Source organism: Desmodus rotundus, chromosome 10 (assembly GCF_022682495.2).
Source record: "Desmodus rotundus isolate HL8 chromosome 10, HLdesRot8A.1, whole genome shotgun sequence".
Lineage (NCBI taxonomy): Eukaryota > Metazoa > Chordata > Mammalia > Chiroptera > Phyllostomidae > Desmodus > Desmodus rotundus.
The window spans coordinates 110,675,899-110,785,814 of record NC_071396.1 but is presented as its reverse complement, the minus strand read 5'-3'; the positions used below and the strand labels follow the sequence as shown (position 1 = coordinate 110,785,814).

The window sequence follows — 109,916 nt, the reverse complement described above, 5'->3', positions numbered from 1 at the left end:
GAGAGACTCCTAGCGTTTGCCTTTCTGCTGTGAGGTTTGATGGCCCAGGGTGGTGCAGCGTTTGATATTCAGATGAGGAAGTTGTTCTCCTGTCACCGCTGCCCCTTCGAGACTAAAGGCTGCGTGCGTGGACCAGCGCCTTGCCCACTCTGCCCAATCTGCCTGGAACAGAAGGATGGCATATTGAACGCCAAGTGTGCTTGCTGTTACGGGTTGGCCTTAAGGACAGCGAAATCACTAAATTAATGAGCATGACTTATAATTTTGTATATGACACCACCAAAATATTGTAATTTCCTATCACATAGACTTCTCACCTGTTGCTATCAAGAATTGACTGAGATCTTTTTTGAAAAAAACGTGCAAGAAATCCCTTTTGGAAAACCTCTAAAATCATACAAGCTAGCGTGGTAACCGGGAACTGGATTTTTACCCACCACGTGTCTCCGGTCCAATAACGGCGTGAAACAGAAAGGCACCGGGTTGGGAGCTGGTGGCCGTGGGCTTCAGATTTGGGTTTTGCCTGTGACTGTGACCTTGGGCAACAAGGCTCCTAGCTTCTTTGGGTCCACATTTCTGCAATCGTGCAAGAGGCATTTCAAGAAAAACATGGTTGCCACGGATTCTGATCTGCAGAAGTGAGGTTACACAATACCTGGTGAGGGAACGGGGCGCTGCGGAGAAAGACCTGGCGTGGCGTGCGCATGCAATGGGGCCAGAGCGGGTGGTTAAGGAAGCTGAGCGCTGGGGCTCTGGGCAGCACGGGATGCGGCGTGTGTAAAATTGTGGTAATGTATGAAAACTAACCCAAAGCTGTGCACTTCATTCAGGGTGGCAGCCGCAGGTAAACCTCTTTGTTCACAGTGGGTTACTCCCGCCCTTGGGGCAGGCCAGTCTTGGGTTCAGCAATCGCTGTGTGTCTTGCCCAAGGCCCCCAAGTCCTAGGGGAAAGGTCATGGGACCGCTTGTGTACCTACTGAGTATCTTCCTGTCTTCACCGCTGGACTCTAGAATCATAAAATAAGGGAGTAGTTTCAAAGTGATTTTCAAATGAGTAACAGCTAAAACTAACCTTAAAGTATGGGTATATTTGTGTGGGGCTTTTTCACCTTAAAAGGATTTTTAAAAAAGATTTTATTTATTTATTGTTACAGAGGGGAGGGAGGGAGAAAGAGAGGAAGAGAAACATCACTGTGTGGTTGCCTCTCATGTGCCCCCTACTGGGGACCTGGTCTGCAACCCAGGCATGTGCCCTGACTGGGAATCCAACCAGCGACCCTTTGGTTCACAGGCTGGCACTCAATCCTCTGAGCCACACCAGCCAGGGCCACTTTAAAAGGACTTTTTAATGGTGCTAAAATATACCACAAAGTTTGCCATCTTCACCATTTTTAAGTGTGTCTAGTTCAGTCGTGTTCAGTACACATTTGCATCATTGTGCAACCCACCTTTGGAACTTTGTCAGCTCGCAAAACCCTGTACCCACTGAGCAACTCTTTCCCCTTTGCCCCGGGGCCTGGCCACCACCGTTCCACTCTGTCTCCGTGAAGTGCGGGTGTGCTGAGCTGAGTGGCATGTCCATTACAGAATTTGTTTGAAACACCCAAGCACATGGCCAAAAGCCTTCAACAGCCCCAAAGGGTATAAAACATGAGTTTCATCATCCTTAACTTCTAGTCCTTCTGTTACTCTCTGATCTTCTTCCAAAGACATTCTGTGTATTTGTAAATGTATTTTGTGTATCACCCTAAACACACACACCACAACTGTTAAAAATTATTAAATTTATTGGGCTGGCAGTTGGTTAGTTAATAAAATTACATAAGTTTGAAGTGTTAAGTGATTAAGTGATTAAGTACTTAAGTAATTAAGTACTATTCCTTAATGCACCCCCGTCTACTGCATTGCACACACCACTTTTGCTGGGCCATGCTGTTTTTACCTAATGTGTTTCAGGGCCCACAGTTTCGGTACATGTAGCTCTTTTTCCCTTTTGATGGTTACATAGTATTCTACCGAGGCCCCATAATTTACTTAACCAGCCCCCTAGTGTCGGAAGCCAGATCATTTCTAGTGTTTTGTTACTCCGTCTTTGCTGCAGGGAGTACGTATTCACCTGTCTGCACATATTTAAGTGTGTCTGTGTGATAAATTCCTGGGAGTGAGGTTGCTGGACCAAAGAACGTATGCACTGTAAATTTTGATAACTAGGATTAAGAGCCCTCCATAAAGGTCACACACCCAAAGGGTCAGAGGAGATTTCCTGTTCCAACATGTTGGCAAACAGTAAAATGTTTGGTAATAAAAACCTAGAGGAAAGAAATGGGAAACCCGTGAGAGTAGAAATGTGAGTCATGAGTGAGGGTGAGGATCTTTTATTTGGGAAAGCAGAAGTCCTCCAAAAAGAGCCCTCTGACCCCACGGGGCCTCTGAGAATACCCGGGAACATGCAGATGGCCACCTGGAGCGGGTGTCAGGGATGTATAACAGAGAGAGGCCGGGGATCCCGGTGTACACCCTACACCGCCCAGGGTGGCCCCAACAAAGAATTCTCTAGTCCAACATATCGACAGTGCAGAGGCGGAGAAGTTGAGTTTGCAGGCATCTTTGCATCGTTTTCTTTGGCCCCACAGATGAGGTCCGGTTGGTCTCCGGGTCTATTTTAAAAAATGTGTTCTATGGCATGATACATGTCATAAATACTTCCCTCAGTGTCTTCACTGCGTGTGGACTTTGGTGACACTATTTATCATGCAGACATGTGCTTTTTATTCACCCAGAGCTATCGGTCTTTTAAGGCATTTGTGTTTTCATGCAAACCTATCAGCCCATCTTAAATTGAGATTTTTTTTAATTGGTAATTACTCATCCAGTGGCTTTGTGTTTTGGGGTTTCCTTTGGCTCAGACCTTTTGTCCATGAGAGAGGAATGCTGTCTCGCACACCGCTTTTGGCGCAGGAAGTGAGGGGGGGGAGCCTGTGTCACTTAGGTCCTGGCAGCCAGCTGTACACTCCCCCGCACCAGTGACTGGACTTTGTATAAAGTGTTTTAGTATCTGGGAAAGCTAACTCCTGCCTCACTTGGATTCTCCTTCAGAATTTTCTTGGTTATTATTGGATGTTTATTTTTCCAAACGCACTTTAGAGTAGCTTGTAGGGTCTTATAAAAGTGATTTTCTTTTTAAAAATAGTTTAAAAATGTATCACCTTTATTCTGATTTTCAGGTACCAGGGAATTTTGGTAAATTGTATAGTTTAGGGCACCTCTGCATTAGCAAGTTTTAGCCATCTATTGACTGAGGAATCTGGGATCTGCCTTTTCCTTCCTCTCTCCCTTCCTTCCTTCCTTCCTCCCATCCTTCCTTCCATCTATGCACCTAGGATCTCCCCCCACCAACCCCCGCCTTCTAAAGCTTATGAGCAGGAGCAGTTGCTTAGTGGTACTGCCCCAGGGGTCTGGTGAGAGGAGAAGCTGCCTTCGCCTTTCGTTCAGCCACGCCTGCCCGAATGGGGAGGAAGGTGTCCTTTATCCCACTGGAAATCCATCCAGCTAGACCGGAGGCAAAGGGAGAGGGCTTTTTAAGCAATAGCTGGGACATGCGATAGCTGTAAACGTTGAATGTGGGTAGGTGCTGAAGGATACTGAGTGATTGTGTTCATTTTTTAGCCGCACCGATGATGTTGCCGTGTGAAAGCTGACGGTGCATAATGCCGGGTGCAGGGCCATGAGCTCTGAGATTTGCTTTCCGAGCACCACGCAGAAGTTCGATAATTGTGGAATTCTTCAATAAACACGGGAGCTTCTTATACTACTTTTCTATATTTTTGAATATATTTGAAAGTTGCATAATAAAAATGTAAAAAATGTTCCAAAAAAGAAAAGAAAAACATGGTTGACTGGTTGACTTTTAAATTTTTTTTTTTTTAAAGGAAAGAGATGGTAAGTCTCCAAAGTCGGGAACCGCGATGCTGTCTCTGCCGTTGGATGTAATATTTGTGATTTTGTCTCCGGAAGCCAGAGTGTGTGTTGACGGAGGCGGCTCACGAGCCTGGTTCCCCTTAAGGCCTCGTGCAGCTTTCAAAGTCCAGTGGCCACTGTGGCCACCTCAGGTTGTCGCTAGGGTTTAACGGGACATCTTTCGAAATACTAAAAAATGACGTGGACAGGTTTGCAGAAGGGATGTTTTACATCTGCGACCTGTGCTTGCCTTTGTGCAGCTGGAAACACACCTGTGAGCTGGGCGGCACCCCCGGAGCTGGGTGCACACGAAGGGGGGGAGAGGCTGCTGGCAGCCCCCAACAGCCTGTGCCCCTCTGTGCCCAGCTCGTCACGTGGGGATTGATGAACAGCTTATCTGACATAAATGTTTGCTTGTTCGATTGTTCCTGCATCAAGTTTCTTTCCCCCTGTTGTTTATTCACATCTGAAGTTCTATTTGCAAGTCACAGAGTTCATTCACAGGCATTGATCGCTCCGAGCGCTAAGGATCCGTGCAGCTCAGAGCTTGGCCTTGTGAGCACAACCTGCTCTCCCGTCCGAATTCCGCTCGTCCCCCGCCTGCCCTGTGGGGGGCTGGTTCTTGGCTGGCTTTGCTATGGGATTTATTCCTCATTTGTCCCTGGTAGGCTCTGGGTCACTTGATGGTGACCCTCACAGGCTCTATACTGGGTAGGCTTTCTGGCGTCCCCAGGCATCTGACTCTAGCCCAGCTTAGTTAGCAGGAGGTACCCCATAGGAAAGCAGGGGACAGGCAGTGCACGCTGTGTGACTCAACCTCAGGTGTGTCACCCGAGGTGATGACTGCTGGCCAGGCCTTCAGTGAGTTCAGGTAGGCCTGTAATTCCACTGTCCTTCCCTCTGTCCCTCTGTCCTTCCCTCTGTTGGCTTGTACACTCCGGTTTGCCTCCCTGACCCTTGAATCAATTCCAAGTCCCATTACCTGTGTGGCAAACTCCAACCCCCTCCCTTACCCCCCAGTGAGTTCGCTCTCTCCCAAATACTAGCGAGGCTTCTGTTCTCTGATGCGGCCCTGGCAACGCAGTGGGACTTGCAACTTCATTCTACTGTTGAGGAAACAGAGCCAGAGACCACGTCTCTCATTCAAGGTGCCGGGGGGGGGGCCAAACCTGGGTCTTCAGACCCCAATGTCAAGTCCAATACAACACTCACATTGTCACATAATATCAGGAGTCCAGATGGACTGGTTTAGACACAAAGCATGATTTTTAAAACATCAAATTGAGACAAATATGGAAAGCACATTATTTTAGATAGATTTTTGATACCCATCCCTCCTTACCAGTCAAGGCCAACTTGGAATGCATGTTTCTGAAAAGGTCATAGGAGCAATGAAATGACTCTGGGCTGGGAGGTACGACCACTTTCTGATGGGGAAATTGAGCTTCCCCAGCATTAGAGCATTTCATGTCATCACAGTCTCCAGGCCTGGGCCACGGCCATTTCTGCCCCCACCCACAGGCCACGGCAGCCACGTGTCCAGGCTGCCCCCATCTGGCTGCGGGTGTGAGAAACAGTCCCGCCTGGCTGCCCCTCTGCCGGCCCACCCTGTTTCCCTGTCGGGAACACAAACACTCCTCCCACGTCCTCCCTCCCAGTCCTGGCGGAAAACGCTTCTCTTGCCCTGGAGTTTCATCTCCTGTCTTTGAGAGTCAAAACTGTCGTGACCGCACGGGTGCTGCTGTACCTCCAATGAGGGAGCCGTGTAGCCGGGAGTCGAAAAGCCTGGATGACGTCTGAGGTCCCCGCCTGTCTTCCCCAGCCGGGCACCGCTCATCCACCAGGGAGACCTGGCCCTCCTCCAAACCACATTCACGGATTTTAAAAACTCTATTTTACCATTCTCTAATTCTGTAATCATATTAAAGTTCCCTCCCCCCTTTCCAGTAGGTATTTTACGCCTACATATTGATTTGGGAACGTCTATAGGGTTAGCTTTCAAGTCTTGCATGTAGGGTCCCGTTGGCTTACGAAAGTGTATTTTGAGTTCAAAACAAGTGTTTTGGTGCTTTATGAGGCTTACTTAGGTGAGCATTTCGTTTCCAAGGCTCTCGGATAATACTGTTTTCTACCAGCCGAGAACATGCTGTGACAGAACACGAGAGTGACCCATGGGTTCCGGATTTAGCCAATGAAAACACGGCACTCTCAGCTAAATTGCAACCACAGGTAAAGAATGAATCACTGTTTCGGGGCAAGTACATCCCAGACAATATCCGTATAGTATACAATATTTGGGACAATATTTGGGGCACACGTTTACTGAAATGTCACTTGCTGTCCATCTGCAATTCAAATCAAGGGGGCGTCCTATAGTTCACCCGTAATTTATTCAAACAAAGAATGATCTCCTGCTGTTTTCTTGTAAAAATTATTTCTTCCCTGAAGGGTTCTGCAGCAACATCACTGATAAGAACCACGTGGTCTTTGGAAGTTTCTCTTTTTATTTCGTTCGCCTGCTGTTTGGTAGAAACACTACAGTAGGCTAGTTTAATGGGCAAACAGTATCCGCAAGCCGAGCATTTCCATCTGCATCGCTCTTTACGTCAAAGAGCTTTACCAACATTTCAGAGCAAGGCATCAGGGAAAATCCAGAAGGAGAGCGAAGCTGTTCTCTCTGTTGTGTATGAGTGTGCACGTCAGTGTGAGTGTGCATCACTGTGTGAGTGCACATGTATATGAGCGTGTGCATGTGTGGGTGTGTTAAATGTCTGTGTACAGGAGTGTGTGTGAGTGCGTATGTATGTGAATGCAAGCTTGTGTGTGTGCATGTGTGTGAATGTGCAAGTGTGTGAATGTATGTGTGATTATGTGTGAGTGTGTGAATGTGTATGTGTAACTGTATGTATGAGTGTGAATGTATGTATGTGGGTATGTGTGAATGACTGTGTGTGGATGTATGTGAGTGTGTGAGAATGTGTGTGTGTGAGTGTACATGCAAGTGTGAATGTATGGAAGTGTGTGGGTGAGTGAGTGTGTATGCGTGTGGCTGTGAGTGCATGTGTGAGTGTGCATGTGTGTGCACATTGGGGGTCTCTCTTCCAGCTCAGCAAACAGCAGGGCACTAAGGGCCCAGCGAGGCCTCTAGAGAAACTCTTGGCCATCCCAGCAACAGGATGGTGTGGCTGAGCCCGGCCACTGCCTGGGAGAAGCACACAGGGATGACCCTGGAGTTCCCCCCGGGGGCCAGGAAAGGGGAGCAGGCCCCTCCACCCTCAGGCTCAGCCCCGGGAGCCCTGGCGTGGACAGTGTGGCTGCAGGTCCAGTGATGCGCCCACCTGTGGGAGGGCCAGTGGAGCATCCGGTCACCTGCCATTGAGGAGTCCTGCCCAGCAGCAGGTGCCTCCAGAGTCCCTAGTCCGCATGTGCCCCCTACAAGGGACTCTGACCCGCCTCAGCCCCTGGGGCAGGAAGCCCATGGTGCTCCCGGGGCTATGGTAGCACAGGGAGGGGTCCTGGCCGTCCTGGCGGCCGTCTCGGTGTTTCACAGCGACCTGATTGCAGGCCCCTTACTCCAATTCCAGTTGGGCACTTTCCGTGGCTGCGCTGTGTGGGGCACCGTGGTGTCCCCAGGTGGTCGCAGGCCCACCGGAGGCCTCCGGGTGGGGTCTGACTGGGTGACAGCGCGCTCGGCCCGTGTGTCTGGTTCAAGCTGCACCTGCCCGAGCGCGGATGCTGGCTCTCCTGCCCCCACCATCGCCTTTGTGTGGACGCTTGGCGTGTGAGTTTCCTCTTTCATGAAATAAAGAAGGTGACGGCTTCTACTTCCTCCAGTCCTGTGAGAACCAATGAGTCCGTTTGTGTAAAGGTCTGGGACACTTCGTGGTATTTTGCAAGTGTTCGATAAACGTTAGCTATTCTCAAAGTTCTGGTGGCAAGGTGAGGTTCAGGTTCAGGGTCTGTGCTGCACATTTAGCCTGATGAGACCTAAACAATGAGCCCTGACTTGGGGACCAGTCCTTGGCAGTGGAGCTGCTTTCCCTGCAGTTGCACGCGCTCGACTGTGTTTTTAAAACTTTTTTATTGAGGTATATTTCACACATCCATACCTGCTCTACTTTGAGAGCAGAAAGTATTCTAAATCCAGAATTCTGACCAACCCTGAATTAATGAGACCATTATTGGACATGCAAATCTAAAATTGGAATTTCAAATTTACATCCTTTATACATCATTTCTCACAGTTGGCACTGTGTCTGGTTATTTTGCATTTTCAAAAGTAGTATCAATTACACAGCAGGCACTAGCTCACCTGAAACGTTTCGTAGTAATTCTGTTATTTTGGCTTCTCTCTCTCCCATGAAGCTCTTTAACTCTGAGAGCATGCAGTGTAATTGAAGTATTCTACCGTACTATTGTCTAAGGGAACTAGGTGAAGTTGTTGTTAATAACTCACCATTTTTGTTAATAAACGTGGGTGCTTATTTTCTTAGGCTGCTTTTGCGTCCAGCACTGAGCTGCAGTGAGCTGGGCGAGCAGGAGCCGCACCTCTGCCCTGTGCTGCGGCCCGAGCGCCAACGGGCCTGTTCTCCCTGGGGTTTCTGATTTCCACCATCGCCGCCATCGGCACCATTGGCACGGCATGGCTCCCTCTTTGGGTTTCATGTTTTTAATTTTTTTAATAAGATTTTATTTATTTATTTTTAGAATGAGGGGAAGGGAGGGAGAAAGAGAGGGAGAGAAACATCAATGTGTGGTTGCCTGTCATGTGCCCCCTACTGGGGACCTGGCTCATACCCCAGGCATGTGCCTGGACTGGGAATCGAACCAGTGACCCTTTGGTTGGCAGGTGGGCACTCTGTCCACTGGGCCACACCAGCCAGGGCCCTCTCATTAGGTTTTGACTAAAAAATAACATGTCGACAAGGTCAAAGTCTGCTCCACTGCACCTCATGTAGAGTTTCTTATGCTCAAGTGACATTATTCACATTAGAAAACTTAAAAATATTAAATTTTTTTTAAAAACTCTCCTTTCTTTAATCCCATTTCCAAAGACAATTGGTCTCATCCTGCTGTTGTTACTGTAAGTCCGTTCAGCATAAAGGAGGCGCGGCATTTCTGGTTAACTACTGACCTGTTTAGTGAGATAACTGAAACTGTCCCGAACCATCAGTCACATCTCGAGTATTATTTGCATTTATAACAGTTGTTACAAATGGAATAGCGTGGAAAACTAAAGGTAAACAATACTTGTCATAATTGGATTTCCAAAATGAAAATATCAGAGTAATTCGTGTTTAACAGCAAAAAGTTAATAGAACACAACCAGTCTTGGACATGTCAGAGAGGGGTAGGGTGTGTGTCTCCTTAACACAGCGGGGACAGTGGGTGTTAGTCGTCTCAAATATTCTGCCAAAGAAACCAGGGTCTCGAGAGGCTAGTGCACCCAGGGACTTAGCCAGGGAGTTCAGAAGGCTCCTTAAGAAGGACCAGGTCTTTCTCATCACTGGGCCCTTGGCACTTGTCATAAAACCTGAGATATTCCTTCAGTCCGTGTGGAGAATGATGTTTCTGAGTGATGGTCTTAGCACGGACACTCTGGATTAAAAACAGAAAGTTCTGACTCCAGTAAGTTGTCATCAACAAATAAACTCCCCAAATCAGCTTGCTTGCTTGTCATTTGGATGCTGAATAAAAAACGGGCTTCTCCAACATGTTCCAGTTTGGGTCGTAACTTCCTGGGCAAGACGCAAAGCGGTTGTAGACTTATGATAAAGAGTCCTTGGTGTTTCCATTCCTATCCAGGGTTCGGACTTTCAGTACCTAAGGCCAGTGGCTTCACTAGTGGGCTTCCAGGGAGGTGAGCAGGCCTTGTGGAGTGACTCCTGCCACCTGCAGCCCTGGGATGGTTGTCTACGTGTTGCTTGGTGACAACCAGCGCCTGCTCCCCAACCCCCACCTCACCTGCCCCTGCTTTGGGGATGGGTCCTTGGGGCTCTGGCAGAGTTGTTGGATTTTCACTGAGAACAAGGTTGTGGTCCAGGGTGGTTATCTTGAAGGACTTCCTGGAGGAGGAGCCAGGCCCCGAGGCCAGAGCGCCCAGCTGTTTCCAGGCAGTGAAGGAACTAGCTGCACTGAGAGCAAAGGAAGACAAAGTGCTGAGAGAACATTCCTGCCCGTGTCAAGGGCTGGCCCCAAGTGTCCTTGAGGCCCAGCTGTGGCTGTGAGTTGCCTTGGCTGTGAGGTGTACTGTGGATTCCAGGGCCTGTTACATTTCCTTTATGCCTAGACTTGCTTGAGCTGGTTTCTGACACTTGAAGCTACCAAAGCCTGACTTGTATGAGATTCGTTGGTTAGACGCAATGTCAGTTTATTCCCGAGTAGCGCACGCGCGCGCGCACACACACACACACGTGTCTGCTGCGTTTGCCCCGGGATTGGAACCCGCAATTACTAGGTGAGCAGGTGTCCGTGAGAAGGGACCCGGGTGCCCCATGGTGTGTCTTCTAATAACTGTGGTCCTTGTGCTCCCAAGACACCAGCTGACAAATCGTCACCTTGCAATTCTCTTTGCTCTAGAATCTCTGCCCACCCTCCTACCCTCCTAAACGCATTCCTTAGAGTAACAGTTTCCTACTTCAATGAGACTTTGTGTAAACACACTTCTTACACTTCAGCCTTACTGAGGTCTAAGTGCACCTACACTGCAAGCTATTTCAAGTCACATGATGGTGGTGTGGTGCCCGTATACGCTGTGGAAGGGGCCCCCCCTCCACCCCCCATCGAGGGCATTAACCATATCTCACACAGCTGTCTTCTCTGGGTGTGAGCACATTTAAGTTCCCTCTTAGCAGATGTCAGTTGTGCAACACAGCGTTATCGACTATATTTGCCCTGATTAAGCGACGTGAGATCCTCGGACCTTATTTGTCCCAGGTCTCAGAGCTGAAAGCTGATACCCCTTTACCAGCCTCTCCCCACTTCCCGCATGCACCCCCGGCCCCTCACAACCTCTTTTCTGCTCTGTTTCTATCGCTTTGACTTTTATTTTTTAAAACCCACTTACGTAAGTGAGGTCACGCAGTGTTTGTCTTGTCTTCTTCCACTTAGCATGATGCCCTCCAGGCCCACCCATGCTGTCAGAGGAAGACAGTGAAAAGCTGCTCTAGCTCACTAGCAGTCAGGGAGATGCAAAGCAAAGCCCCAGGGAGACGTCCAGAAACACCGAGGACAGCAAGTGCTGGTGGGACTGGAGAGAAAGGAAGCCTGCCCCGTGGGTGGGGATGCAGACTGGAGCAGCCCCGTGGAAAACAGGGCGGAGGGTCCTCAAAAGATTAAAAATAGAACGAACACGTGAGCCGGCCATTCCACCTCTGGGTGTTCATCCAGAGGAAAGGAAAACAGGGTGAGGAAGAGATGTCTGCACTCCTGTGCTTACTGTAGCGTTATCCACAGTGGGCAAGATCGGGAAACAGCCTACGGGGCTGTCCCGGGATGAAGGGGTGAAGGAAATGTGACTTATTCAGCCAGAAGAAAGAAACCCTGCTACTGGCAAAAACCTATGTTTCTATATTCATCAACTATTAAATGACATTTTAAGATGAGTTCATTACTCTCTAAAGACACAGACGGCGCTGTCAGACTTACCTGACTGGGAGCATTTACGTTTAGACACGTTCTCAGAACATACTTGACCTTTTTCCTGTTACGTAGATTCCGGCTAACGTTCTCCTCAGGCTAATATTTGATTAAACCGTTTCAAAGTTTAAAGGGCTCGAAAACTCCAACTTAATTTGGGAGTATTCTTTCTTTTTGAATATAGTCTAGATGTAAGGACTCTCCCTTCAGCGCGGAGCTCACGAAGCTAAGCAGACCCCTCGGGACCTGCCTGGTGTCTTAATGCCAGTGCCGGAACCATCAGTTACTCTCAACTCTTGTTCTTCAGAGAAATCTTATTTGGCGGGCGGAGCCTTTCACTGTTACAACTTATTTAACTCCTCAGCCATAACAAGCTACACGTGCTTCCCTGGTACATTAATTTGCTTTCACTAGTACCTTTTATATTTGCATATATTTGCCCTTTAAAAGAAGTTGGATATTTTTGCCTCTCAATCTGGGGGACAATACAGACATTTTTGCGATGCTCTAGTTGGATAGCAAGACTTGTAAGGTGCCACCACCTTGGGGGCTGGTCTTTTGGGGGTTCCTGGACCCCCAAATCTTGGGCTCCCACTGCCATGGAAGCCAGAGATGGAAGGGAATTTGGAGATTACCTGGCCCTTGTCCCCCGTCTTGCAGCCTTGTCACTGGAGGCCTGAGAGGGGACTGGCCACCACAGATGAGGACAATTGGCTTCTTTCTGCTCTTCCCGAACTGCGCACGCCAAGCCCGCTGGGATTTGGGTCAATGGAAATCTCCAGGCACCTGCTCAGACCAAAACCTGTCCTGGGTGACCAGATGTCGGGAGGGGCAGGCTGGAGCTGCGTGTGCTTCCCCGCACGTTTTAAGTTGGATCCTGCAAAGTGCAGGAGCTGTCACCTTGGGGTGCTCAGGTAATAGCCAGGCCCTCACAGCCCCTCCTGAGTGTGTTTGTGCCCCCAGTCCCCAGGGAGGAGGAAGGAAAAGGGACACTTAGTGTTCACTTATGTAATCTCATTTAATCCTTCTAAGCAGCCTGTGAACGGCTTTGTTCCTGCCTAACAAAGCATCCAGACCAGGTGGCTCAGAGGGACAGAGCTTCATCTGCTCAGAGTTCTGGGGCCAGGAGTCTCAAGTCCAGGCGCGGCAGGGCCACCTCCCTCTGAAGGCTCTGGGGGAGGCTCCTTCTTGTCTCGAGCTCCTGGTGGTCCCTGGCTTCTAGACACCTCACTTCAATCTCTGCTCCTTCTCCCCGGAGGGTCTCTGTGTTTGCCATCCTCTTGGAAGCAGGAGTCCTTGGGTTCGAGGCCCTCCTTAATCCAGAATGACCTACCGCACTGTGCCTATTAATTCCAACTGCAAAGACTCTGTTTCCAAAGAAGGCCCAGCAGTTACCATCGTTTTACGGATGAGTGGGCCAAAGTTCAGAGCAGCGCGGCCACTTCTCAGGGTTTAGTTTGGAAGAGGTGCCGAGCCAGGATTTAAAGCCACGCCTGGCTCCTGTCCAGGTTGGAGCCAGGGCCCCTCCTGCTGGCCCACAGCCCTCCCACACCCTCTGCAGGCTTCCACACCCGCCAAGCAGGTGGCGATGTTTCTCCACAACCAGCCCAGGTGAGCATCCCCATGTCTTGCCCTAAGGAAGGTGCCAACACCAAGTGTTGGCACAGGTTGGTGAGAGCAGCCTCACCAAGGTGCCAGGCTGCCCACTGGCGGCCAAGGTGAAGAGGCTGCTGCCTCTTCCAGGAACTTAGCTGCAACAACATGGAGAAGAAATAGATGAAACTCAAAATTCAGGGGGAAAAAATATCCCAGGAACAAAGACCCCGTCTTTAGAGGAATAAGGATGCTATTTTTAACCTCAGAACACAAAATCAAAAAATTGCCATTTGCTCCTTTGGACTGCGAGTGCGGGGACCGCAGTGTGACTGTCAGGCAGCCCTGTGCGCTGCCTTTGCTGAGATGCTGTCAGTCATCAGACTGTCCTGTCTTGGCTCTTGTGAACTCGTGAGATGTGGGCCAGGGAAACCGAGCTTCCCTCAGTAGTTTCTCTGCTCGCCCGACAGACGGGTTAGTGGTGGGAATAGGCTTCGAAAGTGTCTCTAAACACTAAAGGGACAAACGGAACATGTTTAAGTGCCCCAAGTGTGCCAGAAACATAATTCACAATTGCTACGCCATTGGTTGGTCATTCTAATGAATTCATCAGCTTACCTCCCCGAAGACTCTACCAGGAACACGTCAAATTTTAGTTATTACAGTTGATAGTAATCACATTTGACATGTACTTGACGTCTATTATTTTGAGACTTTTGACTCGTTCACAGTAGCTTGTTTCTTAGTCCTTCGCATTCAGTATCTTTCAAACCAAACTCTTTGACGACTTGACCCTTGTCATTCAAGCTCAAAACCTCATTGACATTTTCAAATCTGTATTTACCTCCGCAGTCCAGGTCATTCAGAAACCAAGTCCTGTTGATTGCACTCCACAGCATATCTGGTCTTGGGGGCGGGTCTCTGCCCTGTGGCCCTCGCCCAGCCCCCGATGTCCCTGCGTCCCACCTCGTCTCCCGTCAGCTGAAGAATAGCATCACTCCTCCCCCTGCCCAAGTGCAGTGCCAGCCGCGGAGAGAGTCGAAGGGACACCAGATGAAAACACGTGCATCTCCCTGTGGAGGAGCCCACGGCTCCAGCTCAACCGTTGTGCTGTGGCCAGAGACACCTCCCTGCAGCCTCTGTCACCTGAGCCTCACGGCTGTCCTGGTGGGAAGGTGTGGTCTCCTAGACAGTTGTAGGAGCCCATGGTTGACTTTCCTTCTGCCTCTTTTCCTCCTGGCAGGGTCTGCTGGCCAAAAGTCACCTGAGTCTCCAGACCAGAAGCCACTTCCTGGCAGGCAGAGTCACCCCACTGGGCTGGGTCGGCTCTGTCAGAGTGGCCGCCTGGGCCCCCGGGCCGCAGCTGCACTGGGCTCAGTGCAGGGTGGGGAGGTGTCCATGAGTCTGTGCCACCGCTGTTGTCTGAGCACTGGCGCTGCACCGCTCCTCGGTCTGCGTGACACCCCTGGGCCCCAGGGCTTAGGGGGCAGCACTCGGGGCCCAGGTTTCTCTGCCGAGCTGGATGGAGTCATCCAGGCTGCCTCCCTTTGGGGGCGCCCGTTCTCCCTGTTGCTTCTTTCTGTCTGGTTGTTCTCCTCTGCTCAGAGTTCCAGGACAGCCCTCCTCTGACAGAGGGCCCTTCCTGCCTGGAAGCTTAGCTTCTGTGGTTCAGGAGCCTGGGCCGAAGGCTCTCTGGGTGGGGGCAGGTGCGCTTCCTGAGCATGCTGCCCGCCATCACCCCCTGGGCCTGGCTTCCCTCCTCTCCCTTTGCCTGCAGATCCCTGACGGCCCAGGTCAGTGGGTGGGGGTAGCCCTGTGGGGCCCGCCCCCTCAGCCCGCTGGCTCTGGGTGTCGAGAACAAGAAGTCGCTGGGTGTCTGACACCTGTTTTCCAGGTTGGTCTCCACATGCAGGGGACTAGTGCCTCCGGTTTGTAGCCCAGGGAGCTTCTGGGGACACAGGGGCTGAACTGAGGCCTCCAGCCCCACGGCGACTGCTGTCTGACCTCAGCTGCTCCCAGCCTGAGTCCAAGGAGCATGGGGGCCAGGGTGGCCTGCAGACTTTCGCACTGGCAGGGACGGAGCGGCTCCCGCTCTGCCCTTGTTTGCTGAAGGACCGGCCCCTTCAGCTTGTGGGTGCGAAACAGAACAGATGACAAGTCCCACGGCACCCAGAGGGGCCACAGCAACAGCCAGGCCCATTTCAGATGGCACTGGCTTCTCCATGTGGGCATGGAGATTAGTCCCTGGCCAGGCCACACGGCAGGGCTTTTAGAGAAAACGCATTTTGTTTTCACCTTTTCAAAAATGAAAAATATCTTTACAGGCTTATAAAAAGTTATGTTTCCAGCTTAAAAACATCGTGGAGCTTCACTGATCACCGTCTCAGCAGGCCTTGCTTTCCCCGTGCAGGGGCTGACACCGACCCTTCCATCCAGTCCCAGGGTGACTCCGCGTGCTTCTAACTCGTCTGTCCGCGAAGAGAAGAGCCGAGTCTTTCTCAGCCGTGTGGCCCCGCTGGCTCGACCGTTAGGGAACGCAGGCTGCAATGCATAAGTGTTTGCTGAATACATGGAGGGTATGTAAGAAGACCCTAAGTTTAATTGCAGTTACTGGGGGATCTTGAAGCTTAAGTGAGTAACATATAATATGGATACTAAAGAAAGAAATACCTTTAACAAAAGCTGTCCTAAAGACACAACTGACTTAAAAGAATGCCTCCATAGAGGGATTAATTACGAATTTCTGAAATTCCACGAATCTGATGCTCATTATCGTGGGTGCCAGAGCCCTCTAGTGGCCCCAGTGGGGCAGGCATTCGTTTGAGGCTCCGGAAGCACAGAAATTGCCTCAAGATGGCTGCTCTCTCCCAGAAATGGCCTGTGCTGAGCAAGCATGAAGCCGTTCAGAGACAGAAGAGAAAAATGGCAAAAGACGATTGCTTCCAGCTGCAAAAATGAAGACCCCGAAACCTTAGGTGCTGGGGAAACAGAAACAGAGCTCCCTCTCCTCGCCCGCACTGCGTGTTTGAGTATTAGAACAGTTTGGTTCCAGTTCTCATCTTCAGTCACATGGAATCACTCCATTACTTTAAGCAGCTTCTGAGTCTGGGTCTGGGAAGGCTGTTTGCACAGACTCAGTGAAGGACGGTGTGTTCTCTCTCCGGGTCCTGGGGGAGGGCACCCAAAACACAGTAATTGAGATAAGCTACTTAAGAAATATTTTTAAAAATAAAGACCAACACAAAATACCATGATAAACAAATTATCAACATTTAAGGTAAAGACAGGATCAGTCACACCGATTTTTCTTTTGGCCTAGATCTCCCGTGCAGCTCGACTAGGCGAGGCACTGTTTTCTCTTTGCCCCAAATGAGCTTTGATGGGAAAGCAGTGTGTCCCGGCGGTGAAGGGCCCAGCGTCTGCAGCTGAAACACCTGTGTTTCCGACCAGGTGCTGCGGCTGACCAGGCACCTGACGCTTGGCAGCGCTCATCACTGGCCTCCTCACATGACTCCTTAAAGTGGAGACTCAGCCCTGGCTGGGTCTGAGCGAGGAAGGTGGAGCGAGTCCAAGTGTGACTGGGACATGGCCCACCCACTGTTGTTGACTTTGGAGATGGAGGCAGGGACCAGGAGCCCAGGAATGGCCCCCACCCGACAAACGGCAATAAGACAACTGCCAAGAATGCATTTGCCTACGACCCAAATGACGAAGAAAACAGACTCTCCCCAAGGGCCCGAAGAAAGGGTTGCAGCCCTGCTGATTCCTGATTTTCACCAGGCGAGACCCACGTTGGCCTAATGACCCACAGAACGGTAAGGTGGTCCATCTGGGTTGCTCTGAGCCGTGGAGTTTGTGGTCACTCGGTGTGGCAGCCATAGAAAACGAATCATTTCCAAACTGCGGAGGCTGGGGTGGTGCTCAGAACCTGCCACCTGTGGTTGTCCCACATCTGCAGGTGCTGGTGGGTCACTCGAGGCGGTGAGATTGAAGTGGTGAGAGGGAGGGCACGTGTGCGGGCACCAATTTGTCTGCCACAAACTGGAAACACATGCACACACGAAGTGGGCGGGGACTTGAGAGCAGCAATCAGACATATTCTTCATTTTGGAGACCAACCAGGTGGGACTTAAAAGTCTGTCCGTGGGTTACCACGAATGGATTTCTCGTCCAACCCCCAGGGCGTGTCACACGGGCTGTCTCAGTAGCAGTTGGGAAATGGATCGCCATAGGGACACGGTCCTCCATTTTTGCTTGACCAGACCAAATTTCAGATAGTCCCTCCGAAGAACACGTGCCATGATGCTAAACGATTTCCTGTTGATTTCTTCCTTTCTGTCTTGAGATGGAAAGTTAGGTCTGTTGTAAAGAGTTAACTGGAAGTGGTAAAGGAGAAATGAGAGCAAAAAGTTGTTACGACTGTAAGACAGGTGGCGCCAGACTACCCAGGAGGGAGGAAGCCTCACACGTACTGTGGAGCAGCTCCAGCAGCTGTTTCCTGAGTCCGGGCAGAAGCGCTGAGTCATTGGGTGGTCCCTGCTCGTCATTTTCAGCACCTCCTGCTCCTTTTCTTCTGGATCTTTTCTCTCTTTTCACTGTACGATTACCCCTAGGAGTCTCAGCCACTCCCACGACGTTCACATTTATGTGCCGTTCTCAATCTTTTTGGAAAAAAGATTTTTTCCAAATCTCAATCTATGTATTATTTTTACTCCATATTTATTCAACTGGGTGGCTTCAGACAGCAGATATATATTTGCTCACTGTTCTGGAGGCTGGGAGTCTGCAGCCAGGCAGCGCAGGGCCGCGCTCCCTCCAAAGGCTCCAGGGGAGGGTTCCTTCTTGCCTCCTCCAGCTTGTGGTGGTTCTGGGTGTTCCTGGGCTCATAGCTACTTAACTCCAATCCTTGCCTCCGTCTTCACACGGCTGTTTCTCTCCATATGTCTTTGCGTCTTTTCCTCTTCTTACAAGGATGCCAGTCATACTTGATTTAAGGCCCACTCTCGTCCAGGATGACCTCATCTTAACTAATTACATCTGCAAAGACCTGACTTCTGAGTAACATCCCATGCTGAGGTTCCAGGTGGGCATGCATTTTTGGAGGATGTCAACCCCCCACAAACACAGTATGAAGCTTTGCATAGTCTCAGACATTTTTACTATAGCCCACGTAGGCAGGGTAAAAGACTATAGACCCACGTGCTGCTCTCTATTCAAGTGGGAAAATAACTGGATGGGAAAATTGGCAAATTGTGGTTGCCTCCCAAAGACCCATTTCACCCTCCCCATGACTTAGTAACCACGTTGTTCGAGCTCCTCTAGCCCCAAGCCCAGCTCTAGAAGTGGGCAGTAATGACACGGTTATTGGCTCAGGGGTCAGTGGAAAGCCTCCTAAACCATTTAGGACAATGCCGTCCCTGGCCACATGGTCCAGGAGGGTTTGGGATCCAAGCAGGTGCGGTGAGAATGAAGCTCTGGTGGCTGGGGAAGATGTCCTGTATCCCTCTGTCTGTAAACAGGGAGGCAGGCATCTTTCAGGACAGGGAAGACCAGATGGAAGTTGCTCTGGGTGGAGCGACTGGGAAAAGACCATGTTGCTGTTGAGGTTGGACTCCTGGATTCCTCCCACCTGGTGCCGATCCACCCTTGGGCTTTTCTGTTATGTGAGCCAAGCAATTCCCTCCATTAAGCCATGCCCAGTTGGCAGGTCCTCCTTCTAGACCTTTACATGTCAACCGAGGCAGCAGGAGATTCAAAGTTGCTGAAAAATTAAAAGCTTTCTAAATGCTACTCTCAGCTTTTTTCATTTTTATTACATATGAATTTGGCATAGAACCCCTGCCCGACGTGAATACCTGATATTCACTTAATGAATAGCTGCTGCTTTTTCTTTTGTTATCCCCGAGCACGAAGATTTTTCTTTTGGGCAAAGCTAAAGAAAATAAAGCCTTCCATTCATTTTATGTGCCTGTGAAAAGCTAAATGAACAGCAGTGTGTGTCTTCAGAAATCGATGATCACCACCGATGGGCCACTGCAGCTTGCTCAGCTCCAACAGCCCCACTCCTGCCAGCCTGGGTCTCAGCCCCGCCCACTTCGAGGCCATGAATCTGTTTTCAAGAATTAGAATATTAGGAATACAATTTTTTCTCAATCATAACAATTTAAAAACATAAAATCATTCTATATAAGTTATATAAAACATAGTTGAACCCAATTAGAAGTTTAAAAAATAAAGCAATTAGGACCTCAAAGTCACCAGGATAAAATAATTAGCTTAATGTATTTTTGTCCCTTTTCTGGTATTTTGTGAAATTTGTCAATTACAGTGGATAAGGAAGTAGATGGTGGAAGTAAACTCACCCTGGTGCTTTGTTGTGATAACTACATGCCACGTGCTTTTCCTCACATTTCATCATTACCTCCAAATATTTATCCAATGATAAAATTTTTTATTTTTTTCTTTAATAATTTTCAGTGTCGTTAAAAAATTTCTGATTCTAAGCTTTATTTTCTGACATCTAGAAATGGTAACATAAAAATACGTGACATATTCCTAAATTTCAACAGTGGTTATTGTCAGCTCTGTGGGCAGGGAAGTCCGGAGTCTAGGGAACCTGTGAATTTCTTTAAAAAACATAAATGTACCAATCTAGGGCAGATGGGCTATACAACAGGTTCGTTTTTAAGGGTTTTGATATAAATAGCCAGATTTAACTTCTTGAAGGAAACAAACCAACCCTCAGCAACAGCCTCCAGCCCTTTCTGGAGTGTTCCGCAGACAGTGAAGCTCCACCCGGGACAACAGCAACTAATGGACTGGGTCCCACCTGCATCCTCCACCTTCTCACGCTATGAGGCCTTTTAAAGTAGCATCACACTGCTGTCCATTGTTGATGACATGCTACGGCACATAAGTCATCACTGCGTTTAGTCAAGGGTTTGCTAAAAGAAACTCAGTTTAAGTGTTTGGTGAAGAGAGGAGCACTGTGTTGCTGTCCTCCTGTCTTCCTGGTTGTTTATTCAGAGAAGAACAGTAAAGAGCAGAGGTAAATAAAACCAAGCACCTTGCCCTTCCAAGCCTGCCCGTGGCCACAGGTCCAGAAAGGGGTTTTCCTCCTGCTCTTCTCAGCAGAGCTCACCTACTTACAGGTACGTGTTAGAGAGCTGCGAGGCGAGCGAGAAAGATCTTCCCGAACACTCCTATTGGCCAGAGCACGTGGGCACATCACTAAGGAGTGACAAAACTCCAAAGCCATCCCCCCACCCTAAAACACATGAGCAGTGAAACCTGCGGCATGGGCTTTCTGGGGACCAAAGGCTAACTTCCCGTAAGGCACAGGACACCTCGGGGATGGGCCTCACTGAGCAGGGTGGGGGGCCCGAGATGTCCTCAGGAAGGCAGCTTTAGCAGGAGGTTCCTTGAGCCTCCTTCTGTGATGGCGGCCAGAGAGGCCAGCCCCAAGTTGGGGGACTTAAGGACATTGGGAAGGGTGTATTCTCCTAAAAAAAACCCTCCCTCCCCACTGGCTCGTGCCTTGTATTCCGCAGGCTAGCCTCCCGTGCTTGGGTTTGGATATGAATCCCCAAACCCAAGGATGATGGGCTTCATGAACGGACCTGCCCATACCTGACTGCAGAATGGTGGTTAGTGAGGCAGCGGAGCTTGTTAAGGAGAAGGAGGTATGGTTGTAAGTGTTGGAAAGTGGTTTAAAAATTAAAATGTGTAAGTTTTAGAGGAACTAAAATACACACAGAAAACAATTTTAAATGAAAAATAGTTACTCAAACTAACCGAATTTCAATCTTAATGAAGTAAATCAAACTACGTTAAAGTTAATTTAATGTAGAATTATGACCTGGAAAATAAATGTTTTTCTCCAGGATTATCATGGGAAGTGGCCACATACAGGCAGCAGGAGCATCGCTGTTGCTCGCCCAACTTCCGCAAGCTCGCCCAGTGCCCAGGTGACAGTTTCTAACACAATCCCTCCCAACCAGGGCTCCTAGGAAGGCAGTATGCCCCTGTGTGGCGTTCTTGGTGAGAGCAGGACTAAGGAGCCAGCACGAAGGGGCTCCTGACCATCTGATTATGCAATACAACATGCAGCATTAAAAAGAAAATGGCACCCTCAATTCCAGGAGACGTCCTTTCTGAAGGTCTGTGAATTTGTAACGATGCTCAGGAAGGATAAGTTAATATGAAAGACGCCGAGAAGTAGTGTGAATGTAATAGGGCGTGCCCGATTTTTATCGGTGTTCACGAGTCAGGGAACGGCAGTGCATGGGTGCATGTGGGTGGCTATGCCCGTGTATGAAGGACGGAGTCGTTTTTGTTTTTAGCGGTGCCAGTGGAATGAAGCAATGAAGCCCTAAAGATAGCTGATTATGCGGGTGGGATCTCTTGATGGCGTATTTCAATTAAGACCACAATGCTGGGATGAGGCCTGGTGGCCCTGAGAAAGTAAGGGGGAGTAGGTCAGTGCAAGGGCAGCCCACCACTCCCAGAGCGGAGGTGAGTGAGGAAGGTGACAATATTTTGGACGGACTTCTCACAACAGGCACAAGCACATATGGTGTCTTCATTAAAGTCAACTGCCCTGCAGAGGTGAGGGACTCAGTAATGCTTCAGCATCATACGCCTGTGCAGTGGCCCTGGGGAACGACGACATTAGCGTGTCATCAGGCACTTTCCCTGGGGGAATAATGCCTCTTTAGGGGACGAGGGGAGATTTATATAAAACTAAGAAGAGTAATGGACAGAGTCTGATGCACTAAAACTGCCACACTGGTTCAAGTTCTTTATCTCTGATCATAAAGACACCTGCTCTCCCTGGAAAGCGGCGTGTCCCTCTGCTGGGCACCCCGCTCCGATTCCTGCCTTCTAATTTGTTAGTCTTTTTATTACTCTCCACCATCTGTCTCGAAATGCTCGAGAGCGTTTGTGCACAGGTGAGAATTCTCCTCAAGTGAGGCAGAACCAACAGCAGGCTATAAATATTTTATGCTTTCCAGGATCATTTTCCTTCAGAATATTAAGAATTCATGCCAACATTTGATGATGGGTTGTACGAAGCAGGCTTTGCTTAGTGCAACATTTATCTTGGTAAAAGATGGGAAGAAAGAGCTGGAACAAATCCAGAGCTGAGATTTCAAAGCGCTGGGGCATCATTTATAATAATAGTTCATCCTGGTAGACTCACCTACGTATTAACAAAGTTTTAAATGCCACCTCACTGACAATTTTTCTTTAAGAATTTTTTTTTCTTTTTTTTGGAGCTGATCTCCAACTTACAGAAAAGCTGCAAGTACGTGCAGACAAAGAACTCTTTTTCTTACATCATCCGAGGATAAGCTGCTGACAGGATGTCCGGTGACTTCAAGCCCTTTAGTGCATCTTTCCTGCAAACATGAACTTCCTCCTACTTTTACGGGCTGAACTGTGTCCCCTCAGAATTCGTATGTTGGGGTCCTGAGCCCCAGGACCTCGGACGGGACTGGATTAGGAGACAGGGTCTTGAATGAAAGAGGTCGTTAAGTTGAAATGAGGTCATATGTTGGGCCCTAACCCTTTAAGACTGGTGTCCGCAGGAGAAGATGAGATTAGAACGCAGACCCACACGAGGACGACCGTGTGAGGACACAGGGCAGAGACGGCCATCTACAAGCCAAGGAGAGAGGACCTAGAAGAACCCAACTCTGCCCACACCTTGATCTCGAACTTCCAGCCTCAGGAACTATGTGAAATCAAATTCTTGTGGTTTAAGCCACTCAGTCTGTGGCGCTTTGTTAAGGCAGCCCGAGCAAGCTATGGGTCCCACACAACACAGTCCACAGCTACAACACAGCCTTCAGATCAGAAGATGAACTCTGATTCATTACTACCGTCTAATAATCCTTGGGCTCCTTTCACGTTTTCCCCATTGTTCCAACGTTGCCTGTTACAATGAGACTGTTCAGGATCACGTGTTACGTTTGGCTGTGTTGTCTGGTTAGTTTCTGTCAGTCTTGCACAGTGTCTCAGGGATGTTTCGTTGACTTTTATGACCTTGATACTTTTGAACATCACAGGCCAGCTATTTAGTAGCATGGCTTGAGTCTGGGAGCGTCTAATGTCATGCAGCTGCGGCCAGACCTCACAGAAGTAAAAACCCCATTCACTTGTGAAACTTCCGGTTTCCTCATTTCCATCCGTATGGGTTCCCTGCTTTATTCAGTGGGCTGCACTTTACTGCCATTCAATGTGGTGTGCAAATTGTCCAAGATTTGGCCGGTGGGAGCTCCTGCAGGCTGGCCTCTGTGTCCTTCTGATATGCCCCCGTCATTCTTTGAGCGCTTTCTTGTGTTTTGGCAGGAGATGTTTTAGGCTGGCCTCGGACCTTGCTGCCCGGAATCACCCGTTTCTCCAGAGAACGCTGCTGCTTTTCCGTGGGGCTTGGGTACCTTGCGGGGTGGGTTAAAATGTGTGTGCATGTACTGCACTTTGACCCTGCATACCTGGGTCACGTGCACTAGACTGTCTCTGGAAAACAGCACTGAAGTTTTGCAGTCAGACATTTCCACTGTATAGGACACTGTGGCATTTATTTCCAAAGTGTTTAGTCTTAGTCAATGCAAATGTTTGTCTGAGCGAAGGCAAGTCAATGGAAGAGGTCATTGCAGAGTCTGTTATGAGCTGCCTGCATCCCAGACTCCTGTCAGCTGGATATGTGCATTCCCCTCCGACCCTCAGCCTTCTCGGTCCCATGTCACCTTCAGACTGCCTGAGACTCAGAGAGGTGAAGTGAAATTATCCACATCACTCAGCCCAGTCAGTGGCAGAACAAGGATTTCATTCCTGGCTTTGTCTAGCTCCAAAGCTGATACCCTCCCTAACTACTTGACCAGAATCAATTTGATAATTTTCAAATCATAGTTGAAGCCTATTTTGATTTTTACGGCGCTGTCAAGAATTCTCAGACTTGTTTCCCTAAAGGGTGGGCATGTAGGTTACCCGATCACTGACTCCTGCAGTGTTTGCGCAGCCGCACAGGAAGGAAAGCCACACCGAGGAGCTCATGGGGCGGTGTCATGAGATCAGAAGCTCCCAGGGGGACGGGGACCTTGCCTCCCTGCCCCCCACCCCAGGAATTACAGTCTCACCTCCCCCGCTGCTGGTGCATTGGGTGTCCTCTCACACACGCAAACACCACAGGGCAGGTCTCCTGTGACTACAGTCACAGCGGTGACGGAAGACGAGGCTGTGTGCAGAGTGTGGGGTGTGAGGAAAAGTTTCACAGCCCGAGGAAACCAATTATCTATCACCGTTGGGTGACAATTCCAGACCACAGTTTTAACACATACAATAGCTGCTCTCCACGACAAGGTTTTAAAACAAACACATAAAACAGCTTTAATGCTTTTGCAAATAGCTCTGCTCGGTGTAATTCCAAACAAGGTATTTGACTGGCACAGTAAACATGCTCCGAGCTAAGGATTTACATCTTTCTTGCCATGTAAATTGTGTTGACCAGGGTGACAGAATCTAATAAACTAAGCCCTTCGAGCACATTAAACAACTCACGCTTCCTTCTCGTTCTGCAAATACGCCCAGATCTGAAGGCGGGTCTCCTGTGACTTGTAATGTACTGTTCGGTTTCTATGAATACAGCATTGAAATGGCATCATTTCCATGAAGAGCAGAGGGGGTTTCCTCAGTCCACTACAGAACCATCCCACGTGACTCTCCCCCTGGCAGTCCCATCTCAAGGCCTTTGTGGGAACGTCGCTAAAAGGCATCATGGGGAACAAAGACCTGAGTTATTTTTTTGAACTCAAGAAGTCCACTGCAGTTTTCCCCTTGCGCAGATGGGTGACTGTGGTCCTCGTGGACCATGGAATCCCTGTGCTTATTTCTAACAAAGCTCCTAACATCTGATAAGATGCATGAGAACATTGTAACGGCAGGATAGTAACGTGCTTGTTTGGTTTCCAGGGGGAAAAAGACAGCTCTGTGAAAGTTCAGATTTTTTGTAGTACTTCGTCTGTTGTAGCCTACTCTCTTTACTTCCTGGGCCGTGGCTCTGAGTGGCCCTTCTGCAGCCTGGAGCAGGGGGACAGCTCAGGGTCGGGGGAACGGTGGCTTGGAGACCACGTCTCACCCTCAGCTTCTGACTTCCCTTCGGGCACTCGGGAGCCCAGCAAAAGCTGTGTCCATAGCAACTCTCTTTGCTCCCACCAGGTCTAGTCCAATCCTTCACCTCTGCAGAAGGTTAACCACCCTTCAGAAATGGAGTTAGCTTCTGCGTGAGGGTTTTATTAAATGACTGGCAATGTCGTGTGAACAGATGGGAGCAGGCCCCTGACTGGCAGAGCTGAGGAGCGGACAGCAGGTCACATCCGAGTTCCCGAGGAATCGCTGTTGCAGTTCAGCCCTGGGCAGTGTCTCAGAGCCATGGCGGTTTCACGACTGTGTGCTTGTTGAATCCCTACTACGCTCCCGTCCCCTGTAAACAGATAGCCTAATTGCAGACGACGCTAGCACACACAGGAAACTCAGAAGAGGAGCTTGCTAAAGCGCTGAGAGCCATCGGTGGGTATCCTCCTGGCCATCCATATGACTTGGGGGAATTCATTAAAATTTACAGATTCTTGGGCTCTGGGTGGATTTAATGGTGGCTCTCCCTGTTACCTTCAAAAAAACAACAAAAAAAGAAAAACGTCCATGTTCTTATACCTGTACCTTGTGAATGAATGTGACCTTATTTGGAGAGTCATTTGCAGATGCAGTTAAATTAAGGATCTTGAGATGGGACCATCCTGGATTATACAGTGGGCCCTAAACTCAATGACAAGTGTCCTCAGGAGGGAAGAGAAGGGAAGGGACACAGGTAGGTTGTGGGATGACCTTTCTGCAGACCTGGCTCCTGGGATTGTTTCAACCCCCTAGAGGCACCAGGTTTGGGTTATTTTGTCTGAAGGGTGCAGGGCTGCTTTGGGACAGGCCAGCACTCCAGCTGCTGGGGACTCTGCTGCTTTTTAAGTCATCTTCTGAGTAATGTGTTGCTTATTCATTAGAACTATACATGTTTCTAAGGCTTGGATTTAACAAAGTTTATGAGACCCTGCTGTCTCCCAAATACTCTGAGAAGTGGAGGTACAAAACTGAAAACCATACCTTCTCTATCTACAAGCTCAAGGGCAGACAAGAGATCCATTGACAGCTGCAGCAGCGAGGGCCCACTCTGGTTGAAACACCTTCCCTACCATCCTGTGTAATCCTTGCAGCAACCTGGAGAGGCGGTATCATTGTGTCCTCACTTAATAGACGAGGAAACAACCACCGTGGAGAGAGAAAGGTGAAAGACTATATTATTAATGGTTAAACACCCAGGATTTGAGAATCAGACAGGCCTGGGGCCAAAGCCCTGGCTCCTAGGTCACACCCAGGGCATGACCTTGAGCCAGTTGCTGCATAGTAGACACTTTTGGTTGTCTCCTGAGTGTTGGGCACTACAAGGCATGTCCACCTTCTCATCCCCAGAACCAGTGTGAATTATAAGGCCAAAGACAAGATTAAATTGAGGATGCTGAGCAGGTGAGTTCATCCTAGGTTACCTGGTTCAGCCTTGAACTAGCACAGCCGAGGGCTCATGTGCCGGGTTCAGTCCGGGCTATGTCACATGCTGGGACTTCTCCCAGGGTCGACCAGCTCCATGATGACCACACTGAGCAGGGAGGAACGGATCATTTCCTTAGGGTTCTCCTTCAGCCTGTCTCTACCTTCTGTTTGGTTGGCATATAGTTTACATCTTATCTGCAATATGCGTACATCATATCTGCAATCCGGGAGGCACAGTGGAAGAACTGAAATGGAATCAGAAGGGTCCCTTCCAGTCCCCTTGTGGGTAGAGACTTGTTGCTCATCAGATGGGACCCAGGAGGCATTAAAAGGCACTGAGAGATTGAATGCAGGAGTGAGAAATCCTGCTTCTGGCTCCCAAGGAGTCATACAGCCCCAGCTCCCATTAGTAATGTGGGAGCCCCTACTGTGAGGACCCAGTGAGACACTGCCTGGTGAGCTCAGCTGCAAATGTGTGGCCTGGGGCTGTGGGGGTTTGCTGTCTCTTCTCGGTCACTATAAATGCACTGTCCATAATTAGAGGCCATAAAAAGTGCTTGTGGCCCCAATTTTTATGTGGAATTTCATGGAATTCTGTTGAAGGCTTTTGACAATGCCCCCAAGGGAAGGAGAACTTGTGTCCAAGGAAACTGTAGCTTCCACACCTGACTCGGTGAGAAGGGACCATGCAAGCAGCCCGATGGTAAGTGTTGAGAAAACTCCAAGCAGCTGAGTGCTCACAAGCAAAACACACAGGGCGGTCTTGATAGCCTATCGGGGGCACTTTTGAATGTAAGGGTACAAAAGCATGCGCCCATGGACTCTGAGCTTGTCCAGGGGTTCTGGGGCACGGTTGGGGAGGGGAAGCTGAGGCAGAGCCCTGCAACCCGACCTCATAATTGAAGCTCTGCTGATGGGATATTTTTCAGGACAGCGGGGAGTCACTGCAGGCTGTGGGTAGGGGCTGAGCACAGTCGGATCTGAGTGTTCGAACGTGACCCATGTGCAGTGAGGGGTGAAGAGGCATGGGGGAGGAAGGGCGTGGGGGCAGAGATGCAACCTAGGAGGTGATTCTAATGCCCTGGCTGATGGCTGCTAGCAGCACCTACCACAGGGAGGGAGGGGATGTGGGACATGGACCCAAAACTAACTGAAGGAGGAAGGAGAAAACATGTGTGGCCAATGTGGTAAAATTAGAGATAACTTAGGATACAGAGAGAACAGCGTCAGTGAGAGAAACAAATACGAAGCTCTTACAGAGCAGGAGAAAACCGGTGTTTCCACGTCGTGTCTGTGTACCCATGCACAGGGTTTGGGGAGACAGGGGTCCAGGGTTACACGGTGAACACCACCCAAGGCTGCAAGGCTGAAGGACACACTCAGGCCTGGAGCCCAAGCCTGGCACGGTTTCCCCCTCTAAAACCCAAGGGTACCTGGTGTGTACAAAAGTTTTCACTGTATCAGGGGTGGGTCCAAGCTTCGAGGACCCTGAGGCTCAGATATTTTTTGGAGTCTTCTGAAAGAAAGAGAGTAGAAAGTTATGAGTACAAAATTAAGTGCTGTACTCTGGGGTCTGGGAAGTGAGGGACCCTGAACTTCAGCGTCACTACCTTTGGGGTAAATCTGCCTGTGTACGCAGTGAAGGCGTCAAGTACAGCAGAGTGAACAGCCCACATCCAGCTGAGGCACTTGCTGGTGACCACGCCCACGAAGCTCGCCTCCTGTTGGGTCCCACCTGAGCGTTGTTCTCCACAACGTGGGCCTCTTTTAGAGAGTTTGCCATGTGAGTGTCTCTCCAATCTTGTTTTTCACTTTGGCACATTTCTGGACTTTATATAAATGGTGTAAAAATGCACGTATTATGTTGCAGTTTGCCTTTTTAGCCAAAAGGACTTTTGGGATTCCTCTGTGAGGACTCCTGTGGCTGTCCTCAACTCCCTTTCCTTCACGTTGTTGCTAGGCAGGCGGTCCCCACTGGGCCCCGAACCGTGATACCTCGTCCTCGACTTGTGGTCTCAACCTGCCCTGCCTGCTGGAACAAAATCCTTATCACAGGCCTGGTGGCTGAACACAGAGCTTCGTCCCTCCAGTTGTGGGCCCTGGACAGTCGAGCTTGGGGTGCCAGCCTCTTCCGGCTGCACAGTGCTTGCCGTGCCCTCCCTGGTGGAAGGGTGAGAAGCCGTGTGTCTGTGATGCCTCTTTCATAAAATGCACTGCACCCACACGACCTCGTCACCTCCCAAAGGTCCCGCTGTTGATCACCATCCCCTGGGGGTGAGGATTTCAACAGGTGAATTTTGGGGGAACACAACCATTGACACTGTAGCACGTGCTGACTGAAATTGTATCCCACAGTATTTTTTAAATTAATCTTTGCCCTAACTTGCCAGTTTTTTGTTCTTACATTTCTTGTACTTGGCTCCAGGGGGGTGTGTGCAGGATTTTCTTCGGTAAACACCTAAGGTGGGAAGTCCTGGGTAAGGCAGGACCTGTGGTTTCAACTTTTTCGGATAAGGCCAAGTTGGGCACCCAGCAGGTTCCAGTCTGCCCCTGACAGCAGGTCAGAGTTCCTGGGTGAGGCCGGGTGTGCGTGGCTCCCTGTGGGCACCAAGGTGGTACTGCCCCCTTCACTGCGTGCCGTGCCAGGAGCTCGTGCTGGCAGGCGCTTCTGCACCTGCTGTGCTCATGCTCCTCCCTTAGCTGAGTGTCCTCTCCTCCAGCAGTGGCTTGGTGATCCTGCCCCACCCATCAACCTCACCGATGGCACCTCTGCTCTGAAGCCCACTGCCCCCGGCTGGCACTGGGTCAGGTGGCTGGAGCGACCAGCAACCACGTGTGGTTTCACCAACTCGACATTGAGGACAGGGGTTGTTGCTCTGTTTGAGGGCCCTCTGCACCTAGCACCGGGTCTGACATTCAGCGTGTCCGTAATCCATATTTGTCAAATGAATGAAATCTAGCTGATAAACAGGAGTACTGCGTTCATATTTAATATTAAGTGGATTACAGAGCAGTATGGTAAGTAGGATGCTAAGATCCATCAACTAGGAGTTGGGCACCCATATTTGGAGACCAAGGAGGCAATGTATGTCATCGTCGTTCACTAAATGGGAAGAAACGGTTACCAGCACCGATCAAAGCTGTGGAGCGAGGGAGGCAGGCTGGGAAACTCACTGCTGAAAGCAGCACCTGGGGCAGATCCGCGTCCTGCCCAGTGTCCTCATTATGGAGACGGAGCTCACGTCCCGGCTGAATTCTGATGAAGGGTAAGGGCTCACTAGCTGGGGGTGAAGGAGTAACAAAAGCTTTGACAGAAAGTGATTGTATTATTTCCTACTTCATAAGAATGACACCAGGGGATGCTACACACAGTCAGTTTCAGAAGAGACGGTGAAGAGGGGAGCAGGCCAGCGGGTGGATGCCAGAGTCAGGGTCAGAAGCCACAGTTGATCGAAGCAGCTCTTTTAAAAGCTGAGATTTTAACATGCTGTATCAAATTACATCACAGGGAAAGATAAAAAAATATCTAAACTGCATTACATCTTCCCATGGTTACTCAGAACCTGAGTACTCAAGTGTTTTCTTTTGAAAAAAGTTTTGTGAAAGTAACTTAGTAAGCTCTTATCGTAAAGGGGCATGGTACATCCCGATAGGGGAGCACATAAAGATGAATACAGAAAGAAAAAGGGCCTAAACCATAAACACAGGGCCAGGAAGAAGGTTAAATCCCCAGCAGCTCAGGGCCCAGGTTTCGGTGAGGCTATGGTTTCGGTGAAGCTGTGGTTTGAGCGGGTCCTAGGCAGAGTGGAGGAGGGCCAGCAGACTTCCCAGCCCGAGAACTGCTGCCACTTCAGCCAGGGAGCAGGGTACTGGACAGGGACGTTCTACGGGAAGGAGAGGGACACCCGGTTAGAGACCAAGTCCAAGTAGAATCGCCCAGCCACTCAAAACGTGTTACATCAGGGAGACGGGGCGCCTGCTGATCTTTTCTGCATCTAGTAAATGTTTGGGATTCTTCATAACTAAAATTAAAAGACATTTAAAACAAGCCGTTAAACCAAAGTATGAACTGAATTAAGCAGGGAGCTGACCGAATACTGGAGACTGCCTGCCCGGGGCCCGTCTGTCCCGAAGAGCCGAGTCTCAAGTGCCCATCAGAGTCCTGAGGGAGAAGGAAAAGCATCTCAGCGGGTCCCTCAGCACTGCAGCTACCGCAGATGAGGGCACCTTTGGACCTGTCCGCGCACGTGTACACCTTCAGACAGATGCGCGATCACACTGCCGTAAGTGAAGGTCACTTTCTCCATGTTTCTTCAGGTAAGCAGGGTGTGCGTAGCCACAAAGACCTTCAGCGCTCGGTGGCTCGCCCTCATGCCCACACTGCCCTGGCGGTGACGTCACGGGGGGGGCTTGGAAGGACAGGGACACGCCAGGGGACCTTCTGTGGTCCAGGTACTCACACCTGTCACCTCGTTCAGCCGTCCTAACAAGCCACGCCTGCGAGGCTGGATGAGGTGAAGGTGCTGCCCAGGCCCACTCGCCTGGTGGGGACCTGGGCAGGCCCACCAGACTTCAGAGTTCACGTTCCCATGGTGTCCAATGCCCCTGATTCAAGGAGGGACAGGTGAGACAGCCCAGATTACAGCTCATACAGCGTGCACAACCTCTCTGCGATCGTTTGACGAGCGCGCTTGCATCATCCAGTCCCTACAGTTCTGAAATATTTTCAAATGTTATCTCACGTCAGATACCAAAGGACATGGGAGGAAGCTGCTTCTGGCATGTTAATTTTATTCCACAGATTTTATGTAGCTATAAAACATTGAAAAAGCACAAAATATTGAACTACTTTCTTACTTACATGATGTAGACTTTTTAAAGAAAATTTCTTATGAAGGACGATGTTAAGCAGAGCAGAAATACTGCCCGGGGTCACCTAAAATACGCTCTATTTAATGATTTTTACTCTGCAGGAGACTCTCAATTCCGCTGTCTAAACACAACCACCGCCCAGCCGCGTTCAGGTCGGGAGCCATCCTCCTTCCTGCCCCCACCCCGATCGGCCCTGATGGGCCCCAGAGGGCAGCTGCGAAGACCAGGGCTGTGTCTGCTGAGGCTTTCCGAGATCTCAGGATTGATTGTCTTCGATGATGATAGTTTTTTTAGGATAGGCTTTAAGTTCCACAAATATATATTGAAATTCATATTCGCCGCTTTCTGGGTTCTGAAAAGAGTATTTCATGGGGTCATTTTTCTGTCCAGTGCATTCCACGGCCGCACACTGGGAATGGGCTCCCCACCCCGACTGCGCACCTCCTTCACTTCCAGGTGCACCGTCCCTTGCTTCCCCGGCTCCGAGCCCTGGATGTAGAACTTCACTCGAATGTACTTCAGCCCGTCTTTTGCATATTCAATAAAACTGCCACGAAAACGGAAGAGCACAGGCCTAAACGCCTCTCATCTGGACATGACCCCTGAGCCTCCCACGCTCAAGCCAAGAGCTGTACCTGACGTGCTGCCTTCGACCCCGTCCTGTCGTCTCCCCGTAGCCTTTAACGGGCTCACCAAACACACTTATCACCTGTGGGGGAAAGACAACGCTTTAGTTGGTGGGTGTTGTTTTTAAGTTTCCTAGGGAAGTATTCTTTGACAAAGCAAGTGATTTATTTTAGAAAAAAAAATCAGTAAGCCCAGGGCCTTTCAAAATGACAACTCCAATAAAGAAAAAGTTATTATGCAAAACTCATCCCATAACTAAGAAATATTTCCTGTGCAGAGACTGGTCCAGGGAACTTAATAGTGCCGCTAGTACGTGCAGAACAGCGCAGGGGAGCTGAAGCTGTTCCCACTCCTTACAAAAACAAGCACAACAGACCAGTGTTCAAATATTTACATGCCTGACCATTTTTAGTGAAGTTTATCTAATGGGGTCTAATACTACCAGCTAAGAGACAACTGATTTTTTAAGTCATTAAACACAGTGAAAACAAAATCCCAAGTAATAATGACCTACTTAAAACAAACTAGATCTATAGATGTGAATCAATTATTTCTAATGGGAAAACTTACAATGAAATGGAAACGTAATTTTCATTGAATTTAAAATGCAAACATCTTGAAACCTTTAAAAAATTGATATCAAATCAAAACAAATGAAATTGTCCTTATTCCGTGCCGGCGCCAGCAGTATCGTGCTTCTCACGCACGCGCAGAAAGCAGCAGTGGGCCGGGACAGACTGAGGGGCTGTGGGGCTGAAGCAAATGGACTGACTGTTCAAACAACCGAAGGCACTGAGCACACTGGTATCTCAACACCAGGGTCTTCTACTTTTCAGCCAGGCACAGCGCCTGGCAAAGAACAGGACCTTTGCACATGCTGACAAAACTAAATGTTTCATTATTTTGTGTAGACCTCTCACGGGCAGCCAGTTAGGTTATGACTTGTGTACGACCCCACTGTGTTCATTCTGCACATTCCGCTTTGTTCATAGGGCTGAAGCTCTAGGAAAGGCTGAGTTTGTGAATGATGCAGTCAGTCATCACCTCTTTGGAGAGGCCTCCTAATGTTCAGTTAAGCTGCTACTCATATTTGTTTCCTCTAAGCGTCAGCTTCGCCTTCTGCAAACGGGGTAGAGCGGAACCGGCCCGGGTTTCTGGGGGGCTTAATGAGGACGGTGCGCTGAGGGGCTAGGCGCCTCAGTCCTGGGCTCGTGTGCACTGTCAGTGAGAACCACTCCTGGATACGGGGTCATGGGTCAGGTTAGTGGAGAAAGACGAGACACATCACACAACAAGAGTCCTATAAAAAGGGACAATGTGTAACACAAAAGACACCTGAGCGCTGTGAAGCTGTTTAGGACTCTGCTGCAGGCTGAGCATGTTACTGTGGTAACTAGTACGCCTTGGCTCTGGTGTAATTCCCCTTGCAGGGTGTCTACACAGGTCTCCGGGCATGTCAAGTGCAGAAGGAAGACCTGGTAACAGAAGCAACTTGCACATTATGTATGTACTCTTACACAGATTTCACTAGTCTCAGACCAGCATGTGAATTCTGCTCACTCCTCTTCGGCTCCCCATCTTTTCTCCCTATTGTTACGGTTTGTGTAACTCTACCTTGAGGACTCACCTCTGGATGTGATCTGCATTTTTCCAAGGCTTTCCCATATATCTTACTAGGACTGGATGAAGAAAAAAGTTCTTTGAAAATCACGTAAAACAAGCTGCCTGAAAGAGAAAAAGAAGGTCAAGTAAAGCAGGGGCGAGACAAATAGTAAGCGAACCAGATACTCAGGGGTCTTATACTTGCTGTGTTTTCAACCTGTGATGGTGACTCCAGTAAGCACCACGATTAAATAGGTAAAATCCCTTCCAGCTTCTTTAACTGTGAAGAGAAAAGAGCACAGAGTCACACGTGTGCTGGACGCAAGCTGGAACCTTCAGTGTTTCTAGGGGAGGGGTGGACTCAGGGCCTGACGAGTGGGCCTGTGTTCTGAAGCAGCCATTCTCACGTGTCCCTGTGAATCAGAACCAACCCCAAAATACATCTAACCCAAATTACACCAGGAGGGGAGGGTAGAGAGTGCTATTCTTAGAGGCCTAAGACACAGGGGTGGTGGTGCCCATCACATTCCCGGCACCCCCCAGTCTTCCTCTCATAATGTCCACAGATCCCAGAGGAGGACGGCAGTCCACCGCACAAGTCACCCAAGCAGCAGCCCTGACACAGATGGGACCTTAGGGGAGCGCCTTACACAGTGTCGGCCACTGATGCAGGGAACGCGTGGTTTCCACCTCTACTGAGAAGGGGCGACGGTACCAGGCCGAGGTAACGTGAAACAGGCAACCACGGTGTCTACGTATAGTCCTGCCCTGTCCTAACACAGCTTTGAGTGACCCAGACGTTCGGGACCTGGGAGGTCCAATACAACAGCAACATGCCACACGTGGCTATTTAATTTAAAAATTAACCTAAGTTACCTTAAAATTAAAAGGAAACTGAGTTCCTCTACACTAGCAACGTTTCAAGCACTCAACAGGCACAGGTGGCTAGTGGCTACCACAGGGGACAGCCACCCCCTGAACGCTTCCAGAGTTTGATCTGGACAGCGCTGCTCCGGGTGTCCTGCAGAACATGCCACCACGTCAGAGCCGACAGTAACCAGTGGCGTGAGGCCTGGGAGGCCTGGGAAGACACCTGCACTCCGGGTGCGGGGGTGAGCCCAACCACGATCCAGAGCACGTCAACCACACCAGCAAACTCCTGAGAGCACACTGCAGGGCATGGGGGCCCCCCTCCCCGTAAAAGACAAACTACTGCCTCCCATCCATCCTTCCACCGTGCCTGGCGGGCCCCTCTGGGCTCTGGAGGCAGTGTGCCCATGGGTGGGGATCCTGCTGCCACCATGCACCTTGGGCAGGGTCCCGGTCAGACAGGGCTCTGCAGCAGCCCTGCCTGCTCTGTGACCTGTGCTGCTGCCGCAGCCACTTGGCCTGCCACCTCGGCACCTCTGACCTCTTGTGCACAGGCTGCTCATTCACGCTGAACTTTTACCTGGGCTATTATGAATGAAACACTGCATTATATTTTTGACATATTCAGCTGATTGCAAAAACAACTGGTATGATGCAACTCAATTATTTTTGTTAAAAAGTACATGCACAGAAATGACAGAAACCAGTGAACATAGTCGCCTTTGTGTGATAAAATCATGGGTGTCTGCATTGCTTTCTTTTTACTTATTTTTTTTCTTCATATTATTTGTGAAATGAAGAAAAAACTAATGAAAAACCAAAGTGCTTTCTTATGTCACTTGTGAAGTTTGCTGACCTTCCCTGACAAAATGACATTTCACCTTCCTGTTTTATACGTTCTTTCTATTATTGCTGGGTTGTGGGAAGGGAAGCGCTATTTCAGACATTGCCTGTGCAGTGTGTCCCGTGTAACTCAGCAACCGGGCAGAGCAGCCTCTCAAGCTAAGTGTTTACTGAGTTGAACTACGGGAGTTAATCCCTATGGGTTGTGACTCAGTAACTTCTCTTTTCTATTTATTCTAGCCAGCTACTCTGGGTCATGGTCTCCCTAGTCCCCTTTCTCTGTAGGTCCACTCATCTCTTTCCACCGTTTGTTTCACTCTCCGCATCCTGCTCCCACTTAAGTGGGGGACTCTTTGTGCTTCACGATTTCTTTGGCACAGCCATTAGCAACCGTTCAAGTGCTGGGCACAGACAAGACGGAAGTTCACGAAATCCTTGCGCACGGTCCCAAACAGCACTGGCCTGGATACCGGAACACCGGAATTAGGGACACTTGCATTTGGTTTTCAGTTGCGTGAAACTGGGGAGTGTGTCTCCTAGTTAGAATACTAATGTTTGACAGACTGAATGGGAGAGTCATATGGATGAAATAACATCTGGGCGTTCTACTTATCTATTTCCAAATATTAAACAATCGCTCAGTTTTAGATCGCGCTCTCCACACCAAAGCTAGTGGAAGTTGAGAAAAACTTTCTAGACATAATTCAACTTTCAAATTTGAGTTCAAATCTAGGAAGGATATTGCAGGCCTATACTCTCTGATGCTAAACTATGTTTAGCGGTTCCGCCTTTTAATTTGTGGGAATTGACTCGGCATCCTCAGCGCCGCACTTCTATAAAAGCGCACGGGCACCTCTCGTCATACTTGCTGAAAGGCTGGTCCTTACTGGAGAATTCCCTTTTACCTTTCTGCGCCGTAGAGACAACGGTCTCCGCCCTCTGACTGTGCACTGACACTTGCTTGCTGCCGTCCTCCTTCGCTCTCTGGAGGCCCCGTCCCTGCGTCCAGACGGTCCTCGGGGAGACTCCAAGGACACATCCGGGCCTCACCGTTTTCTGCTTGTGCAGCCCCCATGTCCATTTGGGTTCGGTCTTCAAGAAAGCTTTGCTAAGCACAAAACGTGGCAAAAACAGGCGCTTCCCCGAGGACCCGTGCAGCTTCTCCGTATACTGCACAGCTCGTAGAAAAGAACAAATCATTTTCACAGAAACCCGCTCCACTTAGGGAAGAGGCCAACCACGACCAGCAAAGCCTCACTGGCCCCTCCACGCCCAGCCGGCCCGGTGAACAAGTGCACACATTCACGCCGGTAAGGCTGCACGGCGTGCTCGACAAAAACGTGAGCTCCCGCAGAGTTTTTAAGACGGAAGGTCTCCCGAAAGGAGTTGCTGTCCACCGTCCCTTCTCTTTGGTCCTCTTTTTGGTTGAATTAAAGTGTCCTGATTACCTTCTACGTTGACATTCACACTCTCCCCGCCATGCCTTTACAAGGTACCCTGGGCAACTCCTAGGAATCCTGGGGATAGTAGTTTGAGAACTTCGCTCCACTCTGAGTTGCTGTAGCGAGGAAGAGTCAAGGACTCTATCTCCCAGAGTGCAAGGCTGCCACACTCCACTCCGTCCGCTGTCTCCCAGACGACCCCGCGCGGGCCGCCTACGCATGCGCTGCACGAAGTTACTTTGGATAGGATCCGCGTCGTTGGACCATAGTTCTTTAACTCACCTAAGGCAAAAATTAGCAATTGCAAACTGCATGTTCTTGCGACCCTTTATAGCGGACTGTGTAAGCAGAAAATTCTCCGGTTTGATTGTGGCTCTGCCCTCCCTTCTGGGCAAATGACGTAACCTTTGCATTTCACTTTCTTTCTAAAAAAGGGCAGAAAGTAGCGCGAACTACAAGAGTCAGCACGTAGGATGGAACGAAGCAGCCACAATAGCAATGCGTTGTTAACCAACTCCGCGCGCTCGGAAATCTAGGAGGCCGCCCGTAAATCCGCGGAAAGGCGCTTCTGCGCATGCGTGTCGCGGAGGGCGCGCGCGTCTGGTGGGCGTGGCGGGGGCAGTGCTCCTACCTTCCTGGGGTCGCGCCGCCCACGCGTTCCGGCCGGGTCTCCATGGCGACCGGACGCGGTCGGCTTCTGCAGCAGCACTGGCTCGGCCTCCAGGTCTTGCGCCTACCCCTCGGGGGCGCCGGCGCGGCCCCGGGGAGCGACAGGTTCAGGTGACGGTCCCCCTGTCCGGCAGCCCTGCCGCCCTTTCCCCTCTCTGTTCATTGGCCCCTCTCTGGCGCGTTGCAGGCGGCTCCTGTCAGTGCGGGAAATGTCTGGAAGAATGGCGGGAGGAAGTATCTTCAACTTGGAAGCGTGGGGCCACCCCAAGTCAGGGTACAAGTCGAGTGGCCCCCAGGAAACCTTCCCTTTCCGTTAGGTCAGTTATGGGCACTGTGGGGTCGCGAACGTGAGAAGCTCCCCAACCTCGGAGCAGCGCCTCGCGGGGATCCTCCGCGCGAATGAGCTGCACCTGCCCGACAGGTGCGCCACACTGGTCTCCACCTGCATGTTCCGAAAGGGCACCGCTCTGCAACGCGCCCTCGAATTCCTGCCTTGTTCTGAGGCCAGGAGTCCCCTTTCGTCTTTTTGTGGTCTTCTGACTTGGAGAAGTAGAAACGTTACGCTTGTCTGACCCGCCCACGGTCCGTGAGTGGAGGACGGATCGCCCTAAGCGGATTCCTCCGTCGGGCAGGTGGGTCCGGGAGCGCCCCCTGCCGGGCAGCACTTTCTGCACGTCCGACTCCAGGCCAAGTCTGCGTCCCTAAGCAAACCCAGCGGGATGCCTCTGGGTGGTCGCCCTGTGGGGCTCAGCTCCTAACCCTGTTCTGCCGGTTTTCCCTCCATTCTCCACTTCCACAGTGAGAGGATGCAGTTTGAAGGAGTAAAGTGGAGAAAGGGGCACGGGGCAGGGGCTGGAGGCTGCAGCTGCTTCCAGACTGTCAGGTTAACGCCCAGGGATGATGGCTCTGTTTCCAACGCGAGTGATCCAGTGTGTCAGAAGTATTCGCGCGCTATCGTGGTACCTTATTAAAATCCTTTCGTTTTATCGTGAGCGTTCCTAGCTCTGTACCCATCATTCCAGTCCGTTTACCAGGTAGAGAGATAATGCTAAGGACAATTTGTGTTCTTGAGGGTTATGCTTCTGTTTGTAAAAGTCTTCTTGATTTACAGATACAGAAGGTCATGCATATTTTGCCTTCTGATACATCAATGTCTGCGCTAAAGCATTAAAAAAGGGTGATGCTCCTTCCCAGTTCAACTACTTGTCATTTTTTGTTTTCCTAAATCTCCAGCACCTTGTCCTGTGTCCACCCTAGGGTTCCAGCACCTCACCCTGGTTTCCGAAGCAGGACACTGTCCCTTAGTGTTATAGTACTAGTTAGTCCCTGAGTGAGTATCTGTAGTGCTAGACATATTGTATCTACTGCAAGCCTTGTGACAAGTGACATGGTGACAATGCCTGCAAACATTCTTTTTCAGTAGCAGAGAAAGACTGGCATGTAAATAGGAAGCTTGAACTTTAAATCGTTTTGTCACTATTACTAAAATTAGGCTTTGTATATAGTGCTCTGTTAGTGGGCTGCAGAATGACTTTTAGATGACAAATCTTCCATCACTTTGTAAGGTGACCGAACTTCCTGGTGCAGTGATTTAGTCAGAGTACCTGTCATTTTTCCTGGCCGGGGAGCCTGCATGTCCACCTGTGATTTGCTGGTGTATACATTTTTTTTGATAAAGGAAGGTCAGGTGCAAAGAATGATTATGGTCTAAGTAGGCAGTTACTTTAAATGTGTGAAAGCAGGAAAATCAGATTTCAATAAAGAATCAGAAGTTCCCTTTTTAAACACAAAATGTGAATGTATAGATAAATATCATAAACTGTAAGAAACGTAGTAGAAAGCATGTCAAGTTGGCTTAATTTATACTTTCTACAAGTTGGCCTAAATTCTTGTTGGTATTAAAAATGAGGCCCAGGAAGTAGATTTTTAAAAAATATTCAACAAAGCTGTCAGGCAAAGACCTGTGATATGAAAAAGTGTTTTTGAACCAAATGTCCTCGTACCAATCACATCAGCTAAGTGTGCGCTTAACTTTGTCAAGCGAAAGGTCTGTGTGAGCATGCACATGGACCCTCCTGCCCCGTAAACCCTGTGGTCCCTGGGCGCGGGTGCGCGATTGTCTTACAGAGAAGTGGAGACAGACAGGCTTTCGGTGGTCCTGAAGTCTGCTGATAAGCTGGATGATACAGCAAGACCCTAGAAGACTGTCTGGGGAGGCTAGTCAGGAGAGAGGGGCTTGGGCGCTCTCGGCCTCTAGCTCACACAGGCCCCGAGATGGCCGGGTGAGCCCTGCCCTTGCGGGCGGCGTGCCCACTAACCAATCCCTGTGCTGTGTCTGGAATTTTTTCCCAGCAGACAACTTTGAGATGGATGTTCCCGAGTGAAGTCATAGGGAACATTTTTTCACCTTAGGAGATATTCCTAGAAATATGTGTGTGCCTTTCAGGGTCCTGCCCGGTGCTTCTGGGTTTTGCTTCTCAGGCCCTGTGCAGCCGCTCATGGCCCCAGCGGAGAACAGGCGTGCCCGTTTGTCCGCGGCAGCCAGCGCTGCCCCTCACCAAGTGTTTGGTCTTCGCTAATGTGCTGGATCGAAACCGACTGGTAGAGCGTGTTAATTTACTATTCTTCAGTGCCCTGGGCGAGGCCTAAGGTAATAGTTCTTATTTCTTTTGGCATCTTTGGACTGAAGAAATACATAACGGCAAGACACTATGATCAATTTAGTAATGCTTTTAAATGCATTCATTTTTGCTTAACCACAGCAGTATTCATTAAGTAAAAAAATTGTTTAAAAACCTAGTGAGACACATTCCTCAGTCTCCATACGACATGTGTAGGCAGACTTTGTGGCATGGCCCTTCACACTTGCGGGTCCACAGGGCGCTGGTGGCGGCTCCTGAGAGATGTTGCTGTTTGGCAGAGGAGCAACAGACTCTGTTGAGTGGAAGTTCTTTCCACTTTAAACCTGGATGTTAGAGAGCTGTGTAGACTGAAAGTATCTTGTGTTTGAATATGTGACACAGGTCAACATAAACCTTTGAAGAACAGTGAATCACTTAAGACATGCTTTTAATCATTTAAAAACGTACCATATAGTTTCTCTTGTATGTGGAATCTAAGAAAACAAGTGAACAAAACAGAAACAGACTCATGGACACAGAGACCAAAGGATGGTTAGGAGAAGGGGGTGTGGGAGGGTGGGCGGGAAGGGGGAGGGGAATACAGTCAATAATACCGTGACCAGTTTGCACGGTGACAGATGATCACTAGAGTTAGCAGGGTGATCACAGTGAAAGGCATAAAAATGTCCAATCACGACATTGTACATCTGAAACATAAACTATCATATACCAATAATACTTAAATAAAAAATTTTGAAAATTGTATATTGTGTTGAAGAATGTACCCCATTGCCCCCAATTCTGTCCACCTGGAGCCTCAGGGTGTGACTTCATCTGACAGCAGGGCCTTTGCAGATGCAGCTGGTTGAGATGTGTCATGCTGGAGTAGAGTGGGTCCTCAGTCGGATTCCAGTGAAGCCCTTAGAAGAAGCACACGGAGACACCTCCAAGCACAGGGAAGAGAGCCCTGTACAGGTGGAGCCGAGATGGCAGTGATGTTGCCACATGCCAAGGAACAGCAAGGATGGCTGGCCACCGCCAGGAGAGGTCAGGAAGGGTTCTTCCCTAGAAGCTTTGGAGGAAGCATGGCCCTCCCAACACCGTGGTTTTGGACTTCTGGCCTCTGGGACTCGGAGACAGTAAGTTTCTGTGGTTTAAAGCCACCTAGCTTGAGGAACTTCGTTAAGGCAGCCCCGGGAAGAAATTGTGATTTACCTCTGACTACCATGTTAGAGCCGGTCCATGAAGTTGAAGCTCTTCTGCTGTGGAATTCATTCTTCAGCTTCCAAAGACACCGTTGCCCTTCCTTCCAAGTTCCTGGGGTCCCTCATCGTGCCTCCAGTTATTCCTCATGTCCTCTTTGAGTGGTGGTCCACACACATCCAGGCAGTCAGCTTGGTGGGAACAACTGATGGTAGTTGAACTTGGTGAGTGAGGTGCAGACTCCGAGTGATGGGTGCTGGTGACCTGAGCATGCGGACAGGTGCACTCTGGCTTTCTGCCCCATCCTAGAGAGCATGCTGACTGGGAGGTGGGCCAGTAACTGCTGTGTGTGTGCTAAAGAAGCCGCTTCCAGACCTTTCCAAGGGGACGAGCCTGTTCCCCTGGAGTCATCTCTGCCAGCCAGCCATGGCAGAGATGACTCGGTGACTGTGGCTCAGTGACTTTCTGGGTGGGTCAGACCCCACCAGGCTGCTACTGAGTATCACAGCTTTTGATTGCTGATTGTAATAAAAATCATTTTAGGAACTTCTGAAAAGGACCAATTTCATAAAATATACCCTATTTCATCGAACCTTTATATTGATTGTGAAATTCAGTTATTTTATGCACCACTAAGATAAAAAGGGATGGGCAAAGTATATTTCATTTAACAGGAGGGGTTAAAATGAACAAATCTGTGGGTTAGTGAGTGGTACCTCTGTGGCTGTGACCGCCAAAGCTAGAGTTGGAACCGGCCACCACCCCTCGAAGGTCAGCAGAGTCGTGGGTCCTGTTGGCAGTTCTGGCTTACAAATCTAAGAAGTTTTTTTGCTCTACTGATGGTATTTTTATTAGGTTTTGTTGTTGTATTATTGAGATTGGACAGTGAGTGCATTTTGTCTTTTTCCTTTTTGTTTCCATTACGTCCGTGTTACTGAGCCTCTTTGATGCCCACAGCCCATAAGCAGAGTGAGTGTTAAACATTAGTCTTAGAACACAGGGGAGCGAGCCCAGGTTTCAGGCCACAGGCACTTCCCAGTCCGGCCCCACCCTCCCTCTCTTCTGTCTTTGCAGAGTGAAGTTTCACAGTTCGTAATCTTTGGAGTCTGTGAATCCCTTGAAATGTGGTCTTGGGGAATGGACAGTTCCCCTTTTGTTGTGGTAACTTGAATTTTCCATGTTTCCTTTCAGGAGGGGGCCAGGTGTCCGGGCTGCTGCATTCCGTACTCTCGGGAAGCAGCACGCCCTGGATGAAGGGCCCTGGGGGAGGCCCTGGCCGCACTGCCCTGCGTGGCTGGACAGGTAAGGGGCACAGGTCGTTGGCCACTTCTCTGGGAGGCTTCCGGGGCGCAGTTACTAGAGACAGTTACAATACCACACACGGCAGGCTGCTATTTTGAGCTCTCTAACAATAGAATTGTGTAGGAAGAGTGCACAGCTCGGGGAGTTCGATGTGAGTCACCAGCTGTCACCACCATCATTATTAGACTAATTTTATGAAGCTAAACGTCTAAAAGTGATAAGTCAATTTAATTTTCACCTTTTAAAAAAGTTCTTTAAAATGATTCACTTTCCTGTTGAGATAGATCCTTGAAAATAGAGAAAGAGGATTAAAGTGTCTTCTTCTAAATGTTCAGGATGTCTCCGAATTTCTTAGCTTTTGGGATTTTGGGAACCCATTTTGCCATGGCGAGATTCTATATTGTGGCCTCAGGAACAGGCAACAAGAGCTGTGGAATCTTTTTTTTTTTTAAATTACAATTTGAAATGGTTGGGGTTCACACTGTTCTGAGATTTATGGAGTATCGGCTCTATACTAAGCACCTTGTGGAGCCCCAAAGGCTTGGAATTATCATAGACCTTTTGTAGTGGAGGAAGCAAGGCTTGAATAGCCTGCAAATTGCAAAATTCAGATTAAAATGTAAGTTGCCTGATTTTGAGTTTTGGGCCATTAGCACTATTATCATAACTAACAGGGTACAATACTTTTAGTGTGCTTTTAAAAACAAATGAAAAGCCAAAAAAAAAAAAAAACCGCATTAGGGACGTCAGTTGAAGCTTTAAACTCTGTACTTTGGGACTAGAATCTGTCCGACAATAATCTGACGTGAGAACAGAACCAATGCTCATTCGGTTGCTTCTCTGTTCTGGATACTGAGCTTGGAGCCGGCACACAGACGGTGAGCCGCTCACGTGCATTCTCACGAGGCTCACGGTCTAGTGGGGAAGGCATGTTAAAAAATAGTGAATGGCATCCTGGGTCTGTGTCGTCGAGAAAACCAGTGGACACCGTGCTCCAGCACAGTGGGCGGGATGGTAAGGCATGCTGTCTCTGCGGAGATGACATGTAAGCTGAGAACTCGACTGGGGTACAGGAGCGTGACGTGGGCAGTGGGCCAGGACAGGGAGAGGTGGCCCAGATGAGACCCTGGTCATGGGGAGGTGCTCAGGTGATTTTAAGCACAGAGGTGTGATGTCATTTGATTTTTTAAACCCTCTTGTTTACTTGTTTCCCAGTCTCCCTTCTCTAGAAGGAGGGGCAATGGAGAGACGCAGGCCAGTTTGAGATGCACCTTGGGGCCCTGTGACGTGATTTGTTTACGAGTTGGGTGTAGGTGGGGAGGGCGGGTGGGAAGTAGGAATCAACCTGTTGAGTGGACTGCTCAGTGAGGTGCTGCTTGTTGTTGGGGTGGGAATGCTCTTGGGTTTGGTGGGGGAGCACAGAGTCCGGCTGAGAGGACAGTGGCTGTGAGCCTAGTTGAGGGTGAGGACTGGGGGTAGGGGGAGACCCCAGAACCGTGGAATGGAGGTCTCGGGAGAAACAGGGTGAACGCCAAGGGGCGCAGGAACCAGCTGGGGGAAGGAGGAATAGGAAAGAGCGATGAGGTCCCAGAAACCAGGAGGGGCTGTTGTGTGGCCAGGAGAGGAGAGGCCTACAGGACAGGGCCTGGCTGGTGGCGGTGGGGGGGGGTGCTGCTGAGGGAGGGGGTGTAGTGTAGGAGTTGGTTCAGGGGGGGCTGGGCCTGGAGGCAGCAGTGCTGACAGGCTTTGCTTTGCTCTTGTTCTTTCTAGAAGCTTGGCAGTGGGAGGGAGCAAAGGAATCATCCTTAGTAGTTGGAGGGAGCCAGGGGCATGGCGAGGGTCAGTGTAGGATGCGGATTTGGGGGAGTGTTTCTCAGGGCTGATGTAAGGGACACAGAACAGGGAGTCAGGAATGGAAGGTGGAGCCCTCGAGGGGACACAGGGCTGGGGACCTGAGCTCAGGTCCAGATAGCAGCTTTGTGAGGAGACTCGAGCTTTCTTCAGGGAAAGGGAGTGAGCATGCGGTGGGTGCAGGAATAGAGCAGCAGGCCCACAGCACAGACCGGGACAGGGACTGTGCATCCCGGAGTTCCCACACGGCCGAAGGTGGGAAGTGTGTTGACCTGAAGCAGATTTTCCTGCTCCAACACTTCGAACTTCTCCGATGGCCCTGCCTCTCCCCTTCCTCTCTCCCTGTGCACGCCCCCCCGGCCCACCTGGTGCAGTGTGAAGTTAGAAGTATCTCACAGAAGTGCCCGTGTGAGTGTGCACATTAGGCGTGCTGGTGTCGAGGACACCGTATGAAGAATATCTAAGAACATCTTTGATCTCAACTGTTTTGGCTACAAAGTGGGTTTTCTCTTTCTGCTGGAGGCACAGAGAGGCCCTCCGCCCTTTCCTGTATTGGGTCAGAGGGTACACCTGTCGAATCTCCTTCTTGAATGCGATTTTATTCTAATTGAATACTTGTTACAGTTGCTAGATGCTTTTCTGAAATGTTTTCTTTAAGTTCAACTCTACATTTTAAAAAAATTACACTGATTTAAAAAATAACTACAAATTGGGAAATAGTTGAATCAAAATATAAAAACTACATTCAATGGATAACACAAATTGTTGCAAAAATGTATTTCTTGCAACTTTACCATCAAGCGTTAGAGGGCTTTCTCACCTGACTTACATCATAGTTTAAAATTCAAATCTCAGTCAGAGAGTGTGGGCAAGCCGTTTTCGATTGGCCGGGGGTTTGTTTCCTCTGACCCTTTATCCCGAGCTCCCCTCCCCCACCCCCACCCCCGTGCAGTCCCCCATGGCCACGTCTTGTGGCCCCCTCTGCCCCAGGTTCCGCACGCTCACTCCTCGTTTCCATGCTGGGCAGCGCTTGCTGGGTGCTGCCAGGTTATTGTAGGGTTTTGTAGAATTCTAAGGCCACAGAAATCCATGGGATATTGAGAATGCATCTCAGCGTCATATTTATAGGGCATATAAGTGAAAAAGAAGAAGACCCCTGAGCAGCCCTGGTGGGGCTTGGTGTTTCCTTGAAGCTCAGAGGAGCCGCTGAGCCTGAGGACGGGCTGGGGACGGGGCTCAGAGCCTAGGAGCATGGGTGGAAGTGAGTCGGTACTTCCTGTTCCACTTGGGGTTCTTATTGTTTTTGAGGGGTGGGGATTCCGTGTTTCTCCTATTGACAGCTAAGCATGCATCTGTCTCTCCTGTCCACTCGTCTCTCTGAATCACGCTCCTGTCATGGGGGTGGGTGGGTGGAAGCCCGCAGGGTTGATTCAGGGCGGAACGTGAGTCAAGGCCCAGGAAGGAAGGCAGCTCTGTGCAGCTGAGTCTCGGTAACAGAGCGCACTGCGGGGACACAGCAGAAGATGAGGGTGCGGGCGGCCTGCAGGCAGGGGGGTCTGTTACGGCCTTCTCTCTGCGCAGAGGACGGCAGCGGTGTTCTGGGTGAGACGCCCGCTGCTCTGAGCTCACCTCCACCCCCGCCCCCACAGCATGCCTTCAGAAATCTTGCTGAAGATTCTGTCCTACTTGGATGCTGCCACCCTGCTGTGCGTGGGATGCGTGAACAGGCGCTTCTATCACCTGGCCAATGACAAGTAAGGAGAAAACCAGACGTCTGTGTCAGGTTCTGATCGAGTCCCATCCCATTTCCTTGGAAGTTGTCCTTTACACATCTGAGCTTCTGATGAAATCACCCTCATGGTTCTTTTCTCTTCCAAAGGTTAATTTTAACTGTAGAAGTTCAATTGTATTTAAAAGTATCCTAGTCTTCATTAAGAGGGTGTATTAATAATTGGATGGATAAACAATACATGTTTTGGAAAGTTACGGGTATGTTCTAAATGTTGCTTCTGAAGAGAGGACAGGAGCATGTAACGTGGCTAGTTACGCTGATGACTTCCAGGGGCCGCATTTTAAGGGGGTTCTCTGGGGCCCATTACCTCGGTGGGGCTGCCTCCCTGCTGTGGTGTGGCCTCGGTGCGGGCACAGCTCGCCTGTGGTCGCTGGGGCAGGCAGGCATCAGGGCACCTCACTCGGTCACGGGGGCATCTTCCAGTGCTCTGGGAAGCACCGTGTGTCAGAATGTTATGTGGGTCCCGCTTCCCGAACCACGGTGCCCGACTGGTAGTCGGATCAGGTAAATAGGCTCTTGTCCTCAAATCCACCTTAGCTTTTGAACAGGGTGCAGCCTTGGTGAGCCAGAGGTGGGTGTGTTGGGTGTTGGAGGCTGATAAAAGCACCTTAAACTTGACATTTGTATTTTATAAATAATCACAGGCAACAGTCTACCCAATATTTCAGCTCTGCAAGAGGTTTTTGTTCTCTTCAGGCTGCTCTTATGGTGACTTGTAAGGTAGCATGTCACAGTGTCCCACGCACAGACATTAGGCATGCTGGCCATCACTGGAGGCGTGAGCGGTCTGTGCCCTGCCTGTCCTCTCCACGGCCTGGCTATTTCTGCACTTTGTGAGTGCCAGGGCAGGTGCAAAACAGAGCAAACTTGTGAGCTGGAAACATAAAATCCTGAAGGCAAACAGCTTGGCGTGAAGTGGTTTTGGGGAGCAGTTACTGAGTAGCCCCTGCTAGAAAACAGAGAGAAATGCCAGAGGGGTCTGGCTGTGTGTGCGTTTCCTGGGGAGTGCATGTGCTGCCCAGATTGGGGGGCGAGTGCAGGCGTCCGCTGTCTGTGGTGTGCTCCTCGTCTGCCGTGGTGGGTGCTGCATGGCCGGCACGGGCGTTCCCTTCCAGGCTCCCCAGCCTCCCACAGACTCCCTGCAGTCTGGGGGCTTCCTGTCTGCAGTGGGATTGCCTTTTGCGCACTGCCTCTTGGTCACAGGCCATTCCATCCCTTTCCGCACTGAATGGAATGTGGAGACATAAATGACCAAATGATTAAATGTGTCGACGTGAACGCCACCTTTTTCATTAGGACATAGATTTTAACTCCACCTCGGTTTCCCCCAAGAGAAGTTGACTTCCCTTCCCTGAAGGGGAGCGTTGGCTGGGAGGGGGCATGCTGGCCCAGGTGTTCTGCACCTCCAAATTAACCTGTTACAGCCACAGGTGCAGGACAGGGTCTCTTAGACCGGTCACTGTTTTCTCTCCCCTCAGTCTTGTTTGGATCAGAATCTACTCATCTGCCTTTTCCCCTAAAAGATACAATTGGAGAGCTGGCTCAGTGGAGAGGACAGCAGAGTCTACGAACCTGCTGTCAGTGGAGGACAAAGACGCTGGGCACTGGAAGAAAGAGTATATCATGAAGCAGATGGCCTCTCTGCGAGCGGCTCTGGCTCAGGTCCTCAAACCTGTCAACCTGTACACGGGCCTCCCAGAGAACACCAAGGAGGCCCTCAGGTACGACGTCATCTCCAACGCTGCGTCACACCGGCTCGGGCTCTGTTGGCCTTTAAAGAAGAGCGAGGTGTAAGCCCACATGACTGTGTGTACAGGGCGTCTGTGCCCTTTATAACGGGGTGGGGGCGCTGTCTTTCGATCCCTGTGTGTGTTCTGGGCATCTATAAGGTGTATAGTATCTTCCCACTCCAGATAAGTGGTCTCCAGCTTTAGTGAAAAGTAGAAATAGCCCAGCACTCTGCTCTGGTAAAGCAAGAGCATTCAAGGCAGTTCTCTCGGGCAGAACCTTTTTATTTTATTGATTTATTTGTTTTTAAAACTTACCTATGTGTTGCCAGTACCGAGAACACAGGAGATGTTCATTAGAGGTGAGGAGAGCTCTAAGGAGAGGACTGTAGGGGCAATGGACGCTTACCGCAGGCACGTTCTGTTCTGAGAACCTTGACTTTGGTGGTCGGGAACTAGAGATGCTTTAGAGATGACACACAAAATAGACGTCAGCACTTTTTTCCCTGCGAGGCAAACATTTTCAGCCTGCTTCTCCTTCTGCAGAATATCTGGTGTCGGCTGGGTAATCGTATTGAGAGAAAAGAGCGGAAGAGAGCACGTCCTGGAGCACGTCGATCTTTTCATAAACGACTCCTCGGTCACGATCGCGTGGTACGGCAAAGCCTGGCCCTGTCTGGCCGCGCTGTCCACCTTGGACCTGTGTGGTGTGATGCCGGTTTTCATGGACTGGCCCAGATCCCCCACCAAGAATGGGTAAGTACGAATTCAGCAGAGCCTTTGGGGGAGAACATCTTATAAGTGGACACTAGTTGGCGTGACTTTGAAATTCAAAAATACCACCAGTGTTTTTATTTGATTGCATCTTAAAGACTTCCCTTTCTCTCTTTCATCTTGGGTTGCTATAGAGTAGGAAAGGATGGGCTTATCGCGTGTATGATTAGTTCTCAATTTAGGTTCCACTTGTCTTGGTTATCTGCGACGGTTAGGGAATGGCATTCTTGTCAACAAAATTTCCTGGATGACGGACAGCTAACCTTTTGAGGACTCTATTTTAACACACAGATACATAAAACCATTAAATTTTCTTTAGTAAATGCTATAACAATCAGTTTCAGCATTGGGTCGTAAAGTCGTAATTATTATTAGTTTTATGTGCTTGTCTAGCTTGCGGCCTCGTGCAAGTAGTTCCTCTCTCTCTGCCTGTGTTTTCTCATCTGTGAGACGGGCCGATGGGGACGACGGTGTCTTCAGCTTGCAGAGCTGCGGAGGTCACACGCTGTCCTCGTCAAAGGTACAACTCAGATAAGTGTGCAGCACGAGGCCGATGCTTCCTGAGTACTCACAGCTCTGTCTGGAGGCGGCTGTGGTCCCGCCCGCACTCAGTGTCCAGCCGTGTCCCGCTGTTCCCAGTGTCTCTTGTGCTCACTCTTCTTGCCCTTGGACCTCCCTTCCTGGAGGCCGCACTGTGCTGTGATCGTCTCCTGACTCCTGAGCAGGTGGCGGGTCTCTGTGCAGACCTCACGGCCAGGCAAAGCTCACAGCTCCTCCCCCACGGCTGCTGTGCTGCTGCAAGCACCTCCTTTACTGTCCCCGTGTCCTCTGTCGTGCGGTGACGTTGGCCGTGTGCTGTGGTCCCACAGGCTCCTCTCACACCTGCCCGTGTGTGGGAGGGATTGAGACGGCTCCCCTCGGGGCCTGCTGTCTCCACGGAGGGGTGGTGCTCTTCCGTGGTTTCCTGGGGCACAGTCACAGTTTTGAGACTGCATTCCTGGGACTGCGTTTTTTGGCTCCTCTCTGTGATGCTGGCTCTTTGAGGGTTGTGTCTGTGAGCCGGCTGTGAGTGTGAGTGCTGGGCTTCCACGGCTGGCAAACCCAGGTTTGGTTGTATTGGGAAACCAACGCCCTGAGCGCTGTGGAGAAACCCGCGTGGACCCTCTTCCATGATTACATTCCTGAAGAGACCTTGTTAGCACGGCTGCTTTGCTAAGTGGCACCTCCATTGGCACAGCACTCTGAAATTTCACACAGGGAGGCTGGACATCAGGTCTTTCTAGACGGGCACCCAGAGTCGGTGCTCTCTGAGACTGTTTGGGGAATGAGTCTGCACCCTCTCCACCAGTCTGACCGATGGGATGTTACTTTGCATGCCATGGGGTATTGTTTATGGCACAGGTGGCAAACACAAGGCCCACGGGCCGAATCCGGCCCTCCACCTTGTTTCTACCCAGTGGCAGCGCTGAGCTCTCACTTGACTGTTAAGGAGTAGTTACATTTACACAGTCCTAAAGTTACATCCGCCCCTTTGAAGGCCACCGCGACGCTGAGGGGAGCCCCAGTGAAAGTGAGTTCGACACCCCTGGTTTATAGTATTAGGACAAAACGGGTAGCACCAGTGAAAAAGGTCGTGAAAGAGGAACTTAAACACATGGTCCCGAAAGCTGCCACCCAGGTCAGGGCCGGGAGGCACAGCACAGGGACGGAAAGGCGAGGATTCACTGGGGAGGTTCACTTAGTGCCGTTTATTTACGCACAATGGACTGCAGCGTCCTTCCCGGCCCCTGGCGAGCAAACACCAAGTCTACCGTGCTGGGCACTGGGAAGAAATGCCGTCCTGTGGGCAGCTGCATGACAGCAGACGAGAGACGCGGTCGTTTCCACTGGCACCTTTTTTGTTTCTTCCATGGGAATGTTTTTCCAAGAACTGCAGAGCCGTAATTGTATGATTTGCCATTTGAATTTTCTTGTAATTTGTGCCTTTCCAGTGGGACTCACGGAACCGTCGCCTTTGTCCCAATGCTGTCCGTTCTACCCTGCGCGTTGCAGCTCCCCGGGTGTGTGACAACGGTGGGTGAATAGGCATGTCCTCTCGCCTTCTGCATCAGAGCTCCTGGGGCCAAGGTGCATGGGGACTGGCCCGTGCTCCCTGCACGCCTGTCCCTGATGGGGGTCTCAGCATGAACGTTCTCTGCAAAGCATGGAGGGACCCGCGTGGTCTGGCAGTGCTTTGGCCAGTCCGGGCCCCCACAGACTCCGCTCCCAGGCCACCCCAGCCAACAGCGCGGCTCTGCAATTCCCTCAGGTGCTGCAGGGGCGCCCCCAAGTGCCGCGCGCCACTGACCTCTCTCCCTGGTAGTCCTGTGAGCGCTCTTTCGGTTCCTGGGCCTGCCAGATGGCTCGGCGCAGCACGATGGGGTGTGGGGCGTTTCACACCGCAGGCGTGAGGCTCATGATGAGTGGCGGAGTTGACGTGTTTTCCTTACACACCTGAGCTAGTTACTTTTCGGACTGATTCCAGTGTCGTTCACAGGGAAAACCCCGACTTGGTTGAGATTTATTTTCTCATATTTCAGTTTCTGCTGTTGGAGTTAGGCTGATGGTCACTTGAGAAAGTACACCTACCGTCAGGGAGCCCACCGAGGCCACTGCGTTGTCGCCGAGCATTCATCTTTGCTTAAGCACAACTCACTGTCTGGGAACTCGCGCTGAGAATCCACGTGGGCCAAGCCGCGTGCTGGGTGTGCGCGGAGGCGAGCGGAGGGGCTCTTCCTCCCCTCTCCCCCCTGGTGTTCGGAGGGGAAGCCACGCCAGCGGGCAGTGGGAATGGCCACCCCACCTCCGACTGTCCTGCCCAGTGTGTCCCTGGCCCCTCCATGCGCCAGGTGCTAGCTGCTGCGCCTTACCAGCATGCCCTTCCGGAGCGTGCTCAGAGACCTTCGGGCGAACACGACTCTGTGGACGCCAGGGCTCACCTCTCTCTTTCCTTCCCTCGACATGCGTGGGCGAAGGCCTCGGTGGTGTTCTCTGGTGGCCAAGTACAGTCTGAGTGACATGACTGACTCCGCCATGATGGGCTGCGACCGCTTCGTTCGGCTCTTCCGCCTGGACCCGGGGCTGCTGGTGGGGCTGTGGAAGGTAAGGCTGGGGCCCTGAGGGCCGGGATGCACCCCCTGTCACCCCACGTCGGCCCCCATGGCCCAGGGTCAGGGGCGCAGCCTTCCCCGGGGCCGCACACTGCGGCGGCCCTGCCCTCTCAGCAGTTCCCTCTCTGGGGCACATCGACCTCCGTGGCGCGGAGGCTCCTGTGCCGCTCTGCTCCCACAGACAACAAGCTGCCTTCACTGCTGGCGGCATCCCCGTCCCCACCTGTCAGTCCACATTCCTGTCTGTTCTTGCCATGTCCTTCCGTGTCCTTTTTCTGCCGAAGTGAAGTCTCTCTGTGTGTTTAACCGTGCATCTGCCGTGTGTTTTGCTGGCCCCGTGTGTGTGGCAGTGAGTGTGTCTGCCCCTCAGGGGAGGGTGTAGGACCTGCTCCAGCCTCAGGGCTTGCTTCCTCGGCAGCCCTTCCCTGAGAAGCAGCCTGCGTGACGTTCCCGTGCTTGCTGCAGGCCCCGCTGGGGCTCCGGCCACGGGTCTTACACAGCAGCTCCGTGGTCTGAATTGGAGCGTGGCCCTGTGTGTGCACGCAGGAAGCCTCCACAGGACTGGGTCTCCAGCATTGCCCCCTGGCCCTTTCCCTTCTCGCCCTGCTGTGCCCTCCCTCCCGCTCCTGGGTGAAGGCGGCGTGGGCCAGGCCACGGTCACCCGCCCTGAAGTTGTCCACCAGTGTTGGCCGTGTAGTCCTGGGACGTGGGTGCATCTGGTCAGCTGCTGTCTGACCACTGGGGACAGTACCCTCAGATTTTCCTTAGGGGTTACTGCCACCAGGCAGCTCAGCTGTGCCTCTGGGGACAAACGGGCATCGCTGCATGTACAGCCACATTTCTTGTCTCCAGCTTGATGGAGGAGGGCGGACCTGGGATCTACTCCTTCCTACTGGGTCTGCCAGGCAGGCAGGTTCTCTGGGGAGAAGCATCGCGCCCCGAGTGCTAAGTATCGTGGGATCAATCTTGTATCTGCAGAGCTCTTGCCAGAATCATCTTTATCTTTGGAAGGCGTTTGAAAGGACCTGGAAACTGACAAGATCTGTTTTCACAATTACCTTGTATAATACAGTACTTTGCCATTTTGCAAGTCCTGGGGTCCTTTTACTGCTCTGCGACTCAGGGTGAATTGTGGCCCTGCCCTCAATACAACATACATGTCTTGTTAGACGGCATGGTGGGTCAGCAGGCATAGCGCCCTGCCCCGCAGCCTCCTGACCGTTGTGTGAGGTGGCCTCTGTCTGGGACACGGATGTGCTGCGATCTTCACAGCGACCGGGTGCAAAATTAAAATGTTTCAGCTGAAAAATACTCTTTTTAATTAACTTTTCAGAGGGAGGAAGAGCTGGCTTTTGTCACGGCAAACCTGCACATCAGTCACCTCGTGGAGCGGAGCACGCTAGGCTCGGCCACTGTGTATGTACCCGGGTGTCGTGCGTTTAGTTTTTGTAAAGTCCACGCGAACAGTCACAAGCTGATGCCATCTTAATATCCTGGGAATAGCTACAAAGATATTCTGTTCTTAACCAGTCGACACAAGCCCACAGGCATAATTACTTACCTGTTGCTGAGATAATTGGATTACTCACGAGTGTACATTTGCCGTATTTGTTCTGGGCTAAGGATCCTGTGCTGATGGAACATTGTTTGTAGGGGACACCTTCATCGCTGCAGGATGAGAGTGTGTCCCGGCGCCTCGCATTCTCTGCACTCCCGTGAGCTCGCACACCCTGGGAGGCACGCGGACCCCCGGCCCGCTGGTCTGCGGAGGGGCGTTGGCTTGGTCTGCACAGTGCGGGCCTTTTACTGAGTTTGAGGGTCTTCAGGTGGGGGCGGGGCACGCTTTCCATGTCACGACAGATGCCTTACTCCCTTGTGCACCTCACCTGAAGAGCTCTGGAGTGCTTTTGTTACCTTGTGTAGTCAGGTTTCTCTTGCCAAGGACACTGCTCATCGCGCCGTGGGTCTCTGCCCAGGTCCCTCGCCTGCAGGTCTGTCGTAGTTGTAGTAGTAGGTGCGCAGGCGGGTGCTTCCCTGCTGGGCGGTGCCGTGGACCCTGACCCACAGGGGAGTGGAGCCGCCTCTGCGGAGCTGCTGCCCTGGGTGGTCTTGTGGATGCCTGTGGAAGCCGGGTCTCTGCCTGTCTTTTTAGAAGTGGGTAGGAGGAGCGCAGGGCAGGGAGTTCCTGATGTTGGGGGTGTTTGGGGGTCCTGCAGAGGAGTGATAGGGGCCAGTAATGTGGATGCATGTCCTTTTTTTGGAGTGTTTTCAATCCCAGCCCTTCATCTGTGGCGTTGACAGATGCGTATGTGTGTCTTGTTTTGCTTTGCAGCCCCTACGAGCTGCCCCCTCACAGGGCCCTCTTGGATGACAGCCCTGAGTACGGACTGCGCGGGTACCAGCTGCATGTGGACCTGCACAGCGGAGGGGCTTTCTACCTGTGCAGCACGTTCTGCAACCTCTTCACCAACACAGGTGACAATGAGTTTGCTTTTCAGTTCCAAATGTCTGAGTTAAGAACGGACCTGCTACCTGGTCACTTTGCCATCGATGGGCTCTTTGTCCTCCCAGACCCCTGTGTCATTCTAGGGCTTGTGAGACCCTCCACAGGTCCAGTTCTTAGCCCGGCTCTGTCTCCTGCATGGTCTCTCTCCTCTGCCGTCTGACCTGTCCCAACTCACCTTCTCTGCGGGCACTTTCCTCGTCGCTGGGCCTGCCACGCCCCCTCTCTTCAGTTCACCGAGGCTCATTTTAAGTCTCAGAACACAGTCCCTGTGGGCACGTGGCCCCTGCGTCCTGAGGGAGGACGCACGTGCTGTGTGGAGTGGAGTGGCTTTGGCGCGCCGGGCAGGCGGAGGTGGTTGAGTGCGCAGGTGCCCCTGTGCCCTGGCTGCTGTGCTGCCTGCGGGTCGCTGTGCCCGGAGCTGGGAACGCACAGCTCTGCCCGTGACCCTTGTCATTCCTGTCGACACCTTCCCAGCTGCTGCTGCACGGAGTTTGAAGCTCCGTGATTTTACCTCTTGACTCGCGGGCCCTGTCCTCGTTTCTGAGATGAGCCTCTGTTCCTGGTTATGGTTTTGCCCTGAAATCTGTTCCATCCAGTAAATAGAAGCGCCCAGCTTTTTCTGACTAGCGCTAGCCTGTACATCTCCCAGCCCTCCACCTCCAACCTCCTTGGGCCGTCGCACTTGGTCGCTGTGCCCACCTCCCTGTGATCCACGGTGGTGCGTCCCTTTTCTCGTGCCGTTTGTTTCTTGAAGGAACGGAACTGTTACGTGTCCATACGATCTCTGCATTTTGGATGTTTGCTTCCAGTGTTAACATGCTTCTCTAGCTTGATCAGGTTTTTCTCTTTTTTGGCAAGAATACTTCATACGTGATGCCCTGTGCTTCCTATTGAATTTATCGGGAGGATGTACCTGCTTTTCTAAATATTATATTAAGAGTGATCAGCAGGTTTAGGGAGTTTTCAGCCTGGCCTTTTCATTATGACTTTCTCCACGAGGGCCACCGAATGCTCATCACCTTTGTCAGTGACTGTAAATGCTGAGCCCCTAGTTCTGTCGTTCTTTCTGCAGCTGTTAGCTTGGGCTCTTCTGTAAAGAGAGTCTTCTCCCATCTCCTACACAGTCACCATAGTGTGTGGTTCACGTGGAAAGGCAGGGTGCGTGCTTGGCTCTGTCTCTCTGTTAAGACCCAGAACAGTGAGCTAATGCTCTGTCAGTCTCCAAAGATGACTCGTACGTGTTTGGGGGGAGATACTGTTACTGAACCATGGATTAAAAAACATAGTTTCTGTGCTGTCTGTTTTCAGCCATTATTCTGTTTATTGTCACCGTGACCCCCTTCCTCTGACATGACTCCAGCCACCTGTGGCAGCTCGGCTGCGTTCAGACACGACGAGATGGCGCAGGCTCATCTTGTCCGTTCCTGCCCGGGCTCAGAGTGAGTCCTTTTCTCCAGGAGCGCCAGCTGCTTCCAGTGCCTGCTGCACTGGGGCATCCAGGGACAGCGCCTGGTCTTAGACGTGGCTGGAGCACTGCGGTTTGTACTCCTCGTAGGGGTCTCAGGAGACAGAGCCAAGAAGTTCGTGCATTTTGTAACGTGAAGGAGTAAGTCGTGCATTCATTTAAATTAAATATCTTAGGGTTTTTAATGCACTTCCTTGATTATATATTTGTGTTTTATTTCTTAGGCTGTAAGTCTTTTTTCCAAACAACATCACAATACATAATAATTTCAGAATAACAAAACATATTATTGCTAATAATGAACCTGTGCTTATTCTTTTAATTAAGACTTTCCTTGCAGTTCTTATGTGCATAAGCTATGCCACGCTGGAAACAGACAATCAACTCACCTAAAGTGATCTTTCTCTGAGTTACTAGGCTGCCACTTCAGTCGACAATGAGTGCTTTGTTCAGCTGATCTTTCATTTGTCAGGGTTGCCTTGCTCTTTGCACATTAGAAAACTGACCACGTTTGCCTGGTTCCAGCGTTGACAGGGTGAGATAAGCTGGTTCTGAGAGGGTCACTTCTACCCTGGCCTGTGCCCCTAAGTCTCCCTCATCCCCCCGGAGTGACCCTTCATGCGAGTTTTTGCTTATTCTTTAAATGTTTCTTTTTGACTGTGTAATGCTATACATCAATATATTCATGTTTCTCCCAGTTTTTAAAAAATGAGTCACTGCTCCCTTTTCTGTTCCTTGCTCTCCCCCCACTAATAGTATGTTCTGTAGAGCCTTCTTTAACATGAGCTAGAGATCTTCCTTGCTCTTTTTAAACAGCTATTTTGAAAATAAAACAGCGGAGTAGGATTTGTAAATGGTTTCTCTCCGGGGTTTCCAGCCGTTGCTGTTACACAGAGTGGCGTGGTGTCTGGCCTTGTTCATGCTTCACCTCATGCTTTGCCAGCTGGTCCTGGGGATACTTCTTAGGAATAGGATTGCTGGATCAAAGGTAACTGTGCGCACACTCCTGAGAACCAGCGGCGAGTTCCCCTTGATGAGGTCGGACCACTTTGTGTTTCCAGCTTCAGGGGGACAGTAAGTTGTTGAGGTGTTTTATTCCTAAGTGTGTTTGTCCTAGGCCTCTGTTATATGTTCTTACAAGTTCAGTGTTTCTTTTTGTCCCTAGATTAATTTGTTTTTAAAAATTCAGAAATGGTTGTGCAATGTTATTAAATATATGCTGGGCAACTGTTGATGATCTGTATGTTTTTTCTCCTTTACACTGTTAGTGAAGTGAATTTTATTACTATGTCTTCCAATGGGGACACCCTGGCGCCCCTAAAATGGGGACACCCTAGCACCCCTAAAATCGGCTCCTCCTGTCCTGTGTGTGCTTATCTTTAAACTGCTGGTTCAGTCATTTGATGCCCAGTGTTTCTGGTTTTTGTTTTACACGCACAGCTTGGAATGTCTGTATTTTTCATTAGAAAATCTGTTTCTGATCTAGTTTTACTCAGGTTTCCTGCTTTTCATTGAATCAGTTTTAGTACTTCTATGATTTCCTAGAAAATCACTTGTTTTCTTGTAGGCTTATTTTGCTCTTATTTCCAGCTTTTTGAGTTGACTGCTTAGCTTGTTGGGTTTTCAGGTTCCCTTGTGTTTCTTCAGTGGGCTTTTGGTGGAGCCCAGGGTGTGGGAGCCTCAGGGTCAGAGGGGCATTGCAGGCTGGTCTGGAGAGCGCCCCCCCCCACCCCTACCGTCGTGAACATGTCTGCGGCTTCTGACCGGGGTGCTGCCCTGTGAACGGCCCAGCCCCTTCTTCCCAGCTGTGGGCACCCTGCCTGTCGTGGAGCCCAGATTACTGTCTCTGAACTTCAGACCACTGACTTTTATCCCGCTGTTCAAGTGAGGAACTCTCCTCCCTTTCCCAGCACACGCTGCGGAGGGTGTTCCTCGCACACCCCGGTCTCTGCTGAGTGTACAAATGCCTGTGCCCTCTGGGCTGGTGCCCGAGGAGACTCTTGTCTTCAGGTGGCCCCTCACTCCCAGCGTTTATTTATTGATTTTCTATTTAGTTAGTTTTAGAGAGAGGGGGAGGGAGGAAGAGAGGGAGAGAAACATTAACGTGAGAGAGAAATGTTGATCGATCGCTTCTCACATGTTCCACGACCAGCGACAGAGCCTGCCACCCAGGCACATGCCCTGAGCAAGAATCAAACTGGCGATTTTTCTCTGTGGGACGATGCCCAGCCCGCTGAGCCACACCATTCAGGCCACTTCCAGCATTTCCCACCTGATGTGATGCACAGTCTCCCAAGTACCTGCGGGGCCAGGTGTGCTAGGTGTAGGTCTGTCTTGGGGACGGGGTGTCTGGAACCTCAGAAGAGAGGACTTGTGCCTCCCCGTCTGAAACAGGTGACGACTTGTATGCAGTCCGCATAGAGGAGCGATGCCCTTGGTGACGACAGAGACAGCAGAGACGGGGAGCATTTATGGGCACTCACTGTAGCTTCTCGCTGAGTGTTTCGTGTTCCTATTAATTATTTCACTTGCTCTTCACCGCAAGCCTGTGAGCCTGGTACTGTGTTCGCTCTCCTGGGGTGTGGGTCTGTTCTCCGATTCTGCAGGCTCGCCCACGGCGACTTCATCTCACCCGGGCCACTGCCTCCAGAGCCGAGAGTCTACACCCCGTGGCTACTCCGTGTCCTCAGCGACACGTGCCCAGAGGGAATCTCCCCGTGGGCGTGACTCTGCCTGGCTGCGTGCTGGCACCGGAGGGTGGCCACGTGGGGCCCTCCTCTGCCCACTTGCCGAAGCCGCCTCCGAGCCAGTTGTTTTCCGCTAATGCTGACAGGCCCCGAGCAGGCCAGCTGTGGTCACCGGCGCTAGCTACGTGAAGTGCAGGGTGCCGGACACTGAGATGGGGCTAATTCACCTTTGTCTGCCGTCACCACCATGAGGAAACGCTTGTTCACCGTCACAAGACGTGACCAAAGGTGCAGGTGCGTTTTTCTCCACACATGGTTCTATGGGCAGGAGTCAGCAGGGGGCACTGTTGCCATCAGAGTCCTCTTATGTCCTCTGCAGTTCCTGGGAACCCTCTCGAGGGGCCAGGTGGCACGTTTAGTGAGCTCCTGCTCTGTCGTGGCGACTGGGCACCACAGCACTTTGCCCCTGTTTTCAAAGAATGCTTTCTGTCAAGGAGAAGCTGTTCATCTTGTCCCTGGACGCGAGGTGGCTCTGTCTCCTCTGTCACCTGGGAGTAGCGGGAAGTCATTTGTTACTGACGGGTTAGTGCTGCAGTGGCTGTGCCCAGTGCAGGGGGACGGACTGTGGAGGGGCTCTGGCATCCCTGGAGGGCTCCGAGGGAGGGGGGATGGCGCTGAGCTGTCAGTGGGGATAAGTGCCCACCTGGGGCCCTGGCGAAGGCCTTGGGCTCCAGCAGGGGCCTGGCAGTTCTGGCTGGGGTCACCCACACGGCCCTGTCAGCACAGAGCAGGCCTGGCGTGGTGGCAGGGGAGCCCAGCTCTGCGAGCCCCCCACAGCCCCCCCCTCATGTAGCTGCTGTGTCTAGGGACAGGCTTCTCCACCTCTCTGCACGGCCTGACTTTAGGGAATACCAAGGCTCCATGCCCTTCCCTCCCCCCGTTAAGTTCGTTCGACTCTTTCTCCCTGGACCTTTGTCCTGTCCTCCCCCAAGACCCGGGACATGCCTCTTTGTGTTTTTGTGTGTCTGCCGCTCTGACCAGTCATGGAAGCGTGGAGAGTTTCCGGTAAAAGGGTCCTGATGATCTTGTTCCGGGAAGGGTTTGTGTTCTCCGAGCCTGAGCATGTCTGCTTCCTGCTGCCCTGTGTGTTGGTCGCCGCTAAAGGGACATTTGTTCAGGTGGAGAAATGTTTGTCACCTGAATTTATGAGGCGAGAGCAGGGGGGATACACAGGCAGGAAATGCTGAAGGGCGCTTTGTCAGTGAAAACTGAGGGGCGCTTGCACCCGCACCTGGTAGGGTGGTTTACGTACCCTTTGTTTCCTGTTCTTTGTAAATGTGGGTGATGGCTGGTGTTGGGTCCCCAAGACCAGTTCCAGGCTCAGTGAGCTGCCAGGAAGACACACAGGACGCGGGATACAGTCGTGTCCATGGCTACAGTTTATTCAGGGCACGGAGCAAGCTCAGCAAAGGGGGAAGGTGCGTGGGTGATGCCGGAGGAAATGGGGGGCGAGCTCTCAGGAGCCCTCTCCCTGTGGGGTCGTGTGGGATAGATTGTTCCCCCGGGTGAGATGCAGGAACACGTGTGACCTGCTGTGTACCTGAGAAGGTCACTTGGGCACCCTCTGCCTGGCACTGCCGTACTTGCAGACTCTCTGGAAGGAATGAGATGTTCTGCTTAAACCACATTGGGGTACAAACCACTGAGGTGCAGTGAGCCACGCTTACCAGTCAGGAGTGGGTCCAGGTTGCCAAGCTGCCGGTGCGAGGCAGGCCGGCCAGCAGGCCTTCCTGAGAACAGACAGAGGGGCCGGCTGGGCACACTGTCTTCTGCCCGCAGGCACTTGGAGGCAGGGATGGTGCAGCTAGGGCAGGGCAGACAGGAGTCCTCCGGGCCTTCGGCGTATGGACAGAGCGTGAAGGGCAGCCAGCAGCTCAGGTTCGAAGGAATGTGTACGTTTTGCACTTTGTGTCAAGCTACTTCTCGCCAGTTTTCAGAAGCTGAGGGAGGAGTTTTGCACAGGGCGGCTTGTGTGGTCCTGATATCAGGACTGGGAGGGAGAGGATGCCGGGAAGCGCAGGAAGTAGGTTTAAGTGACACAGTGAGCCACCCGCATCCGTTTGGCTTTTATCTGTGCTGCTACAAAGATGCGTATAAAAATGAACGTCTTATCATGTGGCTTGAATTTCTGGACGTGCAGACGTTTATAAAGGAGCGTGTGAAAGCCACCCAGGGACAAGGGCCGTGTCTGTTCCGGCCCACGTTCAGACGTGTGTGTCGGTGAGCCACGCTCTGTGAACAACGCCCCTTCTCCCTCTCCCCTCACCTGGGGTGCATTTCCCCAGGTCACTGGATGGCCCCGGGAATTTGGTTTGGGAAAGCTGTGCGATGGCACGCTGTTTGGTTTCATTGTGGCTGACTGGCCTCTTCTCCTAACACTGGGCAGGCAGGCCTCTTGTTTTTCGTGACTGTGGCCCTGTCACCACAGGCATCACTTTGAAAATGCCCGATGATTCGACAGGTGGAAGTGGTGTCACTTTAAATTCACACATGTCTTTGACTGTTCGGTCGGCCACAGTCGAGGCTATGGTTCTCGGAGCGGCCGTGGTCAGCTGTGTAGGGGACGTCTTCGTGGGTCCAGCTCAGTGCCGCATCTCGCGGGGTGTGTGCCCCTGGAGAACACGGCGACATCATGACCTACCGCGCGAGGCTCTGGGCAGGCGAAGGCAAGGCAGTCGGGTGCCTTCCGGATGCTTCGCCCGGTCGCTGCTCTCATCCTGCTTTTTACGTGTCTGTTCCAGCGGAAACCCTGTTTGCTCCCGTTTGATGGGTTCCACTGCTGTAAGTGGTTATAGGACTTACAGGGGTCCCATCCTTTGCAGATACTTTTTTCAGTTTGTCTTTCGCCTTTTGGTCTGGTCTGCGTTGTGTTGGTTCCCTCACGGGTTTCGTGCATTGGACGGAGACCCGTGCTCCCTTTTATTAATGGAAAAGTAATGTCCAGCCCGTGGGCCATGCCCTTCCCTGTGGGGCTCGCCCTCTCTGCTGAGGGCCAGGGCCTGCTCCATGTGTCCCCTGCTGGGCAACGCGCTCAAGCTTTGCTTGCCTGTTTTGTTTTGGAAGCATAGGTCTCTCCCCTGACGTACAGTTTCTTACTGACGAGCTTGTAGCAAAGGGTTCTTCATTATTCCATCCACTTGTTCCTTTCTTTCATTTTTTGCACTTACTCTTTCAGATGTATTTGATAATTGTTTGGTTAGATTTTGAAATATCTCGTTCGCGTTTTGATCAGATTTGTATTAAACATGTACGTTGATTTGGAAGGAATCGACAGGTTTTTGTTTGGAGTTTTGGACTCTCTCTCCGTCTCTTTAAGCCGGGAGAACTGTTCTTTGGGAGGGCCCGTGCCTTTCTCTGCGCACTGAGGCTTCCGTTCCGTGTCTGCATTGTGAGAAAGTTCTCTAGATGGTGTTCCTGTCGTCTGTTAGAGGCGTTTTGTACCTGGTAGAGTTTTTGCAGCGTGTTTCCCACGGAAGGACTGACTGCATGGTGAATGTTCAGTGCTTGCTCTTTATGGCGTGATAGGGGTGTTGAGGGGATACAAGCAGACATGTGTCTTAGAAACTCCCTTTCCTGCCCAGTCATGGGGCTGGTCAGCTCCTGGGCAGTGGATATGCCTGTACAACCTCCCTTTGAGAAATTCCTTTAAAGTTTTATTGTTTGTTTCAGACGTTTTTGGCGTATAGCGTGTTATCTCATATTTACTGATTCCAAAAATAGGTGACTTCCTTTGTTCCCTTTGCTCCTGGGCACTAATTACGTTGTGTTTCCGGTCAGCGTATGCTCTCTGAGCATTAGCGTCCTGGGAAGGCGGCAGAACTAGTATAGTCTGGTCTGGGCGGTGATTGCCGAGAAGCGTTAGGCGGATCATTCCTCAGAGCAGCTCCTTCCGTGGCTGTCAGTACGTTCTTCCTGCCCTGCGCATCTGGTGGCCCGTGCTGAGCCATAGGCGACTGCACCCAGGTGGGGCCCCCTCCTGGGCTCTCCGTCAGAGCTCGTCGGGGTGGCCTGTGCTCGGCGTGTGGGCAAGGAGGCTGCATGGCTGCGGGGCCCCTCGTCGGACGTCACTAGGCATCCCGCTGCCGCGGCAGCATGGCAGCAAGCCGGGGGGGCCCCCCCGTCTCCGTCGTGACCCCGCACGTGTGAGGAGGGGCGCGTGGCCCTGACGACTGTCGGGTGAGCTCTTGTCACCTTGTCTTGAGTTTCTGGACTCTGACTTGTGTTTCAGGTGTGACTTCAAAGTGAGGTTTGTTCTGTCTCTTTGGTGATTTGGACTCTTTCAATCATTTAAAAGGAAGGATATGAGTTTCTTGTTTTGTTTTCAAGTGTGTCATTTAGATAAGATACTATGTTTACAGACACTTATTAAGGCAGGTGATTGTGGAAATACAATCTCTTACTTAAAACGAGCAGTTTGAGGAAGGTCAGGCTGACAAGAAGGCTGAGGAACGGGCTTTCCGAGTCCGTCCTGCCAGGGGTCCGCTGGTGTCAGGGCCTGGGTCTCCAGCTCGCTGAGCTCAGGGCCGTGCCTCAGACCCCCAGCATCTTACCACCCCGCCTCCCATGCCTTTGCTCCTGCTCAACGGCTAGGGCTGCTTCTCCCTGTTCTGGTTCTCGGTCTCCTTCCTGCTTCACTTTCCTGGGTGCGCAGCCTGGGTCATGTTGCCAGCCTCTCACTCTCTGCAGCTCCTCCCGCCCCCAGCCCCTTTCCTTGTCCGGGCCCCCCACCGAGAACCACAGCACTGCTCACCATGGGGGGCTGCTGCTTCTCCAGCTTCTCGATGATCAGCAGCTCCTTGGGGAGGATTACAAGTGCGTGTCCCAAGAGTAGCTGCTCCCCCAACCCCCAGCCTCCTGGCCATCCCCGTGGCTCCTGGGCCGTGAACTCAGCCCTGACTCCGCCCTGTGGCCCGGTGAACAGGAGTCTGCACATCAGAGCCTGGCTTCCAACTGCCCCCTGAAGCACAGGGCTGACCTGGGTGTGTTTCCTCAGGAATGTCGGGAGAGAAGCAGGACAGGTAGCGGGGAGCCCACAACCAGTAACCATGTCCTTTCCCTTGGGCGCCTTTGGGAGGGCTAGTCCAGAAAAAATTAATTTATACTCGAATGGACTAGCCTGGCAGAAAACTGGTCCAAATGCACGATGGGAACTAAAGCTGGGTTTTGTGAAAATAGCAGTCCGAACCTTTAAATACATCAATAGAAAAAGCCATTTTCAACCACTGTTGATAATGAGCAGTGCATTTTTAAAGAGTCTGAGTGTATACTTTGCTCTCTTTAAAGTCCAGTTAATTGTCACCACTACGGGGAACATTACGTGGCATGCTAGGACCCCAGTTAATATGAAGGAAGTAGAGACCCTCTGGCTGGAGAGATTGGAGGCCCGGGCTGGGGAGGGGGATCCCTGGAGAAGAGGGTGTTCTCTTTGTCAGTCCCTCCAGTTCACTGGACTCTGGCAACTCACGTGACAAACGTGGACGAGAGAGCTGCGGTCCTTGTCGGGTCCAGAGACCTCTGTCTCTGGCTAGTCCCTGCTCTGTGTCTGCAGGTATATCCAGCTTCTCAGTTGCATGCATGTCAGGGGTGTGGGAAAGAACAAGTCTGAAAATAATCAGCTGAGAAAGAAAAGACCTATGCAGGCCTGGAGGAGGTCCATGTTAGAGACTGAGAGGAGCGGGGGTGTGGGTGGGCACTAACGATTTCCTGTCCGTGAGAGTTACTGCCAACCCTGTTTGATCATTACTCTAATTATTACACCGTCTTGTTTCTTGTTAGTCCTCTGCAGCGTCAGGCCTCTGCAGGTTTAAACTGTTTCTACTCTGTGGCACATACTTTGAGTTTATAGGGTCTCCCTACCTCTTTATGCGAGGCTTACACGTACACCTGAGAGCTGCTGCTGCTGCTGCTGCACTTACCTGGGTGTGACCGACCTCAGATGGTGGGCTAGGGTCCCGTCTCACTCAGTGCCCCTCATCGGTCCCTCCCGTAGTTAACCTGTCTTCTGACTTCCCCGCCTCAGGTGCTCCTGCCTCTTCTTCCCGTCTGCCATCAGAAAACCTCTCACTGTGCCTGTCGTCTGTCAGTCTCTCCTCCCCACGTGGTTCCCTTCCCACCTCTTCTCTGTTCTGTCCATGAGGCAGGAGGGTGACCTCTGATCCTTGCTGAGAAGTGGGACGTGTTGTTACAAGTGCCATGCCTGCCCCATGGAAGACGGGCCCTCGCTTCCCGAAGACCGTAGGTTCCTCGAGGAGCCAGGTCCAATGTGCAGAAACAACTCAGGAGAATCAAGGTCACCGTGTGGGCAGGAGGGGTTTAGGCAGGAAGAGGTCAGTGTAGGTCGGAGGTGCTGCCAGCACCGAGGACATGCCCACCGAGCTTAGAGAGAGGGGAATGGAAGGGGAGAGAGAGAAACGTCGATGTGAGAGAGAAACATTGACCGGTTGCCTCTCCTACGCACCCCAACTGGGGACTGGACCGGCAACCCAGGCGCTTGCCCTGACTGGGAATCAAACCCACAGCCCTTCGCTTTATGGGACGATGCTGCAACCAACTGAGCCCCACTGGCTTGGGCACAATGTACACTCTTGTTTCTGGACTCTTCCACTGCGTCCCTTTGTGTCCATATGTTTTCAGCAAAATACCTTTGAACTCCATCTGTACTGTCGTATTGTCAGTCATGTGCGCTCACTGCCGAGTGGTGTTCTGCTGGCTGACGGTGCCGCGGTTGGCTCCCTCTTTTCCTGCCGACGGACTGGGAATTGGGTGGTTTTCTGCTTGGGGCTGTTATGAATAAAGCTGCTATAGAATGTGGTGAAAGTCTTTTTGGTGGACATGTGTTTTCGTTTCTCTTGGTTAAATGCTTAGGGCTTGGGGTTGTTAGGTCTAAGGTAGGTTTATATGTTACAAATCACCAAACTCTTCTATGTATAAGAATGTCAGACTCTTTTTTAGAATGGTTGCACCATCCTGCACTCCTCGTCAGCGTCTGGATGTTCTGGCCGCTCCGTGTTCCGGCCACATTCATGTCATTGGTCTTGGGAGTTTGGGCCGTTCCCCTCTGTGCTGGGAGCTCCTGGTGGCTTCGCTGTGCATTGTCTGACGGCCAGTAATGCTAAGCACACCTTTGCATGTACTTGTCGGTCATTCGCTATGTTCTTCTTAAAGTGTGTCTTAAATCTCCTGCCTTTGTGAGACCTGGTGAGTAGTTTATTTCTTTGTTCCGAATTTCAGGAGTCCTTTCTGTGTTCTGGATATCCATACTTTTTCAGATAATGTGCTTTGCAAGTGGTTTGTCTCAGTCTATAGCTTACATATTCATGTTAATGATGTCCCTTAATTGTCAGAAATTTCTCATTTTGATGAAATCTAATTTATCAGTTTTTAAAACATTTGATGGTTATTGTTTTCTTTTTTCTGTCTTAAAACTTCTGATACCCCAGGTTGTGGAGGTTTTCTTTCTTTTCTTCCAGCTGAGTGATGGCTTTAGCTTTTATATTCGGGTCTGTGGTCCATCCTGATTCATATTTGTGTGATGTATGAGGTAAGGGTTGAGGTCCATTCTCTTTTCCCATATAAAGAGCAGATTGTTTTTTGTACATTTGTGAAAACTTTCTTTTCTCATTGAGTTATTTCGACATCATAATCTACCCTGTAATGTCAATATTTATTATTAGTTCCATTAATCTTCACAAAGCTTTATAAAGCACTTTCTGTTTGTATCTTTATTTGACTCAGCTTGGAGCTCAGCCGCGGTTGCACTAGCTCAGCTAGTGAGTGGCTGGGCGGGATTTGGAGTGAGGTCTTCTTGACCCCCGAGGCCGTGCTGGTCAGTGCCTGTCTCCGGAAGTCCAGTTGGCGAGCTGCAGGTGGTTGCCCTGACTTTGGGGGCTGGCCTCATTGCTAGGTTAGGGTTAGGGTTTATTCCGAATGGTGTCGGGGACACAAGAATCCAATGGAGGGCATGTTAGCTCACAGCGAAGGCACCAAGGTCACTCCCGACCTGGTAGTTGGGGGTGGGCGAGAGTGAGTGCAGGACTCACAGACGGAGAAATTACCAAGCATTTTGGGCAGCCGTAAATGCTCTCCATTTACTTTGTCTGCTAATTTGTAGACTTTTCTCAGTTGGCAGTAACACAAAGCAGCACTTCATGAAAATTTAATCCACCTTATAGACTCTCAGCCAGTATTTAAACTAACACGTGATTGTTTCTCCTTTTTGTGTGTGTTGTGATCTATCAGCTCATGGGCTCAAGACACAGAACAAGGTTTGAATCCTGTCTTGGCCGCTTATGAGCAGTGTGACCTCGGGCAGGTACTGCTAACCTCTCTCCGCGTGGTTTCTCACCTGTGGACTCGGAAAACCGTGATACCTAATCGATAGTGTTATTTTAAGGTGTTCTTTTGAAGTAATCTTTTCAGCTACCGTACATGAAGCGTGTAACACGATGGTCGTCGGTACACAGGAGGTGCTCAGAAACATCATTTGTTGCCTGTGCACACGCTTCCACACCAGCCTCGTGTGCGGATCGTTCCCATGTGGGGAGAGCTCCACCTGCTGCGCTCGTGGACCCCGCGGCCGCGCTGGCCCTGGGAGACCCTGCGGACCTGGCAGCAGTTGCGGGGAGGGGGGTCTGGCAGTGACACAGGAACGGCAGTCCTCGCTCCCTGCAGGGACGTCACGCTCATTAGCTCAGCCATCGCCACTCAGGCGCTACTGGCTGCTGTACTTTGGGGCCCGTTTTCGGCAGTGTGCTGAGGACAAGCCACATGGACAATGAAGTCCCGCTCTCTGCCCGGCACATCCGGCCGCCCCAGCTGGAGGTCTCCTGCTTGTGTGCACGGCTGGGCAGGAATACAGAACAGGGCCCAGCCACATCTGGTCCGTTCGGTGGTCATTATCCCACCTCCACTGAAGCCTCGCTCTGCAGAGCCCCTCCCTGCTTCCCTCCAGCTCTGCCTGAGTGACAGTGGAACCTGCTGGGAAGGACAGTGTCACTTGGCATTCACTGGCGCAGGAGGAGAGGATGCGCAGTTCCTTCTAATGACTCAGCAGCCTCTGTCCTTGGACCAAAAGCAAGACCAGGCCATGGCAGTGTCGCCTGGGCCAATAGCGCCCTCCTGTGGGCCCAATGCTCTGTACCCCATCCCTACCCGCCCCCCCTCCCCGACCTGTCACTTCCAGTGCCCTGTTGTGTCACAGAGGAGGCTGCTGGTAGAGCACTGGTTCAGTCTTGGGGCTACACCCGACTGAGAACACTGCACAGAATTTCTAGAACGGGGCTTTGGTGTTACTGTATCCTGTGAAATCGCCAGCCGTGGGTCAAAGAACACATGCACCTCTCCATTCTTCTTCCAACTGCTCCGCCCCGTGACTCACATCTCACCTTTGCCCAGGTGTGTGTCTCTGAAGAAGTCCCTCCCTGAGGGAAGGGGCTATTGTGCTGCTCGCCATGATGGCCGCTTCTCGGGGTGGGAGGAAGTGGCTGGGTACTTGGAGCTCGGTGCGCTGCAGGCTCCCTGACCTCGGGGCCTTGGAAGGCGGAATGTGCGTGTGCCCAGGATGTGACGGGCCCTTGGTGGCTGGGTTGCTCTTCGTTTGCTTTGCGCTGGTTGGAGGAGGGCAGGGCTTCCTCTGGTCTCACTCGGGCTGCCGGGGAGCGTGGGTGAGGCCGTCAACGTACTTGGAGCATGTGCGGCGGTGTCCATTTCTCGTGTGCGTCCTCGTTCATCTGCTCTCCGAGCCCTCACTTCTCTGGCATCTCCCTTCTTGCTCCCCCGTCCATGCCTAGCTGGGCCATTCCCAGGCTCTGCATCAGTAGCTTCCATGGTCCCCATTTTCCATTTTCACTGCTGTCAGCTTCATCAAATCAGGAGAACCTTTGCCTCCTTAGCAGTCTCTCCGTCAGTGATGGGGTGTCCAGGTTCACCCCAGTCATCTCCCCGACTTTTTCAGAGCACCCACTCGTTCTCTGTCCCTGGGGTGCAGGTGTACTGCCCGGCTGCAAGCTGGATGCTGGGATGAGCAGAGCCAGGGCTCTCCTCCCTCGGGGCTCTGGGACTCAGCTGGGAGGCCCTTCGCGCAGCAGCAGACCCGAAGGGTCCTGAGTTCTTGTCCTGCGCTGGCATATGGTAATGTGGAAGTGTCTCATCTTTCCAGGGTGTATTGAAGATGGATATGTGAAGCTCGTGGTGATACACTTTCAAAACAGCGTGGAGCACCTGCCTCTCATCGGGGAAGTCGGCCTCTGCTGGAGAACCGAGACTGCTGATGGCTGTATAAAGGTAATTGCCGGTTTCTCTTTTTAAAGTGGCTTCTGTTTGATAAAGAATGTCTGCTGATGTGCATGTGTGATGCTGCCTGTAAAGTCGTGACTTATTATTCTGGTGGCTGGAGGTCGTGCACGTCCTTTAGCTGCTGCCAGCCAGTCAGTGCGTTTGGCACTGCTTCCCGAGCACCTTCCATGGCCCCGAGAGTGCAGGCGGGCGGGGGGCCTGCCGCCACCGGGCCGAGTGGGGCTGACTGTGCCCTCCCAGCCCTTCTGTTTGTTCGCTGGAGACAGAGTGGAGCTGTAGGTTGGACCAGGCAAGTAGTGTTTTCTCAAACTGTCTGAATTCCTCATCCACCAGTTCAACATTTATTCCAGTTACGACTTCCGGGACACGGCTGTTTCCTTGAGCAGTTCAATCAATTTATGTCACTATCGAAACTTGGCCACATGGACAGGAGGGTTCATCTAGTGGCTGGGAACTGGCAGAGAAGGGGGCAGAAGGGAGAGGAAGGGGAGGAGGGGGAGCAGTGGGGGGACTGGAGGATGGATGCTCTAACGTAGTTTCGTGTCTTTCTGTGGTTCTTGTGCCCATGGCTGCCCCGCTTTTGCACTGTTCTCCAGCTTTGTTTTGTGGGATGAACGGGGTTTTCACACTTCGTGGGATCAGTCTCTTCTGAGTGCAGAGGGCCCCCAGTACACAAGTATTTGGCCATACTTGTGTGGACGCCTTGTTAGAGCTGTTAGTGGTGAGGACAGGGACCAGTTTTACCACTGAGCATTAAAAGATGTAATTATTGTCAAATACAGCGGGCCCTTCAACAAGGTGTTAGGGGTGCTGACCATATTTCCACTCCCACCCCTGACCCACCATGTGGTTGAAAATCTACATCTAACTTTTGACTCTCTAAAAACTTACTACTAGTAGCCTGTGGAAACAGCCAATTAATACATATTTTGTATACCGTATGTGTTACATTCGCCATTCTTCCAGTCAAGTCAGCTGGAGAAAAGAGCGTGTTGTAACGAAAGCCGTAAGGAAGCGAAGTACATTTGCAGAGTTCACGGAGGATCACACGGTGGTGCATCTGTGCAGCGCAAGCCGTGTGCTCGGCTTCAGTCGTGCTCTCTCTTGAGCCCCCTGCTACTGGGCATAAGGAAGTGCTTCAAAGATTGGTTGTCACGTGCCCAAGAATATTCTAGACCACAGACCTGACTTTAGATGAGTCTTACAGAAATATGTACCAACGTAAAATATCAAGAGCAAAATAGACTTGGAGTACCAGGAAAGGCAGACGTAAAGCAGACTTAAGAGGCCAGCATAATTTTCAAATCAGTCATCTCGCTCTTTCTGGTCACCGACCGCAGGGTGAGCAGTGACCTTGTTCGGGGGGAGTGCGGTCCTCATACAGGGGCAGCTTTGCCCAGCCCTGGTGCTTTAGCACAAGGTCTCCAGTGGGACGGGATGTGAGGAGGCCCAGCCGCCTACTGGGTCGTCCCAAATAGTGCGTCAGCAGCAAAGGCAGTGACAGACCCTCTCCCAGCCGCTGTGCGGGTGTGGCTTTAGGATGAGCCCCAGGCGTGGCTCTGTAGGTCCCTAAACCCGTGTGACTCACATGTGCAGGTTTCTAGCCAAGCACTTGATCTGAACACAGGATTTCCCGTTCTTCCAGTCAGGAATGAGCCACATGCCCTCGGACAGTTGGACAGTCGTCCCTAGAAAGCCCCTCTCTTGACAGAGCTTTGTTTGGGGGGAGGAGGGGAGCTCGCTGCCTCTTCCTGACACCCGCAGGCACATGGGGCAGGTTGGCTCTGTGCTGCTTGTACTTTTGGGTTCCGTGTGGAGACTAAAATGTCCTCAGAGCTGCTGACGAGCAAAAGTCAGAGGCGTCACCTCCCTGCTGTTCACCATGCGGTTCAGGAGCTTCCCTCCAGCAGCCAGTAGTGACACCGAAACTGTGAAATATCTTTTAAGAAATCAGTTTCAAGGAGTTAACAAGTTCTTATAAACAAAGGCACACAAGAGAAAGTGTTTATTAGGAACATACAGCTATTAAAACCCAACAAAAGCCCTTGCTTCTCCTGGAAACTGTACCTTCTAATGCTGCCATTTACAACAAGCCTGGGTGCGTTGTCCAGGTCTGTGAGTCCGACCACGAGGACAGAAAACAAAACGGTGGTCTCGATGGTGCTGACGGAGGGGGGGCCTGCCGGCCGCCTCGCACTATTGGAGGTGGTCGGAGGTCCTCCAGTGGCTGTTCCTGGAGCGTCTCCCTGTCAGAGGAGCAGGGAGGTGGGGGGACCTCCAGCCCACGCCCTGGCTTGAGGTCACTCGGCTGGAAAGTGGCTGGAGCCTGAGCGCCCATGATTCATGTGGTCAGTTACTCAACTAGAGAACAGTCATGTTATAAACATCAGTTTTTTCCCCCCTGAAGCCAGGCTTTGGGATCAGATGCATTTGGAGACGCTGACCGTGGCTGAAGTGTTGGTCATGCGGCCCCACAGGACAGCTGCTCTGTAGCTGGTTGCTGGGTTGTTTGACCAGCTGTGGGAACAGCCGGGCTACCTGTGCAGATAGCCCCGCTGGGTCTTCTGTTTAACTGAAACAGAACCCTCTCCTGGTCTGCCGGGCCTCAGGTCCTGTCAGGAGTGCGGACTGATGGAGGTTTTCCTTGTACTTATTCCTTGTACTTTTTCCTCTTGCTCCTTGGCATTCTTGATGTGATTTTAACATTACTTCTAGGTCTGCATGGAGCTTGGCCTCAATTTTCATCCAAGCTGCATATTTCAGCACATCCAGGTCTGGTTCCACTTTATGCTAGAATGGTTGCCTTCTGTGGAACCACTGGTGGGCATACCCCAGGGTCAGCATGTGGCTGTGGCTGTGCACTGCACGCCCCCCCCCCCGCCCCCGTGATGAGAGAGATGCTCTGGCCAGTTTGCTGGCGAGCTCTGCGGTGAAATGGGTGATTATAGGTGAGGACGTTTAAGGGACTATGACACTGCCACACGCGGCAGTGCTGTGCACCCCAGACGTTGAAGTTTGCATCTGGCAGGGTCTGCTGGGACTGGGAGCAGGCGAGGAAGGCCGATCGCTGTGGGGCTGGGTTCTGCTTGCTGCCGCAGGCGTGTCCTGCAGGTGCACACGGGAGCACCGGTTCAGGTGAGGGTGTGGACACAGCTCTCCTGAGGAGAGAGACGGAGAGGGAGAGTGAGTGGAGGAGGGGGCGAAGGAGGCTCTGAAGCACCGGCATGTCTGAACTCCACATGGTTCTTCTCCCCAAACCCTCCTGTTCTGTGCAGGGGCAGGGGGAGGGGCTTAGAGCCCTTCTCGCTCACTCCCACCTCCAGATCCCAGCTTGTGCTCAGGGGGCCTTGAGTTCCTTCCACCTCTTCTTGCCTGTGAGTTCCTCGACTGCTCCCCAAGGGCTCTGACCTCAGTGCCGGCACCTGAGCACCACCAGGGTCCACGTCGCTGCTCCCCTGCTCTCCCTCCTTCACCCAGTGACCTGTGTGGGAGCACGGGTGTGGCGGGGGCCCTCAAGACTGGGGCTGGTGCACCCCCGCCCCGCCGTGCCCAGGAGGTAAAAGTCCCTGCGGTTTTGTTCTCTTTTTCCTTCTCCCTCCTCTTCCACGTGACTCTTGTTCGCTTCACTCACACATGTACACGTTTGTCAGTTAGACCTGACAGGGCGAATTGGCCATGTTGCCCTCACACTTACAAATATTTGTGCTTGTTTTGTAGAGTTGTTCTATAATGGACGTAACTCTTTTGGATGAATATGGGAAACCCTTTTGGTGTTTCAGTTCCCCGGTTTGCATGCGAGCGTCTCCCAGCCCCTCTGACAGCCCCCGCTCCACGGGGCAGACCTTCTGCATCGACTACCAGGACGCGGTGGGCGCGGTGCACGCGGAGCTGGTGCGCATCGAGGAGACGGAAGAATACTTCATTGTCAGCCTGGCGCTCCGCCTCCGCCTGGCGAAGATAAACCACTGGTTTGGGACGCAGTACTGAGTATTAGCAGGGGGTGGTAAATGGCTATGTGTTTTACTTTGAACCAACCAGAGTTGCTCCTGGTGTTGGAAGTTAAAATAAAACAGTAGTCTGCTCGATGCCTCCTTATTTCACATTAGAAGTTATGATTGTTGGGTCATTTTAAAGTTAACATTTCGAGGATTAAGTTGAATTCTAAAAACATGAAAATAGCACATCCCGACGAAAGGTCATAAAGGGAAAAGGTAGTTACTTCTCTTCTGCCGTTAGAACTTAAAAGCAAGAAACTCTGCTTAAGCATGTGATCCGCGTGCACACACGCGTGTCGTGTGGATAGATTTTTTCTTCATTGGTTGGAGCCCGAATGAGAGGAGCTGTTTAAGTGTGAGCTGCGTGGTGGTTGAGCACAATTAGAAAACACTGCACTTGTGGCATCAGCAGCCACATTCGTGCTCAATAAAACCAAGTGTAGAACAGCCTGCTTCCCGAGGAGAGGCGTCTGAAGTCGTCAGAAGGAACGGCCTCTCTTCACAGGGTAGAGAGGTGCAGAGCAGGGCGGACTCAGGGTGGACACGACCGAGTGCGCAGCGAGCCCGCCCTCAGCAGGGAGGCTGCAAGACTTGAAGCAGTCTCGGGGCTCACACGGGGGCGCCCTGTGTGTGAGCGTGTGGTCTCTAGGGGTTCCATTCTTCCTTTGGTTTGGACTGTACCGATTAATATTTGGTTATACTTTTATCTCCAACTTAAAGTTATTCTCAGAAGTGCTTTTGGAGATGCCGCACTGCTCCTGCTGGGCATGCTCGCCGACGCCCCCTCCTCTCTGCTGCTCCTTCTTGTGTGGAACGGCCTGGTTGTTTCTCTTTGGAGGGGTGTGTGTGTGGTGGGAGGGTAGAGTGAAGAGCTTGCAGACGGTGGTCGGAGACCCCTGTAGCGGACGCCGTCCCCTCCCCCGCCCCCCAGGTCTCGGGCAGAGCCCTGGGGGTGGAGAGCACAGGGCAGCGCTATTTTCACGCTTTCACCAGAGGGCAGGCGCGGGGCTCCACCCCTCCCGGGTGCGCACGAGTTGTAGAATGAAAACGTTTTCTCTTAGAACTTGGGAGACTTTTCCGGGGAGCATTTACCCCAGTGGTGTTGGTGTGTGTGGTGCCGCTGTGGCGGCCCCTCCCTCGCATGTGACTTGTTCTCTTCTCTCTCCGGAGGCTGTTGGATTTATTCTTCTTTCTTGGTATTTGGAAATTTCAAAATGACATGCGTTGGAATAGGTCTTTTTCATTCATTATGGCTCATTTACTCTAAAAACTCATGCACTTGAGTTTCAGATTATTTTTTAATCTGTCAGTATTTTCTCTCTTTTTTCTGTAACTTTTGCTAATCAACCCATTTTTTCTGGCTTGATCCTCTCCAGTCTCTTCTCTTCTCTATCCTCCATCTCTTAGGCTTTTGTTCTGCTTTCTGGAATATTGCTTCAATCTTGTGCTCTAACCCTTGCACTGAATTTTCTTTCTTATTTTCATGGCGAGGTTTTCACTTTATTAGAATCCTCTTTTTAGTGTCTTAGAGCACACTCTGCACCTGTTTTCTAAATGCAGGGATTGGCAAACTTTGTGTTCAGGGCCAGTAGCGGTTTCTGCTTTGGGGGCCCATACAGTGTCCCTGGCAATCGCTCAGCAGGGCCCTCCCCGCAGGAAGTCAGCTAGAGACAGGACCGGAACAGAAAGGCCTTACGTGTTCCAAAGACCTGGACTGACAAGCGCAGGCAGCAGGTGAGAGTGACCTCCAGGGTGTGGCTCACGCCCTGCACTGCAGCCTCCGAGGCTATCCATCTTTGTTTTCAAAAGCCTTTTCATCTTCACCATTGGGCAAAAGTCTAATGACCAGTTTCAGGCCAGAACCATGCGTGGGTGCTAGGATTTGTGGGTGAAGGTGTGATGTGGAACAAGGTGCTGCAAGTCTCAGGATATCTTGCCCAGGTGCTTACGATCGCAAAGAGAAGAGTAGTAAGTCCATGGGGAAGGGGCCTGAAAAGGCAGCTCCTCCATTGAGTCTCCGTGGCCCCCGCTGCGCCAGGTGCCTCTCCTCCTCCCTGGGCCCTGACTCGCCGACACGGAGGCGGGGCTCTGCCACAAGGAAGCCCTGGACCCTCTGCCAGGGCCCCGCACCTGCCTCGGTGGCCCCACTCCTGCGTGTGCAGCCTCCTCACCTCACTCGGGCCCGGAGACATCACAGTTGGCCACTGCATGTATTCATGGTGCCAGGACACGACTACTGACCCTCGGAGAGGTGACAGACAGCTCCAAAGGGAGGAGGGCCATGCAGGCGCTTGGGCTGGGGGATGGGTAGCAGCGAGATGGAGCTGCAGGGGGCATCTGCTGGGTGGGACTAGCTAGGTTTTGAAAGGTGCCCCTGGATTAAGAAAGGCAGATAATTCTATGAGCTCCTGGCGTAGGAGCTGTCCTTGGTGGGGTGCCGGAGCCCTGGTCATTAGAGCTGGCAGAGTGGCCCCAGAGGGCAGGGTAGGGTGTGGGCTCAGGAAGGGGGCTGGCCTGCCTCTGGCTTCAAGACTGGCTCAAGACAGCCTTTGAAAAGCCCCCGACCAAAACAAAACCCACCGCATCACAGCCATTGCTCCACGTGGCGGCCCTCAGCGGAGGAGGCAGGGCCTGCTCCGCCACGGGGGAGACTCAGGTGCCGGAAAAGAACCCACGGGCGAATGGAGCGGTTCAGAGCTCAGAAGCAGACTCACTTGTCAGACGCGTGCTTTAGGATAAAGGGGGTGTCAGGACTCTGGGAGGGGTGGCTTTGCTGGGTGTGCTGGGACGATTCTGCAGGACCCACTTCACGCCACACCCAGAGACACTTTCCAGGTAGATTACTGACCTAACTGAGAAAAGCAAAGTCAGAAAGCTTCTGGGAGACAGTGTGGGCGCCCTGCAACTCAACAGCAGGAAACCGGATATCTTGATTTAAGAAATGGGCAGAGGACTTCCTAGACATTTCTTCAAAGGAGACATACACATGGCTTATGGGTGCATGAAAAGATGCTCCACCACACTGACCAGGGAAACGCAAGTCAGAGCCCCGAGAGGGGTCGCTTCGCACCTGTTAGGATGGCTGTTACAGAAAAACACCCTGAAACATCAGCATTGTCGCGGATGTGGCGAAGAGGGAAGCCCTGTGAGTGGGGACGTGAGATGGTGCAGCCACTGTGGAAAAGAATAGGGAGGTTCCTCAGAAACAAAAACCAGAACTATGGCGTGACCCAGGAGTTCCAATTCTGGGTGTTACTCGAAGTGATTGAAGTCAGCATCGTGAAGAGATACCTGCGCCCCTGTGTTCACTGCAGCACCATTCAACAGCCCAGGTGTGGGAACAGCCTCCTGTCCATGGAGAGATGAATGGAAAGAGAACGTGGGGTGTGTACCTGCAATAGAATAGTATTCAGCCTCAACAACACAAAGTCCTGCCGTATGGGACAGCATGGCTGAGCCTTCAGGACAGGCAGAGTGAAATAAGCTGGCCCCAGAAGGGCAAATACTGCGTGATCCCACTTGAGGGACCTCCAATAGTCAAGCTCGTAGAAACAGAGCAGAGTAGTGACTGCCAGGACCTGGAGGAGGGGAGGTGGGAGATGACGCCCACGGCTGTGAAGTTCCAGGTAGGAGGCGAGGCAGCTGCAGAGATCTGCTGTACCCCACAGTGCCTACTGTTAATAATGCTGTACTGCGTACTTAAAAACGGAAGAAGGTAGGTCTCAGGTTAAATGTTTTTACCACAGTTACAATGAGGAGGCAGTGTGGGCAATATTTCCATGTGCCGGCACCTGTGATGGGCACTCAGCTCGGGCTCAGGGCACCCCCTTGTTGCAGGCACATCCCCCCTCTTCCGGTAACTCTCGCTGGAGTATTTCTCTCCAGGTTGGGCCAATACCTCCTCCTATTGTAAGTAACTCTCTCTCAAAAAAATGTGAATCATCACTTTTAGTTCCCCTCACTGGGCACTAAGTCTGATTCTAGTTGCCCCGCCTCCGTTGTTTTTAAAGGATAAACTGAGGCAGGTCTCACAGCATCCCCTGAAGAGTCTATGCTGCGTCTGCCCAGAAGGTTTCATCAGTCATGGACGACTAATCCAGGGAAAACCAAAGGGGAGTCTTACATAACACACGGACTCATACAGCGCATGTGGATGAAGCCGAACTCTAGGGCTCTGCTATGTTAGCCGCAGTGACTTGATCGTGCACTTTACTAGGAAAATTTGGACTCTGTGCAAACGGTGAGTCCAAACAGAAGGGGCGGTAACTGAAACTTCACATGAGAACATTAGACTTGGAGGAAGTAACGGGCGCCAAGGAAAATGCTCGTGGCAACAATGTTAATTTGTAAAATTGAATGAAGACCAAAAACAAACCAATGAACACATTTGTGTAGTAAAATTTACACGGGAAGGGATTGGTTCTGATGGAAATGAAAAATTGCGGACGGTTTGCTTATGCAGTCTAGAAAACTGGCCAAAGGATTGTTGATTATGTGGCATTTCGTTGCTGTAATTCCAAGGAAAACGTTATTGATAAGTAGTCTAAACATCCTCGGGGTCAAAACGGTGGGTTGAAACATTCCGTACTGACTAAATGTCAAGTACTTGCTATCTGCAGTGGGCTTTTAAGCTAAGCAAAACTTACTTTGGTATCAGGGACTAGAAGGAAAGGTGGACAGATAAATGCAGTTGGACTTGTGAAAGTCACAGGATTGTGATCTGCGTGTGTTTTATGTGTACTGCTATTAATGGACCTGTCATGCACTCGCGTATTTAAAGCTGCGAAGTTTAGTGTGCAGTTGCATTAACTTTCTTGTTAAACTCTGAAGTAACTAGACTACGGAGCCTGCAGTGAAAGCGACCCCATCTCTTAGTTACGTACAGCTCCCCACCCCCAGGCCTCCTCTGTTGCCCTGGTTGTTGTGCTTTGCCGACACATGCTGACTTCTTGTGTTGACTGGGGCACCAGAAAGTGCGGTTGCCATGGAATTGGAATCTAAGTGGTATCTGTGTATAGACGCATCAGCCCCATACTTTGCCAGAACAAGACCCTTCTTGGTATAAGACGCTGTTGGCCCCTGTGCCATAGCTAACTGGCTGTTTTGTCTTATTGTTCATTCTGTTGACATGGAAAGAATGGTCGGTCATGCAAGAGAAACAAGTGTCTGAAGCCACCTTCCGGAACGGCTCTGCTGATGATTCTGCTTCCCACGGCCCCGCGACGCCCGTTGTGAACTGTGGGCTCTTCTCTCTCACAAGGAGATAGCTGTGGTACCTTTACAACGACTAAAAGACTTTCTCAAAGCCATCTGTAAGAAAAAGTCCCCCAACGGCAAAACCTGGTTTCATGGAAGGGCATCAATGGAAACCCTCCCACGCTGATTTTAGGAAGGAGTTAAAAGATTCATTCTGGAGGCAGAGAGAGCATGTACTCTTACAGATTTATGCTACCGTTCACACTTACTCCTCCAGGGTGTCATTAAATTAGGCCGTGTAGCCATGCATTTTAATCTGTATGATTTACAATGAAAACCTAATAGCAACAGAGAGCCTGACTTCTGTGTACGGAGTGCCCCTTCCCAGTCTGCAGATGGCTGGGCTATGTGAGAAAATTCTTTTCTTAGTTTTCTGTATCAAGCCTTGAAACTTGGTTCTGTATCAGGAGTTGAATATGGCTTCTTGCGTAGAATACTGAGGATTGCCTTCATCTCCCTAAAATATGCTGGACTCCACAAAAGCGGTGAGATCATCAAGGAGCAGATTCCTTGTTGCAACTGTAGCAGCATCTCTGGCATCTAGATGTGGACTTTCTCCTTGAGCCATGAAGCAGAAATACTTGACCATGAAGTTGCAAGTTCTTGCTCCTGCTTCACGGCGCTCATTCTAAATCACGGATAGGAAATCTGTCCCCTCCACGGACTACCCCAAGAATGAAATTCAGCAAACACTCACGGTGCACCCATTCAGCGCAAGGCACTGCCCTGGGTGCTGTGTACCCAAAGGTGAGCAGATGTCCCCACTAACTGACAGAACAGATCCTGAAGTTTGCCCCAGGCCAGCTCTCTGTGCCCCAGGGTCAGGGAGGCGGCGTCAGGCTGGTCAAAAGGATGCTGTGGGCCTTGAAATATGGCTTGATTTTTGTTTTGCAAAGTTGAGGTTGTCCAGCAGGGAGAAAAAGGGAGGAAAGAAAATGGAAGAACATGGGATAAAACAGTGGATAAAACAGAGAACTCCTGCTTTAAAGTAAATAAAACAATTTTCCTAATATAGCCCATTCCCACACTCTCTCAGAATATTCGGGTTTGGTGAAAACAGTTTAAGCTACTTGCTTTCCATTGAGGGGAGTGGCCTTTCTAAGCATGTGGACAAAAATGTCACTCCAGAAGCCAGGCGATGCCAACAGCCTGTGGCCATGGAAACAAGGAAACACCTCGTTTTCAGACCGAGAGCCAGGAGCGGAGGGAGGCAGCGTGACCTCCACTTGCACGGGTGGCAGAGTCTTGCACATGAGCCTGATCACTGAGATGGTGGCCTGCTCATCCCACACGTCAGGGGAGCGCCTTTGCCGGTGAGGGGTCTCCTCACATTCTGAGAGAACCCCCAGCGGCCTTACTTTTTTCCTCTGAAAACTGAAATAGACTTCTTAGATTATTATGGGTTGTAGCAGGAATACATGCTTTTTGTAAGACACTTTAAAAGTACAAAACAAAGTACCAAGAGGAGAACAAAAATCACTCTCAAACACAAACTCATCTATTTTGGAAAATGAGATTAGTACTTTTTAAGAATATATAACAAAAATGGATTCAGTAAGAAATGGAACATGTGAACATTTATTTTTCTATATAAATTAATAATTTCTATAAATTAATAATCAAAAGAAAATAATCAAATACCATATGTTAGAAACCCTCCACCAAGTACGCAGAATTGAAAGCAGATATTTCACTTTATCGTCGAAGACTAATAATGTTAATATTCTACCAACTGTTCTAGAGCATGTGGAGAAGAGAATGATCTCTGTTTTAAAACCATTTCAAAATCTTTTAAAAGTTGTAACTTTCACTACGTGTAGAAAAGGTGCGCGAAGGAAAAATGTCTGGAGGGACGAGTCACTGGACCTCGAAACCATGCGTCGCCCTCCCCAGTGTCCCACCACCCCTGCATCCTCAGGTCCTTATGACGAGAACGCCCACTGTTTCCCCCAAAAGAACCATTCTCCTGACTTCTAGGTGCTCACGTCCTTATTTTTCTTCATGTTTTAATAATCTAAGTATGCATTCCTCAATGCTTAATTTTGTTCCCTTGTGAACTTTGTGTAAGTGTTTTGGATGGAGGTCCACGGCTGTGCAGTAAGACAGGAACAGAAGGGAAAAAATGAATACAGATTAAGAAGGAGTAACCAAACTGTTTTTGCAAATGATTTGATATTTTACATCAAAACCCCAAACTAACCCATTGGAAAATTATGAAAATTCGAGACTTTAAAAAGGCGTCTGGATAAAATCTATGTAAAAATCAATTTAATTCCTTTAAAAAAATCAGAAAGTCTAATTAGACAATGTGATTGGTAATTGCCAACAAAAACAACTCCACGGTAGTTGGGAACAAGCCCAACAAAGGATGTGTAAGACCTCTAAGGAGAAAACTCAAAACTTTCTAAAAAGTCTTTAATGAAAACATAATTAAATAGAGTTGCCATTTTCACAGATGGAAGGACTTACCCTAACAGTTTCAGTTCTTTATAAACTGAACTAAAAATTTAATAGCATTGCAATCTAATGTCCAAAAAAAAAAGGAAAAAAAAAGCCATATGGAAAACCACAAGTCTAAAAAAGAAGTTGTTTTGAAGAAGAATATCGGGGGACACACTTTCAAGACTTACCCTGTAGCTATAGTAATTGAAGCAGAGTGATATGAGCTCGAGGGCCGAACATTGATTTATAAACACGCAAAACCGAGAACCCAGAAACAAGGTCATGCAAAATGAGGCCGTTCACGGCAGTGTAGCAGCATGTACATCAGAGGCGAACCCGTGGGATATCCAGCAAGTGGTGCTGGGACAATTGCAGACCCGTATGCCCAAGTTTAAAATTAGACTCCCTGTTTCACACCATGCGTGGAAATACATTCGGGCAGACTAGAGACATAGCAAAATTTCAGATTTGAAACGAAAACATCAGAGAATATCTAGCCTGCGTGTAGAAAGGCATTTTAGATAAAAAGACAAAAAACACAAGCGATAGAAGAACATGGGGTCCGATTGACTCTATGCAAATGAGGCTTCCATTCATAAACAAATGAAAGGCGAACCACAGATGCAGAGACATTCGTAAGACATAGAACTGATAAACGACTGGTATCCAGCACGTACAAGAACTCCTTCAGAGCGGCACCCAGAAACTTGCTGGGAAATGGCACGGGGCGTGGACAGACGCCACGGGAGCGGAGCCACAGGGGAACACCACACAGAGGGACAGTAACCCACATTGCTAGTCATCGCAGACGCTCCACTCACGCCTGCGGGAGATACCGTTCCACATGCTTCGGTTGGCAAAAGCGTCAAGATCTGACGATCCCAACTGCCGGCCAGGACGTGGAGCCTGGCAACTTGGTGCAAATACTTGGGGAATAATTTTGTGTTCTCTGATGAGCTGAAAGTGTGCCTGATCCAAGGTCTAGCAACTCCATTTCTTAGTACATATCCGTGGCAGATTTATGCACGTGTGCACGAGGAGAGAGGTACGATACTTACAATGTTTGTAGTAGCAAGAAATTGGAAAAATCCTGTGTGTTCATCAATCGGAAAAATGAATAAAAATTGTGATACACTCATAAATGTTAATATTATACAGAAGTTAAAGTGAACAAACCAGAGAGTTACCTGCATGAATGTGGATAAATCTTGGAAACAGAATTGCAGTGTAACACAATTTATGTAAGGTTTACAAAACCTTCAAAGCCAACTGCCATGTATTTCATTGAAATGTGCACTTATGAAAACACGTTCAAGGCATCAAGAACATTCACGGGGATGACAACCACGTAAGTGGTTAAATTTAGGTCAGCAGGAGGGAGGCAGGGCGAAGGAACTAAAATACTTTTTAAAAAGGTGATATGAAACCAGCATGGCAAAATATTAACAAGTGACTAACTCTACTCGAGATATTTTGTGTGGATTTTAAAACTATCATCAGTATTTCTCGTCATAACTCTATTCATCCGTATCTGTCTATGTCCATCTGTCTACCCATCTGTCCATCTCTCCCTCTATCTGTGTATCCGTCTAGTATCATCTATCATCTGTCTTCTATATACGTTAAACTTTAAGATCCCCAGTGTTCCTCAGTGCAGACCTACTGTATTTCGTAGACTTACATTGAACAGTGATTTCCTGATTGTGCTTTAATGCACATAAAGTATGTTAAATTTTGAGAGGCCTTTGCAACATATAAATACACATACAGCTACCATCTCTTTTTCTGTATCGATTGGCAGTTCTCAAGAACCCTGCTAAAGAACAAAGCGTGGATGGAGGTCGCTGCCTCTGACCTTCATTTAGTCCCTTCTGAACCCAGCCCTCCCAGGCCGATCCTCACACCGAGGGCGGAGCAAAGGCTACCGTGAGCACAAATGCAACCTTACATACAAAAGCTGGATTTAGGAAGAGTCTGTGGTCCGAGTTTTAGGATACACATCTATTAGGCCAGAGGAGAACGGCACAGTTGCAACCATTTTTGTCATTTGTTTTGGCGTGTTTTTCTTTGTACAGAGGACGGCCACACACCAGTCAGTAGTCGCTTACTCGGCATGAAGAGAGCTGCTCAGATCCCTTAGCGTGGCTGCAGCACGAAGCCTCTCTGCTGCGCCAGGAACCATGCGCTGGGCTGAGTCCTTCGTTCTTGCCCTCCGAGCTCTGCCGTCACTTCCAAAAGTGACCGGGAAGAGTTACAGAATCCCATAAGGCAGCAACTGCCCAGGAGTTGCCTGGGGCCCACGGTTATTACACACCCACGAGCAGAGTCCTTTCAGGCGCCAGACGAGTCCAGTGTGCAGCTTGTGAGTGCGGTCCCCGCGGCTTACTTCCTGCCACTCAGGTTAGAGGGGCCCTTGGAGAGTGTGAGCTTCAGCTTGGGACTCTCAGTGAATGGCCTGGGGACAGGGCCAGGCTACCTTGCCGCAGAAAGGTGGAAATTTCGATGAAAATACTGGAAAACATCTAACCTTGTGTGTGTTACAAGCTTCCTGAATCTCTCCTCCCCTCCCGTATTCCTATGGCAAGTGCCCTGCCAGCTGGCAGTAGAGTGGGGGGCATGGCCATCCGGGTAGAGGGGTTTGCCTCTCTGTGGCCGGGTCCAGCTGGCGGTCCAGTCCCACTGCCGGAGGGAGGGTGATGCTGCGAGTGGAGGCGGACAAGCTCTACAGGCCTCTTATTTCCCCCCGGGGCGCTGAGCACTGGTGCCTGGCACACAGTAGAGGCCCAATAAAAATGTAATTTGCCTAATGAACAGATGCATGGCATCCATTATTAGCTTGCCACCAGAGCCGGCTGGGCTAGTGGGTGGCGCGTTGGTGACTGTTATTTGTGAAATACAGCATCGCACCCTATTTTATTCAGCGCACTTGGCGAGATCCCTCACACTCCCGTGCTTTATGCAGGTCAAGGAGGTAATTGCTGTTTAATATTTGAAAAGCAAATAGATGTCTTGGACAGTGAAGGGCAGTCCTGAGGCTTTGCATTTATAAAGGAGCTTTATTATCTCACGCCTCCATTTTGTTCTCTGCCTCGTCCTGTCGGTTCTGACCATGCTTTGCTCAGTGTCAGTCAGGGAACCCAGATGCTGTGGGGAAGAGGGAAACACTTTGTAAATGCAAGGTTGTGGCCTTGGGTTTTGATCACATACTTCATGAGTGGGGTTGGGAAGCCGACAGTTGCCACCGTATGCTGTCGGTTGCTCAGACCTGTGCAATGGCAGGGGTGAGGAGGAGGGGGACTTCTGCAGGGAGGGGCACGGAGACAGTCAGCCAGTGCTGGGCTGCGGGGGAGCCGCTGCAGGACGGATTCTGACTGACGATGTGGATCCAGGAGCTTTAGACCCCAAAGGAGACTGTCTTTACCCGCTCCCCACCCCCTTAGTGCCTTGGCCATGTCTGTTGGGTGTCTTGAAATAAAGTCACTTTAAACATCTGTGATTCTTAGAGAAACTTTATACAATTAGGAAGATGAAGCAGAAAGCACTCTGGAGTTCGACACACCAAGATTCGAATCGCAACCGGGCCGGTTCCTGGGACGTGATCTGGGTTGTATCTGCTGCGTCTCTGACCCCTTGTCCTTCATGCTCTGTGGAGACAGCACCGGCCAGGTGGGAGTGAATCACTCACAGTGACCACGTAGGTAGGGCACCTGCTGACTGTCCCTTCCTTTCCTCTGCCAGTGGGCAGGTGGGGTATCCCCATGGGTGTGAGGCTGAAAGCAAGGTGAACCCTAAGATGTCTGTGACCTGCCTGCCGCCCCAGGCTGGCCCAGGGGCTTCGAGTTCGGGTGAGTAGTGTGTGTGTGTGTTTCTGTGATGGAATAGTGGCCGCGTCCCACTTATTTTAAACTTCCACTCTGCCCCTCTCATTTATGCCAGAATGCAGCTGGGGGCACCTTATTTTCATACATGCTCTGGACTTCCAGATGCTGTCTCAGCTGTGTGACGTGGCGGTGACAAGCCAGTCTGCCATGTCGGTAGGGGTGCTGGAAGAAGGGGACCCTGGTGGCCCCCAGGCTCGAGGGATGCTGAGGTGCCCCTGCATGGGTGTGAGTGAATCACTGCCTGGTTTAGCTGCATTCTGTCGTTGGCAACCCCGAGCATGTTAGGAGGCCTATTTCCATGAGACTACATTTCTTAAAGTATGGTCATGGCTGCCGTTTTCACGGGGGCGTGTAGGGTGGTCTGCCTGTCATTATTCGGTGCCGGGTTTCTTCTTGGGTGACATGATAAGAAAGTGAAAATATGGAGACCGCCACTGTGCTCATGAAGGAAAAGAAAAACTTAGGCCGGGCAGTGAGGACAGCCCGTGCGTGTGTGCACGCATGTGTGTGCGCGTGCGTGTGTGTGTTTAAGGGAAAATGTACTGGCACCTTCTGAGAAGAGAAGGAAGTATGTAAATACTTTGAGAGAAAAGACAGTATGATGAAATTGAAAATTTTGTCTCGTGTGCTCATCAAAATTTCGTTTACCTAAGTGGTGTTGATCTGTAAATCTCATTCTTTCTTTTTTCCCCTCCCCTTTTTTGGGTCATGTACTCATACTGCAGAATAAATCCCTAGTTTGTCGCTTTCTCCTAGATCATCACGGCCCATAGCAGGCATTTTCCCACGTATTTCTCATTCATCCCACTCGTTCTGGACAGCACATCAGTTATCTCATGCTACATAAATAAACACCCCAAAAGCTTGAGCCCCCAAACAGCTATGTTACTGCTCCTGATTCTGGGGGACAACAGTTGGGGAACTGTGCAGTGGCCTCATGTGCCTGGTGTGGCCGTGGTCACTGGGTTGTTGACTGGCTGCATGACCTCAGACGGTCTCACCACTGTGCCCACTGTCCCTTGGGCTGCGTGCCCCAGTGTCTAGCAGGATGGCCAAACCCTGATGCTGCGTCAGGCCTCGGGGGTCCTCCTGTCAGGAAGTAGCATCATGGTGATTGGGCAGCAGAATTGCCAGGGTCAGAAACTTAGAAGTTTCTGTAAAAGAGAACTTGAAAATGACTTCTTGTTGTTGTTGAAATGGCCCCTAATTACACCCAGCACATCATTTCCTGAATCGTCCCCGAAATGATCACTCTTGGTGAAAAGAAATGATTCTCACTTTCGGAACTTCCGTGGCTACCGCTTATCACCAAATTCTGTAGGAGTGATGACTGCATCTGTGTAGGACTTAGTAGAAACAGGGTGTTAGCTGTGGAAGTCGGGAGCTGTGAAAGAGTCCGGGCCACCTCGTTTTTCCTCGAGGGGCTGTTTTTTCATTCACCACACTCATCTGTTCACAAACGTTGATTGAATCCTGCTTTGTGCTGGACCACAGGAAAAACCCAGTTGAATAAAACAATTTGTCCTCCCAGGAAATAATAATCCAGATGGAGGATGTGACACGTTCCTAAAAAATGATCACACAAGGCAGAGCCAGAGGGAGGCCAGACGGGGATCTTGGACCAAGTGCTGCAAGACTTGGAGGAGCAGGCGTTTCCTTCCAGACGGGAAGGATGGCACTGGTGTTTATGCAGCAGATAACATGTGCCCAGGACCTGTCATCCATGTAGCCTGGGTCTTAAAGGGTGGACTCCATGCTGATGGCTGCATGTGAAGGGCGGAGCAAGGAAGAAGGGACTCCTGGGGGAGTGGAGTGGGTGACATCACGGTTGGGGGGGATGTAGTGCGTGCGTGAGCAGAAAGGGGACCGACCTGGCTGGAGAGTGAGTCGATGCAGGTGTAGGTGGTGCAGACCCGCGTCCAGAGGGCCCTGGGGGCCAGTGAGTCGTCTGCACGTTACTTGTGGGAAAAGGGAACACAGACTTTTAAGCACAAGGATGATGTGATCATCCTTCTGTTTTAGGAAAGTTAATTTGAACGAATTCAGAGTTTGCTTAAAGCTCCTTCCTGAGGTGGGAGAAAGTGAAACTGAAGACACCGGAAATGCACAAAAAAGGAGAGCTCTCCTGCTGGGGAGGATGGCGCGAGTTCACGCAGCCCTGCTCTCAGCGCGACCCTGGCTGCTTTCTCCCAGGTTCCCGTCATTAGTGGTGATCATGTTGTTTATGTGTTCACTCGTTTCAAGTTTGTCCTGCCGCCCCCCCCGCCCCCCCCCCCCACCACTAGAATAGAACATCAGGGACCGTGTCTGTGCCATTTGTACTCAGCACCAAAAAAAATGCCGCACCCACAAGCAACCATTAATTATATTTTGAATGAAGCAAGATTAATGGAAAACTGAGAGAGGTTAGAAATACTCGAGTCCTAGTTTGATTTGATTTTCTCCAGTAAAAATGGATTCGGGGCCTGATAGGGGGAAATATCTAATCTCTGTATAGAGTTTGTACTGTTTTCAAAGTACTTACACGTATTTTATTTATACCTCCTGACAGCCACAAAAGCCAATCTGAAAGGTGGTCATTCATCCAGCTGACGTTTATGGAGCACTTACTCCGGCCAGATGTTGTGCCGTGTCGTGCTTACAAAGATGCATTGGAGACGGGCCCCGCTGTGCTAGGCCTCAGTCTGATGCAGACAACCAGTGTACACAGAGGACCGGGGTGCAGCGTGTTTGGATCTCGGTTTCCCAGAGAAGCAGAACCAGCGGGGCGTGCGTGGACAGAGAAAGAGGTTTATTAGAAGGGACGGACTCACGTGATCAGGGGGGCTGAGAAGCCGTGTGATACGCGATTGGAAGCTGGAGACTCAGGGCAGCGGACGGTGTGGTTTGAGTCCACATAGAATAGACTCGAGACCCAGGAAAAGCTCCTGTTTCAGTTTGAGTCCGAAGGCAGGACAAACATTCCCAGCTCAGAGGCAGTAGGGCTGTGTCAGTTTTATTTGGGGGGTGTGTGTGAGTTCTTTTCAGACCTTTAACTGATTAGACAGGGCCCACCACTCAGCGAGGGCCATCTGCTTTACTTAGTGCACTGGTTCACACGTGCGCCTTGCCCAGAAGCACCCTCCCGGGCACTCCCAGAATCCCGTTTGGCCACCTGTCTGTACTCCGTGGCCCAGACACCTTGACACGTGAGGTGTCACAAATTAGGTGTCACAATGTCCATGGTGAGGGAGGTGGGGACGAGTTCCATTCAGCTAAGTCCCCCTTGGGCAGTCAGAGAAGGCATTGGTTAGGAGGCAGCGATGGAAGCACTTGGTAGCTATTATTATCATCTCTGCTATTTGAAAGGAGAAAACAGACGCTCAGGGGATTAAGTGATGCCCCGTTACACAGACAGGAAGCGAGAAAGCCATGAGCTGAGCCCACGTCTTCTGGTTTCAAATGTTGAGCTTTTGCGTTGTCTAGAAGAAGCAATTCTAAGAAAGCATTACACTCATACGTGAAGACTGTGAAAGAACGTCCAATTCGAAAGAAAGAATGTGATCCAGGCCATAGTTCAGTTGCACCCGAGGCACCCAGGGCTTTGGGAGGCTCGTTTCAGAGCCATGAGAGGCCTCTCTCCACTGCCCCGGGCCCGCAGCGCGTCCCTGTGGCAGCTGGCCGGGCAGCGCTGGCCCCTGGCTTTGGCACTTGGGTGTCGCAGGTCTGCTGGCTTAGAGGTAAAGAGGACCTGTGCTACCACAGGTGCTCCCAGTGGCAGGCAGTGCGCCGTGGGGGAGGTGCTGGGCAGGGCCCCGTGCACTCTGTCCCCAAGAAGCGCATCTCTCATGTGCATCTGCTTTATGTCATTTTTGTAGCCTGGTTTCCCACAGGCCTATGAGCTCTCGCCCCCTCAGAGCCCAGGCGAGAGACTGGATCTGGGGCATGAGCTGTGCCCTCACTTCTGTGCGTGCTGATGTGGCCAACACCCAACACGATCTATTGGAGGTGGATTTTCATTTCATCTCACTTCACCTCGCTTCATTTTATTTTCACTTTAATTGAAACTCTCCTGGTAAAAGAGTCCTACAGGTCCCCCGTAGGTCAAGAGCCCACTGCGGCACGACGCTGGGTGTGTCCTAGAGCCATACCCCGACCCCGAACGTGGCAGGTGGTACTCTGAAGAGGCCGTGGGCGAAGCAGGTATCTCATCCGTGTTTCCTACTAAAGCATTCCTTCTGACTCCAGTTTACTCACCTGGTCGGAGGCTGTCCCCGCATTTCTGTGCTCCATCCGGGGACACAGCCATTAGGAGTCTTCTCCGCAGCCCCTCGCGGGGTCCTCGAGAGACCGCACGGCCGGCAGGTGTGAGACGCACCCTGCTCAAGTGTTGCTGAGCACAGGAGGAGGAGGACAGGGCCGCCGCTCCCTCTGCAGTCGAGTCGCTTCCAAGGCCGCTCTTGCTGTGGGTTTCCAGCGGCCACCTGAAAGGCGCGTTGTCATTTCCTACCGTGAATTAATCATAAGCCCAGGCTGGAGCACAATGTGGCAATCAAAGCCACGGAGACTGCAATGTTCCAGCCGGAACGAGGACGGAGGAGCAGAGCTTAACTCAGAAAGACTGCAGCTGCATTCAACAAACCTCCAATCAAAGGACACTTGTGGGACGTATCTAAAACTTTTTGGCTGTTGAAAGTGCTTTTTGTCACTTAAAGGGATGACAGCAGTGTAATTCCAGACTCAAACAAGGCAGCGAATTACAGTAATTATGGACATTTTGTGGCCAGAACATTTCCAACCAAATGATACAGCTGAAGTTGTATCTCTTTGAACAGAGTGAATTCTGTCTTACACATCAGTTTCTGAAGAATGTGATTGTTGTTAATAAGCCATTAATAGGATATCATGTCCTTCGATAACTGGATCTCTCCAAATAAGTGAGTTGCACCAGGGTCTACGCTCTCGAGATGCTTGTGTTTTCTCCCATTTCTGACATATTTGATGCCTTTGAAAAGGTGTCCCCTCCTTTTCCCCCTCAATCTGTTTTAAATTACACAGGAGTCAAGAACTGCCCCTCTGTTCTCTGCGAAGACTTCACAGCTTGCTGCTTGGAATGGCCGCCACGGTAGAAATCTGGGCTCTCTTTCCTGTTAACACAGCAGGGGCTTCATAGAAGAAAACAAGACCCCCTCCCCGATGGGGCTTAGGGGTCTTCAAGCCACACCCACACCTCACTCTCTCCTCACACCATCCCTGGGGAGTGGGCCCTGCCATCCCCACTTCTGCACAGGACACACTGATGATGACAGAGGTCGTGTGTGACATTCAGGTTACGTGACACCAGAGACCAGCATCTGTCTCCTGGGACGTTCCTCACCCTCCGCCCCCGAGAGTTATAATTAATCACAGGGCATCCGAGTTTCACTGAGGTTAATGTTCACTCTGCTCTGACATGGCTGGAGGAGGGCCGGCTGCTGTCCCCTCCCAGGGACACTCACCTGCACGACAGTGAGAGGCAGCTTTGCCCCGCAACAAGGCAGCTGTGAACCTTCGGTGCCCGTGGAGCATTCTGGGGGACGTTTCAGGACTCAGTGCGGGGGTGGGGATCCCTCGACGCCGATGCTCTCCCGTCACCCCGAGTCTCGGGCTTGTGGTCCTTGAGGGAGATGCGCTGTCGCTGGGGGGTGACTAAGGAAGAGACCCTGCAAAGGGCTGCTGGGTGGAAACCAGGAGAGGAGGTCGTGGTGGCAGGCCTGCGCTCCGAGCTGCCTGCAGGGCTGGAATGCGTCCCGCACTCTCATGCTCCCCCTGTGGGGCACTGGGTGGGATGCAGCAAACAGCAACTAGGTGACACCAAGGCCTGTGACTCAGTGTGGCTGGAGGTCCCCGGAGAAGTGGCCTCAGTTTCCCCAGGGGAGGGGGTGGGGTTTTGGGTTTAGAAACTCGGTCATGGGGAGGGGAGAGGTCAGGCCTTCTCCCCTACCTCAGGGAGCAGGTCCTCAGGTAGCAACTGTGCTGGAGGCTGGTGTGTGGAGACTGGAGTCTGGGGCTCCCCACGTCGGGGCACCCGGGCCTGTCTTCAGGCTTTAGGGCCCTTAGGACTTGCCTCAGGCTCTTGTTTGTTCAATTTTTGGAACACAGCGGGCTGGGCCACAGCCCCCGCCCCTGGACCAGGGTGTGTTCTCGCTCCTCCTCCCTGTGGATAAAGCTGAGGAAAGCGCAGACAAGGAGAGCCCACGGAAGGGCACCATGTCTGCCCAGAACCGTCCTGGCGAAGGACACCTCACTGAGTGCCCGCTGGCTGGGCTTCTGTGTCCCTACAGTGGACACCAGCGCATCCGAAATGGTTCCCAGTACACGCACTCCAGGGAGGGAATTAAAAAAAATTAAGTCGCTGTTCATTTAAAAACTCATGCGTCACAATCAGTTTTGTGGGAAAGGACTTAGCTGTGTCATTTCCACTGGGCCGACCTCCAAGTGGCTTTGAGCCACCGCGCCTGTGGATTTTAATCCAGCAGGGGCCGCCTGCTCCAAAAGAACGAGCACCTGTGGCTAAAGCCATTGGTGAAGTTCATGTTCACCCTACCTGACCTTCAGTCTCCACACGCAGTAGGTCCTTCAGCTGTGAGAAGCAGGTCTGGAAACCCTGCTGGGGACACAGAAGACCTGAAGGGCCGGGAAGGGACACACCACGAAGGGACGGATCGGTGTGGCTGCCCGTCGAGGGCGGCAGTGCGGGCAGAGCTTGCGCCGGAGCCTGGAGGTGGCAGGGGCCCGCGAAGGCGTGCGGCCGGGCACAGAGCGATCAGGCCTGCTGTTCAGAAGAAGGGCTCCTTCAGCCGCATGGAGGGTGAGTTGAAGGAGGAGAGAATGGAAGGAATGAAGTGAATTGGCAACTGTGGCCATGTTCCGGATTGACAGGGAAGAGTAGATTTGGGAGATACTTCGAATGAAGGATCAACAGAATTTTAAACTCTGGCTCCTGCTCACCTCTAGCCTTGTTTGTTCCCACTCCTCCCCTCACTCACCCCCTCCCTCTGGGCTCTCACTGTGTCTTCCTCTGAGCTTGGCCTGCTTTGCACATGCCCTTCCATTTGCTCCAACTTCCCCCACTTCCCTGCCCAGTTCCCCACTAACCTTCAGATCTCAGTTTAGGTCTGATGTCCTGCATTCCCAGACACCCACCTCCCCGCTGCCCCACACCCCACCTGACCTCCATTTGTATCCTGTCCCAAATATTTGCTCCATTTAATGCAGGAACAAGGACTTTTGTGTAAATGTCACTGGCCTTTTCCATCTTCCCACGGGGACGGGAGTTAGTGGCAGAGTCTGTTTCCAGAGTCCTGTTGCCTGTGTGTCTTCCAGGTCTCACGCAGGGCCTGGTGCCCAGCTGCGCGGAACAGCAGTTGTCGGTGCGAAAGGGTGCGGGCAGCGAGCCAGGATGGGCACCGGTAGTGCCAGACAGCCCCGGCCCATGCAGAATGCACAGCAGGTCGACAAGGAGGAACCCCGGCCGTGCTTCCCATGTGTCCTTCAGGCAGTGGTGCTCGGGGGCCTCCAGGGGGCAATGTCTGTTAGGTGGCCTGATGTCTACATCCGGAGCAGAGAGTTTGGGACTAAAGGTATAGATTTGGGGACTCAGAATCAGCCAATGACACCAGTTCATGGTGTGCTTCCCAGGGAGACAGTATTTGTGTGACCCGGGCACATTTCTCAACCATTGTCGCTTTCCCCCTCCTCATTGGTGAACCGAGGGCACCCACAGAATGCCGTGGTCATTAGACGTCTGTGAGGATGACGTCTGCAAGGAGCCGGGAGGCCTGGTGACTGCCGCACGGCGCAACAGTGGCTGAGAGAAGAGGGCAGAAACAGAGCCCTGGGGAAATACTTGCGGGGTGGGTGGGGAGAGGGGGGCAAGAAAAGAAACAGAAAGGTAGGAGGAAAGTGAGCGAAAACTTAGCTGCTTTTCTTCTTAATAATAATGCGAAAATGCAACTTCATTCTAAAGTTGTATTTGTAACATCCTCCTAAAAAGTTTAAGTTGAATCTAAGTATTTAAATTTTTAAAAACATTTTCTTGTGCTCTGTTTATTATAGTTCAAATGAGGGAAGTGAGAGAAGTGTTTCTGATGGAGTTGTAATTCGTGTAAAAAGTTCCGCGCGGCACGTCACGGGGATGAGGCTTGCCGGAACTGGCCGTTTGCCGGTGCTGCTTGTCTTCAGTGCCCGAGTAACGCTTCACCCGCAGTACCTGCCGAGGGCCGGACAGTCTTCCTTAATTAAGGCAAACTTGTGCAGAAGAGGGGTTTGAGGGTTTGCTCCTATTCCAAAAGTGCATTGTGTAAAACAGTTGCCCTAGGAGCTGGACCAGGCCGAAATGTATGTTCCCAATTAACGCTTGGCCCAGAAGTGATGTACAGTGTCCTATAAACATAGGTCCCAAATGTAAGGGGCAGGTACAAAGGCTCTGGACCTTTCATCATCCACCCATGAAAGTTTAAATCAATGGCTTGTGAGGTCCTTCTGTCAGGAAAATTGATTACGGCTCTTTAGGCCCTGCTCTAATATTATTCCTGTCATCCATGCATTAAAAATATTCTTTCTGTGTAGTTTTCCTAGTAGCATTGTGCATTTAACCTTGACAGCAGGCGACCTTGTGTGCGACGCTATCACCAGGCAGAGGCGGCTGAGCGTGGTGCCGGGCCTCTCACGCTCGTGAAGAGAGGTCTGACCTCCGTAATGGAAGGCAAATTAAAACAACAATGAGGAACTGTTTTCATCGACCAGATTGGCAGCGAATAACAAGAAACCAATACCTGGCATTGTGAGGTCCCCTCTCACTGTGGGTGTGAAATTGGGACAATTTTTGTTTGAGGTCTAGAACATTAAAAAAATGTTTAATCCTTGGGGTGCTTTGCTGTGGCAGAGTGCAGAAAGGTTGTGCGCATGGGTACAGACAGGCAGGCACACATAGGAGTGTCTGAGGGTGAAGTCTTAGCTATCCATCGCTGGGAACAGCGGTTCATTTTCTCTCACGATCCTGCAGCTTGCACTGGGCTTAGCTGGCGGTCAGGCGTGGGCTCCCTGCTCTCGCGTTTCTTTGCTCAAACAGAACAATTTCTTTGGTAACGTAATATGTCTTCCCTGGAGAGAAACCCTTCAAGCTCCACCATGAACTGCCAGTCTGGGAGGTCCGTGTAGCCCGCCCGGAGGCACCGTGGTTCTCCCCCACAGCTGTGGGCTGTGTGGCGCCGGACTGCTGGTGCACAGAGTGGACCGGGCAGTGGGCCCTGGCCGGCGCCCGGCCTGGGCTCGGAACATCCAGGCTCTTGTTTGGGTTCCATTGCTACATAGCTGGCTGGTTTTAGGAAGGCCATTTTCTGTTTTGTTTTTGAATTTAAAAAATTTTAAATCTTTATTGTATTTTTTCCCATTCCCATGCAGTCCCCTTATATGCCCCTGTACCCAGCAAACACCACACTGTGGCCCATGCCCATCAGTCCTTTTCCCTTTCTGCTCCAACCCTGCACCCTCTAGCCTTGCCCCACCCCCACTGGCACTCTCCCCACACTAGTCCCCTTAGTTCACATTTATCAGGTGGCAATGAGTACGATTTCAGTCATCCTTACTGAGAAGCTGCTTTTGGAGCTGTGCCGGGCACGTCGGTAGCATCACCAGGACAGAGTCCTAGTGGGAGGGCTTGGGGAGGGTGTCCTGGCTCGGAGCCGGGAGCCCACAGGTGGCGGCAAGCCGTCTGCTCGTCCCCCTTGTCCTCCCAAGCCCGTGAATGGGGAGTGGTGGGGGCCACAGAGACGTGGCACTGAGGAGTCCTGGAGAGGGGATGAAGGGGTGGGACCCCACTTCTCCAGTTTGCTACATTAGTAGCTCATCGCCGGGCTTTATTTATACAGATGGCTCTTTAAGTTCTCGATCGGTGCATGGGAAGTCTGTAGTGTGCAAAATCACGTCCATTCTTGGGCCGAGTCGTTAAACGATGCATTCACTGGCTTCGCAGAAGCAGAAGTTGTATTCCAGGCGAGAAAGCACTGTCAGCTGTGGAGGAGAAGAAAAATCTAGGGACTATTGTTGAGCAAAATGAAGGTATTATATTCTTTGTTGTAGGCTGAAGGAGGAAAGGGAATTTTTTAAACATGTGCAGTCCTGAAAATCACTGTATTTTAAATTAGATCACCCTGGGATTTAATCATTGCTAATCTAGGCTAGAAGAAATTTGGAGTCCCCCTGACACGGACTTTGTTTAGTCCGGGATTACTGCCTTTTATTGTCCTTGCAGAGTGCGGAGTCTGGATAACTCCCTCTGGCCCCGCACTCTGCACAGTACGGGGCACCTCTCGCTCACAGTTGCAGACACAGGGTGGAAGTCTGACATTCACCGTGAGTTTCGGTGGATTCCACAGTCGCACTACCGGTCAGAAACCATGCTTGGTGGCAGCCACATCACAGAGCGGGTGGTCAGTCAGTCTTGCTGACCAGCTTACACACTTAGAAAAGGTTCAAACTGTCATGGTTTTGGTTAAACTCCCTTCAAGAGGCAGAGTCGTGGGGCTCTGTCAGCAGGGATAATGATCCACGGGGCTGGGGCCCGTTTCTGCTGGGGGGGGATGTTCTCCTCCAGGGCTGGAGGAGTGCCAGGAAGCCGCAGGCCATGCCTGTCGTCCCCACCTTACATTGTTCGAGAATCCCTTCTTAGTGTTGCTACAGATGCATCTGAGTGGTAAATTGCTTTGCCATTACCGGTGCAAACACCTTTGTGTGAATTAGCTGTCAAATCCTTCCTCCTCCCCCCCTTTACATTTTATTTTGTTTTGGTGAGAACACATCCATTGTAGTTGACTGTAGGGGCGATGTTGTTGAGTGAAGCTCTGGAACTTAATCTTCCTGTTTAACTGAGAATTCAAAGCCAGCCCCCGGCCCCTACCGTAGATGATTTTGACCGTTCTAGATGCCACGCGGACTGCCGTGGGTCCAGCAGCTCTGCTTCTGGGTGAGTGTCCGGAAGAGTGGACACTGGGATGTTGAAGAGGTGTCATCAGCGCCCCACGTCCACTGTGGCGCTACTCACAATGGCTGGGGGTGGAACAAGGTCCGCACTGAGGGCGGATCTGGAGGGCAGGCTGGCATGAGGGAGGAGGGTAGAGACAGGCCCAGGACAAGGCACACTGTCCTCAGGAGGGACCATGTGTGCACGTGGGGTCACAGGCTGACACCAGCACTGCCGGCTGCCTCGCTTGGCTAGGTGAGGTGACATTGTCGGGTCTCACTCTTCCAGCCTCACAGTTCCGCCAGGCCTCTGGGGGAGTGGATGGATGGATGATCCCCGTGTGGGGTTTCCCACCCAGATCCCCACACGGTCGTCTTCTCAGGAGGCTGCTCGGGTCCAGGTACAAATGGCACCTCCATGGATATGGGATCCCAGGCACCCATCTTGAGGGGGCCACCTCCACACCTGCGACACTCTAGGAGCCCTTGCTTTGCCAAACTCATTAGCTGGTGCGGTCTTGTTCTTTATTTGCTTATGTCATCATCCATCTCTTCCCACTGGAACACAGCGAGCGGCACCTGTGTGTCTAGTTTGTTTCTGGGTCTTCTGTGCCCAGCGCAGCGCTGACCCCATGGGTACCGAGGAGATGTTGTCCAAAGAATTCATCCCTCAGCTGAGTCACATGATGTCCCAGAGGGAGGGGTCTGGTGAGGCTGGCTGGAGGGAGAGAGGGTACTGTTTGCTCTGCATGACTAGGCAGGCCCTGGACTCAGGGCATCCCAGACCCTTGAGCTCTGACCTTGGCTTTGAGTGTGGTTTCCCTGCAAAAGCAGCCCCCCAAGGAGGACTCCCCTCCACTGTCGCCCACGGGCGCCATTGTGGCTGCATCGCATGGCGATTCCTCTTTTCCTCCTAGAAAAATGATGCCTGCCTTGGTCTATTTCTTTTAATGGAAACTCCCTAATAGCCTTGGAACAAATGATTGCTTTGTGAGCGACCAGCTCCGTGGGACGTCTTGCCAGGAAATAAGACTGAGTGATTGCATGAGGGAGCCGTGCTCCTCGTCCGCCTGTGGTGAGCGGGACCCCGGTCGAAGGAAGGGCCACAGACTTAGGATGGGAAGGCTTGTGGAGATGAGATCATCAGACTCTGGTCTGAACACGCCATCCACGAGGAAAGAAGGAGCAGGACATGAGGCAACGTGGAGTGATCCCCTTTCACTAAGAGGACAATGAATTGATCTCAGCTTTTGTTTCCCTAGGAGTATGTGTGAGGAAAGAGAGATTCCTGGAGCGTTCACACTTCCCACACATGGCAGGGCAGACGTTCCCAGGGGAGGAAGTCTCCAGGACACGGGCCACCATGAAAAGTGACAGGAGGGCTTTCCTCGAGCAAGGACACATTGAGCGGGTCAAGGTCAAAGCTGGTGGCTCCCACAGAGTCCGTCAGAACTCGTCAACACATGCAGCCCCACGGCCCCTGCTTCATCGTGCGAGCACAATCCCACAGAGACTTTCCAAGGCCAGCTGGAACCCTTTGGGGCCAGAATTTGTTGTTGAAATTGCTGACACCACTCAGCTCTGGGCAGCAGCATCGTCCACGGCGCTGCTGTCACCTCCCCCACGTGCGACAGACAAACGCGGAGCTCGGAGCTCGCTGTCACCGGGGGTCTTTACAGGGCTTCCCGGAGGCAGTGGGAGGCGAGCTTGCATATTTATGAAGCTTCTTGATCGATTCTTTCACATTTATTCTCAAGTGACAATTCCAGCTCCCTGCGGAGACAGGCAGGGATCTATTTAAGGGGACACCTTATTTTTGGAAATGTCAGTTTTTTCCTAAAAGGGTAAGAGACTTAAGCAGCGTTTTTGCTTTTTCAAAGATTTTTTTGTTCCTGGAGAACTGTCACCTACATGACGGCTTTCAGCGATGACAGTCGAGCAGGGGGTCCGAAGTTTTGGCGTCCCTGGGCCACACTGGAAGAAGAAGAGTTGTCTTGAGCCGCCCATTAAACATGCTGTGACACGTCATCACAGAACATCTCAGAATGTTTTGAGTACATTTACTATTTCGTGTGGGGCCGCAGCCATCCTGGGCCGCATGCGGCTCACCGGCCGCGGGTTGGACACCCCTGCTAGAGCGTCACTGGGTTTGGCAGCTGGAAGGGATCTTGGAATCATCTGCTCCAACTGCCATGGTTTACAGATGAAAAAGACGAGAGGTGAGGTGGTCCCTCCAGGGTCCCCCTGTGTGCACTGGGCAGGCATATGGGTGGAGACAGTGTTTCGTGACCCAGGCACTCCGACCCTCACGCCTTCATCCCCCAGATCTTAGGCTGAGCCTCCCCCTGTCCCCCTCCCCCGGCCCCTCCCTGACATTGTTGTCACTTTGGTTAAATGTGGGCTGTGGGTCCTGAAACGGAGTCCGCAGACCTCCAGGGGCTCGAGGAATTCCCTGCAGATAAACATGGAGGCACGGTATCGTGTGGGACACTCATGTACATTGTCAGGTGCACACCTCTCAGGGTCCGCAGCATTCATCACATTCCAGCAAGGGGCTCTGTGACCTGAAGAACTTAGGGTTCCCCTGAGTAGGGAGCTGGGTGAACTCTGGTCTTGTACTCATCTCTTCACGTAGCGATTTGTGAGCCTGTGTCTGGCTCTGTGTGGGCTCATTGGTTCTCTTAGTTCTGGGGAGAGAGCTGAGGATTATCCCCAGGTGTGTAGCCTTGAGTTCAATTTACCCCCATTCTCATTCCTAGCTGGTCTGCTGGAGGCACTGTCTGCTTTATTTTACCCGGCGGGAGCATCCCAGAGGGAGGTTCTAGACCTGGCAGTCTTCTGGCTGAGCCCCAATCTGGAGAGTGCTGGAAAAGGCAGAGGCAGGGTTGCGTGATTGAAGGTGCCCGGTACCTTCAACGCTGGACGCATAGATGGCTCACCGTCCATCCTGGTTCTGACCTTCCTCAGATGCCATTCAGAGCGGGACAGCGGTCGGGAACAAAAGCACATAGAGCTGTAGCGGCATCTGGTACTGTCCCCGAGAAAGGACGGTGTGAGCAGAGCCCTGCCCTGGAGGCCTCACAGAGCGTATAATACACAGACGTGGCTGCTGAATGACCTGTTCTCGCAAGATGTTCGATAACTTCCCGGCTACATGGTTTGTAGTGCGGGTTAGGTGCTTCTGGCCTGAGATCCCACGGATGCATCAGAGATACGTAGCTCACGGCATCAGTTTCTTCACCACCTCAAATTCTTTCAAAACTCTATCTAACTTAATCCAGAGTTTAAATCTACAGTGGTGTCTTTCTGTTTTAAATCTACATATGTTCAGGGCTATAAGGGAGCAAATAAAACACAAAACGTTTCCGTTCTGAAGAGCCTTAGAGTCATTCTGACCAGGCTGTTGACAAGCCTTTCCCTGCGAACCTGCTCTGCATGGGCCGCAGTGTGAAGCAGGCACGTTTTCTGTCCCCGAGTTTACCTGTCACAGGGGAAGGGGCTGTTCATCGGTGGCAGGCGAGCCCCGAGCAGGTCCAGTGCAGTGGGCACAAGGGTGGGCTAGTGTATTCAGCAGGAGAAGGATAGGACCATGCCCGGGACCACCCTTGGAGTCTGGCAGGAAAGCGGGCAGGGATGCGGCCATGTGCCCGCTCCAGAGTGGTGTTGGGTAGGCATGCGCCATCCTTTTGTAGTGCTGTGCCAGTCGAGCCTCAGCTGATGTATGTCCCTGAGACCACGAAAAAGCAAAGCTGGCCGCGGTTCCCCAAGGACACCAGCTGCTCCGTGGCCTGTGCCCTGCACTTCCATTTCCGGTCCCTCCCATCTGCCCAGCGAACTCCCACAAGACACGGTCCCGGTGGCGCTGCTCATCCCACGGGCTGGTTCCCTTTCCGCGGAGCCCACAGCAGGCCGGTGCAGCTCTGAGGGCATGTGCCGTGACCTCCAGGCTCCTTTGTGTCCCTGTTAGACTGACATCATTAGGACAGATCTCCCCGTGACCCGTTTCCCTGCCCCCTAGCCTGGCTCCTGATGGGAACACCGCACTGAACAGGTGGAGACAAAGTCAGTGGTGCTAGAAATGCCCGGTGCATGCCACTGTGGTTTTAGATAACTGGGAGTCTGCGGAGGGGAGCCACTTCTCAGCATTCAGATGTTCTATTTTGCACCGTGCACAGTGTGAAATGGAGTCGGTTCATTTGTCTTCAACAGTCGGCCACGCTCATCCAAGTCCTTCATATTCAGAAGGACACCGCTTGCTTACTTGTGGTTTGTTTTTTGTGTTCAGTACTGAGAAAATATTTTAAATCCACTTCTTACAAATGTGTATCTTAGACCAGCGTGGAAAAAACCATTGACTTCTGTGGCTTGAAAAAGGTTGGCCCAGCCACGTGAAGGGTGAGGTGACAGGTGAGATCAGAGGTTGCACCAACCCCTAATGCATCAGCCGACTTCTGCTACATATGTGTGTGATGTACTAAGAATGCTTTTCCTGTAATCTCATTTTCATACGGCAGCGAACCGTGTGTATGTGATAAACCTGGGCGGCCCCTTGAAAGCCTGAATGTGTTTTTCATGCGTATCCACACTAGTCCACTAGCACCAGGCAGACATAGCGCTCGCCACATCTGGCAGTGGGACTTCCACGAATGACAAACTGCAGGTCTGCTGGTCTTGCCCGCTTTATTTTTATTATTTTAGATTATTTATGCAGCTCAAGTAAATAGAGCTTCATTGCAGAGGATTTTCGGACGCCTGGGAAGAAGGCAGGCTCATCTGTTTCAGCTTTAATGGACTGAACCTGACACATGGGCCAGGCTGTCGTAAGTGTCTTCAGGATGATCAACAAGGCGCAGGGCTTTTCAGGGTGGCCTTGTTGCCGCGGCACCTCTGGTGCCAGGAGCAGCACGTGGCAGGTCCCGGTTGTTAAATAAAAGTGGGTGAGAGGGCGTGTGAGAACACAGCCGGGAAGGAAGCAGCGGGCACTGAGCTCAACCCCACCTGGCTCAGGGAAGTTTCAGAGGGGCCGCTGCTGAGCAGACGGTCACCGGCAGAGTGTGAAAGACAAGAGAAGACAGAATGACTCAAAGGAGGCTGACTTTTGGTCTTGTTTCTGAAGCAGAAGTCAGGGAAATGGAGCTGGTAAGTTCAGCACCTGACCGAATGGACTCCCCTCTCCACCTGCGGAGAGAGCATTCCTTACCCCTGCACCTCCGACGTATTTGCCAAGCAGTCCCTGTGGCCAGGTTCCACAGGGATGTGACAGGTTCCACGTTGGAGAAGGAAGATGGATCAAAACATTAACAAAAGGCCAAGTTCATTATGTAGAGTGGGATTAGAAATGCGTAATGATGAAGTTTAAGTCTACTCACTTCTGTGTAGTTGAAAAATATTCAACCCACGTGCCACCATGCAAGGGATCAAAAATACAGTAATAGGGCATTTAATATCATAAAAATATAAACATACATGTCAGCACTAAAGGAATGCCACCAAAATAGTACTTAGAAAAATATGTTATCACAAATACTTGCATTTGTTAAAAAACAGACAGGGAGAAATAAATTAGCTTTAAAAATAATAGCAGAAGTGAATAATAAGAAATAAACCGATAAAGAAAATCCATTTATTTTAGGAAAAAAATCTATGAAATTGATAAGCTTTTATTAGACTAAGCAATAAAATAGCAAACGAATAAGATTAGGAATGAGAAAGGAGTAATAGTTAATCCAGAAATAAAGAGTGTTGTTCTCATCAGTGGGCTAATTAATTTCATAAATAGTTGCCATCATAAGTAAAATCCAATAAAAAATCTTTTAAAATTGATATGATAGGAAATGCAGATATTTGTGAGTTAGCAACACAAGCAGAAGAAGAAAAGTTCCAGGAATAACGAGAATTCTGCACAGATTTGATAAGTTCACTGGGAGGTTTTCCCTAATCATATACTTATTTAGGATGACAGTGGGCACCGGAAACTTTCGGAGAAGTTGGTAACTGCTCGTGCTTATCACCTGGCCAGACCGAAGTCGGTGGAGGTCATAACCAGGACACTTCAGTTTGGCATCCAGCCAGGACGCCGTCTCAGGGACTTACGATGGAGGGAACGTCATGGGGTGAAGTTGTTACCTGGGGACTGGAGACGTGAGCCGCTGAACAGGGGGTAGTAGGGCGCCCGGAATGTAGCAACGGCAGGAAGCCACTACCCTCCCGGGGCTGGCGAGACACAGAGGCAATGGGCCCGAAGGGTCCATGGCTGAACATGACAGACCCAGGGGCCGCAAGAGTGGTCCCCGGGCGCTGCTCCCATGGTGCCTAGCTAGCGGGACAGGCGCCCCTGGGGAACAGGGGCACCCCTGGCGAGCGTGCCTGTGTGTACCTGGTGTGGCTTCTTGGGGCTGGATCCCCTCCCGAAGGGCTGTCAGAGGTCGCACAAGTCAGTGACACATGGACATTTGGTGGCAGCAGACTCTTCATGGAAGCCAGCAGGTCGGGAGCTATATGAGCCTTACCTGGTAAGGAAGGGCAGGGCGCCAAGCTGGGGAGCAGGGGAGTGTCTGGGAGGGTTGATTGTAGTGACACAGCCTCTCCATTCTGAGAAACAGAGTGCGAGAGGAAGAACCTTCCAGACACTGAAGTGCACTACCATTTGTGCCTAACTACCCCGCCACAGAAGGAGCGGTCCGGGCCTGTACGGCCACCTTTGCCATAGTGTCCCCGAGGTGGGCTGTCCTGCTGGCAGTGGGTCGATAGCACCCTCATCTCGTAAGAAGAAATCTTATGTAGCCTCGTTGTGTACAATGTGTGATCTACAGCCGACTGATGCACCCTGTTAATCCCGACTCAGCCTCCCCGTAAACTTGACGTTAACGACTTCTCCTACTTACACCACCAGCAGCCAGAACACCACCACCACCACCAGCAAAATGCCTCAGGAGAACAAGGACGGAATCTACAGACACCAAAAAGCTCGCTTGTTGGTGGGCTGGTACATGGTATCTGTGTGCGACCTTTAATTGTTAAGTCAAGTTGTGGGCAAGCTGGAGACCACTAGCCAAACCTACAACATTCAAAAGTGCTCCAGCAATTTTTCTCTTAGTGAAAGTATGATTTGTATGCAATAAAACACACAGATTTTAAAGTGTAAGTTTGGGAAACGTTGACATCCTTCTATCAACATGTAAGATATTTCCATCACCCCAGGAAGCTCTCTCACGCTTCTTTCCAGCCAATTGACACCCCCCCACCCCATCCCCCCGAAGCACCCTGTTTACATTCCTATCACAACACTTAGTTCATCGGGCTCTGCGGAGCCGTGCAGCTGGAATCCTGTAGTACATGCAGCATGGATGGCTTTGCTTAACAATGTCTGTGAGGGCCACTATGTGGCGTGTCGGTAACACATGTAACAGCATGTGAATACATACGTTAACCCCCGAGTGGAACGCCGTTGTGTGTCAGTGTGGTTTCTTTACGCGCTCACAGGTTGAGGGGCTTTTGGGTTGTTACTGGGTCGGAGGTAAGACGAATACATTCATCCTGAACTTTCACAGGCAAGTCTTTCTGTGGAGATGTTTATTTTCTTTCGAATAATTGTCAAGAAGTGGAATTGTTGGGCCCATGTGACGAGTGTGTGTTTAGCTTTATTAAGAAACCGCCGATCCTTTCCAAGGTGGCTGTCCTGTGGTTGTCCCTACCAGAAGCACCCTGGAGCAGGCTGCCGTGCCCCCTCCCAGCACCAGGCCGCGTGGACCCCTGTCCCCGCCCGTTGCAGCACATGCCCGTGGTGCCGCCTGGCTGATGCGTGAGCCTCTGTTCACTTACTGGCCATTCATCTGTCTTTACTTTTTGCACTGTGTCCAAGCCTTGGCCCTTTAAAAAGGTGGGTTGCTTCTCTTGCTCACCTGCCTGCCCGTGACTGGAAGCTTCAGCTCGTGCTGGCGGGTGGGGTGCAGTCTGTCAGTGGTCTCCCCTTCCTGGCTGTGCCCCGGGCTCCAGGCTTCTCAGCTGCGCCCGCAAGGGCATGAGTCAGTCCTCCGCTGCATGTGCATCCCATTGGCCGCGCTCGCGGTTGAATGCTGACTCATCCGCCACCACTGCCCTTGTAAGACGGCATTTCTTTACAGCTTGCGCCAAATGCAATTTCCTTTTCAGTTTGTATGCCGCCGCTCATGTTTGCATATTTCTGGTGATCATTAAGAAGGTGGCTTATTTTTCGCGTCCACAGAACGTTCAAGAATGACAGACCGTATTCTATCAACACCTCACTGATTCCCACTCTGGGAACTGTTCGCTCTGTTCCACAGGACTTGGGAAAGGTGTCTTGACAATGCCGTACATTTTAATGGGGACAAATATCTGGAAAGAACCACAGTATTTCTCCTGTGACTCAGCACTGTGGACTCTGCTGGGCTTGGCTCTAAGTGTGAGCGCTGACTGCGCGTTTTATTTCTAAGCCTCACTGACATCCTGTGCTGGTTGCAGGATCGTTTAGCACTGTGTGCTTTTCTCAGAAATCTTAATAAACAACCAGGAACAAGCTGAACATCGAATGACACATTTAGTGTGTCCTGACTCAGCAGAAGTGCCTTGGAGTCTTTTGCGAAAGGCCAGCATTTGGCTGGAGTACAGGGTAGTCAGCGTTGCAGAGAACAGTGTTGGGGGCAGAGCGGGGCCCCAGGCTTTGGTGAGCAGCAAGATTATTGGGGAGAGCTCCGACAGCCTCTTGAACAAGTGGGGGTCTTCTGCCAGTATCTTAACGTGGCTGCACTTCCAGGCATCGCTCCATAAGCAGATCCCGTGACTGCAGGTTAGCTGGGTAGGCCTGAGTGTCTGGTGGCTTCTGGAATATCCACGGTGACGATATTGAAGTAATTTACATTGGACGGAGTGCTGGGGAGGCAGTGGCCAAGGGCCGATGTCCCAGCATGTTCCTGGTGCTCCTGGCAGGCTGCGCCGTGGCCTTGTGCCTGTGTGCCCATTTCTGGGGCTCGTCATGTGGGAGGTGAGGGCAGCCACAGTGTCAGGGCCGGGGCCGGGCTCGTCTGCTGTCTGTGGTGATGTTCACCATTTGTCCAGAAAGTTCTGGGTTTTGGGTTTCCTTCTGGTAATACAGCCACTCTAGGTGCAGGTAGCCTTCTGGGCCTGCTTTGTCACCCCCAGGGAACACGGGGGCATGGCAACCAGTGAGAACAGGAAGCTCTGGCATTTGCAGTGAGCATACCGTCCTTTCTCTCACTCCCTCTGAGGTGGCTCAGGTAGTTAGAGTGGCATCCCATAACCCTGAAGGTCACAGGCTTGATTCTCAGTCAGGGCGCCTGCCTAGGCTGCGGAGGATCCGGTCCCTGGTCGGGGCGTGTACAAGAGGCAACTCCTCGATGTTTCTCTCTCACATCGATGTTTCTCTGCCCCTCTCCCCACCTTCCTCTTTCTCTAAAATAAATGAGGATTTAAAAAAAAAGTCCTTTGTCTCTGACCCAGAGGTCTTGTGTGTTCTTCCAGCTTCCATGACCCAGGGACAGGATGGCTTATTGCTTCTGAGAAGGGTAAACTCTCACCCCCCAAATGTTCATGATGTGACTTCCTTGCCTTTGTTCAGCAGTCCCTGTAAACAGTACTAGAGACCCCCGCTGCCACCACGGTGGGTTAAGCACTCGCCGTTCCAGGAATGGCACACACAGGCACTGGGCTGGAGACTTCCCCTGCAGCATCATTGAGGTGTCTCGCTGCGCTACACACAATGGAAAGTGAAGCGGGTTGACCAGGTAAGAGTTTACTTTTCTCACGTGTCCAGGAAGCCCGGAGTCAGCTGTGGAGGCCTGGCAGGGCGACTCTGGGATGCCGCTGACGTTCCAGCCTCCTGACCTTCTGTGCGGCGCATCAGCCTGTGGCTTTGGTTTACCACACCCCCCTCCCTCTCCCCTCGAACCTCTGACACCTTGGGCCCCTGCTCCCTCATAGATCATGACTTTGCCTCTCGATTACTTAGAAAGTCGAAGAACTCTGACAATAACCTCCATAGACTCCCCCTCCCACCCCTGTCCGGGCCCACCCACACACTCTGGCCTCTGATCTGTCTTGTTCACGCTTCTCAAGGCGGGGTCCTTGGACCAGCTGCAGCACCATCGCCTGGAAATGTGCTGGAAATGCGAAATCCGAGGTCCCACTGCAGAGTGAATGAGTCAGAGGCTGGAAGTGGGGCCAGCGTCTGGGTTTCCACAGCCCTGTGGTGGTCCTGCCTGGAGGACAGGTGGAGGACCACCGCTGTGGATGGATTACTCATGCTGTTAGCAAATCTCGTCCCCCCTGGGGTTTCATCCCTCTCATTCACCCAGAGACATTGCTCAAGGCATTCTCTCCTCTGCAACATTATCCAAGTTTCCTTCTGTAACCGTTCCCATCAACATTCAAATGTGGCATTCCTCCATTCCTAAATCCATAAACCACAAAACTTCTCCTGACCTGACTCTCCCACCAACTACTGACCCATTGTCATCTCCTCTTTGCAACAGAACTCCTCGAAAGAGTGGTCTCTCCTCACTGTTGCCAGTCCCGCCTCTCTCTCGCCATTACCCCAACTATGACGCCACCACAATGGCTCCTGTGGGGACCAACAGTGACGGCCGTGGTTTTGAGCACCACTAGCTTAGTCTGCTTAGGTTCCTATAACCAGGCGCCATCGCCCGTGTGGCTTAAGCAACAGGAGTTTATTTCTCACTGTTGGAGAGGCTAGAAGTGGAGATGCTGGTGCCAGTGTGGCCGGGTTCTGGGAGGGCCCTCTTCCTGCCCTGCAGGAGGTATCAGGGTGGGACAGCTGGGGGTGGGTGGGTAGAAGGGGGTGGCAGAAAAGCTTTCTGGTCTCTCATAAGGGAACTAATCCCATCATGGGCGTCCTAGCCTCGTGACCTCCTCAAAGGCCCCATCTCCTGAAACCAGCATTGGGGGTTAGGGCTTCACCATAGGCATTTTGGGGGTACAAACATTCAGCACACAACCACTCTTAGGAAAATAGTTCACTAAATACTGTGGATGGACATCTTTGATGCTTTTTGCCATTAAGAATTTTGTACTCTAATGGGCATGGTGACATATGATGGCCGGAAAAGATGACCAGTACGTGAATTACCCCAAAAGTCCATGCTACCAGAGCTCAGAGAGAAAAGACCATCTGGACTGGCTGAGGTGGCTTCAGAGACGAGAGGGGATTTGGTCTGGGCCTCGGAGAATGGGTCCACGTAGGACAATAGAAGGGACATTTAGGTAGCAAGAAATTGCCTGTGTCTTGGTAGAAATGATATGTCCTTTCTTAGGACAAATTCTGGGAAATAATACAGGGAGATTAATTATAATTTTAATGGACCCCGACACAAATGGAGACAGATGGTTTCAATAAGCATGCTGGTGGTACATTTACCAGTTAGGAATATGGATGAATGTGAATTTATAGCCATCTCATCTCATCAATGAATGGAAAGTTATTCGGTTGGTAAACTCAGGGCCTGGAACCCCTGGGGGCAGGGACCACGCTCTCTGTAGATCTCCCTCCGGGGAGCTGGGCTCATGGCCTCAGCTTGCTGGGTGGACCAAGGCTGAGGGCGTCAAGCTCTGGAACCCACTGCACACACATGGACATTTTGGTAGTGGCTCATTTCTTAAAAAAAGAAAAAAAATTTTTTTGCTATTTTTGCGATTGTTGTTATGTTAAATGGGCAAGCCCAGCAGCATCTGTGGTGGCCATGCTTGGTGGCTCAGGTGGCTGCATGAGGTGCAAGGAACCATCTGCAGGCTGGCCTGATGGTGCCCAGGCCACCTGTGGTGGTTTTGAAACCCTCCCTAGAGGTGTTCTGATCCATCCGGCCCCCAAGCAGTGCCAGCCTGGGCCGCTGCCCTCAGCTCTCGCTGCTCGTGCCAGAAGCAAGAGCTCCTCAGGCTGGTGCAGAAATTCCTAGTTTAGTGCATGCACGTGGGCTGGTGGGGGACGCTGCTTTGACACGCTGGGTGGCCATGTCTGAGGTCTGTGTGAAGGAGAACCATGTGTGTTCCCTGAGGTCCTCTCCCACTACCTTGTTCTGCTCCTGGGTGGACTGGAGGTTGTCCTAGAAACCCCCTCTTTGTCCTTTGCCCAGAGGCTACGGCAGCGGGAGGTGCAGGAGAACACAGGTGCACCGTGTTCTGCACAGAGGAGAATGGTGAGCTGGAGTGGGCAAGCCCACCGTGGCTGGCCAGGTAGACCTGTGCTGGCCGTACGCAGTGGGATGTGCAGCCTCCCCAGGACCTTGCTGTCATTCTCAGCCTAGTTGTTGGTCTGAGCGTGTTCTGGGCTGCTGCCTAGGTGAGACCTCTGCCAGCTCCTGTGTCATGTGACTTAGTGGAATGGCTCTATGTCACGAGTCTAGGGTAGAAACAGACTCTCGTTGTTGAAAATACCAGCTGTGTGGCTTTCCTTTCCAGCACCTCAGGGAGCACGGGACAGACAGGGAGGTGCTCACACTCCTGGTGATCATAAGACAGGGTTATTACAAAGTTAAATTAACCAGAATCAATGCGATGGTCAGTCAGTAGATGGTGTCTGGGAGCTGAACATGCTCCTCACCTCTGACACCCATTTGAATGTTGCCACTACTCAGAACATTGGAGGAAGTGGGGGTCTCGCTACCCTGGCCGTTTCCCCTCTGCCTTGTGTCCTCTGACTCGGGCATGGACACCGCCTACCCCAGGCTCACTCTCCAGGTCGCTGCCAGCCCTCCTGCTGCCCACGCACTCCATGGTCTCTTCCTGTAATCCACCTTGCACTGGACTTTTAGGCTTCTCTGAGGGCCCCATTCACACACAGAAACACTTTGAAGTCATACAAGGGGGAAGATGTCAGGGTTCCCTCCTCTCAGGGCCACTGCCATGGTTATTTATTTATTTATTTATTTATTTATTTATTTATTTATTTATTTATTTATTTAAATAGAGGGCAGCATGTGGCTAGCGCTCACCAGGGCCCTCCTTTTGCTCCTGACTTGGCCTGAGAAGACTCTGCTTCCGGACCTCTGACTGGTTCTGGCCAATGAAATGGAAAATGACAGGGGAACTTCCAGTCTGAGGCTTTAGGAGGTTGTCTGAGTTCCCTAGGTTTTTTCCCCCCTGTGTAAGCAACACAGGTGGCCACATGTTGAGAGAAATGCGGCCTGGACCCCTGAGTCACCATTTGGAGCCATGTCCTGGTGTTCTACTAGTCACTGAGATTTGTGGGTTATTTGTTGCTGATGCCAAGTCTAGCCTATTTTCCCTAATTTAGAAGTCACTCGGAAATGTTTCCCCAAGTGATATTCCCAATGAACCCTACTGTGTTTTCCTGGGGATCTAGTCGCTAAGGCTGAGATGAAGTTTACTTCTTAGTGACACACCATTAGAAGATCCTAGAAAGTTATTCTAGGAAAAGGAGGGAGTCCAGAAATAGAGTTGTCTGTAAGTGAAAGAATAGACTTGGAGAAACAGAAGTTCTGCCTAGAGAAGTTCCATATGTGAAAATGAATTCAAACTTACAGAGTCAGAGGACAGTGACTTAGGGAAGGGAGAGGAATGCAACCCACAGATTTAAGAGCTCAGAGCCCAAACGCTAAGGGAGGAGGAGGAGCCTAAATGCAAGCGTACACAGTACACACACGAAGAGCTGAATGGCCCGTTGATCAGGGATATCTCAGAGCCCTTGGCTCTACCTAGACTCTCATTAGATGCCCGGTGACCCAGACCAAGGGCTGGCAGACAGAAGGAGAGATGAAAGACAGAACAGAGATGTGCAGCCAACATGACCTTCAACATGGGGATCCCTTCAGCTGCAGACTCCAGGACCACGTGACCCTCGTGAGGACCGATTCTCTCATTAGCCTGTTGGAATAATAGTGTCCAAGGGGCAGCTGGAAAGGCCTCCTCCAGGTATCTGCTGAACCTTTTGTTTTGCGGAGGGGCAATAAGAGACTGGAGCCACCTTCTTTGTCACTCTTAGGAGGGAGCAAACACGGGGAACAACTTGCCTCTCCCCCACAAGGCTGGGGCACCTTTCCAATGTAGGCCCTTCTGATTTCTGAGCATGGCTTCCACACTCTTGTGAACCAGCCCTTTAGGGTTAGCAGGTGCAACTCCTTCAGTGCAGGCCTCCGTGGAATAAGAAGGCGCCTCCATTTCCGGTCCAGGGGAGCTTTTTGCCTCAGTTAATTGAGATCATCTGCATATTTC

At 51.2% G+C, this 109,916-nt stretch overlaps 2 protein-coding genes across 9 annotated transcripts; one reads left to right on the top strand and one right to left on the bottom strand.

The window, feature by feature from the left end:
* Positions 1–31,561: 31,561 nt before the first annotated feature.
* TIMM21 (translocase of inner mitochondrial membrane 21) lies at positions 31,562–37,221 on the bottom strand. Its single transcript, XM_024580358.4, has 6 exons — positions 36,507–37,221; positions 34,106–34,168; positions 33,914–34,011; positions 32,295–32,368; positions 32,101–32,206; positions 31,562–32,011 (listed from the first exon to the last, which is right to left on the bottom strand). The coding sequence occupies exons 1-6, from the start codon at positions 36,799–36,801 to the stop codon at positions 31,916–31,918; spliced, it is 732 nt and encodes a 243-aa protein (XP_024436126.2). The 5' UTR covers positions 36,802–37,221; the 3' UTR covers positions 31,562–31,915.
* Positions 37,222–37,271: 50 nt separating this feature from the next.
* On the top strand, positions 37,272–86,398 carry FBXO15 (F-box protein 15). 8 transcript variants are annotated; one of them, XM_045187796.3, is made up of 11 exons: positions 40,974–41,472; positions 41,567–41,760; positions 42,728–42,838; positions 46,339–46,443; positions 47,960–48,202; positions 48,755–48,964; positions 51,997–52,123; positions 53,465–53,547; positions 54,464–54,606; positions 69,006–69,130; positions 72,860–73,227. In XM_045187796.3, the coding sequence occupies exons 4-11, from the start codon at positions 46,340–46,342 to the stop codon at positions 73,127–73,129; spliced, it is 1,305 nt and encodes a 434-aa protein (XP_045043731.1). In that variant the 5' UTR covers positions 40,974–41,472; positions 41,567–41,760; positions 42,728–42,838; position 46,339; the 3' UTR covers positions 73,130–73,227. The 8 variants fall into 8 exon arrangements, with proteins under 8 accessions (XP_045043727.2, XP_045043729.2, XP_045043726.2 ...); XM_045187792.3 differs by lacking the exons at positions 40,974–41,472; positions 41,567–41,760; positions 72,860–73,227 and adding exons at positions 37,272–37,823; positions 72,466–72,671; XM_045187794.3 differs by lacking the exons at positions 40,974–41,472; positions 41,567–41,760; positions 72,860–73,227 and adding exons at positions 37,273–37,823; positions 86,248–86,398.
* Positions 86,399–109,916: the final 23,518 nt, after the last annotated feature.

Bases quoted from the DNA above. Each gene is read 5' to 3' on its own strand.
- FBXO15 (XM_024580393.3), top strand. From the start codon at position 37,618: ATGCGTGTCGCGGAGGGCGCGCGCGTCTGGTGGGCGTGGCGGGGGCAG. The intron at 42,839-46,338 runs GTAAGGGGCACA...CCGCCCCCACAG, and splicing joins TGCCCTGCGTGGCTGGACAG to CATGCCTTCAGAAATCTTGC. The intron at 53,548-54,463 runs GTATGTACCCGG...TTTGCTTTGCAG, and splicing joins ACGCTAGGCTCGGCCACTGT to CCCCTACGAGCTGCCCCCTC.
- TIMM21 (XM_024580358.4), bottom strand. From the start codon at position 36,801: ATGATTTGTTCTTTTCTACGAGCTGTGCAGTATACGGAGAAGCTGCAC. The intron at 32,369-33,913 runs GTGAGTCCTCAA...TTTCCCCCACAG, and splicing joins AATGCAGATCACATCCAGAG to GTGATAAGTGTGTTTGGTGA. The intron at 32,012-32,100 runs GTGCGCAGTCGG...TACTCTTTTCAG, and splicing joins TGCACCTGGAAGTGAAGGAG to AACCCAGAAAGCGGCGAATA.